Genomic DNA, 144,179 nt, shown 5'->3' with positions numbered 1-144,179 from the left:
GTAATAGGTGTATGTGGCCTCAGAAAGCTGCGCCCTACAGAGATACGGACATGCACACACACACACACACACATGGCAGAACACAAGGGGTATCCCTTGCCTATCAACCCATTTTTACAATACTGTTGTGCTGGTACTACAAAGCTCATGTAGCCAGTATGTGGAGAAACTTAGCAGAGTACAAGTAATGTCTCATACAGCAGCAGCCACAACTGATTATGGCAATGGGTGTTGCGTTGGTTGTGAAAGCCCTCATGGAATTTCCAAGTATAGGTGTGCTAACACACAGCCACTGCTATACTCAGTCATGCACATGTACACATGTGTCAGTACAGGGGTGCATTGTTGCAGGTGGTCATAGCTATGTACCTAGCTATTGTTCAAGGAGAGTTGGGTTGTTTAGGGGTTGTGTGTACAGTGGTAACCTGCCACCTGCTAAGTGGCAGCAGGCACTCTATCAACAGACACTACTGTGGTGACCCTCAGGGTGAGAATGACATGCATCAGCCAATCCTCCAGGTGCCTCCTGCACATGGCCACTGAGGTAATCAAGTTGACATGTATAAGCACCCGTACGTTTCCCCATAGCTTAACACCGCTTAGCTTCACGCAAACCTGCTTAAAGCTGCTCAAAACTGCCTTAACCTCTCTGTATCCAACAGCCCTTGTTCTGCCCAGCAGCAAAGTGAACAGCCCTTGAAGGTCTTGAACCCAGGACTCTGTACATTGAAGTCACAACACTTAACCACTATGCCATGACCACTGTGAAGATAGCTGCTGTTTTACCAATATAGCTGTCAATACACATATTGAGTAGTATTGAACAATTGCCTTTAGTTACTAAATTGTGTAGCCCTTGTTATTAATATGACTGTTGCATCACATATGTTGCTTTACCATAATGTGCATATAGCAGATACATACAGTGAGATACAGCTGGGAGGGTATACACAACCATGAGGTTTACTCATGACAGGAATATGGTTGCATACATGTAATAGGTCTATATATGTCTAAATGTACATACACATGTATACTCATACATATGTCTGTATACACATCTGTATAGTGCTACATATCTATGGCGATGTGTACATCTCTTCGTATGTACATATAATATATATATATATATATACACATATATATGTATATATAGATATACGTATATGTATATATAGATACATATGTCTACATAGCTATATATGTATGCACATCCTATGTGTACAGATATGCCTAGTTATGTTAGTATATATGTAGATATCTATAACTATATGTGCATACATATCTATTCTGATATACCTACTACTGTCAATAAATATGCAGATATCCATACGCATATGTGCATATGTAACCCTATCTGTATATGTGTAGACATATATTGCTTTGTATATGTATATAGCTGGGTACTGATATATATATATATATATATATATATATATATATATATATATATATATATATATATGTACATATACATATCCATCTATATATGTCGATATGTATATGTGTATATATCTATATAGATATCTGGATAATTATATATACATATATTAGCACCACATGTCCTGAACATGGAGAGTAGCCCTACTTCAGACCCTATAGTCCCAACTTCATAGTGCAAGGGTATGTCAGGTGTGTATAGCAGATATATGTTTAGACTATTGCTACTGTAATAGGGATTGTCTTCACAGATTTAGTTTGTGTGGGAGGTCACATCTGCTTTTAACATGTGTGCCATTGTCTACTGACAGACATGCTAAGGACATCATAGTACAGTACTGCTGCTAGCACGTAATGCTGCTGTGGACTACAGCAGAGATATTGACTAATATATGTGTACATACTGACACACTCTGGACAGTCCAGAGGTATACACAGAACCCCTTAGTGCAAGACATGTGGACCAAGCCTGACAATGTGGATGTTAACAACCATGTAGATGGGTATAACACATAACGAGTGGTATACATTTGCCCCCATAGGTTATGCATTCACACACCACTGTCTGTCCTGACACATAATAACTGCTGTTACAGGGCTGCCATGGCCACATACTACCACTAGATATTGACAAACAGCTGTACAACATCTCATTGCTCTGTATGACATACATGACTGTTAAGGGAGGACCGGCAGCAGTACATCTGGCAAGTATCTGGACATGACATCCCATTGGGTATGTACACTAAGCTGCTAGGCATGTAACAAAGCACTGGGCAGACAACAGGCAGACTGGCTCAACACTGGCCTACATTTCCTATGGGGGAATGCACATGTGCCTGCATATATAGCAGGCTCTACAGTCATGTCACAGCACAGAGTATGATACATCAGTGTGAAAGTGTATAACCACAGCTAATAAGAACACAGCCACAGCCACGTATGGTAAGCTAGTGTAATATTATAGTATATGGACTATCTGTTCAACACCATCCTCATATGTACCAGGAGCAGTACAACTTTCGCCAATAAGACCAATACGCCACAGGATACTAGACTTTAATTCACGTAAAGCACTTTTCGTCTGCTCGATGATGAAGTGATGAAGTCTGCTTTTCGAGCAGACAAAAAGCGCTTTACGTGAATTAAAGTCTAGTATCCTGTGGCGTATTGGTCTTATTGGCGGAAGTTGTACTGCTCCTGGTTCCTTTTTGGTTTTCTCAGTTTGTGTTTAAAGGATTAGTGAACCATCCTCATATGTGCCACTCACACACTAACCCTACATATACTGGGCTGCTACACAGTGTGGTCTGATGCCTGTCTGTGGTATGGGACATGTGTTTAACATGCAGTGGAGCACCATGTAACATCAGATAGAACAGGACCAGGAACAATTACATCTACCACAGTCTTTACACAGGCCACAGTACATATTGACAATATACACACTTTCAACATTCACCTTATGTACACAGACCTCAGTACTGTACACACAACCACAGAATGTCCAGGTTATGTCATCAAATATAACCCCTATTATACATAACATGTAGGGTTGCCACCTTTTCAAATGGTCAAAGTGGGACATTTTCGGTACAAACATCAGATTTTACAGGCCGACACATACCCACGGTCAGTACAAAGGATAGAACTTAAATTTTTTGCCTAAATAAAAGCTTATTCTTGTAGCATTTTAGTTGCTTATTCTGTTTCTTATAACATTTAGGTATTTTAGATACAGAATAACTGTTTTATGCAACTATTACATAAAATATAGGAAATAATTTTGTCCTAAAATCTCAGGACATTTGCCATTTTTTAATTTTTTGTCAGGACACAACTGCCCAAAGAAGGACTGTCCCTTGCAAAGTGGGACAGGTGGTAACTCTAATAACATAAGTAGCAGTCTGATATCTCACTGGCTTGTTATTAGATATGATGTCACTAATTATGGTTTACAGCAGATATGCACCTCTTACTGCATGAAATATGTTCAAAGGTTGACAGAGTTTTGGCTGGAGGCACATACACAGGGCCAATTTTGACATGTTGCTGTGATAGCCTCATACATTTACTGTTGTAACAAGGTTTGTTGCAACATATGTATTATGAGGGATATGAAGTCAGTAACTCTCACGGCTGTCACCATCTACTACCCTTAAGGCTGAATAACACACCTGATACTCTTGTTATAGGTGACTCTATTGTCAGACACACTGACATCCCGCTCACCAGGCTGAATAAAGAGAAGGTCATGGTGAGCTGCCTGTCGGGTGCTAGGATCTGACACATAACGCAAGCACTCAGGTCACTCCAAAGCAAATACAAATATGACTCAGTCATTGCACATGCTGGTGTGAATGTCATGAGACATACCTCCCTGGACTACATGGAAAGAGACATAGAGGAGCTCTCTGATCATGTAGCCCAGGCTGGTATGACCCTGACCTTGAGCAGCATCTTACCATCACCTAGAATGATGCCACAGTACAAAGACAAAATGATCGATTTTAACAATTGGCTAAAATTTTGGTGTCATTCAAAGGGGATCCAGTGTCTGTCAGCCTGGGATGACATGCTCGACAAGCCACGTTGCTTCACTAGGGATGGCTTGCACCTGTCACCACTGGGATTTTGGATATTGGAAAAGGCTCTTGCTACCCCCCTAGTGCCTTTTTTAGTCAAGGCTCAAAAGTCAAACCCACCCCCATAGACAGCACAAGGAACAAGAAACTAAGGGTAATGCTGCTAAATGCCAGAAGTCTTAACCTCAAGATGCACGCACTCGAAGCTCTCCTCAGTATGGAGAACATTGATATCTGTGCAATGACAGAAACCTGGTTCAAGGCTCCAGAGAGCACCACAGCACTACCAGGCTATACCTCATATCATGCTTTTCGGCCCCAAAACCCGGACCGAACCACAAAAGGAGGGGGAGTTTCCATATTTATCGAGGATATCCACACCTCCAGGTTAGTGGCATTGCACGAAGTATCAGAGACCATCCATGTGCAACTAACAGTGGGCAAGACTGCTTTTCAGTTTATAGCATCCTACAGACCACCCTCTCAAATTCAGGCATCCCACTCAGCTTCCCTGAAAACATTGGAGAACATGAAGATCTCTCCGAACACCATTATATTGGGTGACTTCAACTACCCAAACATTGACTGGGAGCACTACTCAAGCCCCAGCACCTTAGCCCAAAGATTCCTGGAAATTATAAACTCAAATGCTGTGGAACAACTAGTCACTGCTCCCACAAGAGGGGACAACATACTAGACCTGATCATTACCAACATGGGGACTTTATGCTCCACACCAGAAGTATATCCCTCATTGGTAAGATCAGACCATAAATTAATTTCACTGGATGTCCACATCCCGACCCCACCCCCAGCCCAGAAAACCACAGTGAAAAACTTCTCAAAAGTGAACTTCTCACTTCTCAAAACCGAAGTGGAATCCTTCAAGGCCCCAGGGCCAGTGGAAACTACGGCCCAAACTGCAGAATCCTATATAAATGCATTCTACGGACATCTCCAGGAATGCATGGATCATGCTATCCCAAACAAAACCAAGACCCAATCATCCAAAGGCAGGTGTCCGGTCTGGTGGACCCCTGCCATAAATAAACTGTACAACAGAAGGAGGAAGCTACTACATGATAGAGCAAAATCCCCAATAGGGAAGGCATCTCTGATCAGTACTAACAAAAAATTATGATCCCTCATTAAATCCTCCAAGGCCAGCTTTGAGAGAAAAACTGCACAGGACACCAAAGACAATCATAAGGCTTTTTTCAGTTATGTTAGAAACCTGGGATGCAACTCCCAGACTTGTTCTGAGTTGATTCTAAATGACAAAAAATACACTGAACCCACAGACATCGCCAATATCCTGGCAGACAAGTTCAGTGCAAACTTCTCCACCCCCTACCCCCCAAAAGAGCAAGTATCTATCCCGGCAGAGGGCTGCCTCCCAAACATCTCAGATGCCCAGGTGAAGGATGCCCTCTCCAAAGCAAAAAACACTGCTTCCATGGGACCACCAGGTTGTGTCCTACATGAACTCCAAGAGGAACTAATCCCTCAAATAAAACAGCTATACAATCTCAGCCTCACTACAGGATATGCGCCCACAGAATGGCGTACAGAAACAGTGGTCCCACTCCACAAAGGTGGAGCCTCTACGGACCCTGGAAACTATCGCCCCATAAGCCTGACTAGCTTAGTCTGCAAGGCTATGGAGAGGATCATCATGGAGCTCATAAACAAAGACATTGGGGACCTACAGACACTAGATCCTACCCAGTTCGACTGTGCCAAGGGCAGATCCTGCCTTTTGAACCTGGTTGACTTCTTTGAAACAGTCACCAAAGCCATAGATGAAGGGAAAGTAGTCCACACAGCCTATCTGGACCTTGCAAAGGCATTTGACACAATACCCCACTCGGGCATCATAGATAAGCTATTCAGCTTAAATATAAACCCCTATGTTACAAGATGGGTCGCAAACTGGCTCAAAGACAGAACCCACAGAGTGAGAGTTGCTGGAGCCATGTCAGACTCGAAACCGGTCACAAGTGGCATCCCACAGGGTTCTGTCCTGGGACCACTCTTGTTCGGTATATACTTTTCCGAGGTACAGTCAAACATGGGAGGACTATGCCTCATCAAGTTCGCAGACAGCTGCAAACTGGGCACCATAATCAACTCTCCAGCTGACACAAACATCCTTCAAAAAGGTCTCACAGAGACAGATAACTGGTGCCAGTGCCATGGTTTAAAGCTAAATGCCAAAAAACGTATAGTAATACCCTTTGGCAAAAACAATGTGCCCACAAATTACCACATAGGTGGAAACCCATTAAGTACAGAGAAAGTTATTAGGGACCTGGGGACCCAAGTTGATAGCAATCTCTCCTTTGAAAACCACATTGCCAAAGTGGTTAGAAAACCCTTCTACATAGCCCACCTCATCACGAAGGGTTTCACATCTAGATCAAGAGAGGTAATTGTGCCCCTTTATTCATTCATCAGGCCCATCATAGAATACAATGCCCCTTTTGGGATGTACCTTACCCGACACCTGCAGCAATTAGAAAGACCCCAAAAGTATCTCACCAAGAGGATCAAGGGTCTCAAACAGATGCCATATGCTGCTCGGTTAAAAAACTCCAGCTCTACTCAGTTGCATACCGCCTACTTCGAGGTGATCTATGCCTGACATACAAAGCTATGTCAAATCCAGAATTAATGGACATGCTCCACCTCAGTAAATCTAAATACCTTAGAGCCACACGCTCGAGGGACTTGAACCTCAGCACAGAAATAAATAGAACTTGCTGGAAAAAAAAATCTCTTGTTTTCCCGCCTTACTGAACTAGAGTAGTCCAGTTTCAGAGTTGCTGATCCCTGGGCTTTGTTTTTAGTTCCTGTTACTGATCCATTGCCTTATTAGGAGGGAGGGAAGTTTCTTTGCTTACCAGTGGGAGTGGGAAGCACTGAGCGGCCTTTTTGTCCGATTTGGTGAAGTTTCAGCCAGAAACTAGTAGTCCATTGGTCGTTTTGGGTCAATTCCTAGCTCCTTTCAGCCCCCTGCTATAAAACACACTTAACGCGCGTTTTCCAGCTTGTACCAACTCAGCACAGATCCTCGTGGTGGCCTGCAGAGTGATCCAAGCAGCAGAGAGCTAAAAGAGTGACTTTCTACCAGATATAAGTATTTTTGTGGCTTTCCCACTGTTATTAAGCTAGCGACTGCATTTCGCCTGTTTTGCTGCTACTTTAAGTGATTTCTGCATTTTACACTGTTTATTGCACTTTAAGTTACTAATTGTTGCAAATTGTTTCTGTAGGCTACACACTAAAGTGCGCTAGCCGATTTACAGCATTTATAGCATTTACTGTCTGTTTTTTTCCTTGTCTCTGTAAAAAAAAAAAAAAAAATCTCTTGTTTTCCCGCCTTACTGAATTAGAGTAGTCCAGTTTCAGAGTTGCTGATCCCTGGGCTTTGTTTTTAGTTCCTGTTACTGATCCATTGCCTTATTAGGAGGGAGGGAAGTTTCTTTGCTTACCAGTGGGAGTGGGAAGCACTGAGCAGCCTTTCTGTCCGATTTGGTGAAGTTTCAGCCAGAAACTAGTAGTCCATTGATCGTTTTGGGCCAATTCCTAGCTCCTTTCAGCCCCCTGCTATAAAACACGCGTTTTCCAGCTTGTACCAACTCAGCACAGATCCTCGTGGTGGCCTGCAGAGTGATCCAAGCAGCAGAGAGCTAAAAGAGTGACTTTCTACCAGATATAAGTATTTTTTGTGGCTTTCCCACTGTTATTAAGCTAGCGACTGCATTTCGCCTGTTTTACTGCTACTTTAAGTGATTTCTGCATTTTACACTGTTTATTGCACTTTAAGTTACTAATTGTTGCAAATTGTTTCTGTAGGCTACACACTAAAGTGTGCTAGCCGATTTACAGCATTTATAGCATTTACTGTCTGTTTTTTTCCTTGTCTCTGTAATAAAACAAAAAATCTCTTGTTTTCCCACCTTACTGAACTAGAGTAGTCCAGTTTCAGAGTTGCTGATCCCTGGGCTTTGTTTTTAGTTCCTGTTACTGATCCATTGCCTTATTAGGGAGGAGGGAAGTTTCTTTGCTTACCAGTGGGAGTGGGAAGCACTGAGCAGCCTTTCTGTCCGATTTGGTGAAGTTTCAGCCAGAAACTAGTAGTCCATTGGTCGTTTTGGGCCAATTCCTAGCTCCTTTCAGCCCCCTGCTATAAAACACGCTAAACACGTGTTTTCCAGCTTGTACCAACTCAGCACAGATCCTCGTGGTGGCCTGCAGAGTGATCCAAGCAGCAGAGAGCTAAAAGAGTGACTTTCTACCAGATATAAGTATTTTTTGTGGCTTTCCCACTGTTATTAAGCTAGCGACTGCATTTCACCTGTTTTACTGCTACTTTAAGTGATTTCTGCATTTTACACTGTTTATTGCACTTTAAGTTACTAATTGTTGCAAATTGTTTCTGTAGGCTACACACTAAAGTGCGCTAGCCAATTTACAGCATTTATAGCATTTACTGTCTGTTTTTTCCTTGTCTCTGTAATAAAACAAAAAAATCTCTTGTTTTCCCACCTTACTGAACTAGAGTAGTCCAGTTTCAGAGTTGCTGATCCCTGGGCTTTGTTTTTAGTTCCTGTTACTGATCCATTGCCTTATTAGGAAGGAGGATAGTTTCTTTGCTTACCAGTGGGAGTGGGAAGCACTGAGCGGCCTTTTGTCCGATTTGGTGAAGTTTCAGCCAGAAACTAGTAGTCCATTGGTCGTTTGGGCCAATTCCTAGCTCCCTTCAGCCCCTGCTATAAAACACGCTAAACACACGTAAAGCGATTTGAAGCTGAGTTACCACTGTTGCACACAAGAGCAGCAGCGGTTAAACAAGGTTAAACTATTTGGGCCATCTAAATTCCACTCTTCCAATTTTCCCTTAGAACTACCTTCCTCGAGCTGTACTGCTGATCTAACCAGCATATCCTATAACTGAAAAGTTCATCTCTACTTGATTCCCAAGTAGACTATTCTCTATCTGTAAAGCCTAGCACTTACTCCTACAGTACTTGCACCTTGATAAAGCACTCTTATTATAGATAGTACCCCACCAGCCTAAAACCCACTTCCCGGAGTCCTTTGAAAGTCTCTTTATCTATTACTTCTAGTATGTCGAGGGATCAGTTGCTAGTGTCCTCTCCAGCTCAACTGGTGAACCTGGGAATATTGAGGCAATGTTACAATTGCCTCATGTACACTGAACAATCCTCTCCTTCTCCCACAAAACACAAATACATGCGAGAGATGCAACTATACGGCCAAACTGGAGGCTGAGCTCTCTCAACATAGGACTGGCAAGACCAGACAGAAGGAGAAGGTAACCACACACAATACATACCCAGTCACACATGGTACCATCACAACTTCAAATCATACACATACTCACACAAAGACATACTCAGAGGCTCTGATCAAAAATTTACCAAAACAGCAGAGGCCACCAAAGCAGACACCCAAACAACTACCACATCACGACCCAACACATGCAACACATAGACCACACAGTCAGAGTGTCAAACAGTCACAGCCCTTAAGGCCAAACAAAATGCCAGACACACTTGTCATTGGTGATTCCATAGTCAGACACACTGACGTCCCGCTCACCAGACTGAGTAAAGAGAAGGTCACAGTAAGCTGCCTGTTGGGCGCTAGAATCCGCCACATAACGCAAGCACTCAGGTCTCTCAACAGCAGGTACAAGTATGACTCAGTCATTGTCCACGCTGGTGTCAACGACCTGAGACGTACCTCCTTGGACTACATGAAAAGGGACATCGAGGAGCTCTCTGATTATGTAGCCCAGGCAGGTATGACCCTGACCTTGAGCAGTATCCTACCTTCACCTAGAATGATGCCACAATACAGTGATAAGATGATCAGCTTTAATAATTGGCTTAAATTCTGGTGTCATTCAAAGGGATCAATGTCTGTCTGCCTGGGATGACATGCTGGACAAGCCACGCTGCTTCGAAGGGACGGCTTGCACCTGTCACCCTGGGCTTCCGGATATTGGCAAAGGCTCTTGCCACCCCATAGTGCCTTTTTAGGCAAGGCTCAAATTCTAAACCTACCACCCTAGAACACCAAAAGGAAAAAACTAAGGGTAATGCTGCTCAATGCCAGAAGTCTCAATCTCAAGATGCACGATTTCGAGGCCCTTCTCAATATGGAGAACATCGATGTCTGTGCTGTGACAGAAACCTGGTTCAAGGCTCCTGAGAGCACCCCAGCACTAACAGGTTTCACCTCATATCATGCGTGCCCCAAAATCCGGACAACACCAAGAAAGGAGGGTGTCCATATTCATAAAGGACACCCACACCTCAAGGTTGGTGGCAACGCGATGCATCGGAGACCATCCAGGTGCAATTAACAATAGGCAAGACTGCTCTGCAATTTGTAGCATGTTACAGGTCACCCTCTCAAACTCAGGAACCTCACATGGTCTTCCTGAAAACATTGGAGGGGATAAATGTATCTCCAAACACCATCATACTAGGTGACTTCAACTACCCTAATATAGACTGGGAACACTACTCAAGCCCGAACACTCTAACCCAAAGATTCCTGGAGTTCATAAACTCAAATGCCATGGAACAACTAGTCACCATCCCCACAAGAGGAGAAAACATACTTGATCTCATCATCACGAACATGGGATCAAAATATTCAACACCGGAAGTATACCCCTCACTGGTGAGATCAGATCATAAACTAATCTCGCTGGAGGTCCTCATCCCGCCCACCTGAAACAAAAAGACCACAGTGAAAAACTTCTCAAAAGCCGATTTCACACTTCTAAAAACTAGTGTGGTCTCCTTTAAGGCCCCTGAGCCAGTGGTAAACATTACTCAAGCTGCTGAATCACTTACAAATGCCTTCTACCAGCACCGACAGGACTGCATGGATCAGGCAATCCCAAACAAAACTAAGACTCTCTGTACCAAAGGCAAGCGTCCAGTCTGGTGGACCCCAGCCATAAACAATCTCTACAACAAAAGGAGGAAGCTACTACAAGATAGAGCAAAATCCTTGAAAGGTAAGACACCTTTGATCATTATAAGTAAAAAACTAAGAGCTCTCATAAAATCATCCAAGGCAAATTTTGAGAGAAAAATCGCCAAGGACTCTAAAGAGAATCATAAGGCCTTCTTTAGCTATGTTAGAAACCTAGGAGGAAACTCCCAGATATGCTCAGAATTAGTTCAAAATGATGTGAAAATTACTGAACCTACACACATTGCCAACATACTGGCTGACAGGTTCAGTGCAAACTCCCAAAGGAGAGATATCTATTCCAGAGGATTGTAGCCCCCAAACATCTCCAACGCCCAGGTGAGAACTGCCCTCACTAAGGCAAAACACAGCATCCATGGGACGGATGGTGTCCCGGCTGTGTGCTTCACAACTCAACGAGGAATTAAACCCACAGTTAGGACAGCTGTTTAATCTTAGCCTCACCTCAGGATCATACCCAAGGAGTGGTGCACGGCAACTGTGGTCCCACTTCATAAGGGCGGTGCCTCCACAGACCCTGGAAATTACCACCCCATTAGCTTGACAAGCCTTATCTGCAAAGCCATGGAGAGGATCATAATGGAACTCATAAATAAAGACATAGGGAACTTGCAGACTTTGGATCCAACCCAGTTTGGCTTTGTCAAAGGCAGATCCTGCCTCTTAAACTTGGTTGACTTTTTGAGACAGTCACCAAGGCCATTGATGAGGGAAAGGCAGTCCATACAGCCTACCTCGACCTGGCAAAGGCCTTGACACAATACCCCACTCAGGTATCATCGAAAAACTCATCAGCTTGAATGTAAACCCATACATCACAAGATGGGTTGCAAACTGGCTAAGTGACAGAACCCACAGGGTCAGAGTTGCTGGAGCCATGTCAGACTCAAAGCCTGTCACAAGTGGTGTCCCATAGGGCTCAGTCCTGGGTCCACTCTTGTTCGGCATCTACTTTTCTGAAGTACAAGCAAACACAGGAGGGTTATGGCTGACAAAGTTTGCAGATGACTGCAAACTGGGCCATAGTCGAAAACACATCTGACACAGATATCCTCCAGAAGGGCCTCACAGAAACGGATAACTGGTGCCAGAGCCATGGCCTGAAGTTAAACGCCAAAAATGCATAGTCATACCCTTCGGGAAAAACAAGGTTACCCCTAGCTACCATATAGGTGGCAATCCACTGAGCACAGAAAAAGTCATCAGGGATCTGGGGACCCAGGTTGACAGTAGCCTTCGTTTGACACTCATGTTGCTAAAGTAGTTAGGAAAACCTTCTATATCGCCCACCTGATCATGAAGGGATTCACATCTAGATCAAGGGAGGTCATCGTCCCCCTGTACTCATCACTCATTAGACCTATGATTGAGTACAATGCCCCGTTCGGAATGTATCTGACCAGACACCTGCTGCAGCTTGAAAGGCCCCAAAAGTTCCTCACCAAAAGGATAAAGGGTCTCAAAAATATGTCTTATGCTGCCCGACTGAAAGAACTCCAGCTCTATTCAGTCTCATACCGCTTGCTCAGAGGTGACCTGTGCCTGACATATAAGGCCATGTCAAACCCAGATTTGATGAATATGCTTCACCTCAAAAAATCTAGATCCCTCAGAACCACAAGGGTGGGAGACTTAAACCTTGACCTGGTTATAAATAGAACGTGCTGGAGGGACAGATTCATCACCCAGAGACTCCCTATGCTGTGGAACAAAATCCTGGTACATGTGAGGCAGAGCACCTCTCTGGCCTTGTTCAAGAGGAATCTTGACCAATGGATGGGAGATTGCAGATATACCCCAGGGATTACTTCAGTGTCACTGCTTGACAGAGGCACAGCAAAATGATAGGCATAGTTTTTATTCAAACTAAAGGGGTGGCGAAAGCCACATAACTATGGGCTAGGCTTATAAATGCCCTTGGGCAGATAGCCTAGTATGAACCTATGAACCTATGAACCTATGAGGGACAGATTCATAACCCAGAGGCTCCCTTTGCTCTGGAATAGAATTCCAGTTTATGTGAGGCAGAGCACCTCACTGAATCTCTTCAAGAGGAATCTCGATAAGTGGATCGGGGGTCGTAGGTTTGCCCCAGGGATTGCTCCCGTGTCACTATTAGACAGAGGAACAGTAAACTAAACCTTAAAAAGGGCACAGTATACTCAAATCAAGGCGTGGCGTAAGCCATACAGAATCAGGCTAGGCTTATAATTGCCCCAGGGCAGATAGCCTAGTATGAACCTATGAACCTATGAACCTATGACTGCAATCCTCACACTACCTTCTGCAGTTCACAGATAGGTGCTCTGTGGGTAACACATGAAACAAAAGGTGCCACACACTGCCCAGTCTGCAGGTAACCCTACAGATGGGATTTCCTCATAAACACAGCACTGACATGGCAGTTATTAAAACATGTAGGATAGACTTATCCACACATACCCTGTTAAACCAACATTACTCCAAATGCAGTATAGCAGCCCTTACAGTCTGTAGTCAGGTCAGACACATCTCCCTCCTGTGTGTTGCCCTGTTTCCACAGTGTATGTTGTTAGAGGTAAATTCCCAATCCATCAGAGATGCTGTTTGCCAAACAACAGAATGAGTTCCTGCTCACAGTGAATGAAACGGTCCAACACCAACATGATGTTCCTAGATATTGGAGTGTGTTTCCATGCAATTGGCAATGGGAATGTTACCACAACAGTTCTACATGCAATCAGCTAGGGGAGGGGTGCAATTCATGCAGATGCCATCAGCTGATCATGAGCATCACTTAAAATACACATGCTGCTGCCTAAGCAAAGCAGGTGTAGGTCTCCACATCCACCAGAGAGGGAGTGAGAGAGGCAGACAGAGGCAAAGTAAAGCCCTGGAGGAGTGGGAGAGTAAAACTTAAAAAAAAAAAAAAAAAACTGTTTGTGTCACACATCTACCAGCACAGGGTATCAAACACCTGACATCTATGTAGTGTTATCACATTTCTATGTAGTTATTGGATGCACCACATAGGTTACATGTTGAGGAGCCCTCAAAACGTATATGTGATGGTGAGTGACATCTGCAACATGGATATGGTAGCTATATGGTAGGTGTAGTACACATGCCTGTCCACATGAACAGGTGCCAGTATCAGCACAGCCACACTATCACAGGGATGCACACACATTGATACACTTGGCAGGGACAGGAATACAACTCATCACTAGTGAGATTGCCACAGCACATTACTGTGCAGGTATCACATGCACCACAGGGGCCATACAAATATTATATGGTTAAAGGTTATGTGGAGGTGTCTGACATTGGACAGCATGCTTCAGTATGCCAATAGGGGTTGTAGTGAATGTGAATGTGATCATAAGCATCATAAAACACACACATACAGGGTGCCAGTACTGACATGCATGGGTGCATTGCTTCACGGGTGTGTAGTGGTCGACTGTGCCAGACAGCTATACAAGGCTAGGTGATGGGTATACCTTGGCATCAGCCCACATAACAATGGTCTGCATTGTGGCTCAGAGGTGTAGTTTCTGGATTTGCCCACACAGGTGTGTATTGTATTCACCATCCAGTCATCTGGGTGACTATTGCATGTGGCCAGTGCTGTGCATTGCTTGTCCATGTGTGTGTTCCTTAGTCCATGATATGGATGGGTGTCTGGGAATTGCACACCCCCCACATGCATGTACAGTGACATGTGGAACTGTACCTGAGGTGTCTGTCCCATGTTGTGTTCACAGATTGTTATCATCAGATGTGCCAGTCCTGACCTCATGTGGCAGGAACTGTTAATGGACAGCAGGTTTACCATGCACCTACAGTGATAGCATGATACCGGCATTCCATGGTGTCAGTGGCATCTGTCCATACAGGGCATGTTTTTCAGGCATGGTATGTCCTTTGTGGGTCACATGTGATGGCACCACAGATGTTACAGGTGTCCAGTGGGGAATACGGGGAAGGTGCACTGTCGGCATGTACATGCCTATTGGACATATGGATAGGGTGCCATGCCCTCTGTAGCCCACTGCAATCACACCATGGTTACTATTAGTGGAACATTTGCAAGATACTACCAACTTAGCGGCTGTTGCCTAAGCAAGTGTGTGTGTATGAGACATGGTTTGGGAGTGTTCTCTGGGTGATACTAGGGTTGCTAACTTTGTTTGCTTGGCCTTGTTGTCACATGTAGAGGTATGGATTTGCACCCCAGCCTCTTGGCTATTTCACATCTGTTATACCTGTACAGTGGCCATTGTGATATATACTAGGGCCACCATATAAGAAATATGCAAAACCCACTCCACATTGAGTCCATTTGTTACACACTCACAACCTCCCCCACACAGGAGACAAATTACAAACACACATGCACACACACACACACACACACACACACACACACACACACACACACACACACACACACACACACACACACACACCTGTCATGTTTGGGATTAGAACTCCTATGTAACTAGTTTATTACACTACAGCACTATGTAGTTATAGGAAATGCCACGGAGATTACGGGAGTATTCCTTCCCCAAAAGTGTATTTTCACAATGAATGACATCAGCAGGATTGCCAAAGTAGGGCATTTGAATTGTAGTGAGTGTAGCTAGGCTAAAATGCATTGTTCCCTACACAGACATACAAACACAAAGCATCAACAACTGCCATGTGTGGGAATAGAACCCCTACTGGAGTTGTATGTCACACTACAGCATGAAGCTGTCATAGGATGCACCATGGGGATTACTGGAGTACTCCTTCCCCAAAAAGTGCATTTCACAATGAATAACATCAGCAGGATTGCCAAAGTAGGGCATTTGAATTGTACTGAGTGTGGCTAGGCTAAAATGCATTGCTCCCTACACAGACATAGGAACACACACAAAACATCCACAACTGCTATGTGTGGGAACAGAATCCCCTACCAGAGTTCTATATCACACTACAGCATGAAGCTGTTATAAGATGCACCATTGGGATTAGTGGAGTACTCTTTCTCCAAAGGTGTATTTCACAATGAATGACTTGGGGGACAAGGGTGACTGCAGCTGTGTCTGGTATTGTGGGCAGATGCCTATGTATTCATGGTAAGTTATGCCATTCTGGAGGGGGAGCTGCAGACACTTGCTGCTGGGTTTGTGTATCCAGTTCAGCACTTTGGTACAGTGCTGGCAGAGGATCCCATACTTGTCCATCAATCAACATGACAGTATGGGCTTATCTTGCTGTGGCAATGCCTCACAGCTGTACAGATTCACACAGGTTAGCCAGAACCAGGGGACATGGGTCAGGATTTTACCCTATTGTGGTGTACAGGATAGGTGTGTAGCCACCCATTTATTTGTTTGCAGCCAGGGATAGTGTGTGCACACAGCTTGATGTCGGATCCTACACATTCCATGCTGCCCATGCTCCCCCCCCCTCTGTTATTCTAACCTCTTCCATACATTATGCATACATTCTCTGATACTTTCCCTAAGGGCATCACCCCATCACAGGTGTGTGTTAGTGCTGGTACACAGTTCATGCAGTGAGACATGGTGGACATGTTACTCTGGTTTGTCCATGTGGCCTTGAATATGGCTTATGTGGAGTGCGTTATGTTGTTATTTGGGTGTCCATGACATAACATACATTGGCAGCACGTGTGAGACATAGGCCTTTTGCAAAAGCCCGTGGGGCATTGGGTGTTGCTGCAGGCCAGATATGGCAGACCATTGCATTCTGTCAGCCCTACAGTCCCAAACCACCATACAGTATATTCCCCTGGTGTGACAGGGTAGGTGTGATAGGTGTTCATGCCAATACCTTCTATCAGTCTTGATCAGGTGGTGTGGATGCTGGCAGGGTGCTACCTACTGCTAGGGACACACCTGCATGGGACATCTGCACTGCATGCTGAAGTTTTCTGCTATTGTTATATACAGGTGGGGTCTTAATGTACCTATTCCCCACAGCAGGGATATGACCAGAGAGGTGCCTGTGGGTGGTGTTTGCATGAGCTGGGTGCATGTGTGCTATGGACACTACTTGCATCTGACACATAGATATCCATGGGGCATTCCAGTTATGCTGGCATGTGCTGGCACATCAGCTGATTCCCAATACATCAGTCCTACCTCCTTTGTGATCTGCAAGTGTTTGGGCAGACATCACCGGTATCCCCTACTACAGGTTCAGTTACTGTGATGCATACCTGTATGAACAAATCCTAGGGTGTCTCCATTTCATAGTGACACAATATATACTGTATGTCTGGAGTACTTTCCCCTGTGTACTGCTTGTATATCTAGCCCAACAGCCATGCCATGTCAGTCTTTCAGATGGTGACACATATTACTACCATACATTTACAATGGCTTACTGCTAGCATGTGTTATACTGGTGGTGATTGTCTTTGGCACTGCAGTTGTGAGGGCTTGTTCCTGTCATCAGCAGTAGTGGGCAATGGCCACCAGGTCTTACCTCAACATGCATACATACTGACCACTCTCACACATTATGAAACACACACCAACCTAACACACACAGACCTGCATATTGTGCAAATGCTACAACCTATCCTGCTACCTTGGCCACCTCTGGGCATCTGTGCTCCACTCATATTATAGCTACTCATACATGTTACTACATTTCTACACAGGATTGGGGGGGACACACTGGAGTGTCTCTACGTTTCTACACTGGATTGGGGGAAGGGGCAGACCTGTCTGTTTCAACATGTCTACTTAAGAGTGGGGGGGCACACCTGACTGTTACTACATTTCTACATAGGATTGTGGGGAGACACACCTGACTGTTTCTACATTTCTACACCAGATTGGGGGGGCACACCTGACTGTTTCTACATTTCTACACCAGATTGGGGGTAGGGGCACACCTGACTGTTTCTACATGTCTACATGAGAGTGGGTGGACACACCTGACTGTTACTACATTTCTACATAGGGTTGCGGGGGACACACCTGACTGTTTTTATATTTCTACTCAGGATTGGGGGGGCACCTGACTGTTACTACATTTCTACACAGGATTGGTGGGGGACACACCTGACTGTTCTACATTTCTACACATGATTGGGGTGCATACCTTACTGTTTCTATGTGTCTACGTAGAATGGGGGGCACACCTGGCTCTTGCACACATTTACTATGACTGTACTGGTATGTCAGGTACTCCATTTCATTCAGTATTTTAACATATCATACTGACTAGAGGCATATCAGTGTAATACAGGTCTTAGCTTTGGTTGCCCTACATATTAGTGTCTGACTTCCTACCCTTCAGAACTAACATCCTACTGCCTGACCTGCTGTAGTCTGTCTGTGTAGGCCTGGGGGGGAGGTTACCCATAGACATCATTCAGAGGCCATAGAACAGGCTTTGTTTGTGTTTGTCTACACCTGCCCAGCTGGCTGAAAATGTTGTTGGGTATGTGAACCTCCCTGACTGGCATGTATGAGTCATATGGTTATACATGCCACCCAGCACATTTCCTGCAGTGGGTTTTGTCACCCTGTGTAGTACTGGCTACTATGGTGACTCCAGTATGTGTTACAGATGTCATGCTACCAGTATGGGTGTCTACTAACTGCTGCCATACCATTCAGCCACCCAATTCCCTTGCATGCTCACATCCGTACGATAAATACAGGTAACAACACATTCTACTCCATTTGGCAATTGGTAGGTTGATTGACTTACCTTGTGGGTGTGCCAGGATTGAGGATGGTGCTGGAGGGCTACCAATGTCGGATGCACATAGTACAGTACCTATACATGGTTGAGCACAGGTAGTGTCATGTTTGGCATCCCTTTTACTGTATGTGCGAGTCAGAGAGAGGTGTCATTCCCTGGGTCTCTACTGTGTCAATGTATGTGCTATGTGTTGCCTCTTTGCCAAGGCCAGGGCATACTGGGCACACCTCCATCTGCCTACTGGGGCAGGCTCAGGTTGTTCCTCCTCCAAGTCACTCTGTGGCTGTGCAGGCCTTGGCACTTTTGGGGGCTGTGTGGACCTGCCCCATGGTGTTCCTGCTGCAGCTGTTTCTGCAGGATCATATTGTGTAGCATGGCACATACCATAACAATCTGAGTACATGTAGCTGGTGAGTACTGCAAGGCTCTACCGGATGTGTCCAGGCACCGGAACCATGACTTGAGCATCCCAAACACATGCTCTATTATAAGTCTGGTCTGTGCATGTGTCTCATTATGGTGTTCTTGTTCAGGTGTGTGTGCATTTCTGATGGCTGTCATCGGCCATGGCTCCAGTGTGTAACCAGCATCCCCCACTAGGTGACAGTAGAGGATGTCCACATTGGCAAATCTCTGGTACAGCTGCATCAGATGCCAGATGTGGGAATCGTGATAGCTTCCAGGGCAGCCAGCACACACATTCATTATAATGCCCTGGGCATCGCACTCAACCTGGCAGTTGATGGAGGGGAGGCCCTTGTGTTTGATGCAGGCCCTACCCTGATCACTGGGTGGTGCTTTGATGCATATGTGTGTGCAGTCTATAGTACCCACTACCTCAGGGTATTCTGCTATTTGGTGGAAGAGAAGCATATTGCTGGTCAACACCTCACAGGTGTTGAGGAAATATTTGTGCTCACTGGCATGTGCTGACAAGGCATCCAGAACTGGTGGAATACTCTGGTTGCTGATTCCTGTGAGATCCCCATGATATCCCCAGTTGAACTTTGGGAGGTACCTGTGGCTAGTATTCCTAGGCCTACACATACCTTGGCATCCACTGGGATGGGTTCCCCTTGGTCAGTTTGGTGTGTCAGGTGTGGCCGGCACAACTCAACAATTTGCTGTAGGAGGTCCCTGTCCACCCTATAGTGCTCCACTATCTCCAATTCAGGTAGCCCCTGGTAGGTTACTCTGGGTATGTACACTCATTTCCGTCTCCTCACTGTGGATTGATCAGCAGCATTCACATCCTCACCACCCTCAGCCTCTTGCATATGTTGTTGTATGATGCTTGCTGCTGCCCCTATCATTTTGTAGTTTTGTTTGTTAAAAGTTCCCTGCTTGTATACACTGGTGGTGTAGAGTATGGGAAAACCCAGAGGGGAAGGTGCTTGCATAGTTTATAATAGTGTTCTGGGCTGGTCTGCTGCCTGTATAATTGGCTGATTCTGATACATTTCACCTGCCAGCTATGCTAGTTCTTCTTGATTAACTTCTTACTACTGTTTTCCCTTCCCATTGCCTTCCTGTTAAAGCCCAAAGGTGTGCCACACAAACACAGTGCTCAAATGTGCACAGAGCTGCTATTTCCTGGTTTACCTTTTTATTTTTCTTTAAAACTCGGTGCGCAATGTGCACACCTGCTTAGGCAATGTAAAGAGTGCTAGGCAGACTCAGACACACCCCCTTGCCTAGCTGTGCTAAGCTAGGAGCAAACCTGAGCCACAGGGCTCCAATCCACTTACAGTATGCCTGACACACACCCCTATGATGTCAGCTAACACCTAGGCTTGCACCAAACTATTCCTACTCTTACACTGTTGGGAGCTGACTAGCATGCTGGGGAAATCTGCGATTCACTATCATTCCCCTCAATTGCTTAGGATTGCCTGCTATTGCATAGTTACATGTCTCACATTGAGCCTCCTCCCTTAGCAACCACTACTCACTGGCCATATTGTGTTCTTCGTGCCTTTGACTTTAATGGCAGAATAGTGATTTCAGTTAGAACGCTTATTTTAGGTTTATTTTCTTATTTTCCCCCTGATCCCATTTGCACACCATTGCCCTACCCTTAAACAGCCGAGATCGACTAAAAATTTAATTTTTTTAACTGTTTTTAATGCCAATGGCCTTATACTTGGCCATTGGCATGCTTCCTGAATGATATGCACCCTTTATTTGGAGCTGTCACGGCTCCGTTTTGGAATTTTCAGAAATGTATTTGGTTACTAACCGAGTACATTTCTGCAGATTACACTAGTCCTGCATGGCTGGTTTCCAGCTTCCTGGATCACAAATTCACCTCATTTGCATGGATTTCTTCTGCAAATGGGGTAATTTGCAGACAGGGGCTGAGTCCGTGCAGGACTAGTGCAGGAGCACTATTCCTGGATGGCACAGCAGACATATTGCCTGCTACAGCTCCTGCACTAATCCTGCATGCCGTACAGGGCTTGCAGAATCCGGAGGAATGTCTATATCACTTACCTGTATGGCCTAAAAAACACATACAAAATGACAAAATAAACACTATAAAAAGAGTATAAATTCCTACACTATATAAATAATAACTATATAAATAAAAACTACAACATTGCATAGTAATACCACAAGATTAACAGATTAAACTATAACATTTACATGTTTAATGATACACTATTACATATTATACATTTTAGATGTTATGAAATTCAATGTTATTGGTTTTAGATGTTTTGGGTTTTAGATGTTCTGGTCTCGATGTTATGGATTTAGATGTTATGATATATATATATATATATATATATATATATATATATATATATATGTGTGTGTGTGTGTGTTGTGTGTGTGGTGTGTGTGTATATTGCATTCAATAGCTTTAATTAACTAACTGTTAACTTATGGTATCCTAAAAAGCCATGAATTGCTTATAGAAATCATAAAGATTATGGGAGTATGGTGGTATTAGCGTCCCAGATGTAGAATCCTATTCTATTGCTACAAGTTTTAACTCTATTATCCTGTGAATAGATTCACAATCTACACTAGTCAATGGAAAACCATCCAGAAGCAGATTATACTAAATTCTTATAAGTTTATTAAAGATGATAAATTAGAATTATGTAATAACTCTTTCATCTGGTTAACAAAATTTACCTTAGAAGGAAGTTCATTTCAATCTTAGGACTTTGCATGTATCAAATCAATTCTTAAAACAGTTAAGAAATATGTTTTCAAAGGGGTCTATATTAGAACATCGAAGTTTCAAAACTTCAAATGTTTTAATATCGACCCCTATTCAGCGAACACTGAAAATAACAAAGCTACAGAAAAAACAAATTTTTTCCTAGGGAAAGAATTTGTTTGTCTGTTTCTGTCACTTCGCTATTTTCAGCGCTGTGGTGGAAAGTTACGGGTCGGGTTCAGGTAAGTGTGTGATTGGGTGCGGGTTAGGTGAGTTAGGGTTAGGGTGCGGGTTAGGTATGTGTGCGATTGTGTGGACGTGAGGGTTAGGGCGGTTTAGGTGAGTTAGGGTTAGGGCGCGGGTCAGGTAAGTGTGCGATTGTGTGGACATGAGGGTTAGGGTGGGTTAGGTGAGTTAGGGTTAGAGCACGGGTCAGGTAAGTGTGCGATTGTGTGGACGCGAGAGATAGGGCGGGTTAGGTGAGTTAGGGTAAGGGAGCGGGTGAGGTGAGTATGCAATAGTGACAGACCTTAGGGTTAGGGTTTGGGTTAAGGTAAGTGGATAGTTAGTGGTGTTTGCACAGTTTAGTGTAGGGTTAGATGTAAGATTTTAGGTGTATGTGCGTGGATTGCTGTTTGTTTGGTGTGCTTGTGTTGTGTATATGTGTTTTGGAACAGCAATTTTTTTTCCCTAGGAAAAACTTCACTGTTCTGCTTGTTCAATGTTGTCAGCGTTCGCAGAATAGGGGTCTATATCAGAACATTCAAAGTTTTGAAACTTCGTTGTTCTAATATAGACCCTTTTAAAGCTCCATTAATATCAAAATGGAAATTATTGTGTTTTCCTGTTGCACATACCACTGGATTTAAGGAAACACAGAACAATGTTAAATGAATTTACTAAAAAGGAATGGATTAGTATTATGGTCTGATTGCTTTGAAAAAGGAAAACCTAAGTTCCCACAATATTTAATGAAAGAATATAAGTTGGATGAATCTGCTAACTAGTTACCATTATCCATCAATAAGAAATTAAATTAATTTTTGGATAATACAAGTGAAGAGGAATAGAACATTATTCCCCCATTATATGAATATATATGAATGCTGTTATTAAAGGTCAGTTGACATACAAATGAAGCTTGTCCAGGCTACATAAGTTAATTATAAATAATAATAATAATTTTGAAGCAAAATTCTGGAACCTTTTAGGTAGTGGTGAATTGAATGACTCAACAGATGGTAAGAATAAAGCGTTGATGTTTAAATCAGTTAGTCAAACTTCTTCAAGTTTATACTGGAAAATGTTTATTTGGAAATATATATACAGAATTTTTGTTACACTATATAAAATCTTTAAGTTTAGTAAAATGACTTCTTCAGTTTGTAGGAGATGTAGTAATGGTGTAAAAGCTGATTGGACAGACATGTTTATGGATTGTGAAAAATGAAATGTTTATTGGGAAGAGATTAAAACTTTTTAAGGTGTTATGGGTCTGATAATTGTTCTTTAACTAGACCAGTAATACTAATGAATACTCCACGTCCTGTACCTGCAAAAGCCAAAGAGCAGAGATTCTTTTGGGGTCTCTTTTAAGTTGCCAGAAAAGATATTATAAAAAAATGGAAATTGAACATAGTGCATACGTTCAAAGAATTTTTAAATTTAACAAAAATACTATGTAAACCTGAAAATTAAGTGATCATAATAAAATCTATAAATTATAGTAAGACCTTTAGTTTTTGGAATAACCTTGAAATATTGCTACTGAAATGCCAAAATTCTTAATGTGTTAATTGTATAAGATTACCTTGATTCAATGTATTCCTATCATTGCATAACAATACGTGAAGTTGAATTTCTTCCTTTCAAAGTATATATTGTAAATATGTTAAATTATGTTACATTATAAAATTTTCTTAAAATAATGTAGTCTTTACTGTTCAAGGAAAGCAGTTTTATGCATTATACCACAGTGATTAGTGCATTTTTGTGAGGAGATAAGTGAAATGTAAAAGTCATCATTCTCACAGTGTAGAAAAACAAATGTTTCTTAGTGGGTACTGTAATAAGCAGTTACATATTTCAGATTTGAATCTCATTGTAGAGACACTTTGGAACTCAGTATGTAAACCTCCGAGCTGTGTCATATAGTTAAGGTAAGAGCAGACAGTATAAAATGAAAAGTTACAAATGAAAATTCTGCATTGTTAGTTTTCAAACAAATTTGAAATATTTATTTTAAAGAGATAATCAATGCTTTTAAAAATGGGTTTACTTTACAGATGGAATGCCTCCTGCGGTAAGTTTTCTTTAATATGCAGTCAGTCATCTGTGATAATTCTGTGTAACATTTTCGCACATTAACGTCTTATATTATAGGATAAGAGACACGTGTGTATTATGCATCAAGTACCCTCACCAGCTGCTTCAACTGTAGCCTTGTGATTCCATCTTGCTAGACTAGAAGTCAGAACTAGATTGCAGGTTTTTATACTAGCAGATACAGCTTCAGCACAGACATTGTTCTACTCTTCTTCACATTCCAGTTCTGAGATACTTCCAGACAGAACACTGTACAGTGGGATTAAGTCCAGACTGTAACCTAGTGATGCCAAGATTGACCAGTAAACCCACTGCAGGGTGAGCCATGAAATGGGTGTGGGAGAGTCAGCAACTGATGCTAGCTATGGTAGCTTGCCCATCCCGGGGGAAGAAATTACATCTGAACCTCTGTATTGCCAACATTTGGGAGAGATTGAGGTCTGCATCATATGACAAGTGTTCAGTGCATGAACAGATATAGACATTGGCACTAATGCATGTAGAACAATACATACATATATTATATGACACATAGGTAATGCCTTCTAGGAGTAAGGGAGCATGAAACAAAAGGAAATAAATAGCCAATAACAAAAACAGTTAAAATAATTCAAAACAAAAAAGAATCAGTTAAACAATTAGCCAATAAGGCTTTTCTAAAAAAAATCTGTATTTAACCCAAAGTGCTTTAAAATATTAAAATTGAAAATAGAATGTTTTAATGTGAAAGAAGAGAGTCATTATCTATTTCATTTGACAAAATGGCCTGACATATGGTAGCTTTATGCAAACACTGATTTCTTGGGGCACTCATTAAAATTAATTGCAGAAATGCTATCCTTTCTGCTATTTCTGATGTGTCTAATGTATTTTGTTTATTTATTTTTGTTGTTGCTATAATCTAAGCTTTAATGTTCAAATGTTCTAGGAGTCTGCATATACAAGATCACTTGGGCATTAAATAGATAAATAACATTTTCAGTGTTGTAAACATAATGACAATTAAACAACAAACTATTTTTTTGGTTAATACTACTAAGCTATCTTTCAGCATAAGAGCAAATAAAACAATAACTACAGGGAAATGTCCCCCTGGTGATACTGTTTGCAAAAAGCATACCAAAAGTATAGAACATACTGACTATGTATTAAAGAACTATCCAAATATGTACCTTTCTTATAAGAAATGAAAACATGGAGCTAGGTTATTTTTCAGCGTAGAATCATTTTGCAAATATTTTCAGCTGTTTTGACCACAGGGGTAATGGTATGTGATAGAACATTGTACTCTGCAACAAAATAAAATAAAATATTATTGAAATGATTTGCAGGTAGGCACAGTTGAATGGGAACTGTTATAAGCAAAATAAGTATGAATATGTAAATTAAAATATCCTCTCTAGCTCCTTTACAAACCTTATGCTAAGCTTGCCTGGCAATCTGCATACTATAGTCTACCTTCAAAACAAAATTCAAAATGCAAGTACCTGTTGCATCCTTCTGGACGGGGGGGGCAAGTGGACTGCTGTAATTCCAACATGCTGAGGAGATTCTGATCTTCTTTTAATTATGTAGCAGCCAGTCCTTCAAGGAATGTCCTCACAGCATGAGTGCAGAATCTTGTTCATGGAAAGAGAGTACAGCAAGCCTTACTGAGAATGCTGCAGAATGTGTAAGTGTGCCAGTGACCAGAAGGGAGGGAAAACTCTGAACTGGTATGGAGTTGATAACATGCAGCACTTAATTCTCACCCCTTAAGCTGATATAAGGGGAAAGAATTTGTTGATACAGTGACAAAGAGGATGCCTGTTACTCTGTCAGTTACAAGAAAAAAAAGCATATAAAGAAAGTTTAGAAACATATTCTGCCTTATCTCTATCTGACTTCAGTACAAGAGGTGTTATCTTTATAATCCTAAATAGACTGATGAGTTTCAGGTTTGTCTCATTTTACTGTATTTCCATTAGCAATGGATACTCTACTTATACTGCTCACAACTAATACTCCAAATATCTGAAGAAATGGATTTATTTGCTACTGCTTAAAGAAAAGTGATAACATAGATCCTGATAATGGTTGCAAAAAGTTTAATATAAACCCACAGCTAGATGGGAAAATGCAAAATGTAAAAATTAAAAGTTTATATCCCCCATTTTTCTTCAAGCAGTATTGCAAAGAGTGAGAAAATAAGTGAAAGTGAAATTTAACTTTATCCTTCGTTGCCAGGGAAGTCGATTATGGTTACATAAGGCAGCATTATATGTTAATATACATTAAAGAATTCAAAAAATGAAGGAAAAACAAAGCTGAAAAATGTTCACCCCTTTGCTCTATTCACAGATAAAACCTTAAGGGGAATTATGTCACTATTTTCTCATAAACAAAATATTAAAAATAGCCATAATCAAACTTAAGTACTTTAGTTACATAAACATCATCCGATCACAAAATTATAAGTTTATAGTTTCATAGCTTGTTGGTAGGCAAAGCACCAGTTAAACCGTATGAAGCCTAGTGACAGCAGTCCCACTGGTACAGCTATTGACTTGCTCCCTATATACAAAAGGGATGGGGGAGGGGGCTAAGCCTGGGGTAAATTTGCATTTTTTCATTCATTCATTCATTCATTCATTCATTCATTCATTCATTCATTCATTCATTCATCTAAATTAGATGACAAGGAGGAAAATGCTTTGTTTTGTAAGAAGTACAAGTTTATTCCAGATGTAGGGGATTCTTTGGGAGAGATGTATCATGCTAACATTGTATAAAATAGCAGTGAACATACTGAGCTACATAATCAAATTCTCGTGTATCTGATATGCATGGTCCTGAACAGTAAAGCTGTAGAATGATAGAAATGTCTTTAGGAGTAAACAGAGTCCAAGGTTGTACAAGGCAAGAAAATGCAAGTGGCAGTATAAACTCTACATGTGTCAGTCAGACTGAGGGATTTACAAGAATATGTTTTCACAAGGATTGGAAAACACATGAAAAAATTGCAAAGAGAAAATCTGTATACAGAATTCTGAAAAAGTTGCAAAATTGTCGGAGATGTGGCTTAACTGAAATAAGTTTTCTAAAAGAGGGAATGGCAAGCCATGCCATTACGTGGGAAATAATCACACAGATAGAAAGCAATGAAAAGGTTTATGCTCCTTGAACAGCAGCTTGTACAAAGGACTAAACAAAAATAAGCTATGCAACATCATACTGATTCAACCTTAGAAACTAATACTAATGATCCTACCCTATACATTAAACTACAATGTGATGAACAACTTCTAAAAGCAAGGTCCATGGAATAATAGGACAGTAATATCTTTAAGATACATTTCTGTATGATATATGGAATTATGGCTATGTGATAGAGCAACTAATATATTAGGGTAACATGTGAAAGAGGCAGAAATGGAGGAGTTGTTTATTTTGGATGGAGACTCTGCTGGTCATCTTAGTGAACAGAGCAAGACAAGCTTTTAAAAAGTGGGCAGAAACAGTGGGGAGTATACCTTTTTATTTGGTGATATAGGGACAAGTCATCTGGCTGCTGGTGGATCTGAATAAGTGCAACTGAGTACAAAGGACTTGAATGACAAAGCAGTAGCATTTGAAGAGGTATTACCAATGCCACTAGTAAGCATTGGCAGGAAAGAGCATTATATAATTTAATGCAAGGCTAAAGAGCTAGTGGGCAAACAAAGTTCTACAGCACTAACTGAATGGCTGAATGAATAAGACAATCAGACCATGGATGGAAAGGACTGTCCCAAAGTTGGATTAAAAATGCATTACAATGCCAGTTTAGGTAAAAATGTGAAGAAGGACAGTAGTGCTATCATAACTGACAGTGAGAAAGAGAAAGAGAGAGAGAGAGGATTAGACAGAAGAAGGGGGAAAACATATAGGGTTAAAGCAGCAATGAATGGAACAGATGAGGAAGTGGTAAATGGATGGTAAATTTTTGCAGTGGTACCAGCATAGTGACATAGGTGAAATAAAAACAAATATCAGTTATCTGCAATCTGGCAATACAAAGGGGGAAAAGCTATTGTGGATATAACAGAAACGTAGGCACTAATCAGTAATGATGGGGATATTGTAATGTCTGGGCTCAGGACATACAGCATAGAATAGGATAATCTAATGAGACGTATATTCTGCAGAAGGCATAAACATTCTTGGTGAAGTGATTAACAATAAGGAGAAAAAGGGTAAGACAATGTCTGATATGCTAGAATTTATGATGGAGGAGGAGGCAGGGGACATTTTCTTGCAGGATAATTTAAATATAAAGTACCAGATGCAGAAGTGCAGGGTGATGATAAGCTCAAACATAAGTGGACAGGCAAAAAAGGCAGTAAGGAAAAGAACCATATTCAATGAGGAATTGTCATTCTCTTGTAAGCTGTGAAATACTCACATTTTGGATAGAGAGGGAATGAGAGACACCACAAGGTTTGGTGGAAGCTAGGCAGATGGTAATGTCCTCATTTACCAATGAAAAATAACCATAGTCTTATCTTAACCAATGCAGTTGGGTAAAAGTAACTGAGCTGAGATGTAACACAACACAAATAATTTGAGGTTACAGAAGACTATACAGGAATATATCTAACATTACTAATAGCTTATTTCTTGTTTTCAAAATAATATTTTCAAATTGCACTGTAGAGCACGCTAGTGGATGATCACAGTGTTTAAGCCTTCAGCACTTCACCTCTGACCAGATATGCTCTGCGCTGTTGACTTAAAAGAGCAATGCTGCAATTTTCAGTTCCAGTTTTTGAGCAGTTTAAGACCTTATATATTACTGGGGGATCAGAAGATGGCACAATCTGGCCTGTTTGGGGTCTGGGGCCGCTGCTTCTGATGCTGCTTTCCCTACTGAAAGTAATGGTAACCAGCGTCCTCTTACACGACTGGAAAACGCAGAACGGACCGAAGCACTTATCGGTGGAGCCACCATATCCGAATGGATTGCCAATACAGGTGACTTTTCATTTTTTGCTAAACCTTTTAATGATGCACCGCCGGTGCAGGACCGCTCTGCTTCTGCCACTGCTGCTGTTTCTCTGGCAGACAAACTGAAACTTTTGGATTCAAAAACACTTAAACTCAGGAAAATGCAGCTGGAAACTGCTTACTTTAAACAATGCCTAAGTGAAGGCATTGTTCAAGGACTTAGGTGTAATTTTGCACCATCTGGCTTGATTAATAGCGATGCTTTTCTAATTGACCTAAAGACACTTTTCCAGTCGCAGGGTTTACACCTTCTTGAGTTGTTAGTTAAACATTATTCTATTTGTATATCTGATTTGACTAAAGAGGTTTGCTTGCTTGATGAGGAAATTAGGTTGAATAATGCTTTTTCACAATTAAAATATGATCATTCACGGATTTTTTCCAGCATTGACACCTACATGGTTAAATTGAAAACAAATAAAGCCAAAAAACTACACAGGGATAGGTCATCCTATTCTAAAGATATGGCCTTCCCTAATTTACATGTACAAATTGAGGGCAGTTTTGGGGTTAATCCATCTGAGTTACCTGAGACTGTTAGAGTAACTGGTCCTGGGTTTGTGGATAGTCAGGATGTACCAACACAAAATGACCAACCTTTACGTAGGAGTAACCGTAATAAAAATAGACAGGACACCAGTAGGGGGTCGAATGAAACGATACCTGCTGCTGGGTATGAAGGACCCCAAAATACCAGCAATAATTTTTTAGGGAACAGGAACAACAGGGGTCGCCGCAGGGGGAATGTGAATTGGAACAACTAATCACAAACCCCCTCTATACTCTGAATACTCCTGCTAAGGTTGTCAAGAATATGAAAGGTGATTTTACAATTTATAATTTTTCAAATCTTACCCTTGAACCAGAACTTGTCGAGCTGTTAGCCTTGGGTAATACTTTTGTACCTTCTATCAAATGCGACTTGGCCAGGGTGTTACTGGATCTAAAATGTTATGTACGTAAATTAAATTTGAAACTTCTGTTTAACTTTTCCACAGACTCCCTGGTCTCGAAGCTGAAACTGCCTAGTACTTTCAACCCGCCCCTCCATGTGGCCCTAAAAATGTTTGAGAGTGCTTGCGAGTTGGACATCAGGTTTTTATTGAAGCGGCCTTGTGTTGGTACTAGCCACTTCAATATTTCCAAGGAACAACTTGAAGCATTACGTGACCTCCGCAATGTCGGGGTCAGGATCATCAAGCCTGATAAAGGTGGCGGTTTGGCCATCTTTGAGCAGGCCGACTATGTAGAAAGAATGCACAGGGTCCTTGATTCTGACTCATATGAAATCTCATCTGTCAACGAGATGAATATCAGTGCCAGTAGGATTAGGGGTTACTTGAGGGATTTTTTCATCAATGGCAGAATAGATGAGGAGACATATAAATATATAGACATTTCCTACGCCAAGACCCCTGTCATGTTTGGAATCCCCAAGATTCATAAAAACCTTGGGGATCCACCTATGAGGGCACTGATAGATGGTAGGCTCTCCCTCACCTACCCTTGTTCAAAATTCGTGGATACTTTATTGAACCAGTATGTTGACAGTGTGCCTACTATTTGTAAAGACTCATGGTCTTTCCTTTCTGACCTAAATGGGCTGGAGTTGGATATGGATGTTAACTTTTTGACCATAGATGTGGTCGATCTTTATACATCCATACCACACCAGGAGGCCATTGAGTGGATTGACTTGCTTTTGTGTGAGCTTCAGGCTCCTACTAATGTCATCAATAATGTCACTGAGTTGCTTAACATTATTTTGTCATCAAATTATTTCCTGTTTGAAAAAGACATTTACATTCAAAAAAGAGGGGTTGCCATGGGCTCCCCATGTGGGGCAGCCGTAGCCAACCTTTTTATGTCCTATTGGGAAAGAAATTTTGTTTTTAACAACTCAGAGTGGAATGGTAAACTTTTCTACTACACCCGTTACCTTGATGACATTTTTATTCTTTTTAGGGGTGATCATATAACAGCACAGAGTTTTGTCGATTACATCAATGGTACAACACCGTTTCTTAAGTTCACTTTCCAGTTTGATGGTGTTAGTATGAATTACCTTGATGTAAAACTTACTAGGGACGGTATTACAGGAAGGTTAAATTCCACAATTTACAGGAAGGATACATACGTTAATTCCTTCCTTCATTTTACCAGTTCCCACCCCTTTAAACTTAGAAAAGCAATAGTCAAAGGGCAGCTTGTGAGGGCCGTGAGAATTTGTAGTCAATTGTCAGATTTTAACGTTGAATGTCAATTTTTGACAAATCTTTTTGTCAACCGTGGCTATCCAGCTACTCTTGTGTCTGAATTAATAGAAGAGGTCTTGAATAAAAGAAACAGTGGGTTTTACAGACCTCTCTTGCTTCAAGAAGAGTTGCCTTGCACTGTGGAGGTTTGTAGATCTAGGGCCTCTGACAACTCTCCCGGTGCCACGTCTCGTATTGAACCTGCCCCTCATAGGGCCTCTACTTGCAGTTTCATTTCCACATTTGGGGTGAATTCGTATGCAATACAGAATATTTTGTTTAAAAACTGTTTTTTTATTACCAGTAATGCACCTATAGGTGAGAAGTTAGGTGATAGACCTGTTGTAGTGTTCAGAAGAGGTAGAAACATCAAAGAATTGTTACAGACCCCTTATGGCACCTGTAGTGCTAGAATTAATGGTTCTTTTGCCTGCGGCTTTTGCAACTTCTGCTCACATATTAAAACAGGTAGTAGTTTTTGTATTGAAGGAAGGAAATATTTTATACATCACCGTATTTCCTGTGATACGAAAACAGTAGTTTATATTGCTTTTTGCACATGCTGTCCAGCCTTCTACGTCGGAAAGACGGATAGAAGGCTCAAAGACAGATTGTACCAGCATTTATATGCCATTAGGAATAAGAGACTTGATAATGCCCTTGCCAAACATATCTGTTCTTTTCCTGGGCATGCTTTCTCTTTTATGGGGATTGACCACCTCCCTGTTCATCCTCGTGGTGGACCTAGTGCCCTTATACTTGAGACAAATGAATTGCTTTGGCAACTAAAGCTTAACGCTTTCTACCCTCCGGGGTTGAATGAAAGCTGTAATATTGCACCTTATCTCAAATTAAAATAGTATATGAGATAGTTGTTCCCTTCCTATTTTAAGAATCATACTTGCCTTGACACTTTTGACTTAGTCCTTTTTGCATTAGCCCACTACTTGTGGGTACAGTGTTAAGCCACTTGGTGGCACTGTTTCCTACCTTTTTGTTGGTATTTGACCTAGCAAGGTTTAGCTTAGGTTGTTACATTTACACTTAGTATTTTGACTTAATTTTAAGGTCACATTTTAGATGTGGGCAGTCTACATCTTTGGAATTTATATTAATTTTTAGTAAAAAGTTATTCATTTGTTTTATTATGTCGTTCCCTTTTTAAAATAATGTATACTTGGGAATGACTATTTAGCATTTTGCTTTTTAAATGTACATATGATTTTGTGAACTTTTTTCTTGTGTATTTTTATTTCTTAGGAAATACACTGAATTTTACTTGAGTTTGACTGTGTCAAAAAATAGGTTTTTTGTACTGTCACAGTCTTTTAACTACATTAATAGTTTAGTATGTATTTAAACTTTGCCTGATGCTTTTTGCATTTTACTTTTCCAGTTTAATGCAGGCATCTTGTTGCATAATTTGTGGTTAATTGATAGCAGTTGACTTCAATTAACTTTCAGTATTTAACTGCTTGTGTTTGGTTGCCTTTGTATCCTCTGAAGAAGCCACCATATGTGTGTGGCGAAAACGCTGTGATTTTCTGTTTTAATAAATTGCGTTTAGGACTGTGAGGGCTTTTGCCTTGTTCTTTGGTTTCCTTGCTTTCAGACGTTTGTGGATTTTTTTCAAGTGTTTACCATAATTGAGAGTGAGAAAGAGAAAGAGAAAGAGAGAGAGAGAGGATTAGACAGAAGAAGGGGGAAAATGAATAGGGTTAAAGCAGCAATGAATGGAAAAGATGAGGAAGTGGTAAATGGATGGTAAATTTTTGCAGTGGTACCAGCATAGTGACATAGGTAAAATAAAAACAAATATCAGTTATCTGCAATCTGGCAATACAAAGGGGGAAAAGCTATTGTGGATATAACAGAAACGTAGGCACTAATCAGTAATGATGGGGATATTGTAATGTCTGGGCTCAGTACATACAGCATAGAATAGGATAATCTAATGAGACGTATATTCTGCAGAAGGCATAAACATTCTTGGTGAAGTGATTAACAATAAGGAGAAAAAGGGTAAGACAATGTCTGATATGCTAGAATTTATGATGGAGGAGGAGGCAGGGGACATTTTCTTGCAGGATAATTTAAATATAAAGTACCAGATGCAGAAGTGCAGGGTGATGATAAGCTCAAACATAAGTGGACAGGCAAAAGGCAGTAAGGAAAAGAACCATATTCAATGAGGAATTGTCATTCTCTTGTAAGCTGTGAAATACTCACATTTTGGATAGAGAGGGAATGAGAGACACCACAAGGTTTGGTGGAAGCTAGGCAGATGGTAATGTCCTCATTTACCAATGAAAAATAACCATAGTCTTATCTTAACCAATGCAGTTGGGTAAAAGTAACTGAGCTGAGATGTAACACAACACAAATAATTTGAGGTTACAGAAGACTATACAGGAATATATCTAACATTACTAATAGCTTATTTCTTGTTTTCAAAATAATATTTTCAAATTGCACTGTAGAGCACGCTAGTGGATGATCACAGTGTTTAAGCCTTCAGCACTTCACCTCTGACCAGATATGCTCTGCGCTGTTGACTTAAAAGAGCAATGCTGCAATTTTCAGTTCCAGTTTTTGAGCAGTTTAAGACCTTATATATTACTGGGTGATCAGAAGATGGCACAATCTGGCCTGTTTGATCAATCAGGAGAGTCTTACTCCTACTCAACTCCTGTGTCTTTCATAATGGAACTTCATTAAAAAGGAGACACCCCCTGCAGTTTGTTTTAAAGAGAATTATAACACAAAAATGGAAAAATAATCTTAGCTCAATGAAAACATTAGCAATACTCAGATATCTAACTATATAAAATGAAAACATGGTTATTTGTTTGTTTACAGTATATTATGTTACTATCTGAATGTTAGTAAAAGTTTATTCAGCAACGACTCTGGTAAGTTTACCTGTTTCATCCTCCTGGCATTATTGGGTATATATTTAGATTTTGTATTGACAAACTGTACTTGGATCAAGTCTGAAGCCCTTAACTTTGAGGAGTTTGCACCACACTTCCCATGGAATAAATCATGTACTAGCCACAAAACTAAGCACATCTTTCATTGATGTACTAGGCCTGTTCATATTCAGAATCATCAAAATTTCTGTAATGACTGGTATGCTTCTACTTATTTAAAGAGGCATTCATTATGCCAGTCCTCAACAACTCTACTTTGGATCTGGTCATTTTGGATAGTATGAGTCCATCAGTCATTTGAGCACCCTTTTAGTGAGTACTGGTGCCACAGAGTAAACTTGTTTAAAACCAGTTTTAGCACCTATGGAGTTTGTCCTATATGACTGCACATACCTTAGATGCCTGATTATGTTAAAAATAATCAAAGTGTTTCATGCTGGATTCACACAAATTCACAATTTCTGCAAAGTCCAAATATAAAATATTAAATCTCATTGAATGACAGCAGGGTCAGTCATGGCCATCCACAAATATTCCTGGAATTCATCAAGTGTAGCCACTGCATGTACTTCAGATGACTAATTGTGTTAAAAGTAATGGCCACAAAAATGTGTTTCACATTTGTTTCATACAAATAATAGCCAATGTAAGCTATTATAACTTGCTTCATACAAATACACTTTAGTTCTGCAAAACTTAGCCTGAGTAAATGACAGGATCAGTCACTCATACAGGCATCTTACTCAGCAATTAAAGCCATGTGTGTTGAACTATGAACACCTTAATTGTCTGTGACAGAATGAGCCACATTAATGCATTTCAGCTTTGCTTTGCAAAGTCTCAAGAGTAAAGTGTTCCAACTTACTTCATACAAATACATTTTAGTTTTTAAAGTCAGAAAATGACTATTTAACTTCGGGAAATGACAACAGGGCCAGCACTCAAAAGTCAGCAACAGATCTTTATTTCATATCATACCATATCAATCTAGGAACAATAGTAATATGCTGGTTTTGGCTACAAAGCCTTTTTCTGTGCAATAATCACACTTACCTCCATCCCTTTCTTTAAAAAACATCCGAATACATACTGTTGGCTAATCAAAGATGTTCATTAAGGCCTAGAAAAGAAGTGCTCCCAATTGAATGATCCATTTTTTCTCTTTCTTATATAAAATACTATGCTAACCTGATTTGGCTTTATTGTTGAACATTATTCTATCTATAAGTATGAATCTGAACTTAGCTGTTGGATGTTTAATAGTGTGTTTGTATAGGGCATTAGATTGATGAGTACATCCAACATCACTAAGGTGTTCAGAAATGAGTAACTTAAATGGACAAGAAGTTTGCCCTACATAAAAAGCCCAAGTACATGAGACTATATAACTCACCCAGTCTGATTCACAGTCCTCATATACTTGAATATTAAACACACATGAAGTATAATGAGAAGTAAATTGCCGTATTTTACATATAAATTTACAAACACTACAATGATTACATGGCTGACACCCCACCAAAGTCTCCCATACAAGGCAGTCTGTTGAGCCCCAATGGTGTTGTCATACAATTTCTTATGATGATTAAGCCAACTGCCCAAAGTCTTACCCCTCATGTAAGACAAAAGGCATTTTAAAGGTATGAAATCCCTCACAGAGTCATCAGACAAGAGAATCCCCTAATGTGTATATATTAAATCAATCAAAACAGATGTATTGCTACCATAACTAGTAACTAATCTAATCAGACTATCTGAATCTGCCTTTCTATTTTTATACTGTAATAATTTCATTCTATCCAAACCCCTAGCATAATTGCTTGATTTTATAATGTCCTGATATTTGTACCCTCTATTACACAATCAAGTAACCAACTGCTGGTCATGCAAGGCAAACAGTTCCTCTGAAGAGCAATTCCTATGAAGCCTTACAAATTGGGCCTTATGAATGTTCTTGACAATATGTTGGGAATGACAACTGTTGGCCTGTAACAAAGTATTAACCCGAGGATGTTTTCTATGAACTTAAGTACCTAAAGTCCCATCCTGCTGTAGATGAATTTCAACATCCAAAAATGTTATTTGTGAGGTAATGAAGTTAAGCATGAAATGTATACTCCACTTGTTTTTGTTTAAATAGATGACACATTATTGTAAATAATCCTCCTCTGAACACCATACCAACCAGTAATTGTCAAGGTAATGGTGCCAGATGTCCATGGATTCTAAATAAACATTATGCATAGGATCATAAATAAGCTGTTCCTCAATGTAGCCCATAAATAAATTTGCATAAATGGGGGCAAAATATGCCCCCACAGCAGTGCCCTTAAGTTGTAAATAACATTTTTTGTTAATACATGATCAGTAAGGCACAATAAAATGTCTTAAATCCTGGGCTATATAGAGGAATATGGTTCAACCACTATTCCACAGCCAACAGACCTGCCCAGTGAGAAATATTGCTATATAAAGCTGACACATCCAAGGTGCACATACCACCCTTTTTCGAGCTGCATCTCCTTAATGACATTCACCAGTTCCATAGTATCCTGTATCTGAGCTCTCACATGGTCTAACAAAGGTTTCAGATATTGAGTGAGAAAAGCAGATAGGGGTTCCATAAGGGAACCCCCTCCCAGATACTATCGGTCTCCCAGGAGGTTGGTGTAAATCGTTATGGGTTTTGAGTAACATGTAAAAGTACTGTTTCAGAGGTTCTTTAACCATCAAGTGAAACTTAATTTCCTTAGTAATAATGCACTTTGGATGTGTAGATATTTGACCTGTACCTGGAGTTTACCATCATTGCCTTATCTGGGGGTTCTTCTCCAAAAATACCATTGGCTAAGCCTGCAAAGGTTGAAATATTTCTGGTTTAGTATAAACTTATGAATGAGTAAAGACATACATTTGAGCAAGTTAAACTGATAAAGTATTTCATGGCAAACTACATTAATTTTATTGCAGAAATGCTAACAGATTACAGAACTTGTAAGAAGAGATTTTGTACATATGATAGCAAATGTTAGTAAACTTGGGAGTCACATAAGAGCATCCATTGAATCCACTCTTATTTTCTATAACATTACCCAGAATTACTAGAATAATTATAACCAAAGATACATGAAAGGAGAAGTTGGAGAATAAGAAAATAAAACTGACCAGTTATGAATGCACCCCGTTTTTCATCAACATGAGTAGAGGATTAGAAAACTGAGAAGATTAATGACATTCACAAGTTGAGTTTTAACAGTAATAAAAGAAAGTGAACTTAAGTGACTAGGAAGTTTATGAGAAGAGGAAGGAAATTAGGGGACATTCAAAAAAATATGTAAGTTTATTTGTAAGAATTGATTAATGCACTATGATACTTTAGTCAAGTTACCCATTACCAGCCACATGGGGACTAAACTATTTAGTCTGCTTAAGTATTTTCAGGTGACCTCGTTAAATGCCGTGAAGTTTGTTATGTTTAATGTTCAGTACTTCAAGCTTTGGTAAAGTGTACTTCATAATCAGTGAAAATGAATGTAAAAAAGTGATGTCTGATAAGGTTTTTTTTTTAAATTTAAGACAAGGTAATGTATTTCCTGTTTCACCTTTAGACATAGCTTGGCATGTGGATGTAGTAGCAGATACTATCTGATAAAATGGATAAGGTAATGTAGAATGTAAAATCTGATTAAAATAAATACAGACAGAATACTGTATGGAAGTGTCTATAGTGGCATGAAAGACTGTTAAGAATATTTAAACAGAATTTTTAGAGTACCCCGAGATTTAGAAAGTATTACCGTGAGTGGATAGCCATAGAACCAATAGTCTTCCTCCTCCTCCTGGTAAACCATTCTAATACATAGACTACACTATTGCTGAAGCTTCCTGCTAGCAAGATCATCAATATGGAGGATGGTTCTGCTGACCTAGCTGCATGGCAATGAGGTAATGTGGGTGGAGGGGCTAATGCTTAATAGCCTTGTGCTTTTCCCTAGAAATGCCAGTGGTTTTTGTTTTATGCTGCTCAGCAATTCAGAAAATCAATTGGCTGTGTAAATTTCCATGACTAGAGGAAAGGTTATCACCGACAAAAGATGCTGGTCATCCATTCACTCACGCAGATGCAGTTTCTGTGCAGTTAAGAAGTGGTGTAATTTGTAGAAGCAATGTATTATGTTTCTGTATATCTATATCTACTACCTATCTATACATATATATTTTATCAACCAAACATATGTAATGGTGGCCATAAAGAATGATAATTTTAGATTGAATCTAAAATGATCAAAAACAAAAATGAAAATTATTTTTTGGGGGGTAAAGCCTCCCAGCCCCTGCTAATTATATATACCAACTCCAAGCTCTTACAATAGTTGGATAAGGGCAAATTTACTTACCCTTCAAAATGTTGGTGACAAAAATATCTGTTGACAACAACATTCACTTGTATGAGCGTTCAATGTTTCAGACAGTAACTATATATATATATATATATATATATATATATATATATATATATATATATATATATATTTCTTTTTTGTCATATGTGTTGTACTTTGAGTGACTTTAGTATGCAACCATAGTTCCTTGCCAAGTGGGACTTATCACACACAAGTGTGTGGTGATGTGGAGAAAGTGTCTACTGGAATCAGTCCTCATAGCTTATCAGATGCTGTTTTTATTTTTCAGATATACTAGTAGTTTTTTCCTAAACATCAGGAGTTTATTTAGTTTTGAAATTATTGGAACAAGTTATTCCAAGATGAATGCACAAATGCAAGGAATGTTTTTCTTCCACAGCTATTTAGGGAAAATGGTGATCTGGAGAGGATGATATAATTTTATTTTATTTATTTACCAGGAAAGTCCAACTTGGAATGAGTCAATTTTCAGCAGAGGCCTTGGGAGAAATCCTCCAGATGCATGTCTTTGTAATGTGAGAGGAAACCAGAGCTCCCAGAGGAAACCCACACAAATGCAGGGATGATATGCAGACTCCACACAGAAGGCACCCCAGCCAAGAATTGAACTGTAGAACCTCTTGATGTGAGGCGACAATGTTAACTGTTGCACCACTGCATGTGGTGCAGAAGTTAATTTTTTTTTTGTTTCTTTATGTATGTATATCTATATATATATATATATATATATATATATATATATATATATATATATATATATATATTGCTTTACTAATGAGTTAGATTTATTAGTGAGTGGATAAAAGCTAGTGTTGAGAAGTTTGAAAGCTAGAATATGAAATAGTAACATACATTTTGGAGTTCAAAGCAGACTGTTGTCCTTTTCTCTGGTTAGGTATTGATCTTCTCTGCTGATTAAAATATGCATTAACCATTATATTTTATTTTCTATGCACTAAGGGATTGTATTGTTTTGAGGAGAGAACAGTATTGTGATAGTTAAGGTACATTCAAGCCTTGGAAAGAAGATATTAATTGTTATGACATGGCTTGTTTCTGTTGAAAGCAGTCACACAATTTTTTGAAATATATTTGTCAGCTTTAAGACGATTTTAAGCTGATTGCACACTAACAGAGACATTAGTAGGTGACAATAGACCAAATTTTGTTTTCATCACTAAGTTCTAACTGATGATTGGACAGAACTTTCCCATCTGCTTTGGCAATCAAATTGTCCATTCCTGGTATGTTTCTGGTTGGTTTAGCATGGCCTTAGTCAATTAGGGTCAGGAATATAACAGTTTTAGACTGTCATATGTGTTTTTCTCTTTTTTTACATCTGGTTGAATGAGACATTAGTGAACCTAGTTCAAGCTGTCACTCTACTATAAGCTGCATATTTTTTAAAATAAGTCTAAAATGATCAGAAAAATGCACAAGTATAACCACTTTGGCAAGAATCATAGCTTGATGTAACAAATGCAGAAATGTGATGCTGTCCATACATAGGTAGATAGCTTTGATATATTTGTCTGTGAATTCACTAATGTGCAATGTGGAATTATCCAGAACACCATCACCTTGGGTGGTCAAATCATTATTGGTAAGGTGCTGCATCACCTAACAGGCACATGAGTGAACCATATAAGGCACAGCTCAGCAGTCATCTAAGCATGGTTATTGCCTCTCTATACTCCTAGCTAATTAGATATGTTTCAACTTTCAAAGCACAAGACTTTGGTCTGGCCACTGATGCAAGGTTTCAGCCTATGAGTTTTTATCACATTATCACATAAGAGCAAGTCACTATCTCCTTCTAAACTTTCTAGTCAATTGTCAAACCCTCTTCCTTCATAAAAAAAATAAGTATGTGTTTTTTTCCTTATGTTTCAGTGTTTTAATGCAGACACCTGGCTAAGACCTCCTAACAAATCATAAGTAGCCATTCTGCAACTACACACTGTGCATAATACCATATCCCAATACAACATAGGCATCCTTTTTTTAAAAATACCTAAACATTCCACAGTTATAATTTCTGAAGGAATATTGCTCTAGCGTCTTCCCACAATGTTTTTTAAAAGACTGTACCTTTCTTATTAGACATGTCAGTGTATACTGGCATATTATTATTTTGCATTGTCCTATCACAATTATTAAAATTAATGCCTGAAGTAAGTTCTTTCAGCTTGTCATGCAAACTTTTATGAACCCATATCAGATTACCTGTGTAAAGTCAACAATGAAGGGAGACAATGTCTTACTTCCTTAGTCTCTCTTCATACCCTAGTTATTTTACTGAAGAAATATCACAAAGTATTGTTTTAAATTTTTCATACTTACTAATGTCATTCATATTAGAAAAGCAAAAACTTTGTCCATATGACAATATGGGCCTAACTGTACTCTTATGAAATCGTGTAAGTAGTGATGAATATCTGTGTGAGATTGAGTGAAAAATCCTTATAACACCAAAAAATCTTCCTAATCTACTTACAAATATGAACAGTGATCTTCATGTCCTCCATAATCAAAGCTTCCTAATCTTCACACACTTCATATTTAGTCACTAGCTCATTGCTGACTGCATATGGGTACTCATTATTTTCTCTGCTTGCATGTAATACCTTACAATTAAAAGAAACCTTGTTTATTCTGCACCAGTCATGTAAGTCAACAAAGTATTTGTGTTAGTAGGGTTGATTTCTGGGACAGTTTGACTTCCCCTTTAATGCCGTGAAGAATTTTATAAGCCAGCAGTGGTCATTACTAGGCAATGTGGGCATAAATAAATAAAAATAAATAGGGACCCAGAATTGAACTTTGTGGTACTGCACTTAAGGCTGTTAACATCTATAACTTTAACCAGAGACTTTCTTAAATCTAATTATGCACTAAATTAACAAAAAATAACAATGAATAAAAACATCCATTAAACTTTAACCTTTTTAGTACTGCTATTTTAGATGACAGCAGAACTGGATTAAAAATCGCCAGCCATATCCACATAGACCATATCAACCTAAATTCCATTATCCATAACTGTGATAACATTTGAATAGAAAAAGACAAGATTAGCTGCACACAGTCTATTTCATGTGAAACCATGCTGGGGATATCATGATATGGGTCATGATCATATTTTCCCACATACTGGAGTAATACCTTTTCACATGCTTCCCCAAAATATTCATCCAGCTAGAGGGCCCGTAGTTCTCTAACATGTTCATCCTATCACCCTGGAACAACATGAGCTCTTTTTTACTGCTCCAGAACATATCCTAAATTAATATATTGTTGGAACAGATAAGAAGGGCTATCTAGATCAGTTAATGTTCCATAAATAAAATACATTCATTCCATCTGGTCCAGGAGTCCTTAATTTTATTTAAGGCTTCTGTGACTCATGTCTCTCTTCTGTCTAGGCAATATTTTTCAGTTCTTGTTTTTATATACCCATCGTTATACAGTTTTTCTACTATCACTGGCAAAACTGTCATTAATCTCCTCTTTTCTTAATAAATCGTCTACCATCATCAAACTGGACCTCAGTCCCTCCTGATATTCTGCATTCCCTCCTGATATCCTGCATTCCCTCCTGATATTCTGCAGTCCCTCCTGATATCCTGCATTCCCTCCTGATATTCTGCAGTCCCTCCTGATATCCTGCATTCCCTCCTGATATCCTGCATTCCCTCCTGATATCCTGTGTTCCCTCCTGATATTCTGCAGTCCCTCCTGATATCCTGCATTCCCTCCTGATATTCTGCAGTCCCTCCTGATATTCTGCATTCCCTCCTGATATCCTGCATTCCCTCCTGATATTCTGCAGTCCCTCCTGATATCCTGCATTCCCTCCTGATATTCTGCATTCCTTCCTGATATTCTGCAGTCCCTCCTGATATTCTGCAGTCCCTCCTGATATCTTGCATTCCCTCTTGATATTCTGCAGTCCCTCCTGATATTCTGCAGTCCCTCCTGATATCCTGCATTCCCTCCTGATATCCTGCATTCCCTCCTGATATTCTGCATTCCCTCATGATATCCTGCATTCCCTCCTGATATCCTGCATTCCCTCCTGATATTCTGCAGTCCCTCCTGATATTCTGCATTATGCGTAAATAATGAGTTTTCATTATCCTCTTTAATTTCTCCAATTTATAATTAGAATTTTTTTTTACATCTAACAGCTTTTTTCTAAGTTGACCAGCACTCTTTTTATAGATCTTGACATTATATTTTATTTTCAGCTACTACCTTTTCTTCTACCTTGACAGTCTTAATACAATTCTCTTCTACCACAGCGTATTCTGTCTTTTCCTATTTATATCATCTTTCCAGTTCCATTGTAACATATTGAAATTAATTGGACTTAATTTACATGCATAATACCTTCTGTAAGTTCTGACTGGTATAAAAATATCGTTGACTCCCAAAGTATCCTACCAGCAAAAACGTCAGGAAACAATATTGGCAAACAACTGTAAGGATACACCACGAGAACAATTCCTTAAAACCTTCTTTATTCTAATGCAAATAACAGGATAAGCGCTTTCGCATGCTATGCGCATGCTTCATCAGATCAATTAATGCAAGTACCAACATTCTTTATATATAAAACAACTTCCAATCAGATCTTATTGTTAGGACCATTAATTCATCCATTGGTAATAAGCTCTCACAGCTGACTTTAACCAAACAAATCTCAACGGCAGCATGTGTTGTCCAACTTTAAAGCAAAACTCTAATTTAAACAGACAATGCATTGCAACACGCTAAAAAATATATTGGAAAAGTTAAGATATTAAACGCTAGAATAATCTAACATACTATCCTATCATATATTATCATGTAGTATCATTCATTGTCATAAAAAATATATAAAAAAGATATATTAACATTCTAAGCAGCTGTCATATTCGATCTTTCTAATATCTAACTACATAAAACAAAATTATATCAAAACTCCAATTTATACAATGCTGCATCAAATATGTTAAAAATCAATATATATGTATAAATATAATAATTGTGATAAAAAACTTTTCATGTCCTAACCTATTATTCTCAATCTTGACATTCTAAAAATTCATTATTCCTACATAAATATCCTCTGTATCTCAGCCTGAATCAGACAGCACAATAAATATATATTTCTGGACCTGCATATAGAGAACAACTATTAAAGCTTTAGTTCAGTTAATTTATGGACAAATATGCTTATCTTCCTTTCATAAACTAAAATATTTCTAACATAATTCTCTCATAATAAATTGAACATATGAAGCTGAATCTGTATGGAAAATACATTTCATCTAAATGTATATGAGTAAATATATATAAATGTGTGTAAATATATATAAATAAATATATGTGTTGAAAAATAAATTTGGCTGCGCAGATAAATATATATAGTGATAAACTCAAGAGAATCAAGGAAAGAAAATTAGCTAGGGATGTTCAAGATTTTGCAACCAGTAATATTTTTGTTTGGCCAAGAACAATTGCCACCAATCCTGCAAATAATGATTTCCGTTCACAACCTGTTGAACGGGAAACAGGAAGGACTCAGATTTTGAATTTGGCGCCTGTGCCAGGTGCCGCGTCCTGCAGTATGGAACCGAATGACGTCAGGAGACACCAACGTGCAGATGAAGTGAATTGTAACACCCCACCACCGAACCAACAGGCTTTGAAACCAGTAGATGAAGCAGAAAGGATAGGTACGATTCCACGTACCATAGCCATCTTTAATCCACCTACAGATGGCCCTTTTCCGATAAAACAAGGTCGGTTCAACAGAGGGAGATCATCCAGTCGCGGACCAAGAAAACGGAAATACTCGCAGGAGAGGTATGGACAACAACAAAAAAGAATGCTGAATTGACTGGATTGGTTTTTAATCATTCTGACTATGTTTTATCTAGTTCAGACTTGTCATTGCTGAATAAAGGGTTGAAATTTATACCGGCACAACCTAGCAAATTAGGTGAGACTTTTACTGATCTGAGACTCTTTGCCAGAAATGTTGCGTTGAAATTGTTATTCAAAGATAAGATAAGAGTTACAGAAGCACCCAATAATATGTACTGTTTTAAAAAGAAAAGTAATTTTTCTCCTCCACTACCAGCGATGGTAGAATGCTTTGTGAAAGCATGTGAGAATGATTTTTATCATTTGTATTCATTAGGACACCTTAACAATAAGTATTGTAATTTAGATAAGGATGAACAAAAGTCACTTTTAGATTTGAAGTCTAACGCTGACATTTTGATTACTCCTGCTGATAAGGGGGGGGGGGTTGTAGTACTGAATAGAGTAGAATATATTGAAAACATTGAGTCTTCTCTCAGGTCGACTAATAGCTACAGAGAACTTACTATAGAGGAAGTCAACAAAATAATCAATGATGTGAGAGACAACCTGTATGATTTACTGATGTGCCGTCAGATTAGTAGTGAAATGCATGATTTTTTACACATTCAGGAACCAGTGATACCTATGTTAAAAGGCTCCCCTAAAATACATAAGGAAGTGGAACCTATACCAATGAGACCTATAGTCTCTGGAAGGAATTGGGCTACTTATAATTATAATTTTTTATGACAATGAATGATACTACATGATAATATATGATAGGATAGTATGTTAGATTATTCTAGCGTTTAATATCTTAACTTTTCCAATATATTTTTTAGCGTGTTGCAATGCATTGTCTGTTTAAATTAGAGTTTTGCTTTAAAGTTGGACAACACATGCTGCCGTTGAGATTTGTTTGGTTAAAGTCAGCTGTGAGAGCTTATTACCAATGGATGAATTAATGGTCCTAACAATAAGATCTGATTGGAAGTTGTTTTATATATAAAGAATGTTGGTACTTGCATTAATTGATCTGATGAAGCATGCGCATAGCATGCGAAAGCACTTATCCTGTTATTTGCATTAGAATAAAGAAGGTTTTAAGGAATTGTTCTCGTGGTGTATCCTTACAGTTGTTTGCCAATAACCTTCTGTAAGTTATTGCTTTCTCCTTGGCATACAGTGGTTTTAGAATAACCTTAATTATTATGTTGTTATAATGTGAGTTTGCCAGTGGTGATGCTGCTATGACATCCTCTATCCTTGTTTCTTCTGGGTATAACACCATGTCCAATATATTATTTGATTTGGATCTTGAACATTAGCCTGTTAGTGACATTTATGTTATTTTAATAATTACTGCAGTCTTTTTTAACTCTACCTCCTTTTTCACCACAGTCTTTCACTCTATTTCATTGCTTGCATATCGCAGTTCATCTTCAACATTTTTGTAATGCCATTACCTAGCAACAAGAAATTTACAGCTAACTAGACATTGCCACAGTAACAGGGCTGGGACATTTTTCTCCTACCAGGCAGCACAACCTTCAGTGCAACTTGGTGGCCCCATCTTTAGTTAGGTCTACCTGCCTCTATTGATACCCTCCCCAAACTTACTACATGAGAGTTGGGGCCAATGAGGATCCTTAGGTCTCCCTGGTCCCATGCCTCATCCCCTGTCTTGGATTTTTTTTTTTGTATTATGACCTGCACTGATTTCCCCCTCGTCTATGATACTTAGTACATCCAAAGAGTCTATTCCTTCTTTTAGACTACATTCCCCCACAGTGCCCCCAGCCTCTTCCAGGGATCATACTCAGTAAATGTCCAGATGATTGCCCTTCATACCTCTCAACTGTACAGATTTTTGCAGAATGCCCAGATTTTTGCCTCATATTTTAGTCCATTCCTCATAAAGTTTGTGGTCTTCTGGCAAATCACTAAAGATTGATGTCACCAAATAACAATAAATAATGTCAGACAGTTGAATTTCAGACTTTATATCCTTCAGAACACACTTACTTATGCAATATCTGTTATTCTAGCAACTTTCTAAGTTTATAGGAGCAATACTTAATTTCTGTCCCTATTTTTAGGTCTTTGTCCCTCGCATTCCTCCTGGCGTTGTCCAGATTTCTTGGACAGAGAGGTTGAGAGGTGCCTTTCTCCCTCCCCCCCAGGCTAGACTAGACTCACCTATCATCCATGTCACTCTATCAGACAAATGACCCATTACTCGAACTATGGTGCCTGAGTCCTAGTCAGCACTTTATTCCTCTACATCACTGGAGTGATATCCTACAGCACTGGAATGTTATGATAAAACAAAAACATACTACTGTGTTGTGGAAGACTTTCAATGTTAAAAGAAAGACAGCTGCCAATCCACTATGACCCACATTAACAGGACCTAATAATTTATTTACCAATCTTATATCCTCTAACTTTTCTCATCCACATCCAGCTCTAATGCCAGTGCCCTAAACTGCATATAACATTCCCTAACCAAAAAATTCATGCTTGCTCAGATAAGTAGGACTGAACCCTCACTAACAAGTAATTTCTTTGGTTCATACTGGTATATAAATCCCATGGAACTGCAACCATGTTTTACTGTTTCTTTAGTGATGTGATTTGTATCCTTATTCTATAGCAGTAGGCTTTACTGTGGCACACTTACATTGTTACATGATTTAACATTATACCTGAATACATCTCTCTCCCTGCTGGTTAAGTGTCCTAGCTGGAACAGTGAAAATTTGAGTGCTTTTAAAGTGCAGAATTGCAGATTTGTTACTGAAGGGACACTTTATTTAAGTGACTCTGTACGAATTAGCCATGAGGGACATAAATTCAGTGCCTGCATATTCACATCTGTTTTTTTGTTGTTTTGTTTTTTTTTAACCAGGTGTACTATATCAGCTCAAAATATTTGAGATGCAAACAAAATAACTTGCACATTTTTGCACAAAACCCATTACCATGCAGGTACCCACCTCAGTGAATTAATGACCATTCATACAAAATGAAAAGAAAAACTGCCCTGATATTCATTAACAGGCATGTACACTTTACACTAAGCCTACACAATTACTTTGTGTTAGCACAATGAGCAACAGTATTCATTGAATATACATGCTGCTATGGAAGCCTATACAATTATCAGCATCTTTTCGTAGCCAGTAGAAATGTTAGCAACCATGAAAAGGTGTCCATAACCTTAAGCACATGATGTAAACAAAAGGGTTTACTCATAGGTGACCCTAGTAAGCGAGTATGTGCAGACAGGTAATACAAACCAAGACAGGTAATACAAAGCCAGGGCAAGTTTATTGATATAATGAAGATACAGGGGAAGTTAAATGAGGAAACTGTATACATAATATGGTGGGATTAGTGGAGAAATAAAAAACAGTGGAGGGTAAATGTGGAAAACATGCTTACATAATTTAGAAATATGTGCTTATTTCACTAAGAGCAGTTTTAATATACATATTTTCATATTGATTTAATAATAATTAATCAACTGTGAGCACATAAAAATGGAAATACTAACAAAATATGTGAGAAGGACACAAAGCACCGGTGTAACATAAGAGAGTAAATGTGATATAAATGTTAATAAAATGCTGAGTTGAGAAAAGTTAGCAAGGACACTAGATATTCTGGAATATTTGAATATACTGCAATTATGGCATATGTGACTTTATATTCTCTACTTCATTTTGCATAAAGAAGAAGAAAAAATGAACCCTACACACATTGTGTCATGCACTTCAGATGTAGACATGTCTTTGCTATATGTTGTCATTTGCAACCACAGAAAGGGGGTATTATTACCTTTAAATATGTGTTAGACAAGCTTGTGATTTATATTCATGAAAATGGTAAATAGTAATGTAATAGCAGTCAAAATACATAAGTGGCTAGTAACACATATCCGATGATACTCATTAGGTTAATGATACTGTTGAAAAATGGTATGCATCTACTACACTATTATACATGGCTTGTTCACAAGGAATTAGAGAGACCACCACCATAACAGCAAGTAAACAACACAAATACACCAGAAAGTCTCATAACACAGGCCGAATCACACTTTCTGATAAGTTTGCTGCGTGTCATACATTAAGAAATGTTATGTCCAATAAAGCTCTACAGTGTGAAGAAAAGAACTACAGTAATACATAAATGTTTGGATGAAGATATCCAATACAGAGTATTACTATTTGTAAAATAAGTAATGCCTGTGAGCAATCAATGACATATCCAACACTTACATCTTGCCAGACTCAAACACATGCCAGGACAGATATCAGAGAGCTGTGTATCAACCATTCATACTACAGAAATAGGTATCTTGGCTGTGTCATGAAAAAAAAAAACACTTCAAGGATTTACATCAGTTTTCTTTTGTGATGGCTATAGATCCCCTAACTTAGAGAATGGCACCTTAAAAATGTGGCCCTCTGACTGTACCACAACTACTTTGTCTAAGTCCATCCTGTCTGACACATTTATCTGACAGACAGATGTCACCAGATTCAAACCCCTGCCTATTATACAACACTTTAAGAGATGGGTATTGACTGCGTTTGCCACAGGAGATAGCAACAAAGCTAGCCACAAACAACTGAAATTGCATGAAGTAAGAAAGAAGTTTTGATAAATCTCCACAGTTCCAGTTGTAAATGTAATACATCCAATACGCAGTTCGAATGACAATAAAACACTCAATATTTATTAAAACAAAAAACAACTGTTAAGCGCTTTCATTCACAAAGAACTTCTTCAGACCTGGTTGTCACACATACAAAAGTCACATTTATAGTTTGCTCAAGTCACATGACCCAAAACATTAGCAGTGTTTTAACCCTTTCTTACATAACACTGCATTAAAGTTTTCCATATCATTCATACCTGGATCTGCACCTGTGTTTAGCCTCACTTGCCAAGCATATTCTTTCCAGTTTAAATCCACTTCTGCATCCCATCTCTTATCTGCATTTAAAACTTGGTCAATAACAGTAAAACTAAAATCCACTTTAACTCTGTTATGATAGTTAACAACATGTCTTGCTAGGGCATTAGTTACATCCAGTTTCTCAACTGCCCTCAGGTGCTCATAAATTCTGCGATGGAAGCTACGAATAGTTCTTCCTATGTAAAATCCATTGCAAGAATTACATAATGCTAGATACACAATGAATTTAGACTTGCAATTGTAATTCCCCTTGATATTAATAGTAAAGTCCCACACCTTTACTACTATTTTGTTCCCCAGTACCAAAAACTTACAATAATTGCAGTCTTCACATCTTGACATCCAGTTATAAGTAATAGGAGTATTCAATTTTTTGGTTTCTAAAAAAATCCTTAATCTTTTCCCTCTTTTGTGACAAAAGTAGGACTCTCACATAAAAAAGCACCCAACTCTTGGAAATTCTTCAAAAATTTCCAATTATTTGTGATGATCTGCTTAATACTGAAATTGCATTTCAAAGTAACACAATTAAATAATATATCTAGCAAGGAACACAGTATTTATAGCATTAACATGGCACATTCATTTTTCATATCTGGATGCTACATCACAAGTAGCATTTGTGTTACACATCATCAGGATTTCATGTAATGGTGATTAGAGACACCCCCCCCCCCGCCGGATTTACTATTCCTCCGTTCAGGCCTAGCTTAGTCCTGCACGGAGGCTGCCATTTAAGAGCAGCATGGCAGTGCGCCATGAATAGTAATGAGGTGTGCTGCCTGAGCTCCTAATCTTAGATGGAGCATGTAAGAGTGCAGGGGACTTATCTGAGAGCAGAGCTCTCATAATATACATGCCCCCACAATGAAGAACAGCAGAAAGGAGTACGAAATGAGCGAGACCACTCATAGGTGTCCGCATATCCCCACCAACATTCCCCCTCATGTACAACAGCAAGTAATCACCAGTAAAATGAACAAACCCTTTATTTTTTATTTTAAAATCCAATTAAAGCTAACCATAGGTGCGTGGGTGTGCCCATTGCTTAGCTATGGTTAATGCAGCTTAAATGGCTGAAGAGGATAACAAGGAAGATATATGCAAATGAAGCAGCATAGCAATAGTGTAGTGAGTAGAGCAGTCGCCTTATGAGCAGGCATTCCATTTTCCATGGCAAAACATGTTATGACTAATATTTATGTTGCATAACCCACTAAATAAAATATATTTATGAACTGGAGTACTGCAGTAAATGCACATGTGAGGTGTCAGTGTCATAATAAATAAGCACCAATAGCAGTAGTAAGCATATTTAAGCACTAGTAAGTGAGTTTAAGCCTGTTTGCGCGGGGGTAAGCAATGCACACACAGGTTAAGCAATTTTCAAGCTAACTCTGTGTAAGCATATGCAACTGGGGGTTATCAGTGCTTACCCTTGTGCAAACCCGCGCAAACCCACTTACAACTGCTCAAAAGTGCCTTAATCACTCTGTATCCAACAGCCCTTGTTCTGCCCAGCAACAGACTAAAAAGCCATGGAGGTCTCAAACCCAGGACCCTCTACATCACAGTCACAGTCTTTAACCATCAAGCCAACACAAAAGTACAGAAAAATGAGGTAACAGCAAGCAAGTCTTCACCATAGTAAAACCAAACTGAACCTGTGAAAGGAATCAGTATACAAACATATGTGCCTTAACCAACTACATAACATAAATACATGAACCGGAGTACAGCTGTAAGGCCAGAAGTCAGGTGTAATTGCAATAGAGCGTTAAAGTCCCTAGTAAAACACAAGGACCCCATACAGTGTACGTACACATGAATCATGGATACCAGGCATACATATAAGGTGTAATGAATAATAACTCAATGCCAAAAAGGAATTATAATGCAAAGTCTAATGTAAGCAATGCTAAGCAATGTGTAGACCAGCTAACTCAATGTGCCCAGTGTTATGCCCCTTTAAACAATGCCAACCCTAGGTAAGCAGGTTTGGCCATAGCCTAGCCTTTTCAAAACTGGCCAGTCATGGAAGTGTGCAGGAAATCAGCCCTACTTAAACTCAAGAGGTGGGAATACATCTCATAACTGGTTGTAGCTTCCCCTTGCAGGCACAATGGCAGTAAGGGGAGAAGGTGTGCTCTTTCGGAGGCAGTGTTGGTGCATCCAGGAGTCCAAAGTCATGGCAGGACTTCTTGTCAAAGACCATGATCAGAGACTGCTGCAGGGCCAGTACCAGGGCTCCCAATATAAGGTGGAGGCCTGGGACCATCTTGCCCATGACCTCACCAGTGCCAATGGCATACCCCGAACTGGTGAGCAGGTCAGGCATCACTATGCTGACCTGAAGCAGTGTAAGGGATATCTCTTGGAGGAGTGGATCCAAGAGGCTAGAGTGGCAGGGGATGTTCCAGTTATGTATAAGTATCACTCCACTATGTGTGTAATAATTGCCAGCTCAGGTATATCATGGATAGGTATGGCTAAATATTCTTCATATGTCCTCCACAGCTGCAATGGAGTGGGCCACGAAACAGGAGGCCCACGTCAGTTGCTTGGTTAGGTTGCGACGTGAGGCAGGTCAGTAATACTCATACATTTACTGCATAGGAAATAAAACTAAAAGCAGTAGTAAATTAATTGCCTGTATAAAACCTGTATTGTTCAGCGCAAGTACTGCATACACTAGAGAATATGGCAGGAAGAATTTCATATTGGTTGTATGTCAATAATGTAATAGCCTGACAATAAAGGTCAACTGCTGGACTGCATGAGTATATTATGGTATCATATGGTAATTTAGATTCACAGTCATATAATAGTACTGTAGTATTAAGCACTGTTACCCACACCGTGCACCATAAATTGAATGTGTAGGAATGCCTGTATATGACAAGTGTAATCCCCAGAGGCCATTTAGTACAACTGAGAGACACATAGACAGTAAACAGGGAAAATGCAGACAACAAAACCCAAATAGCACATGCAACTGAGATGTGAACTTTTGTTTTTTAGCAGACACAGCCATGGCTTGAATCCTGCCAGTGGTAGTACTCAGCATACAGAATCATACCCCACAACTGCACAGATATGTCCAGAATGTCCAGTAAAGTGGCTCATATATGTTGCCTATCAACCTGTCCCCCTGGGCAATCAGTGGGATGATCCCAGATGTATAGGCAGCAACAGGAAATACAACTGATTGACACACATCTATGAGAACAAAGCTGGTACACTAGCAACTCCCCAATACCTTATGAGAATAAGAAGCCATATATGTCCCATCTACACCCCAACTTGTCAAGCTGTAGTCAGAGTGTGTACAGTAACAGAGTGAGATGTATGTGCATAATAGTAATGTGGAATCTGGTACTGTGTGTGGGAACATTCAGGTAGTGCTAATAAACATATTTCCCACAGTTCTGTCAGATATCAACACTGTCCTCAGAAATACAAAAATGACACCCAGTACTAGTACTGTTTACATTGGCATTGTATGGCAGTGTGACTGATGCAGTTGCTCTGAATAATGAGGTATTACACATTACTGTCACCCACACTGTCCCACAACATATAACTGTCTGGGCAATCTGTATAAGAGTGTTGCAATACAGGGTCAGAATGCAAAAGCACAAAGGATTAATAAGGCAGAAAGTAGATAGGAGATATACAGCAATATGATGGACAGTGTGATTATGTTGTAGCAGACACAGCCATGGTCTGAATCCTGGGAGTGGAAGTAGACTACATACAGAATCATACCCCACAACTGTACAGATGAGGCCAGAATGTCCAGTATATGGGCCCATATCTGCTGCCTGTCCCCCTAGTAAGTCTGTGGGATGATCCCAGATGTTTAGCCAGTAAACAGGGAATACAAGTGATTGTCAAAGATCTATGAGAACAAACCTGTCACTGTAGCAACCCCTGAAATTGTTAGGAGAGCAATAAGCCAAGTTTGTCCTATCTACACCCCCATGTTGTCAAGCTGTGACTAGAGTGTGTACAGTAACAGAGTGAGATGTATGTGCATAATACTAATGTTTAATGTGGCAACAGTCAGGTAGTGTTAACAAACATTGCTCCTACAGGTACATCAGATACGAACACTGTGCTGAGAAATAAAGACCATAATAACCTGTACTTGTATTGTTCACTCTGGTATTGTAGGGAATTGTGAGTGTTGCAGTTTCTCTGAATAATAATGTATCACTGATCACTGTCACCCACACTGTGCTACATAATATAACTGTGTAGGAAAGCATGCATATGTGTGTGTGTCAGGTCACTAAAGGCTGAAGAGGGCAATATTTTACATATGTCCCAGCACACCTGCATGTGGTCAACACATGCCCAGAGTCTGTGCAGAAAGAGTTGGATAGCTATGTGCAGAACATCAACCTGAAATCTGGGAGTATGTGAAGAAACAGTTAGTCAGTGTTAACAAATATTCCCTCCACAGATATACCAGGCAAGAGGTGTATACTGTAGGTAAAACCAGTTCATGTATAACAATGATGACAGCCATGTCACTGTCCAAACTAAAGATATAGGGTAGTGTAGTAAGACCTGTAAGGTACAGATAACAGCACTGACTAGGAGAGTAATGTGGACTACAGGAATATACTAGCTGTTACTTGACATCTTTCTCTCCCCCCTACCATATCTCCAACAATAATCAACATTCCCACCCCAACTGGTATGTAATGAAACCTATGTTCTGATAATGTCCAATTGTTTGATAAATATATTAATTGCTCCCATGCATGTGCTATAATGAAATATTCCAAGATTGGTGGCATGGTGCCATCAATGTACTTTCATGCTGTTCTTATTACCACTGTGGTCCCATATATGCATGTGTTCTGTTTGTTATGCAACTGTTCTGTACCTGATGGCTGGGTTAATGTAAATATCAATGTATGCTGTTATACCTAACCCTGAAATGTGTTGACTATTAACTAACCCACATATGATGATGAAATCTAAACACTATAGCACGTTTGGGAAGGCCGGTCCCAGTGAACCCATCTGTTCCACCTCAGCTGGCCATGACACTGGGCACCAGCATATCTGGGGCCCAACCCGGGAACTCCTTGTCAATTGTTCCTGCACCACCTTTGGGTGGAACTGCCTCAGGGGATAGGGCTTAACCCCCTGAGAGTGGGTATGGACAGGAACCTGTCACCCGTCACCAGGTCGGGGTCATGGTGCGTAGAGAGCCCAACCAGCAGCTTGGTGATCTTCTATGCGAGCTCAAGGGCCATGTGTCACAACTAGAGCATCAGTCTGGCTCTGCAACTCAGCCCTCAGCTCAGCCACCATCAGGGCTGTGAAGGTGCCGTGGTGACTGCCCATGGGTAGAGACCTCAGTCCCACTGTTTCCACTAGGAGGCTCATGGGCTTTCAATTTTCCAACACCCCTCTCCATCAAGGTGTTTACCCCCCACAGGTGTCATATACCGCCCCTGTATGCATCTTGTTTGTCTTGCCTGTTAACCTACCCAACCAACCTCCCCAAATATACCTACTACTCCACCCCAACATCCCACTTTCATATGGAAACAAAAAAGGGCAATCTATTCCCAAAAAAAAAAAAAATCTGGCACCATACATAGCTGTCCATTTCACACACGTGTCTACTGGACACATGTAATCTGGCCTAATTGGCATCACAATTTATTATTGTTGTTCTCATCCCTCTCTCAGGGGTTTGCATGTCCAACTGTACCTCCAAATTCAGTGTATATGCACAGCAGTTGCTGTAGTAGAAATGGGCAGCTATGGACCTTCCCCAGACCCTTCCTGTATATCTCTAGCTATTTCCCCTACTGTCTTACCCTCTTTGTGCCCCTTTTTCACCACTTTCCTATCACCAATTTTTTTCTTTTCTTTTAAAGAAATTAGCACGGGGGTAAGCAGGAGTAAGCACTTTTAAGCAGTAGTAAGTAGGTTTAAGCCTGTTTACATGGGGATAAGCAATGCCTACACTGGTTAAGCAATTTAGAAGCTAAATGAGTATAATAAACTGAAACAGGAATTTAGCAGTGCTCACCTCTGTGCAAACCTGCGCAAACCCTCTCACAACTGCTCAAAAGTGCCTTAATCACTCTGTACCCATGGCCCTTGTTCTGCCCAGCAACAAAATACACAACTTTTGCAAGTCTCGAACCAAGGACCCTGCACACCACAGCCAAAGTGATTTACAACGAAGGCATGTCCCATATACATAACCCTCATGTTTTCACAAACATATCATCCAGCTGAGTCATTCAACAGTACAGGAAATGTATTTCAACATGTAGATGTATGTGTGTGTGTGTATATATATATATATATATATATATATATATATATATATATATATATATATATATATATATATATATATATATATATATATATACATATATATTAATATCTAAATAGAGAAACATATCCTATATATGTAGATATATATATATATATATATATATATATATATATATAATATCTATATATATATCTATACATTTAAACATACAAATGCCTACATCTATAGATATATATGTCTACATCTATATGTCTAAATATATACAGCAAGTTATATATATGTAAGCAGATATATATATATATATATATATATATATATATATATATATATATATATATATATGTAGGTATATACAGACATAGTTATATTTATGTAAGCAGATATATATATATATATATATATATATATATATATATATATATATATATATATATGTATATATGGACATACATCTGTAGATAACAATGGGAAAATAACAAAAACATATATGTCCACATGCACCGTTAATGGGGTTGAGAGGCCCCAAACAATATACGTCTTGTACTAATAGGTATACCCCTCCAGCCAAACACGTCCACCCTGCAATACACTACCAAGTGTTGTAGATCCCATAACCAGGACCTGACATGACATGGGCATCCCTAGGATACATATACATGGACACATATATGCAGATACAGATATACAGCCACTTTTCCTACAGTTACCACCTTACCAACTGGAGACTGTATGAGCCACCCATACAAATGACAATCATTGCCTGCAACATATGCCCACAGAGAAATAAAAGGATATAACACCACACACAGGTTTGCATAAATGGGAAAGCTTTATTTGTGTACTATTACAGTTGTATATGCCATGTGGTATAGCTGTTTAGACACAAACATCCATATAAACCAAGTAATGCAACTGTGAAACAATAATACTAATACAGTAGTCTGGAAAAGTTAACAAATGTTGCTGTCCAGGCCAAGGCCATCAAGTAGTACAATAGTAAAGACAGAGTGGGCCACAGGATACCAAACAATCAACAGTAAGTAATGCAGATGTATAGATCAGCAGCCTCTATCTACACCCTGTAGACAATCCCAGGGGTAAAGACCTCAGTTGACACAATGTGATGTAACTGTTACATAACAAGGCACAACTGACACCATCACAAGCACACTGACGAACAGAACAGTCTGTATGGCAGGTGGCATTAAGCCTGCATTTAACCAAGGTGGATTGTATGGTAAAATACATCCATATACCTTAAGGCAGCTCACCCCTGATGGTCTCCAGGACTTTGGGCTTTCAGGATTCTGTAGCACTCCCATATACATATGTGTATATGTATACATAGATATACGTATATGTATATATCGATTTATGTATATATGGCTATATATGCATGCACATCCTATGTGTACAGATATGCCTAGTTATGTTGGTATATATGTATATATCAATAACTATATGTGCATACATATCTATTCTGATATACCTACTACTGTCAATATATATGTAGATATCCATACGTATATGTGCATATGTATTTCTATCTGTATATGTGCAGACATATATTGCTCAGTATATGTATATATCTAGGTGTTTATTTGTATAGCTATGCACATATACATATCCATCTGTGTATGTTGATATGTATATGTGTATGTCTATATAGCTATCTGGATAATTATATGTACATATATCCTCTCCATATGTCCTGAACATGGAGTGTAGCCCTACCTCAGATCCTATAGTCCCAACTTTGTAGTGCAAGGGGGTGCCAGGTATGTATAGCAGGTATATTTGTAGACTAGTGTTACTGTAATAGGGAGTGTCTTCACAGAAATGGTGTGTGTGGGAGGTCACATCTGCTTTTAACATGTGTGTCATTGGCTACTGATAGACATCTGAAGGACATCACAGTACAGTACTACTGCTAGCATGTAATGCTCCTGTGGAATACAACAGGGATAATGGCCAATATATGTGGTCAGTCTGACACATTCTGGACAGTCCAGAGGTATACACAGAACCCTTTAGTGCAAGACATGTAGACCAAGCCTGACAATGTGGATGTTAACAGCCATGTAGATGGGTATAATACCTAACTACTGGTATACATGTGCCCCCATAGGTTATGCATTCACACATCCCTGCCTGTCCTGCCACATACTAACTGGTGGTACAGAGGTGCCATGGCCACATACTACCCACTAGATATTGACATGCATCTGTACAGCATCCCACTGCTCTGTCTGACATACATGACTGTTATGATGGTCCAGCGGCAGTACATCTGGCAAGTATCTGGACATTACATCTCACTGGGTAAGTACACTAAGCTGCTAGGCATGTAGCAAAGCACTGTGCAGGCTACAGGCAGACCAGATCAACACTGGCCTACATTTCCTATGGGGGAATGCACATGTACCTGCATATATAGCAGGATCTATAGGCATGCCACAGCACATTGTAACATACACCTGTGTGAAAGTGCATAACCACAACCAATGTGAACACAGCCACAGCCACACATGGTATGCTAGCGTATTATTACAGTATATGGACTATCTGTTCAACACCAACCACATATGTGCCACTCACACACTAACCCTCTATATATATATATATATATATATATATATATATATATATATATTGGGCCACTATACAGTGTGCTCCGAAGCCTGACTGTGGTATGGGACATGTGGGTGTATGGCTCTACAAACATGTCAGCCGATAGGGTAGCATACAGTGGAGCAGCATGTAACATCAGATAGAACAGGATAAAGACCAATGACATCTACCACAGTCTGTACACAGGCCAAGGTACATATTAACAATACATACACTGCTGACAATCACCATAAGTACACAGACCTCAGTACTGTACGCACAACCACAGAATGTCCAGGTTATGTAATCAAATATAACTCCTAGTATACATAACATATGTAGCAGTCTGCTATCTCACTGGCTTGTTATCAGATATGATGTCACTAATTACGGTGTACAGCATATATGCACCCCTTACTGCATGACATATGTACAAAGGTTGACAGGGTTGTCGCTGGAGGCAAATACACAGGGCCAATATTGACATGTTGCTGTGATAACCTCATACATTTACTGTTATAACTGGGTTTGTTGCAACATATGTCCTATGAGGGATATGAAGTCAGTAAATCTCACAGCTGTCACCATCTACAGACTGCAATCCTCACACTACCTTCTGCAGTTCACAGATAGGTGCTCTGTGGGTAACACCTGAAACAAAAGGCACCACACACTGGCCAGTCTGCAGATGACACTACAGATGGATGTTCCCTCATAAACATAGCACTGACATGGCAGGTATGAAAACATGTAGGAAAACCATATCCACACACATCCTGTTAAACCAACATTACTCCAAATGTAGTATAGCAGCACTTACAGTCTGTATTCAGGTCAGGCACATCCCCCCTCCTGTGTGTTGGCCTGTTTCCACAGTGTATGTTGTTAGAGGTAAATCCCCAATCCATCTGATATGTTGTTTGCCAAAAAAACAGATTGAGTTCATTTCCATGCAATTGGCTATGGGAATGTTACCACAGCTGTTCCACATGCAATCAGCTAGAGGATGGCTGCAATTTGTGCAGAGGCCATCAGCTGATCCTGAGCATCACTTAAAATACACATGCTGCTGCCTAAGCAATGCAGGTGTAAATCTTCACATTCACAAGAGAGGGAGTGAGAGAGGCTGACAGAGGCAAAGAAAAGCCAGGGAGGGGTGGGAGAGTAAAACTTAAGCTTCTTTGTTTCACACACCTACCATTATAGGGTATCAAACCCCTGATGACTATGTAGTGCTATCACATGTCCATGCAGTTAGTGGATGTGCCACATAGGTTACATGTTGGGGAGCCCTCAGAATGTATATGTGATGGTGAGTGACATCTGCAACAGGGATATGGTAGCTATGTGGTAGGTGTAGTACACGTGCCTGTCCACACGGACAGGTGTCAGCTTCAACACAGCCATACACTCACAGGGATGCACACACACTGACACACTTGGCAGGGCCAGAATTACAACTCATCACTAGTGTGATTGCCACAACACAATACTGTGCAGGTATCACATCCACCACAGAGGTCATACGGAGGTTATATGTGCAAAGGGTATGTGGAGGTGTCTGACATCAGACAGCATGCTTCAGTATGCCAATGGCAGTTGTAGTGATTGCGAATGTGGTCATATGCATCATACACCACATACACAGACATGGGTGCCAGTACTGACATGCATGGGTGCACTGCTTCACGGGTGTTTTGTGGTTGATGGTGCCAGATGGCTATACAAGGCTATGTGATGGGTATATCTTGGCATCAGGTCACATGACAATGGTCTGCAACGTGGCTCATGGGTGTAGTGTCTGGGGTTGCCCAAACAGGTGGGTATTGCATTCACCATCCAGTCACCTGGGTGACTATTGCATGTGGCCAGTGCTGTGCATTGCTTGCTATCTATGTGTTCCTTAGTCCATGATATGGACAGTGTCTGGGATGTGCACACCTCCCACATGCATGTACAGTGACATGTAGAACTGTACCTGGGGTGTCTGGCCCATGTGTACACAGAGTGTTATCATCAGATGTGCCAGTCCTGGCCTCATGTGGTGGGAACTGTTAATGGACAGCAGGTTCAGCCTGCACCTACATTGATAGCATGATACCGGTATTCCCTGGTGTCAGTGGCATCTGTCCATACAGGGCTTGTGTTTCAGGCACAGTATGCCCTTTGTGGGTCACATTTGATGGCACCACAGGTGTTGCAGGTGTCCAGTGGGGAACATGGGGGAGGTGCACTCTTGGCATGTACATGTTTATTGGACTGATGGACATGGTGCCATGTTCTCTGTAGCCCACTGCAATCACAGCATGGTTACTATCAGTAGGTAATATGCAGGGTACTACCAACATAGCGGCTGTTGCCTAGGCAAGTGTGTGTGTGTGTGTGTGTGTGTGTGTGTGTGTGTGTGTGTGTGTGTGTGTGTTTGTGTGTTTATGAGACAAGAGTTGAGAGTGTTCCCTATGTAATACAAGGGTTGCTAATGTTGTTCAGCTGGCATTGATGTCACATTTAGGGGTATGGATTTGCACCACAGCCTCTTGGCTATTTCATATCTGTTATTCCTGTTCAGTGGACAATGTGATATATACTTGTCCCACCATATAAGAAGTTTGCAAAACCCGCTCCCCATTGAGTCCATTTGTTACACACTCACAACCACCTCCACACAGGATATGAATGACAAGCACGCACACACACACACACACACACACACACACACACACACACACACACACACACACACACACACACACACACACACACGCGTCATGTCTGGGATTAGAACTCCTATCTAACTAGTATATTACACTACAGCACTATGCCATTATAGGATATTCCATGGAGATTACTGGAGTACTTCTTCCCCAAAAGTGTATTTCACAGTGAATGACATCAGCAGGATTCTCAAAGAAGGGCATCTGCATTGTACCGAGTGTGACTAGCCTAAATGCATTGCTCCCTTCACAGACATAGAAACACACACAAAACATCCACAACTGTCATGTGTGGGAATAGAACCCCTACCAGAGTTCTATATCACAATACAGCATGATGCTGTTATAGAATGCACCACCGGGATTGCTGGAGTGCCCCCTCCCCAAAGGTGTATTTCACAGTGAATGGCAACAGCAGGATTGCCAAAGTATGGCATTTGAATTGTACTGAGTGTGACTAGCCTAAAATGTATTGCTCCCTACACAGACATAGAAACACACAAAATGTCCATAACTGCCATGTGTGTGAATAGAACCCCTTCCAGAGTTCTATATCACACTACAGCTGTACACAATTATGGAATGCACTATAGAGATTACTGGGCTACAACCTTCACATAGGTGTATTTCTAAGTGGATGACATTAACAGCCTTACCAAAGTTGAGCATTTGAATTTTAGGGAGTGTGAATACTCTAAAAAGCATTGTTTTCTACACAGATAGACAGGCAGACACTCTCTCACACACACACACACACACACACACACACACACACACACACACACACACACACACACACACACACACACGCACACACACACACACACACACACACACACACACACACACACACACACACATACGCACACACAAACACACTTACCAAGTCTGGAATTAGAACTCCTACCTTACTATTTTATCACATTACAGTGGTACGCAGTTATGGGATGTGCTACTGAGATAACTGGGCTACAAACTTCCAAGAGATGTATTTCTAGGTGGATGACATCAGCAACCTTACCAAAGTAGAGCATATGAATTGTAGGGAATGTGGATATCCTAAAAAAGCATTGCTTTCTACACAGACAGTGACAGACAGACACACACACTTGCCAAGTCTGGGATTAGAACTCCTACCTAACTATTTTATCACACTACAGTGGTATGCAGTTATGAGATGTGCTACTGAGATTACTGGGCTGCAGCCTTCCCAGAGATGTATTTCTAGGTGGATGACATCAGCAGCCTTACCAAAGTAGAGCATTTGAATTGTAGGAAGTGTGACTAACCTAAAAAGTATTGCTCTCTACACAGACATACAGGCACACACACACTTGCCAAGTATGGGATTAGAATTCCTACTTAACTATTTTATCACACTACAGCAGTATGCAGTTATGGGATGCGCTACTGTGATTACTGGGCTGCAACCTTCCCAGAGATGTATTTCTAGGTGGGTGACCTCAGCAGCCTTACCAAAGTAGAGCATTTGAATTGTAGGGATTGTGACTACCCTAAAAAGCATTGCTCTAAACACAGACAGTGACAGACAGACACACACACACAAACTCAGTTGCCATGTCTGGGATCGGAACTCCTACCGATCTAGTTTATCACACTAAAGCAGTACCCAGTTATAGGACACACCACAGAGATTACTGGGCTACAACTCTTCCAAAGGTGTATTTCACAGTGGATGACCTCAGTAGGCTTGTCATAGTAGGGCTATGGGGAGAGCAGTGTGTGCATGGGCCATAACCAATTCATCTAGAGGTTGGCACACCACATAGGGGCACACACAGGGGCAGATTTCACAGGTACTTGTATACAGCTCCTAGATGACTACTTCCTTGCACAGTCATGTTGCACAGCTAACACTTGCACCACATAGTCTGTAATGCTGACAGATACCAGTGGCTAGTATCTATAGTGAGTGAGATCTGAACCTCATGTGCTTGTGGCCCTTTGGCTGTGTGCTGGGTGGGACAGTCCTGGATGGCTCATTGTCACAGTCACCCTCTTCCACACATCTATGTACGTCTACCTTAGGCTTATTATAGTGTGTTGTCCTTAGATATATGTCAGTATTCTTATCCAATGTGTGTGCAAAGCATGAGTGGTGCATACTGAGGAGTGTCTGCACTAACATCTGCGACTGCTAGATATGTCTGGTCCACTGGTGTTTGCAGAGATGGCCTTCATTCGTTTAAGTGTGTGAACATGCCCAGTATGACCTTTCAGTATGTTGCTGACTGACACTGCCTTCATTTCTCTAAGTGTGTGAGCATGCCCATCCTTATTGAATGTGTGGATCGAGTCCAAGTAGTTTGTACTGCAGAGCAGACGTTTGTGTTGTATACCTACAGGTAGCATACTGTTTCTGCAGGGTATCCATCAATTATTTGGCATTGTCTGTTACTACATTTCTACATAGGATGGGGGGCACACCTGACTATTTCTACATTTCTACACAGGATTGGGGAGGCACACCTGACTGTTAATACATTTCTACATAGGATGGGGGGCTCACCTGACTATTTCTACATTTCTACACAGGATTGGGGGGGACCTGACTGTTACTACATTTCTACACGGGATTGGGGGGCATACCTGACTGTTACTACATTTCTAAGTAGGATGGGGGGCACACCTGACTATTTCTCCATATCTACACAGGATTGGGGGGCACACCTGACTATTACATTACTACGTAGGATGGGGGGCACACCTGACACTTGTACACATTTGCTATGACTGTATGTCAGGTACTCCATTTCATTCTGTATTCTAACCTATCATGTTGACTAGAGGCATACCAGTGTACTACAGATCTTAGTGTTGATTTACCTACATATTAGTTTCTAACTTCCTACCCTTCAGAACTAACATCCCACTGCCTGATCTGTTGTGGTTTGTCTGTGTAGGCCTGGGGGGGAGGTTACCCATAGGCATCACTCAGAGCCCATAGCACAGCCTTTGATTGTGTTTGTCTACACCTGCCCAGCTGGCTGTGACTGTTGTTGGGTATGTGAACCCCCCTGACTGGCATCTATGAGTCACTTACTTTGTGGGTGTCCCAGTATTGAGGGTGGTTTTGCAGGGCTGCCTATGTTGGATGCACATAGTACACTCCCTACACATGTTTGAGCACAGATAGTGTCATGTTTTGCATCCCTTTTACTGTATGTGAGAGTTAAAGAGAGGTGTTATTCCCTGGGTCCCTCCTGTGTCAGTGTATGTGCTATGCGGTGCCTCTTTGCCAAGGCCAGGGCATACTGGGCATGCCTCCTTCTGCCTACTGGGGCAGGCTCAGGTTGTTCCTCCTCCAAGTCTCTCTGTGCCTGTGCAGGCCTTGGCAATGGTGGGGGGCTGTGTGGCCCTACCCCATGTTGTTCCTGCTGCAGATGTTTCCACAGGATCATATTGTGTAGCATGGCACATATGATGACAATTTGGGTACATGTAGCTGGTGAGGACTGCAAGGCTCCACCGGATGTGTCCAGGCACCGGAACCATGACTTCAGCATTCCAAACACACACTCTACTATAATTCTCATCTGTGTGTGTGTGCCTCATTATGGAGTTCTTGTTTGGGTGTGTGTGCATTTCTGATGGGTATCATCAGCCACGGCTTCAGTGTGTATCCAGCATCCCCCACTAGGTAACCATGTGGGATGTCCCCACTGGCAAATCTCTGATACAGCTGCACCAGATACTAGATGTGGGAATTGTGATAGCTTCCAGGGCAGCCAGCACACACATTCATTATTATGCCCTGGGCATCGCACATGACCTGGCAGTTGATGGAGGAGAAGCCCTTGTGCTTCATGTAGACCCTACCCTGCTCACCGGGTGGTGCTTTGATGCATATGTGCATGCAGTCTATAGCACCCACTACCTCTGGGTATTCTGCTATTTGGTGGAACAGTTGCATATTGCTGGCCAGTGCCTCATGGGTGTTGGGGAAATATACGTGCTCACCGACATGTGCTGATATGGCATCCAGAAACTGGTGGAGTACCCTGGATGCTGATGCCTGCGAGATCCCCATCATATCCACAGTTGTCCTTTGGTAGGAACCTGTAGCTAGTATTCTTAGGCATACACATACCTTGGAATCCACTGGCATGGGTTCCCCTCTGCTAGTTCTGTGTGTCAGGCATGGCTGGCACAGCTTAACAATTTGCTGTAGGAGGTCCCTGTCCACCCTATAGTGCTCCACTATCTCCAGCACATGTAGCCCCTGGTAGGTTACCCTGGGTCTGTACACTCTTCTCCTTCTCCTCACTGTGGGCTGGTTGATAGCATTCACATCCTCACCACCCTCAGCCTCTTCCACAAGTTGTTGTATGATAGCTATTGCAGCCCCTATCATTTTATTGTTTTGATTGTTAAAAGTTCCCCGCTTGTTTCCACCGGTGGTGTACAGTATGGGAAAAAACAGAGGGGAAGGTGTTTGCATAGTTTATAGTAGTGTTCTGGGCTGGGCTGGTCTGCTGCCTATGAAATTTGCTGATTCTGATACATTTCACCTGCTAGCTATGCTGGTTCTCTTAGATTACCTTCCTACTGCTGTTTCCCTTCCTATTGCCTTCCTGTTTAAGCCCAGGGGCGCGCCACACAAACACAGTGCTCAAATGTGCACAGAGCTGCTATTTCCTGGTTTAACTTTTTTTAAACCTTTAAAACCCAGTGCGCGGCACCCACACCTGGTTAGGCAATGTAAAGAGTGCTAGGCAGAGTTAGACACACACCCTTGCCTAGCTGTGCTTAGCTAGGAGCAAACCTAAGCCACAGGGCTCCAATATGCTTACACTATGCCTGACACCCCCCATGATGTCAGCTAACTCCTAGGCTTGCACCAAGCTATTCTTACTCTTACACTGTTGGGACCTGAATAGCATGCTGGGGAAAACTGGGATTTACTATCATTCCCCTCATTTGCATAGGATTGCCTACTAATGCATAGTTACATTTCTCACACTGAGCCTCCCCCCTTAGCAGCCACTACTCACTGGCCATGTTGTCTTCTGCCTGCCATTGACTTTCATGCCAGAATAGTGATTTTAGTTAGAATGCTTATTTTAGGTTTATTTTATTATTTCCCCAATCCCATTTGCACGCCGCTGCCCTACGCTTAAACAGCCAAGATCGACTAAAAAAATAAAAGTTGAATTTTTAATCGTTTCCACTGCTTGCAATGCCAATGGCCTTATACATGGCCATTGGCATGATTCCTGACTGATATGCAGCCTTTATTTGCAGCTGTCACAGCTCCATTTTGGATTTTGCAGAAATGAACTCGGTTACTAACCGAGTACTTCTCTGCAGATTGCACTAGTCCTGCATGGCTGGTTTCAAGCTTCCTGGATCACAAATTCACCTCATTTGCATTGATTTCTCCTGCAAATGGGGTGATTTGCATACAGGGGCTTAGTCCGTGCAGGACTAGTGCAGGAGCGCTCATGCATGCCCCTACAGGCTGTTCCTGGATCACACGGCAGACATATTGCCTGGTAGAGCTCCTGCACTAATCCTGCATGCCATGCAAGGCATGCATAATCCAGGGGAGAGAGTTTTACCAGAGATCATTCTTGACAGTATATATAATTACTGACAAAAGTATCATTGTCATAATGAATAATTGTGAGTTATGGATAAGTTCTCCAGCATGTATGACACATATGTCCACATTACTAGTGTTACTGCTTTTATATTATCATACTTTACAACATGTGTATGTTACATCAGCCACAGCACATTTTGTTATTAATAACGAGAGAAGAAATGAGTTTCTAACAACACATTTGTAACATCAATTCATATTGATTAGAGGTAAGATTTTTAGCAGTTATAACACAGATTTAACCTCTTCATTTCATATACAACATTGCTTTGTCAATATTTATTCTAAACCCAGTCAGAAAAAAAAATATTTGTAAACTGGTTTTGAACCCTGGATTCTGCGGTCTGTTCCTGTAAGATCATTTCACAAACATGTCATGCCATGAAGATAGTTAGCGAGATGGAATTTCTTCACTTATTACTGTCCACAGTGTTGACAAAAGTGCACCGAAACCAGTATCAATTATGCTAGTGATTGCATTCCAAATTAAATTTGTCAGTTTTTACCTTTGAAAGTGAACTGTCAGTAACTAGTTGTGACTGTTGTCAGCCACGAGTGTGCAATACTGTATGGTGTGCAAAGGTTGAAGAAGTAAAAAAAAAAAAAAAACAAAACAAAAAAGAGGAAACTTTAAGAAACAAATAGTTAAAGTGTACATTTCGGATATTTCCTCACCTTTGTTGCATCCACACAAATAGCACACAGCCTGGATCTTTACCATCAAACCAGGGCATTGACAACACATACTTGAGATTATAATCACTATTTGCCACAGACATATACCAGAAAGAAGAAAAAGTAGATGAAATATACTCAAGCAGTGACATTGTATCAGTTCATATTAAACATGCATCAGAATCAAGTTCTGAAAGTTGTCTTTTGTAATTTGCCAGTAGGTGTGTGGATAAATGGGATAATGGCAACTGCTAAGCTAATATTTTCTTTCACAATATAAAAACATATTTGAAGCACTGCAGCTTTTTTCTCTTAATTTTATGATCATCATTCCTTAGCCTTTTCTAATAAGAAAGCAATCTCATTTGTATTCCCCTTGATACCTGTTTCATAGAATAATGTACTTCCTTAGAATCACAGACAAATTTTTACTCAAAGGCAGAAAGTGTAGTCATAACCATTTCATACAAATGTCATGAATGTTTCACTCCTAAGTCAATAAATGTAATCCCAGACATTTTGGCAAGTATCTTCTCTCTGACATACTCTTGGTAGGTGTACATAAAAAAGGACAGACCATGAAACACTGATTATTCCTGCAGTCAGAAAAATCATTCACACATAAGAGCCTTTAGCAAGTAATACTTCTCAATACTTCTACTTGCAGTGCTAGGGCATGTGCATGTGATCATGCAGGTGCTTAAACCATGTTTACCTGCCCTGCACTTAGTGCAAATTGTGGAATCCATAAATGATAATGATTTGACATTTGATTTGAATATTCAGTGTTCAGAGATCTGAAATTGCAATATATATTTATATCTCTCTCTCTCTCTCTCTACACACACACACACACATATATATATATATATATATATATATATATATATATATATATATATATATATATATATATATATATATATATATATATATATCAAATCATGTAAATAAGTGTTTGGATCCAGAGAACTTGATACCACTATTAGACTTTTAAAAAAGTTTTTCTAGTTTAACAAGTGACTTGCAGCAAAAGTATGTTGCTGTTTTTATAAACAGATTTATTTTAAAATTACTGCTGGATTACATTTTGCAATATTACAATTTGTTACTGTCTGCATTGTTTGTCCATAGGTGTTGGCATAGGCATGGATATCACATATTTATTTATATTAAATGTCTTGAATGAATGTTACCTGCCATTATTGGAAATTTTCTCTGGGAATATGAGTAGTTATTGCAGAAGAGCATTATATCACTTATTTGCAATGTCAGGTGTTTTACATTGGAAGCCTACTAAATGTGTTTAGCCTGTGATATTATAGATATGTGTTTATGTATCTGCCCTCTAAACAATTACATATCTGATGAAATGTGCATCCATTTTTACTTGAAAAGTATAAATTATTTTTAGTGCTGCAGTGTAATACAGAGTTGCACAACTGTTGTTATCCTTAATTATATTTAATTTATTTTCATTTCCTTTCTTTGGGGGGAAGGGGAGTTCTGTATTAACCTCTGTATACTCTTTGTTAACATTTTTTGTTATATTAAGTTTCATCTCATACAGGGCTATAGCTCCTAAGATAGCTGGACCATGCAAACTGCCATACACTGACTTGGAGAAAGAAATTATCATCCATGCACTATGTTGACAAAACACATTCATTTTAGACAGAGGAAGAAGAAACAAGCCATCATGTGACCATATCTGGGAGAAGGTGGTCACTAGTGTCAATGCTGTTGGAAGAAATGGCTGTACTTATCAGAAAGTTAGGGCCAGTGACATGATAATGCATGGAAAATGTAGGGCAGCTGCAATTGCCTGGAAATGTATGGCTCTGAAGGTCATCCTACTACCAAATTGCTGTGACAGATGTGTTCCTGTCTACTGTCAAAGATACAGGCAGCTTAGCAGGGGGCTCACAAAGAATTCTTGATGTTGGTGCTGATGTGGAGGACAACCCAAGTTTATCTACTGCAGAAGTTGCATGTATGTAATATAATTAAATAATTCTGTCATATCTATATCTATATATAGCTCTCTCTCTCTCTCTCTCTCTCTATATATATATATATATATATATATATATATATATATATATATATATCAGAAGGGTGGGGGAAATAGACAGAAAGAATGATGGGAGAAATTAAACTGAACAGGGGCCTTTTGTCTGAGATGTTTTGATGTTCCTTATTCTGCACATGTAAAGGGGATTGTTTTCTATTTTTTCTGTCATTTGCATTGTGATACTTCTCAGCCTTGTTTCATCACCCTTTCCTATATGTAGGTACATCTGGTTCATATTTTGCATGACCACTTGCCAGTAGTAAGTACTCATTTTTTTAACTGTTCATAAGGTACCTTTATCTTTACATGAAAGTCATTTTTGCATTGCATTAGCATCTATTAATGTTTAAAATAAGTTTTACATAACATAATGTTGATCAGTTTGTATTCTGTTCCTCTCTTTGTTATGTTGATTACATGTTATCATAGGTGATCTTTCCAGTGACACTGTGGAACTCCTACTGCCTGATGTCAGTCTATCAGTATCCTCTAATGATGATGGTGGTGATGCAATGCAGAGGCTCAGTCTTAAGGTGAAGAGGATCAGTATGACAATGAGGTGGTAACTTGTATATTCCTTGCCCATATTTTGGGCATAATCAAAATGGTTAGGTGTACCCATGACATGCAGCCCTTAGAGATAGGATAAGTTTAGGGCAACACTGTTGATCACAGTAGTGTGGTTACTCCAGCTGCAGAGCTGGTTGATTCTCCCCATTGCCATAATCATGGTGAAGTGGCACAAAGGGGTTGGCAGAGAGGTTCAGAGGAGTCCTGTTGTCCACCCTCCTTCTGATGTTTTTGTGTCAGTAGGTGCAACACAATGTTTGTGTGGAGCTTTCATGGAGACACAGGCACATACCATCAGGGCTTCAGAAGAGATAGTGTGAGTAATAAATAATGTACATTCCAATGTGCTGGACTGTCTGAGAGAATGAGTGACTCCTTGGAGCATATGAATGACACACTGGCTAGGTCACCATCTGTAATGGAATATCTGTGGGAGGGTCAGTATCCATGTGGCCAGAGAGCCACTACTCTGTCAGGTTTTAGCTGATGTGGTCATGCTAGATCCCACATTTGTAGTGGCATAACTTCCACTGGTCAATCAGTGATTTAGGTATCCCCACACAGACATGGTAGGACAAATGGTCTTGGTTCAGGATGTAGCCATGATGACAGCTCTTCCAGCAGACATCTGTCACATTCAGGTTGCACTCTGACTTCTATCCAGGGCAATTGAACTAGCAGTGCTGCTGCAGGCAGAGGTAGTTATCATGGCCAGGGCAATGACACTAAACTGACTATTCCACAATGCATGGCTCACACCTGTCTGAGATTCCAGGACTTAGTGGAAGCACAGTGCTTGATTGTGTTCATGCAGTAACACACATTGAAATAAATTGCCCACACCAACACACACGCACACATTATATATACACTACTGTCGGCTGATATAAATCTCTTGCTACTCACCCTGACATCTGTATATGTACTGAATCAATTGTTTGAAACTCACACACCTTCACTTCTTGGTGTCAGACTTGACCCCCTGTATTCCACCCCCCCGACCCTGTACAAGTGATGATGACTGTGCCCTGCCCTTTGCACACTTCTTTGTCACGTAGGGTTGCACATATGTCTGATGCACAGAGTGGATAGCAGTTGCTAGCCTACTCAGAAGCTTATTTTAATGTAAATATATTGTAGAAGAAATGTTTTTATTCAACGTTCCTACTCACTCATGAATGATTGGTTCTGTACTTGTTAACCCTCATTATATTTGTGCTAGCAATCATTTAGTAATGCAAAGTATATTTTAATTATTAATTATTGTTGTATTTGTTCAAATGATGCTACCATTTACTTGCTCACTGATGGTTTATGTACAGTGGTTAACTGAAATGCTTGATACACAATAATGGGCAACATGCATAGGTGCATATTGAAACATCAGTCATAAGCTATTACTGACATTACTGTACACTGAGCCATGTTTCATCTCTGGGACATATAAGTATCTGCTATGAGAGTAACCAGTTATATACATTTTTTATACAGGTTCTACACTTAACCTTGTTATTACTGCAGCTACAAGCTGTGTCCTTTGGGGTTGTCACTGTCACAGTGATTACATGGTTAAGTACAGGTTGTGGACCTTTGCAAGGATCAGTTTAACTTATTTTTTGTATATGTTTAGGATCTTCACTTAGGTAGTGGACCTCCCCTTCCTCTTCACCAGAGCCATAGCATATTGTATCAGCCTATGTCTGCCAGCACTATGTGCAGTTGGCGGTTCTCCCTCAGACTCCTCATCTGTATATGCTGGATTTGCTGGCCCTGCCTGTGGTCTTTAAAACTGTAGCCCTGCTCCTTGTCATCCTTGTTAAAACTTTTTACTGAGAATTATATTGTGCAACATGGCACAGACTGTGAGTATTTGGCCTGAGGTGCCTAGTTCATATTAAAGGACACCTCTTGATATGTCTAGACACCAAACCTTGATATGAGTATGCCAAATACACATTTTCTGATATTCCTAGTTTGACCATGAGCATCATTGTATCCTTGCTCAGTGGGGTTGTGTGGTTTTCTCATGCTTGTCATGAGTCAGGATCTAGTGCATAACCTGCATCACCTACTAGATGCCCTTAAGGAAAGTCACACTTATCAAACTCTGCATAGAGCTCAAAGGTGTGCCATATGTGTGAGTTGTTAAAATTGCCTGGGTTACCTGCACATACACTAGATGATCCCTTGATCATTACAGACAGCCTGATAGGTTATAGAATAGTATCCTTTCCTGTTAATTTACTTTCCTTGTTCACCTGGTGGGACTTTTATTTTTATGTGAGTGCAATCTACAACCCCCAAAACATCAGAGAAGTATGCTATTGTATACAATTCTTGCATGGTTGTTGTTCTGTCTTTTGGTGTTCATGGGAAACATATATGCTTTCTTGTACAATGTATCATCTTATTTAGAAATTGATTTAATATTCTAGAAGCAGATGCCGGTGAAGCCCCTAATACATTCCTTGTAGGTCTCTGGAAAGTACCTGTAGCTATTGTATGTAATGTTGAAGAGAACTTTGTTAACACTGGGATGAGTTCTCCATGATTTCCTCCAGGCCTCATGTGATCGCAGCAGAGATTGCATATATCCTCTAGTGCTTCCATGTCCAGCTTGTATTGCTCTACAATTTCTGTGCCATGCAGTCCATCATTGGGCAAACGGGGTCTAAACACACTTCTTAGCAAAGGTCTGGCAGCAGCACTGGCACCTTGAATTGATAGCATTTTTTGTAAGTGTAATTGTACCTGTATTCCAAAGAAATTTGGATTTCAAAGTAAAAGGGAGTGCTGAGTGTACATGATTACTTCATACGTTTATGATTAGCACTGCCATATTGGATTGATTAATTAGCATACAGTGCAAATACATATGCTTTCTTTAACACAATGTGCCACTTAACCTTGTTTTGTGGCTCTGCACTAATTGCAGAGCTGTTTACTGAATAAGAAACAGTGCTCTATCGTGTGCACTACATATTCATTAATCTAGTCCTGCATCTTTCTTTCTGTTCGTTGACCTCAGATATGCTGAGCCTTTAAATGTTACTGGAATGAGTATCAAAGATAATAAAAGTAATTACAGCTTAAGGAAATACCATGGTCAATTAAAGCTCAAGAAGTCAAGGAAACCTTTTTGTCCACAATTATAAGAATACTCTCAGGAAGTCTAGTACACTGAGCTGGCACCAACCTTCATGGGTTGTTCCATCTGCCTCCTACCTTTTTTTCAGAACTGTACCAAGTTAGGCAATTATATTTTATAACAAAAAAAATTAAATTAAAATTGTCAAACATTCAAATTTTAAAAGGAAGAATTATTTTGTAGGTTTGTGTAAATATTACAGAAACCTGTAATATTACAGGTGCTATTCATAAGCACAGTACACTATCACAGTGGGCTGATATACAGTCCAGATCACATACCAGAACCCAACATGATTCATTAAGTGGGTGACATGCACTGGTGTTATGTCATACATAATTGTATACCTGAAATAATCTAGATACACAGTTGGTATGTAAACGAAAATTCACATGTCCCATGCTTCACAGCCGCAGGAATTATGGAATAAAAAGTGGAATAGCAGCAGAACTTTATGGTTGTACAAGTGTAGATAAGCTGCACAGAAAGCAGGCATGTTACACTTCATGTCTCCCACAGGGGGATGCTGCACTCAGAAGACAGTGAATGAGCAACAATGTCATGCAAAATACCAACACTTATCGGCAAATACTAAGAAAAAATACACTTACCTTGGAGCCTCGGAATATAGGCATAACAGGCATAGCAAATTATGCTGATAGCTGTACTTAGTATCCCCTTACAATGACATCATTGACTACCCCCCAGAGGTAACGATGACATGACAGAAGTCATTTGTTAACACATTACTGTGACATAAAACCAACAAAGTGACCAAAACCTTACAGGAAAATATGGGAGAAGTTTATTGCAGATGAAGATAAGGACTTTCATTTTAAATAGTAGCAGAACTTCATTAAACAAAAGCTAACTATCTGTGCAACTCATTTAATTATACCTTACAATGTTAGTCACATGATACTGAAAAGAATAGCAATTGAAAAACAATTAACAGCAGACTGTGAAAAAATGGAGAAGAAAAATACTTGTTATGAAGTGCATATTCAACATGAATAGCTGGATTTAAAAAGGCTCTAAGGTCATTAGCCTAGTAAACTCCTATGTTCCTATGAACAGGACATGTAAAAAAGAAAAAAAAATGTACACACACACACACACACACACACACACATATATATATATATATATATATATATATATATATATATATATATACACATATATAATAACCTCATCAAACCTTAAACACTCAAATGTTCGAATACAAAAAAACCTAAAGACTGAATAACAAAACACCCTCCATGTTGTGTGTGTGTTTGTGTGTGTGTGTGTGTGTGTGTGTGGGGGGGGGGGGGTCCATGACCAATCATCTCCTGCTAATTATAAATACCAAATCTCAAATCACATAATGGTGGAGAAAATACAAATTCACAATCCCCACTGTACTGCAGTCCTGCACACTCAGAAGATGGCATTACAAGAGCTATCTCTCTCTCTCTCTTTTCTTAGGCCACAGAAGGAACGTTCAATAGTTTGAACTTTCACTCAGATTTTATGCAACCATGTGTGTGTGTGTGTGTGTGTGTGTGTGTGAGTGTATGCGTAAGAGCATGCGTATGTGTAGGAACAATGTCAGGCACGTAATCGCAGGGACCATAACAGACCTTGCAATATACACCTTTAGGTAGGCAAACGTAAACACTTACAACTTCTTGCCACTCTTTATGAGTACTTAATAATGAGCACCTTTCAGATCAAGCAAGCCCATACATGATAACCCTGGTGTAAGTTTATCCACCCATCTATTCATTAAGATTAGACTTAAAGGCCTTAAAGGCAGATAAAGTAGAGCTTTGCATTACCTGTGGTGATAACTTATTTCATAAGCTGAGAATACATTGAGTTATGAACCTATCCTCTTCTGCATATCTTGTTTATTTGTTTGTGTAAACTTAGGTACTTAGTACACGTGTTTATCAACTCACTGGCCTTGTGGTAAAATTGGATATAATATAAAACTGGTTCTTCCATGGCTTGAAAAGCAAGTCTTGGGTCACCTTGGAGCAGCCAGTAGGCCAGGGAGTGTAATCTGTCAGGATAGTTGAAGAGTTTCTGGCATTTCTATGTTTTCTCAAAAAGATCATTGGGGCCTTTGCAATTGAGCAATATGCTTGGATTTGTACATACCAAAGGGAGTATTGTATTCACTGATGATTCTGTTATGGGAAGAATGCAGTGCTAAGGTTATTTCTTTGTATCTTGAAGATACTCTCTCTGAGATTATCAGGGTGAAAGAGAAAAAAGTTCTTGACGATGATGTTAAAATAATGATCAAATGTGAGAAAAGTTGTCCACATAACAACCCTGGTCTCTTATGACCACATCTGCTTGAATGGGAGCACCACATAAATCATATGAGGAGGGAACACAAAAATACGCACATACACATGCACAAAATAAAAAGATGATAAAACTCTAATAAGACATTCACTTTTTAAAACAGATTTAAAAATTCAGGGCTTGATTGGTACTTGGATGCTTGAATGGAGTCAACTTGATTTGTCATTACTATTCTTTATTTTCTAACAACAGATTGAGATCTCCTCCACTAAGATTAAAAATAAAATAATCTATAAAATAAACGACAGATTTATTGAAATTATTGCAGAAGATGGAGTAATTTAATGGCTGTTCGATGAGTTATCGGTCTTATTTACATACTAATGCTTACATATTTCCTTTAGTGTTCCCCTGATCTTTCTACAGGTCTGCCCTACATAGAACAAACAGGTAATGCATTCAGCTATATATATGGCATTCTATGTATTGCAAGTGAAATGTCCTTTATCAGCAACAATTATATTCTAGCATTATAATAGAAGGAACTGCTGCTAATACTTGCAAAACCTGCAAATTGTAGGTAACAAATTTCTTGCTAGTAACAAGATTATGTTCCCTAATGAAAGGTGTATTTCCTAAGAGGTCTTTTACTTTAGAGATTCTCATATCACAAAAATATGAAATTAATCCATTTTCTGCTTTACCTCCACAGCACTAGGCAAAATCCACTAGTTACTCACAATAATGTTCTTAGTTGCCTGTAAGCTCAGGTAATTGGTAAGCGTTATAGATATGCTTCTGGTAAGACAGATCTGTGGGTTGAAACAACACTAGAGGGCAAGGTTTCATATACAGTACCTCACTCATTTATAGTGCTGTGTCTGTAGAAATTTTATTTAGCCAGCCTTGTCAAATGAGATTCACTTTTTTATTGAAGAATGAGTTGTAGTACAAGGTTTAATTCTCACCTTTGAAAGAAAAATTGGCTAGGCTTAAAATGGCCTGCTAAGGTGGCTAGCCTGCTACTTATCTATAAACCTAGGGTTCGCAATGCAAGGCAGATGTTCATCGACTAACAACTCTCAATCCAAAGGTCAAGGCTCTTCCATTTGATCACCTATAATAATAAAATGAAAGGACTACATAAGGACATTTCAGAAGGAGCAGTTCCTAAGTTTTATTTATTTATTTTTTTACAACCATATGTGTCTGACATATTATCTATGACTAGTGCTTGTGGCCACTTCATATATACACATCTCTAAGTCATACCTTTTCATCACTATCGCTGTCAGACTTGTGACAGTGGTAGTGTTTAACACAGCAGACATGTATTGCATTGGTAAAGGCATAGCCATACCCACACACACACACACACACACACACACACACACACACACACACACACACACACACACACACATCAAACAAGCCCCCTTTCAATTGAATGAACTAATGAATACATTCACCCATTCATGCACACTCATACACTGACACTGGTAAAACAGAATTTTTGTACAAATTTTATTTGAAGAGAGGATTGGTAGGCGGGGTGTTAACTTTTAAGCAAAGCAGTTTGTTTGACACTAAAGGTCTAAGCTGATGAGAGCATAACGCTGGATTTGATTGATACTGTACATATGTAAAAAATTCTATTTAAGGATAAAATGACCTACATGAGACATTGTCTCTCTGGAATTGTCTAGAGTAATGTAGCATTCTTGATATTTGTTCATGCTTTGCCAGGAAGAGAATGGGTTCTTGCAGTTTATAGTCTTAAACTCCATCCAGGCTGACTTGAGCACTGAACTCAAAGGTGTGTGCCAGTGTCTTTGAATCTGCTATTTTATGAGTGAAATTTCACCTTTTTTGTCATCTAAGTTGTAGAGGTATACTAACAAGGCTCTCTTCCAATGCAGTGAAACATCTCTAGCTTCTGACATTTCTATGAAGTAAATAGTGCTTTTCTAAGAAATGCAAACTAAATTTGGGAAATACAAAACTAATTTCTATCCCAGCTCAAGCTGGATATCCAGGCATTATATGAAGAAAAAGCTCTAAGGAATAAAAAAGTTTAATTCACGGAGCAGATAACTACATTTGGGAGATATGTGAGAGATTTTTTTGAGAGATGTTTATGTTCTTCCAAGAAAATACTTGATGTGTGATACTGTGTAGTCTGGTCTAATAATCTAGCTTCCTTTATCTTGTTTTGAGGTTCATCTCATGAGGACTCTAATGGAATTTCAACTTAGCAAATTGTTAAAAATCTAAAGAAGTATATCTCTGTAGTAGACTAGATAAACAAACAGACAGCTAGTACCTCAAATGATTTCTTGTGATGCATGCTGTTGTATGAAAGGTACAGCTAAGGAATGGTTAACCTGCTAAGTGACCCAACCCCCACACAATCCCTGGAAGTGGATATGAACAGGAAAACAATCTGCACATTTGTGGTGAACTACTTAAGGAATGTAATAAGCATGCATTGACACAAATGTACATATGCCTTTATGTCACTTGTACTACAAATATAAGACCATCCTCACCTGTGAAGACTTTGAAAGTGTGATAGGGTTTAAAATATCCAGCAGTTTGATACTGCATGTTTTCTTTTGAGTCCCCTTGGAGCACAAGTCCAGTGCATCCAGCAGGGAGTTTGAAATACTAGTTGTAAAATCCATTTAAGATGAAAAGGTTAACTGGCAAAATGCTGGTTTGAAAAATTGTGAATCGGTAGCACACATAGCAAATATTACTTTATAGTGTGTCAAAGTAACCTAGACATCTGTAGGGTATTACATCATGGAAACGTAGCAAAGCAAATGCTGACATGTTTATTCAGATCAAATCTTTGCATTTTTTTGACAAGGTAGGTTAGAAACATTTCTATAACAGACCATGATAGGTAAAATAGACACACTGTGGTATGGGCAGAGCTTGAATCAGTATCATATTTTTTTCTTACAATAAGTGACACTCAAGTTTACACTCTTTTAAAATAATACAGTCCATTTTAAAAGCTACATATACCACAGGGCAACACAATTTTGTTCATCAGAGGGAAAGTCAAACTGTTAAAATACAATATTGTGCTTATTCAGAATGATTTACCATTCCTATTTATAACACCTTGTGATCAGTTAGCAACAGCGTGTAAAATGAATTTACCCCTTTATTAATTATTTTGAATAATAATCACATGTTGTTTAATGTTTAGCATATGTTTTAAAGCACCTAGTAAGCTTTCTCATAATGGACTCTCGAGCCAATCACTGTACTTTAAAAAGGTATTACTTAAAGACTAAACAACAAGCCAGACATTATATGTAATCAAGCAGTAAGATTGCACTAACTGAATGATTTTCTAGAAGAGCAAGCCCATCTTAATTAGTTATTCTCAGTTTGTAGTGGTGAATTTATTATTCAATGACAATATGGCAGGAAGTGTTTTATTTGGAATCCTACATTTTTTCATTTAAAATTTCTATCTACTTTAAAGAGAAATGTATTAACAAACTGATGTGATTAGAAATATCCACTCAGAGACTAAATTTTCTGACATACCTTCTACCATGATTATGTTTTCATTTGCGGTACATGCCATTATTTATAACACATAATAGTAAGCAAATGCACACATATTTTAGTATACCACATTGAAAAAAACACTCTCAGATGTCTTATGTCATGTGATATATATTAAAATCAAAATAATTCAGAAAACACTGTAATAAAGATGAAGCTCCATGCAGCAAAAACCAGGGAACAAACGAAGACCAATCACCATGGCAAACAGACTAGATGTAATAAATTTATTCTCTGAGCGCTTTCATGGCAAACACACTTCTTCAGACCATAAGAACATCAAAATACAACAGCATTTAAATATATCAATTAATTAAATAATCAACCAATCAAAACCTACTATCAGTGATATAAATTATGCATTTTAAGTACTGGCTTTAAAGGGATATTTTCATTAAATCCAAAGTCTCTAGTAGACTGTAATGTAATAATCCATTCAGACCCCCCTCATATTCCATTTTATTAAAAATGTCACCTCCTCTAATATTCATAGAAACAAGTTGCAACACCATAAAGACAAAACAATGCCCGAAATTATTATTGAATGCTTAGCTAGAGCAGTCATTATGACATTTCTATGTATGTCACCAATATGCTCGAGAATTCTGTCTTTGAAACAGCGATTACTTTTTCCTACATAAAAGCAGGAACATGATTTACATATTGCTAGACATATTAAATCTTTGCTCATTTCCCTGAATACATTGGTAGAAATAATCTAAGTCTGTTTTATTTTGATTCTGGTGCATGTTCTTTTTTTAAGACATAGTGTCCTGGCAGATAAGAGGTGAGTGTCTCATGACCGAGTAGTACACTAACTTATCTCTCAGTGTAGCCCTTACATGAATTCAACATTCCTTTTTCATAGATTGTTGGAATGAGATTTTTGGAATGCTTGGGGGGTTAACTCCACATTGTCCTCACACAGTTTCACTTTGCTTTCTGCCATACCCATATTTCCACCCACTGCATATAATTTCCTATATACTTACATAGTCACTTCCACTTACTGTGAAGTCACTTCAAAATTTAGACCCTTGCACATGAGGTAAATTGAGAAATTCAGCAATTTAAATTCATCTTTCTCAAGGATGACCATGGAAAACAAAGCCAAACCCCTTACGTTAACCACTAATTACATACATCACCTCTCCCAAGTTTAAACCTGTCATCATAATTCTTCCTCTATAGTTCCATCCCCAAAAGACTGCAAAGATTATAGTCTAATCTAAAATATTGGCATGGACAATACTATTTGTAAAACAAGTATACGACTATTTAATCATATTAACTGTCCTTGTTTCCTCTGTGACCAACAACATGGACTTAATAATGAATTAAATACAACAACTGCAATACATATACAGCTACTAAGAACATTTATTACAACATGGATGAAGGCCTGATTACTGCACATTTATTAATAGGTATAACTAGAACCTTCAAAACTGTTAGCCACTCTATAACTCTTAATACACTTCTTAAAATTAACCTTGGCCAATACAATGTTTAGCATTTCAAAACTGAATTCCAGATATAAACTTTCAAATCTCTTTCTCGCATCTACAGGCATGTCAGATACAGAAGTTCCCCAAAAATCAGCATAGTAAAGTGCTTCTTTCACTAAGAGCCCTGCTATAAAGCTAGTCATTCCTTCTATCTCTGGTTGTTCTGCTAACATTCCCCATGGCAGTTCCTTGCTCCATTATCAGCACCATACATTCCACAGACCTTTACCCATATTTCTGATACTGTAATAGCTGTTGTTTTCCCTTTATTCAGTGCCTGCTAAATCTCTCTCATACTCTATCTCTTATCTTTCCTCTGCCCAAATTCACACCATCTGCAGATTGTTTACATCATATGAACTTCCTTTTTCCTGTATTGCTGCTGCTGCTGGTTGCCTGTATCTTTTAGACCAGCCTTTTATTGAGATAGTTTGAAAATGTTTTAGCATGTTACTGTCATCTGGCTTTATTCCTTTTTTCTTTTCTATTATTATGAACACATGAATAAGACCATCTCCATTTGTCCTCCGCCATCCTTTTAAGAGGTTGTCTAATCTTATACCACTTGTATACTTTTGGCTGTTATCACACACAGACTAATTTTACTACTATTTGTAAAGGGGGGATGCCAGCCCCTTTCCTTTCACCTTCACATAGCTCTACATTTTCAATGTAACATCTTATCTGCTCTTCACTTACCATAGCTCTCAACTAACCAGATTTTCACAGAATGCCCAGATTTTTGCCTCATATTTTTGGTCTGCTGCTCATAAAGTTTGGGGTTTTCTAACAAATCATTGATACTGAAATCATTAAATAATGACCTACAATTTGCTTTCAGACTTCCTATCCTTCAGAAAATGAATGCTAATGCAATGATGGTTATTCAAGTAACATTCTCTGTTTATAAGAACACTTTTTAAGATCTGTCCCAAATTTGGGGCCTTTGTCCCCCATTATATTGCCTAGGTCCATATTCCTTGCTGTATGAGGTTGAGAGGTATGATGATTATTCTCTTTCTGCAAGAGGGTCATCTCATGCCACCTTCTCCATCCATGTATGAAACATCTGTGAAAATTGTACCAGCTCACTTACTTCTTTCACATTATGTATGTTATTCCTTTTAGGCTGGACTCCTTTACATTCCCTTCCCTACTTGCTTACTTGACACCTCACTGTTCACTTCCTTGTCCATCTTCATCCATAACTGAATGTTTGAATTGACTATCTCTTTGTTTCTGTATTGTTTTTTTTTCTACTACTTTTTTGAGATCTTTTCTCTTTTTCTTTTACACACCCGTTACTTTATTCAATCATTATCTTGGGCTAACACTGGAACAAGAAAAGATTTTTTTAGCCTGTGATAATTTTTTCTCACCAGTCCCATGCTTGTAATATATTTGATGACTATCAACTGCACCTTAGTTTAAATCAATCCTCCGCTGCACTCATGCTGATAACCACATTCCTCAAGTAATATCATACAGATAATGCTTTTTATATTATTTTATCTGACCTATTTCTTTGTCTTTCTGCCTTCTGCTCTCTAAGACAATACTATCTTGTTTCATTTCAAAGCACTCAGTTCACTCCTTCCCTGCAATCAATACACTCATCAGAAAACAACCATATACATTTGCTAGGTATGCTCTACCACATCGATCTCCTGAAGTCATATACCCAAATACCTTTTGTTACAACCTTAGATCTCCTTCTATTACAAATGTTAGATGATATTGACACAAGTTATGTCCTAGTTCTTTCTGTAGTAAAACATTTCTAATCTGTTCATTGGAGCCTCTCTGGACCTTTACTTTTGGGATAAAAGTTCATCAATTAAATGTTATAAGTACGTTCAATATTCTCAGTCAGCTCTGTTGCTTAGCAGACCTCTGTCCCTCCCATATACTGGCCATCAGTGATTCCCAGCTCTAGCCTTATATCTTTGATTTTGAAGTTACTCTACTTGGTAATAATACTTTTTAGCCAGAGGTGATTACATAGGGCAAAAAGAATTGCAGTTTAACTTAATGAAGTCTTTCCTGCTGCCACAGACACACTTAATCTTCCCCACTTGATAGATAACATTTCATCAACACTGGTTTCTGTTTAAGAAATGCAAAAACTATCAAGGCTGCTGTAGGCTTAATTCTTACTCAGCAATCTAAATCACTGAGTGAACTTACCCTCAGTTGGATGTCCTCTAATGCTGAATCAATGACCATAGTCCTTGGGGACTCTAAACTGGGACCCTTATAATGTCCTTGTATTCATAATTCAGTCATCTTACAGTATATTACATAGGTTGTAACCCTTCCCACCAGAGTCAATGACCTTTCAAAACACTGATATCCTGGACTGGGCACTCTGTTCTTAGAACTAAAATGCATGATCAGAAATTATTCTATATGATTCCATAGCATGACAGATTAATACTAGCTTTATGGCTAGAAAGCCAAAAAGAAGCTTAGCCACATTAACACTGTAATCAAGAGAGTAGATTAGTTCACTCTAAACAAAAAGTCCTTCAGACTAATACCAGGCATATATTTATGGTTACTCATCAAATCATCAAGGCTGGCTTTGAAGATGGAGAGATAATTTGCTTGATGTGAAGGGAAAATGAATTCCAAAGGAAGATAAATGTACCGCACTAGCAGATTTGTTTATCTTAAAATGGAGGTTTAGGTCTTTGGATCTGGTGTTTGTTAGACTGTTTGATCTTGGAATGCAAGGAAATAAGGCCATATAGCACAAGGTCTTTCATAGCATGAGATGAAGGAGATGAAGATATATTTTAACAATCTGAGGTATTCCCAGCTACTTGTCCAAATAATTTGACTGAACAAGAACAATGGTATGATATTAGCACAGTTACGTCCACACATGCTAACAGAGTTTCTGCAACTTCAGTTCCCCCACCCCCGCTACAGAATCCACACACTACTGATGTATTAATGAACAATGTCACCTTCCAAGAAACTGAGGATTTTCGTCAACTTCCAATTCATCTGAATTTACCAGAAGTGATAGAGGTGTATCCACATGATCTGACAAGGGGCAATAGTATAGAAAAAGAAAAAGGTCAAGGAAGATGGGGAAGCAAGGGACCACAGACATGGAGCCTATCCAAATGCAAGATGACTTAACTAAGATTGTGGTAAACTTGTCCAGTTTAAACTTAACTAAAGATGATATTTCATTGTTACTAAAAGGGCTAAAATTTATTCCACCGATGAGTGACACAATTGTTGAAACATTGACAGACTTGAAGATTTATAAGAAATTTAAGCCTGAAGTATACGTTCAAGGATAGTGTACATCATTCTGCTCAGGTATGTAGAAAACCAAGCACTTTTTTATACCAGTAAACTGTCTAAATAGTTTCTGCATTTAACAGTGTTTGTGAACAAGAAATTCATGAATTTTATGCTAAGATAGAAGCTAAAAGTGGTATAAAACAGCATGTGCTATACGAATCTCTCCTGAAACTGCAGAACGATAACAGTATTGTTATAAAGGAAGCAGACAAAGGAGGAGTAATAGTAATATCTGATAGGAAAGACTATGAGGCACTGATGGCTGAATTTCTAAATGATGAATCTGCTTTTACCAAAATAACCAGTACTGAGATTACTAAGTATATTAGCAAAGTGAATATGCTTATTTATTAATTACAGCTTAACAATCATATAAGTATTGAGTTGTTTAACTTTTTAATACTCCATCTCCAGTTATATCAGTGCTATATAGCACCTAAGTTATACAAAAATAGGCACAAACCACCTATGAGACCTATAGTATCTGGAGGTGGATGGGTCACTGAACCCTGGAAGTTTTATTCCACTAAACAAAGTCCCTGACTATACGATATGATTATGGTCCTGAGATCTAAGGGCTAATGAAAATTCTCAATATTTGGGAGAATGGTTTGTAGAGTGACCATTCGGAACTTGGACTTCCTGACGGAATGGTTTAGGATGCTTAGGTCCAAAATGGGCCTCAAGTCCCCGGTCTTTTTTGGCACCAAAAAGAATCTTGAGTAAGTCCCTAATCCGATCTGGTCTGCGGGGACCAGTTGGATGACTCCTTTTTGCAGCAGCTTTGAAATTTCTGAGGCTGCGGTATCCCGTTGACTGGGTGGCGGGTCCGGGATTTTTTTGGACTGGGGGGGGGGGCGAGAGAATGGGATGGAGTAACCTCTGGCGATAATCCGAAGCACCCATCGCTCCTGAGTGATCCCTTTCCAGGCCTTCAGGTGCTTCGAAAAATGACCCCCGACTGGCTCTGGAGCAGCACAGCCGGGCAATCCCTCAGGGACTATGAAAAGCTGAAGAGCCATGAAAGGACTCGCCTGTCTCCAGTGTTGCGAGGGCCTCTGCCGCCTCTGGGATGGCATCTTCTGGATGAATTTCCCCCTCCTCTGCCTCTGGAGGGGGAACCTTCCTGCTGAGAGGGGTAAGACTTCTGAGATCTACGGAACCACATTTTCCCTCCTCTTTTAGCCTTGGGATAAGGCCTAAAGGGAGTGGAAAATCGTGCCCCTACGGCAGTCAGAGTCTTACCTTCCTGTTCACAGCGGGTAAGTGTGTCTTTTACCTTGGGTCCAAACAGGGAGGACCCATCAAAGGGGGCGTCAGCAAATGAAGACTTAAAGGCCTCCGCGAAATGACACAGGCGGAGCCAGGCTTGTCTCCGTAGAGCAATGCCTGTACTGCTGCTCTACTCGCCCCTTCGGCCGCATACGAAATGAGCCTCATGGACGAGTTCGAAATGGACGACATTGTAGCCAGCTGAGATCCAACCATCTGGGCCAGCTCCTCAGGCAGGTTACCCAAGAGGGTATTGGATAGCTCCTTAATCAGATCCCTCTGAAATCTCGTAAAGTGCGTCATGTAGTTCAAAGACCTCAGTGTAAAGGCCGCTGAACTAAGGGTGCGCTTACCGTACTGACCCATGCTCCTAGACTCCTTATTAGGAGGATGGACGGATGTAGAAGCCTCTGCTACATCTTGCTGGGTAGCAGATGCCACCACCATAGCATCTACAGCCACACCTTTCATAAGGAACTCTCTATCCGGGGGCGCCGAGAGAAATTTGTTCGGACGAGCGGGCACCGGTTCCACAGAGTCTGGGTGTTCCCACGCCCTTCGACAGATCAAATCCAAGAGCTCGTCGAAGGCGGAGACACCAGGAGGCGGAGGGCTGAGCCCCGAAGGCCTTCAGGAACACCGACTCATCAGCAGAGGGAGGTTTGGACTGCCAGCCGCCTCGTTGTTTTAGGGCTTCCAGGATGTCTGCAAAGGAGACATCATCCGAGGACGACTTGGGGGACCCCTCTGCATCATCGAGATCAGTGTCAGATGTCAAAGACTCATCAGGGGAGTCAACGTGCTTCCTCTTGCACGTTCTCTTCCTGGGAGGTTCTTCCGAAGAGGCTTCAGAAGGACCTCCATGAGTGGGAGAAACCCCAGCGGGGGTAACCTGAGGCCCAGGGGCTCCACTGTCTATGGACAGGGGGACTACCAACGACCCAGTCTCCAAATGTAGGGAAGGAGCTGGGGAAACTGTAGAGGTAGCCAAGGAAGATTTGGCTAAAGCACTCCTCATAGCCCTGAAGGCGGGACCACCAGAATCCTGGGAGGGTCCCCCCTCTGTGGCCACGACAGTGGACGGTACTCCCGCCGCCAACACACCAAGAGGGAGACTTGGGACCGAAAGCATCAATCCCGAAGCCTCCCCCCCAGGGCCGAAGGAAGAAGTCCGTGCACTGAACTCCGACCCAAGTGCCGGAGTCGGAGCAAGGGTCGGGCCCGACCCTAACACCTCCACTGGTTCCACCAGCACCTGCTCCAATGGTGCCGAAGCTGTTGGAGGAGGAAATACAGTAGGGGAGTGGACCATTGGCTCCGAAGCCAAATAGGCTGGAGCCGAAACCATCTTTTGGAACACCGGAGACTGGAAGAGTCGAAGGAGCACCCTGTCGATGTCCGAATCAGACATCTTGGATGATCTCGAGGATACCGATCGGGCCCGAACTGATTTCTCCATCGGCTCCGAAGGGCTCGGGGACCGTCTCCGAAATGACTCAACAATTATCGGCTCCGAGGAAACTTTCAGGAAATTTCCCTCGGTGCCGATAAGGACTTCGGCTCCGAGGGGGAAGAGTCTGAGCCGATGACCCTTATCGGCTCCAATATCAGTGGAGCCGATGAGGGTGACCCGCCTCTCGATGCCCCAGACCTCGGCTCCGAAACCAGAGGGGTCGAGGCTGGAGGCATCGAGGCAGACCGTTCCGACCTCGGCTCCGAAGTCCGTGGAGCCGATGGAGAAGTCTGCTTAGTTTTCTTAGCGGTCGGTTCCGACTGACTGGTCGGAGCCGGCGCTTCCTCTTTTTAGAAGGAGACGGAGAGGAAGATAAAGCCTCCTCGAAGGAAGGCTTGATTAATCCTTTGAGGATTAATTTGTTTTTCCTCTCCTGGAGGACTCTGGAGGAAACGCATGGCATACACTGCGATTCTTGCAGATGTTTAGCACCTAGACAATAGACGCACGAGGAGTGGTCGTCCGTTATGGACATTTTGAAGCCACACCTCATGCACTTTTTAAACCCGGAGGGTTTATGCTCTTTAGACATAATCAGGCTAAAAAAGCAGATAACCACAATTAAACAACAAAGGGTTTGACACAAGGACAAAAAATATATATGCCACTAGATTAGTTGAATATTTAAACTAAAGAACTTTTTTTTTTTTTTTTTTTTACACACAAGATTGTTCAAGAGAGAGAGAAAGGGAGAAAAAGAGGGTCAAGACCCTCTAACTTAAACGGGTACTTGACCCACACACAACCACTAAGGTAGTAGTAACCACAGGGGAAGGCCCCTCTAACTTAAACGGGAACCTTCTCTGACAGGAAAAAACACGAAAATTTTAACCAAATTCCACAAAAACACTCGTACACAAAGAATAGCCGTTAAAACAGCTTTTGGGTTTAAATGAAGCAAATACTGACAGGAAAAAAGCCTAATAAATAGTACTTAGCCCAGCCAATGTTGAGACCACGTCCAAGCTCTGTAAGCGGCAAACGAGATCTGGGGGATTAGTGGTGGTGCATCCTGGGATAAAGATAGCTCAGCCAATTAGAGGCCTCGCTCTATAGCATAAGCGTGCCGAGTCGGAGCCGAGGGATCGGCTCCGAACCCATCAGTCAGAATGTAGGCGAGATAGGATCACATAACATCCACTAATTACATACATCACCTCTCCCAGATTTAAACCTGTCATCATAATTCTTCCTCTATAGTTCCATCCCCAAAAGACTGCAAAGATTATAGTCTAATCTAAAATATTGGCATGGACAATACTATTTGAAAAACAAGTATACGACTATTTAATCATATTAACTGTCCTTGTTTCCTCTGTGACCAACAACATGGACTTAATAATGAATTAAATACAACAACTGCAATACATATACAGCTACTAAGAACATTTATTGCAACATGGATGAAGGCCTGATTACTGCACATTTATTAATAGGTATAACTAGAACCTTCAAAACTGCTAGCCACTCTAAAACTCTTAATACACTTCTTAAAATTAACCTTGGCCAATACAATGTTTAGTATTTCAAAACTGAATTCCAGATATAAACTTTCAAATCTCTTTCTCACATCTACAGGCATGTCAGATACAGAAGTTCCCCAAAAATCAGCATAGTAAAGTGCTTCTTTCACTAACAGCCCTGCTATAAAGCTAGTCATTCCTTCTATCTCTGGTTGTTCTGCTAACATTCCCCATGGCAGTTCCTTGCTCCATTATCAGCACCATACATTCCACAGACCTTTACCCATATTTCTGATACTGTAATAGCTGTTGTTTTCCCTTTATTCAGTGCCTGCTCAATCTCTCTCAAACTCTATCTCTTATCTTTCCTCTGCCTAAATATCTGTATTTTTCTACTCTTTTCACACCATCTGCAGATTGTTTACATCATATGAACTTCCTTTTTCCTGTATTGCTGCTGCTGCTGGTTGCCTGTATCTTCTAGACCAGCCTTTTATTGAGATAGTTTGAAAATGTTTTAGCATGTTACTGTCATCTGGCTTTATTCCTTTTTTCTTTTCTATTATTATGAACACATGAATAAGACCATCTCCATTTGTCCTCCACCATCCTTTGAAGAGGTTGTCTAATCTTATACCACTTGTATACTTTTGGCTGTTATCACACACAGACTAATTTTACTACTATTTGTAAAGGGGGGGTGCCAGCCCCTTTCCTTTCACCTTCACGTAGCTCTACATTTTCAATGTAACATCTTATCTGCTTTTCACTTACCATAGCTCTCAACTAACCTGATTTTCACCTCATATTTTTGGTCTGCTGCTCATAAAGTTTGGGGTTTTCTAACAAATCATTGATACTGAAATCATTAAATAATGACCTACAATTTGCTTTCAGACTTCCTATCCTTCAGAAAATGAATGCTAATGCAATGATGGTTATTCAAGTAACTTTCTCTGTTTATAAGAACACTTTTTAAGATCTGTCCCAAATTTGGGGCCTTTGTCCCCCATTATATTGCCTAGGTCCATATTCCTTGCTGTATGAGGTTGAGAGGTATGATGATTATTCTCTTTCTGCAAGATGGTCATCTCATGCCACCTTCTCCATCCATGTATGAAACATCTGTGAAAATTGTACCAGCTCACTTACTTCTTTCACATTATGTATGTTATTCCTTTTAGGCTGGACTCCTTTACATTCCCTTCCCTACTTGCTTACTTGACACCTCACTGTTCACTTCCTTGTCCATCTTCATCCATAACTGAATGTTTGAATTGACTATCTCTTTGTTTCTGTATTGTTTTTTTTCTACTACTTTTTTGAGATCTTTTCTCTTTTTCTTTTACACACGAGTTACTTTATTCAATCATTATCTTGGGCTAACACTGGAACAAGAAAAGAATTTTTTAGCCTGTGATAATTTTTTCTCACCAGTCCCATGCTTGTAATATATTTGATGACTATCAACTGCACCTTAGTTTAAATCAATCCTCCCCTGCACTCATGCTGATAACCACATTCCTCAAGTAATATCATACAGATAATGCTTTTTATATTATTTTATCTGACCTATTTCTTTGTCTTTCTGCCTTCTGCTCTCTAAGACAATACTATATTGTTTCATTTCAAAGCACTCAGTTCACTCCTTCCCTGCAATCAATACACTCATCAGAAAACAACCATATACATTTGCTAGGTATGCTCTACCACATCGATCTCCTGAAGTCATTTACCCAAATACCTTTTGTTACAACCTTAGATCTCCTTCTATTACAAATGTTAGATGATATTCACACAAGTTATGCCCTAGTTCTTTCTGTAGTAAAACATTTCTAATCTGTTCATTGGAGCCTCTCTGGACCTTTACTTTTGGGATAAAAGTTCATCAATTAAATGTTATAAGCATGTTCAATATTCTCAGTCAGCTCTGTTGCTTAGCAGATCTCTGTCCCTCCCATATACTGGCCATCAGTGATTCCCAGCTCTAGCCTTATATCTTTGATTTTGAAGTTACTCTACTTGGTAATAATACTTTTTAGCCAGAGGTGATTACATAGGGCAAAAAGAATTGCAGTTTAACTTAATGAAGTCTTTCCTGCTGCCACAGACACACTTAATCTTCCCCACTTGATAGATAACATTTCATCAACACTGGTTTCTGTTTAAGAAATGCAAAAACTATCAAGGCTGCTGTAGGCTTAATTCTTGCTCAGCAATCTAAATCACTGAGTGAAGCTACCCTCAGCTGGATGTCCTCTAATGCTGAGTCAATGACCATAGTCCTTGGGGACTCTAAATTGGGACCCTTATAATGTCCTTGTATTCATAATTCAGTCATCTTACAGTATATCACATAAGTCGTAAACCCTTCCCACCAGAATCAATGACCTTTCAAAACACTGATATCCTGGACTGGGCACTCAGTTCTTAGAACTAAAATGCATGATCAGAAGTTATTCTATATGATTCCATAGGATGACAGATTAATACTAGCTTTATGGCTAGAAAGCCAAAAAGAAGCTTAGCCACATTAACACTGTAATCAAGAGAGTAGATTAGTTCACTCTAAACAAAAAGTCCTTCAGACTAATACCAGGCATATATTTATGGTTACTCATCCAATCATCAAGGCTGGCTTTGAAGATGGAGAAATAATTTGCTTGATGTGAAGGGAAAATGAATTCCAAAGGAAGATAAATGTACCACACTAGCAGGTTTGTTGATCTTAAAATGGAGGTTTAGGTCTTTGGATCTGGTGTTTGTTAGACTGTTTGATCTTGGAATGCAAGGAAATAAGGCCATATAGCACAAGGTCTTTCATAGCATGAAATGAAGGAGATGAAGATACATTTTAACAATCTGAGGTATTGCCAGCTACTCATCCAAATAATATGACTGAACAAGAACAATGGTATGATATTAGTGCAGTTACGTCCATGCATGCTAACAGAGTTTCTGCAACTTCAGTTCCCCCACCCCCGCTACAGAATCCACACACTACTGATGTATTAATGAACAATGTCACCTTCCAAGGAACTGAGGATTTTCGGCAAATTCCAATTCATCTGAATTTACCAGAAGTGATAGAGGTGTATCCACATGATCTGACAAGGGGCAATAGTATAGAAAAAGAAAAAGGTCAAGGAAGATGGGGAAGCAAGAGACCACAGACATGGAGCCTATCCAAATGCAAGAGGACTTAACTAAGACTGTGGTAAACTTGTCCAGTTTAAACTTAACTAAAGATGATATTTCATTGTTACTAAAATGTCTAAAATTTATTCCACCGATGAGTGACACAATTGTTGAAACATTGACAGACTTGAAGATTTATAAGAAATTTAAGCCTGAAGTATACGTTCAAGGATAGTGTACATCATTCTACTCAGGTATGTAGAAAACCAAGCACTTTTTTATACCAGTAAACTGTCTAATAGTTTCTGCATTTAACAGTGTTTGTGAACAAGAAATTCATGAATTTTATGCTAAGATAGAAGCTAAAAGTGGTATAAAATAGCATGTGCTATACGAATCTCTCCTGAAACCGCAGAACGATAACAGTATTGTTATAAAGGAAGCAGACAAAGGAGGAGTAATAGTAATATCTGATAGGAAAGACTATAAGGCACTGATGGCTGAATTTCTAAATGATGAATCTGTTTTTACCAAAATAACCAGTGCTGAGATTACTAAGTATATTAGCAAAGTGAATATGCTTATTTATTAATTACAGCTTAACAATCATATAAGTATTGAGTTGTTTAACTTTTTAATACTCCATCTCCAGTTATATCAGTGCTATATGGCTTACCTAAGTTATACAAAAAATAGGCACAAACCACCTATGAGACCTATAGTATCTGGAGGTGGATGGGTCACTGAACCCGTATCTGCATACTTGCAATCTGTAATTGGTAAGTTATTAGTGAATACTGGAAGTTATATTAGAAATGCAGGTGACTTCTGTATGTGCTTATATGAATGGTATGAGTCTAATGAAACAGCAGAATTTATGTTTGTCACTTTAGATATTAAGGTCCACTTTACTGTTATACTGAATGGCTATGGACTAGAGGCAATGCATATGCTTTTATGTCAACATAGCAATATGCCAATGAGAAAAATAGACACTAGATGTGAGGTGACAGATCTTGTTCTGAATAAAAATGTGTTTATTTTGGGTGAAAATGTTTACCATCAAAAGGCAGGTGTGCCCATGGGTACCCCAATGGCAAATACCTATGCTAATATTGTAGTCAAATTTTGGAAGGAACAATTTATGTCCAAAGATCCCCTGAGACTTGTCCATAACTCTGTATTTTACAAACGTTTTATGGACAACGTCTTCTTGGTTTGGAAGGGGAACTCTGATGAATTAACAGCATTTGAAGAACTAATGAATACATCCAGTGATTTCTTGAAGTTCACACTGGATTATTCACTGACCACAATACATTCATTATTTGTTAAGCTAGAGAAAACTAGTAATGGTATTGAAACTTCTATTTTTCAAAAGGATGTACATGCAAATAGGTATACCCATAGAACAAGTATGCATGATAGGTACACCCACAGAACAAGTATGCATGATAGGTACACCCATATAACAAGTATGCATGATAGGTACACCCATATAACAAGTATGCATGATAGGTACACCCACAGAACAAGTATGCATGATAGGTACACCCATATAACAAGTATGCATGCACCATATATATTTAGAGCACTACTAGGAGTCAGCTACTTAGGGCAATTCACTTGAATACAGATAATATAAAATGTATAACTCAGATATATACCTCTCAACTGTCCAGATTTTTACAGAATGTCCAGATTTTTGGCTCATATTTTTGGTTTGTTCCTCATATATTTTGTAGTTTTCTGGCAAATCATTGGGATGATCTGAGGATTGAAATGACTAAATAATGACATACATTTGAGTTTCAGACTTCAAATTCTTCAGAAAATGTAAATTAAAACAAGCCCTTTTACTGCTGCAACTTTCTAAGTTTATAAGAGCAGTGTTTAAAATATGTCCCTATTTTTGGATCTTTGTCCTCCCATTTTGCTGGGCTTTGTCCAGATTTCTTGCACTAAGAGGTTGAGAGGTATGCCCAGATGGACCAAATGGTAAATGAATTTAAAGACAGAGGCTATGAAGCAGCTACACTTGAGAGTCTAAAAACTGATGTGGTTAATAAAAGGCAGAGTAATGAAAGACCATATTTTATAAATAGGCCAGCCCCAGGGATTATGTAAGGGAACAAGGTCCCTTACACTACATAACTAGGTTTAATAGAAGGGCTAATGATGTAAAAAATATTATATCTAAGCACTGGATATTATTAGGCTCTGTGCCAGAGCTGAAACAACTGGTGGGGGAGAGACCCTACTTTGCCTACAGAAACTGTACAAACTTAAAAAAAAACACCTTTGTTATAAGGACACAAAACAACAACATGTTAAACTAACACATAAAGTAGGCAATTTTACTTGCTATAACTGTTCCTGTTGTAAAGACATCATGAATAGTGTTGAGTTCATACATCCATTAACAAATGTAAAATATACATTTAAATGTTATGCTACCTGCTCTACTTGTAATGTGGCGTGCCACACTACATGCACAAAGTGTCTTTCCTTTTATGTAGATAAGTGCACACGAAGACTTAAGGATCATATAACAGAACATAAATCTGAAATACGCAGAAATGTTAAAACCAATGCACTTGCAAAACACATGGATGAAAAGGGAAGAGACCATGACTTTAAATTTAGAGTTATAACCATTGTGCATAGGAGTATAAGAAAAGGTGACTTGAATAACAGACTAGAGACAATAGAGAATGAATGTTTAATGAGACTGCAAGCAGACTCTCTAACTGGTAATAATGCAGCAGTGAGCTACAAATGCTACTTTAAATGACTAATATATGCACTTTAATATACAGATATATGTATATTTTTATATATGTTTATATTGTTTATAATTTTAGAGTGCAAGACACTTTAGACAGGAAATATTTCATGTTTTAAAATGTGTTAATGCTTTTAAATATGAATATGCAGTTAATTGTTGTCTTTCTCTGATTATTCTAAATAAACAAGTTTGCTACTTATTATTACCTGCCTACCATTTCTCATCACTGGATGTTACCTTGCTTTTTGTGAATATGTTGTGTCTGGAGTAACAGTTAACCTTAAAGCTGGTCTTAGCTATTTTTCTTGTCTTAGGTATTGCCAGCTATGCCAGGAGAAGTAAGGTAGTGGATATTTAACTTATGCCATCACAGCTAGCTGGAATTTTGTAAAGAATTATATGTCATTTGTATATCAAACTGATTTGTACAGATGCTTGTGGTAAAAAGTGTATTTGTAAAGCTGCTTGTTTTAAAAATGTGCCTACAGTGGGTCCTGACTGTATTGTAACTGATTAAATGTATATGTTTTAACAGAGGATACTGGAAGAGAAGAGGTTAATCTCAGTCCAGCTTAGGTGATTAAGATTGTATCTTACAGTTCTGATTGCAGCCAGAAATGAAATGCCTGTGCCAGAAAATTGTTTATTAGCTCCTGTAGGAAGAATAGAAGTGTTTTATTGTTTTATGACTTCCATAAGATGCAACAGATCTTAGCAAAGCTCTAGGTGTGTGTATTATTGATACATATGTGGAAGATTCTGGGACTGTTGCTAAGAAAGGGGGTAGTATGGGAACCAGAATGCAGATGAACAGATGTATGTATTGTCATTCTGCAATCCATCACTGAAATGATGCTTTTTAATACTAGATGAGACTGAAGTCTCAGAGCACTAATTTTTTGGAACCTGACAAAGAAGAACCCCTCACCTACTTCATCTTGACTTGCTCTAGTAAGTGAATAGGGAATAGTAAGGTTTTAGGTCAGTCAGGAAAATATAGTGAGATTAGTTAAGTACTGTTTTTCTGTATATGTGTGAATCTATTCATCTGTGTTATTTTAATATTTCCTGTGATTGAAACTCTAGTGTGTATTGTAAATAGCTATTCCATATTTTCATGCTCGTATACTATTTATTATATATATATATATATATATATATATATATATATATATATATATATATATATACACTTTTCATTGTGGCTGGTCCTTGAGAGAATATTCTAACCTTTGAGAGTAGTTATATCTATTTGGTGACTCTGTAGCCACTCTAAAAACCTTACTGCATTGGTCAAAACACTACCATTTGTACTAATATTAATATCACTCAGTATAATTGGGTACCCTTGTAAGATCCTTAGAGTAGCTGGCTTTGGAGTGCCTGGTGGCAATAACTACCCTATAGTCTGGGTGGAAGGGGGTATAGCTAGTAAATCTGTGCCAGCCTTTACAATTGTATATGTGTGTACAAAGCAAATCTCATAAAGTGTGTGTATGTGTGTGTGTGTGTGTGTGTGTGTGTGTGTGTGTGTGTGTGTGTGTCAGCTGCTTGGAGCAGGGACATGAAGCAATACTTTCATGGAGAGGTTAGTGGAGGACTTGGTTTGGGCACTCGGCTGAGGACTCAACTCTATAGCTGTGCCCATGAGGAGTCTTACTTGGGACCTGGAGAGAGACAAAGAGAGAAAGAGAGAGACAAACCCAGACTCTGGACTGAGTGTGTTCCCCATGTGCTCTTAAGAGAAATTGTTCTTGATGCACAAAGCTGCATCTAGAAAATATTGTGTGTATCTATTTTTGTTCCAACTTAACATCCCTCACTAATATCAGTTGTGAGAATTTAGGCTCCTTGACTATTGGCCCAGATAGGGGATGTCACTCTTTAAACAAGAGTTTTTTTTGAATACTTTGTGCCTTTCAAGTTGTACAATGTGCTTAGACACGTGCCTTCTAAACAGTCACTGATCTATCTTTGTAATTTGGAACAACTTTAGAAACTTTACAAAACACTTTTTATTAAAGTCTAAAAACTATGCCTTGATAAAACTCTTCATTTCATTAACAACATAGATTGGTCTATTCCAGAAAAAGTCACTGTACTTGATGTCCTTTATTTCCATAAGACCATAACTAACAAGTGTCTATACTATCACCACAGTATTTATTTTATTTACTTTGTTAATTGTAAGTGGGTTAGTACAATAACTATTTCTAAGCTACAACCTAATCTTCAATGGCAGGAACAGCTTGTTTAAAACATTGAATATATATATAATCTAAAGAAATACAGAGTAACCATATGTGTGCAGACTTTATTCTCAGAAATTTGCATTGCATAATATTTGTGAAGTAGCACATTCAAACAAAGCAATGTAGCAATACTCAATAATACTGTGAGAAGATCAGAAATACAGCTGTTATCCTAAATTGAGGAGAGCTGGATCAAGATCGACAATGTACATAATAATTGAGATATAAGTTGTGCAAAATAACTTGAACTTACTGCCTTAGACTAGAATGCTAACCATTTTCAAAATAATGGCATTTTCAGTCCCTTGTAAAGGATCAGATTTTTTTTTTGAAAACAGTTTTATTGATTTTAAATAAAACAGGTTTATAAACAATCATAAAGGATTTAATAAAAATTGAATTTCAGAAATGTTAACATAAAAACTCAGGTAACCATGTATAACAACTAACAGAATAACATTACTAAAACTATTTACAAAGACATCCATTAGTATTTACAGTAGTGATAGAGTTTTGACCATTTCACATATGTATCACATCAAGAAAATAAAATTTAAGTTGTACACTATCATTATTCTGTAAATTCACCCACAGATGATAGGCATAGGTCCTTCTAGTTGTTCAAGATGTTATAGTTGTAAGTTGTAAGTGACAAACCTCAATTAATGTATTCTTGAATTCATTGAAAGAAGGAGGGGACTCAGAAACCCAATTTCTTGTTATATTCTTTCTGGCCACAGTGAGTATTGCCCAGAGTAAAGGGTATTTAGCATTTTTAACACAGTATGAAATGGGTGTATTGAAAAGCACTAGAGACTTGGTAAGTGTAAAATTGTCTGTGAATAGTGCTTGTGATAGATCACTAATACTTCTCCAAAATATATTTATAGCACAGCAGTCGTAGAACATATGAGCCCAATCAATATTTATGTCTGATTTACATTTATTACATAAGTTCTGCTTTCCATTAATTTTGTTCATTAGTTGAGGAGTATAAAAGGATCTAAACATAAATATCCAAGTGTACAATTTCCATTTAAGTGATAAAGTTGTTTTCCCTGCTGATTCTAATATATTCATTTTATCTTGATTGTATAGAAGTGTATTATTGGTGGTGTAGAAGTAATTCCAAAAACTGTCTGTACAACAATATGTTTCTTCTCTCATGAATTTGTATATAAAGGATATGTTTATGTTGGAAAATTGACTGAAAAAATCTACTAGTGTGCTAGTATCATGCTCGATTGCTGGTGTAATAAGGTCTATTTTATTGTGTATAAATAATCTGAAGGAGTGTACATTAAGCCATAAAGATTTGTCTAACTGAAATTCATTTGTTATCTGATCTACATCTTTAACTTTTCATCTGAGATTAGTTGAAACCAAAACTTCAGACCTTTTTGTTTAAATAAAGTGATTTTGTTTAAATCTGAGGATAGCAAAAATTCTTGGGTAAAAACAATGGGGAATACTACAAAAAAAAACATTCTTTATATCTCGAGTGTTTATATATAACATTTCTGAAATTTGTTAGTATATTATGTGTATAGCTATATGAGTGGATGGTATATGTGTAGTAAAGTAATCTTTTAGCATCCATTGCATTGGATTGTTTATTAATTCTAACTTATAAGTCTGAGGTCTCAATATTAGTTGCATAGCTGTAGTTTCCCAATATATTTTCCATTTGGCCTGATATGAAGTATCTAAACATTGTACAATTGATCTAATAATGAGGAGTTGGAATAGAGGTTCAAATTTAGAAAAGCTATACCCCCTTTGTTCCAGATACTAAGATGCTGTCTAAGAGCTATTCTTGGTTTTCTGGGAAACCAAAAGAATTTTAATAACAGGGAATGCAACTTATTAGTGAATGTTTTAGTGGGAAGTATTAAAATAGATTGAATAATGTAAAGGATTTTAGGTAGGATTATCATTTTAATAATAGATAATCTTTCCTCTGTTGTGAATAGGATCATATTCCACTTTGTTAATAAAGTTTGAATGTTTTCATAACATTTATTGTAGTTTAATTGTATTATTGATTTGATATTGTTGTAGTAGCTGCGGTGGTACGGCAGTAGCATTGTTACTTCACAGCAAGAGGTTCTCCCATTCAATTCTCGGCGTGGCTTGGGAATGCCTTCTGTGTGGAGTCTGCATGTCGTCCCCGTGGTTGGGTAGTGTTCGAAAGACATGCGTGCATAAATGAGAGTGCCTTCGTTGAAGGTTGGGCATCGAGCTGGCACCTCGGCATTTCGTAAAAATCTACTGCCAATCATTAGCGGACCAGAGTTCTGCTGTGGTGACCCCTTACTGGGAAAAAGCCGAAAAGACAAACAAACATTGATTTGATGTCGTTAGCTAGAATAATTCCTAAATATGGAATTTGATCTGTAATGAATTTATGTTTATCATTATTTATAGTTCTTTAATTTTTGTTTGAATAAATTGGTAGGATTTTTGTTTTGTTGTCATTAAATGTCAATCCAGACATCTTTTGAAATGTATTGATAATCAAATAATGATGTTATAGATAAATCATTCCCTTAGTAGTAATAAGTACATAGTCCGCAAATAGTTGGATTTTAGAGGTTATCTCTACATTAAGCTCTAGACCACCTGTGTTTTTATTTTCCCATATATCATTGGCCCATGGCTCCATTATAAGAGTAAATAATAGAGGGGAGATTGGGCAACCTTGTTTAGTTCCTTTAGTGATAGGTGTCTAGGTTGGAGTGTAAGATCCTATTTTAATATAAGCTAGAGCTCCTTCATATAAATGCATTAGTAAATTAATGAAGTTATTTGAGAAATTTAGACATTCTAATAATATGAATAGATAATCCCAGTGTATTGAATCAAATGCTGAATTTATGTCTAGGGTAATCAGTGACAATTTTTTTCCTTCTGTGAGAATAATCAATTAAGGCAAGAGATTGTTTAATATTATCAAAGGTACTTCTATTAGTAACAAAGCTTGTCTGGTCATCGTCTATTAAATATGGTAAGATTTTTTTTTAATCTTTCTGCATAAATATTTATGAACATTTTGTAATAAACATTCAAAAGTGAAATGGGTCTATATGAAGAACATAGTTTATGGTCTTTGCTAGATTTTAGAATGGGTGACATAAATTTGTATTTCCATGAAGGAGGCATTAAAATGTCATTTTGAGCTATGATGAAAACTTTGTGAAGTAAAGAGATAGCAGTTTTAGGCATAATTTTATAAAGTTTGAGTATAATACCATAATTTCCTGGTGCTTTGTTTTGTTAAAGTTTATTAATTTGAGTTTGTACATCAGCTAGAGTAATTTGTTGTCAATAATTTCTAACTGTTGCTTTTTAAGTTTGTTATATATGTTTTGATTAATATATTCTTTTATCTTATCTTTAGATTCTGTGTTATGTAAGGTTTGATTAATTGTGTGGAAGTGACATCTAAATTCATCTATTATATCTTGTATGCTATAAACCTTCTTTTTCCTCAAAGAGTATATCTCTTTGATATGATTATATTTATTATTTATTTTGTTTTTGTTTTTAAGGTTAGTTAAGGGTTTGAGGTTTGATGAGTAAGCAAGAAATTTAAATGTTTCTAAGGCGATAATAGTCTTATGATGTAATATAGCTCTATACTCCTCCTTTGTTTTGTTTATTTCCTCTCTAATGTTTACAGAAGTTGGTCTCTCTTTGGTTTTAAGATGCAACATTTCTAATTCGGCCTGTAATTTTTCAAAATTTTCATCCCAGGGCTTTCTTTTGTTATAATACCATTTGTTTATTTGTCCATATAAATATGCTTTTAAAGCATCCCATGTGTGTATATCAAAGGTGTTGGAATTTGAATTTATATTAATAAAATTTTGTGTTTCTTCTTTTAAGAACGTTTGAAATTCTTTTAATTGTGTAAGATAAGCAGGGATTATTTTATATGTACAGTAGGCATATTATTAATATTAAGCTCAAACGTAACAGAATTATGGTCAGAAATTAGGCATGATATGATTTTACTGTTCATTAAATCATTTATAATTTGTGTAGAAAGAATTATCCTGTCTATTCTGGAATATATTTTGTATCTGTTGGAATAAAATGTGTATTGCAACGAGTTCAAGTCTGTGTAATCATGAATGTCTTTTAGTTGATAAGAGTCCATGAATTTTATTAATTGTTTAGCCTGAAGTGTTATTTTCCTTTTCCCTGAGGCACTAGACTCTTTTTCATTTAAAATACAGTTAAAATCCCCAGCCATGATAATATTACCTTCAGAATGAACTATGTGATTCAGGTGTTGTTTAATAGTATTGGTTCCAATGCCAGATAACCAATAATTGTTTACTAGGGTGAAATTTTTTTTATTTATTTCGATTATAACTAAACAAAGCCTCCCCTTGTCATCGTGATATGACTTAATTATCCTTGGTAAAGGGAGAGAGCTGTTCCAAAGAATTGCTATCCCTCTTTTCTTTTTTATGTGTTCTGAACTAGTAATAACTGCATATTTGTGTTCAAAAGTTTAATATTATCTTTCAGTAAGTGAGTTTCTTGTAAAAAATTATGTTGGGCTTGTGTGTGGCTAAATATTTGAATAGACTTCCTCTTTTGATTGGATTATTCAGACCATTTATATTGACTGATAAACCCTTTAAAGTGGCCATTCCAAATTTATAATAGTATTAAAATACTTTGTATCTTATCTATGTCATATGTATGCTTTATGAGTCCCTCTCCAGAGTGTGAGTTATTTAAATTATAAACTATGATCCTTATTTCATAGTGGGTCATATGTGTGTTTTGATTATTACAACTTGCATTTTTAAATAAATCAAATATAATGGACGTCAGGTGAAACCTATTAATATGATTAGATGTATAATGCAACATATATAAAAACTATATAGCTCCCCGCCTGGAGTTGCAAACTCCTTGTCCCAGTAACATCAGTCACTTGGATCAAACCCTTAGACAGTAGCAACAGAACACAGTTACCACTATTTGTATATATTAAGTAAATAAAACCGAAACTAAACAAAATAAATATTGTTTTTTTCATGTAAGATAGTATGTTAACTATAGTGTAACTCATCTAATATAGTTATTAGGTTCACACATATTGAATGTGTCATATACATTTAATGAATCTAAAAAAATACAGTATTGTAAATAACTCAGGTCAACAAGATGTTTCCATATAAAAGGAATCTTTTATCTATAGTTTCATCTATAGTTATCATGTTTTCTATAACCACTCTAAATTGATTAGCATAGCATTTATAACTATTGTGTTTAAACATAGTACTATAATCTTATGATTACCCTTTGCAAGTATAGTTCAATGTGATGTATAGAATATATTAATTTTCTTCTTTACATCTAATACTAAAGACATTCTATAAAAATATAATACAGATCACAATAAAACAGTTACCCTAATGTAAAGAGAAAAAAAAGCCATGATAACTATAGTTACTGTTATTTCATATTCTTATCATTGATGTATATATATATATATATATATATATATATATATATATATATATATATATATATATATATATATATCACAATTATTCATTAGAACATCTAAAAAGCATTGAACAATGTTGTTAACAAAGTTTGTGGTGGAGGATGTTGGGATTTCTCATAAAAATCAAAATAGTTTACAAACATCAGATCCAGTTTCTTATAAGAAGGCATATTCAATCTATTTAGTTAAGTAGCATGACCAAAACACTGTGAATAGGGCATTGGGTAGGGGTTGATAACATTAGTTCGAGCAATCTATCTTAGGTAATGAAATATTCATTTTATAAGATTGCATATAAATGTTTCTTGTATAAACAATGAGCTGCTGCTAGCTATTGTCACATCCTGTAATAATGTTACTTTACTGTAAAAAAATTTTAAGCCATTTAACCATTCTAGTAATTAGAACCCTTTTCACTGATATGAAATTAAGGAAATTATTGACTGTGAAGCATTTCTTCTTTGCACATTGTTAGCACATTAATGTTAGCTATGACAGTTAAAAGGACTGATAATGTAATCAGAAGACTTACTATTTTATATAGTGTCAAAAGATCTGAATTCATCTTCTTCTAGTGCTTAAAGGTATTTTTCAGCAGTCATTTACTATTTTGAGGCTTGTTGAGTGGTTTGTACAAATATTTAAGTTAATTTAATGCTGGACATAGAGTTCCGACAATAATCTGGTTGTATTCTTCCTGGTTTGAGTAGTCTTGTTCCTGATGACATCATCTAGATGCGACACACTGCAATAACAGGAAATGAAGCATCTGGTGTAGAGGTCAAGCTGAATTAAAGTAATTTGAAGTGACTGAGGCTCATGGAACATTCACACGGGGAGATTAACATCCCCAGAGTTATTTTCCAAAGCAAAACAGCAGGAAAACCGGGTGAAGAATGAAAAAAAAAAAGAAGAGGGAAAAAGGTGCCAACTGCTTTTTTAATGTTAAGAGATAAATGTTGATGAGGAAAAGATTTGGAAGGCTTTCACAGCCATCTTGAGCCTGCTACCCACTGTGGACATATATATATTAAAAAATACAAAACTGCTTTTACAAAAATGATATTCTGGAAATAAACATAAACAAATCAGCAGTGCATTATCCCATCAGTTCTCCTCCCTCATTTGCCTTATCCCCACAAAAGATTAAAGAGAGAAAAAAAAACACATATACACATTTGATGACAATAACATCCCCTCTACTCCTTAAACATATGCAGTAACAATCTATACAGTTTTCTAAGAACATATATTATCTGGGAATTAATTGAAGGGATGCAATGAAATATCAGAAGGTTAATGAGATAAATAGTTAGAAAGCTTTGTAGTATATACTATAAGTTAACTAAGAAATAAAGAAGGTACATATGTATATGTTAAGAGAGTGATGAAACAGTACATTTGTGATTTAGATTACCTATAGTGGGAATTATTGTGTTTGCATCTATATTTAAAACAATAACAATATACTGATTGTGAACTAATCATTGAAGGCTATAATTAGGAAGTAAATTATGTTAATGCTACTTCAGGATTGTTTTGCATTGTAATTCATATTACTAAAAATAAAAGGTTTTAGTTGTTGGTTACCATTATTGTTACATGTAAAAGGTATTATAAGACTAAATTATAGTGGTTAAACTCAAATCATGAGAAATAATGAGCTATATAAATAAACCATTTCTAGATAGTAAGGAAAAGCTTACCTTGCAGAAAAAGCACAGTATTAAAAGTTTACCTAATAGAAAAATGTCCACAATTATAACAAAATGTAAAGGGGTATTAGGTTATTATTCAATAGTTTTTTAGTCTTTTCTTTTTTTTTTCCAAGTAGAATTAGATGCCAACATTTTAAGAGAGGGATTTTCCCAGTCTATCTTTTCTATATTTTCTAGGATATTATGACTTTTAACTTCCATCAGCACAGAGTCTAAGTCCTCAAACAACTTGGGTCCCTCAGAAGTGAAGATCTTCAGCTTTGCAGGAAACAGGAGGTGAGTCTTGATTTGTAATTTCTTCAGTTCTTTTATCAGGGGTAAGGAAATGTTCCTCTTTGCTATTACACTGGAAGAATAGTCATTGCCAAAGCATATTATTGTTTCATTGAATTTTATGGGAGTCTTGGACCACACAGTCTTTAGAACTAATTCTTTGTCAGAAGTGGAAAGAAATTTAACAATAACTGACTGTGGTTGTTTTTTGTTGGTAGTATTTATTGCAGTTAGTGACTGGTGAGCCCTTTTTATGCCAAATGACATAGCCTCTGTAAGGTCAAGAGTCTTAGGTAGGCAGGAGGTAAGGAAACTTGTCATATTATTTCTCACTATTCCTTCAGGTAAACCAAAAATCCTTAAGTTGTTTCAATGAGATCTGTTTTCAAGATCTTTAAGTTTATTTTGTAATAAGGTGTTTTGCTTAAGTAAAAACTCTACGTTGTTTTCATTTTCTACTATTCTGCCATCCATATCATTTAATGCTTCTTCGATGCCTGATATTTGAGTTTTTTGTTGTTGTAAGTCCTGGTGAAGAATATCCATTTGTTTAGTTGTTTTTTCTTTAAAGTTGTCTATTTTGACATCAATTTTATCCATTTTTGTATTAAGATATTGGATGCTAGTTATTAGAGTTTGAAGTTCTCTTTTGAGACTAGAGTCTTGTGTGCTGGTCTTAGTGAAGCTCATGATGAATTCCTTCTGCAGATGAGAAGTAGATTTCCAAGTGTAAGTTTGACTGAAAAATCTGTCTTCTGTTGTTTTCTTTTTTTTTTAGATATTATAATAGTACTATGTAAATACTATATATTTGGCCAAAAAAAAAAGGTTTCAGAACTTTAGTTAGAAGGCAGATTTCCAGTGTAGATTTAATTTCTATAGTGAAGCTGAAGAATTCTGTTGCTACTCAGTGCCCATCTTGGCCATGCCCCCCACGATCAGATTATTTTTGAATGTGCCACATTTATTTATGTTTTGTGGTGGAGATGTCCAGGCTGCCCATGCAAGTTTAGACAATTATTTTACTAAACATTAAATTCAAGAAAGCTAATATTCAATGGTTGACCATGCCTTACAATTAGCCATTGCTGTGCAGAAGAAATCCATGGCAAAAATCTTAAAGAAAGAAGTTTCCATCTATACATAGCTCCTGTAGAAGACACCAGAATATGTTTTGTTGTTTGATTACAGCTTTAGGAAGAACGATTTTCATATAAAATAGAAGAATCACTCTAGATTTAAAGATTTTCAGAAAAAAAATAACCAAATTATTAGTACATACTAGATGGCTTACCCATCACATTCCCTGATTACACTAACATAAAAATGGCAGTTTAATTTTGTTTATTCTTCTAGCATGTCATCTCATGCACTAACTCCTGAGGTTCTGTTGCTGATTATTCTACTGACTGTTGGCCATTACAGGTTGCTGAGTTCAAGAAAATAGATGGCACATACTTCCAAAACCATGCAGCTAATGTATTAGAGGTACTGCTTTATAAATATATAAGGATTTTTTGCATACCAGTCATTAAACAGCAGATTACAGCACATTTTTGCAAGGAGTAACATAGTTCTCTTGTCAGTTTCCAAACTTTTGAATAGCAGTCTTAATTTTTTGAAACTTCATATCAAACAGTGATAACAATAACTATAAAAAAGCAATGACATTATATCTTATCATCTACATATTTAACTGTCTATACTATACAGAAAAAGAGGCTCAAACAGAAAAGAAAATAAGCAATAAGAAATACAAATTAACTGCACAGTGACTTTATTCATGCTTAATATAGAAAAAAACATCATATATTCTTTTCAAAACAATAAACCATATTCTAGAAACAAGTGAATTATTCCACATGTATATTATCTTTAAACATCTCCATATTTTATGCTTATATATGTGTGCTCGCATTAAAATCTATTCAGAACCATATTTCCAAAATTTAAAAATGATAGCTATTATTAAAACATCCACTGGTAACTCATTTTTTTTTTATTTTGAGGGGAAAGAAGGATCAACCACCCCAAATATCCAGAAGGCAAGATGTCTCATGGGCATCACATCACCAGCAAGTAGAAGAAGGGCTTATACTTCACCTTTATAGGGCACGTGGTTTAGCTTGCCCTAAGGCTATCATTTTATATATGGTAAAGTCTAGCACTGGAATGTTGGAGAACTGCTTTATGGGAGTGCTTCATACCTCACAGCCTATGTTAATTGTACATTTAATAGTGCAATTCATTTATTTCTAATGACTCATAATGTTTCTTAATAAAGCTCATTAAACCCTCTGACACTTTTCCTATCTGATGTGAAATTCCTAGTATTATGGATCATAAAGTCAGCATCTTTTCTAAAATGTTTTGTTTCCTTAACATCTTAGTTACAAGTAATGGCAAAATTGTATAGGGAGCTTGGGTCTGTGCTCTACATATTTCTAAAAGGAAGGAAAAGTACCATGAGAGAAGGAGAAATATCATGCCAGAACATATGCTCTTTATTAATACATGATGACCAGATGACCAATGTTTCTTATCAATGATATACAACTTTGAAGCCCAGCTCCTTTCACATATACACATTCTACTACAGCTAAAAGCTAAAAATTCAGAGTATTTGCACACGTCCATCTGGATCTGAGACTTTGTTATTGTCCACAATATGTGTACAGCCTACAAGTTAGTGTCTTACTTTTAGCTCCAACATTAACCAAATGGGATGTGGAATTGCTAAAGCCTGAATCAAGTAGTAGTATTCTTCATAAGAAACTAGAGAGGTAACAGCTTTATTAGAAACCATTTGTCAAGCACATCCCATCAAGGGCAGGATGAACATAGATGAACTTAGATAAGCACTTGCATCTTTAACATGGAATAACTGAGTCCTAGGCAAAACACATTTTCTGGCAGACCTTCAAATTCATTGACTGACAGGGAGGGACATATTCCTTCTCTGAAATAGAATACTAACAGAGTAAGTTTGTTTCTAGCAGTATTCTGAATTTGTCATGCATCCTGTTGATTCAAAGTGTCTTTTGGAGCAAATAAATTCTTTGCTAATCTGTTACTCCATAGATTCAGTTGTTCTTTTTCAGGAACAACCTATGAGCAGTATCTTGTTAAGTGAATTGTGTGATGTCTGGACAATATCCCACCAAACTTCCACCAAATAATGTGATGTCCCTTACTATCCTGGGTCAGTGACTAAGATGCTTCAATCCTCACTATTGACTCCAATGTGAGACTGTCACTTAAACAGGAGTAATATTTCACAATTTTCTCCTAAGAGCGCAACATGAACACACTCTATAACTTGGCACTGGACTGTATACTTCTGTCCACCCTTAATGTAACTCCTTATTACACACTTCAGAACAACTTTTCCCAGTTTAAGACCTCTGATACACTGACAAATAAATTAAATCTCACACATCCAAACACTTCTAGGAAAGTCTGACAAAGATTTCCAGCTGTGTCCCTTCCCCAAAATAATAGGGTAATGCTGCCACCAATCAGAGTGTCTTCATGCCCTTTTAAAGGGTTATTCAATTATGCAAATTAGATATTAAAAACAAATAGTAGCACATGGCCTAAGCAGCTATGCTTTTGTAGTTGCCCAGGAAGTTAAAAAGGCAAATATAAGCACTCTCAAATCACTGAAAAAAAAACACTGATTGACCAGTAAGTTAATAAAAATATTTAATATTGAACAGAATGATTAAAAATATAAAACACTAATTTCCAATAAACAAACATAGATCAGTCACCAGGAAAATAAAATCAATACTGAAGGACAGAAATCCAACATTTAGAAAAACTCTAACTGGTCTAACTGATTAGTTATAATTTTCCTATCTGACTAAAGAACACTGTCCCTGATCTAAACTAAATTACTACAACAGAGCAAAGACAGGCTTACAGTTCTTGATGAGTCCTTTTTGGATATCCACTGCACAGTACATATGGCAACTGGCAACTGTAACTGACAACTGACTTCAACTGTCTTCAGCAGGTTCTTTTATAGACTAGCCTGTCAACTGTTCCAATTCTAATTTTCATTTCATACTGTGAAAATCAACCAGCAGCTGTTTTCTAAAAGTTCCTGCCTGTCTTTCAACTTCTGACAGTAACACATTGCAACTGTCAACATTCCAATGACATCAACTGCAGATCAGCTGAATTTGAGACAGTTTGCCTTTAGAATCGTTTTGCACAAACACACACAGTTAGAAATATAAAAGGTTGCTGTTCAAGTCTTTAAAACATTCTGTACAAACAGATCAATAATCAATATGTAAGAACTTATTTACAATATCATTGCTAGTCATGCTGGCATACTATACACAGGTCAGTCTGAAATTATATACAAAACTTCAGCCATACATGCTAGCACAAATGACAGTGCCCAATTTCTTCACAACTTGCTCAGAGTCACAGAGTATATGAAGACTGGTTGATAAAATCAAATGCAGGATTATAGAGTGAAGCTTATTTGGCATTGCATAGTCTTAATACGTTACATCAAAGTACCAGATGAGATGCAGGCAGTTATGTTATCAACCCAGGGCATTCTCTCACCTACAAATGAATGGTTCCCTGGGACTCCACTGAAAATGTAATTTGCCAAGTAGACTATCTCAGGCAGCAAATCTAAATAAAACCTTTGTATACCTGACAGAGTCTTCTGTACCAGCAAAAGAAAAAAATAAACCTTTGCTTGTCTCTCTCTCTCTCTCTCAGCTTGGATAACAGCTGGGAAATCAAGAGAAGAAGTGGAAATGCATACAGGAATGTCTTGATTCATTCCAGAATGAAGCAGTCACTGCCCACTTTAGTAATTTGCTGTAAAGAACATAATCTGGGCAAGACTTTTTTCTACTGAGGCAAACAAGGTCACTTCCAGGGTGTCAAGTCTTAAAAAACATTGTACTACAAAATGTCCTGAGATGCAGCTTTAGAGAGATGTAGCCTAGAGAGTCCATAATATTAGCTACCTCACCCTGGGTGTGACCTTTCCAGGACAGTGCTTTTGTCACTGGTCTGCTTTCAAACCTGAATTGTGTCTCTGCAAATTAGGTATGGCTGTGCTCACATTTTCTTGTTTATGAATACATCACAGTCTGTTTGGCTGATCTTACCTAGACAAGTTCTGGTTTCATTTCCATCTTTAGACCATGGACTGCAAACGGAGATATTCCCAGCCCTAGAAAATGCATGGTAATTACCAACCTGAGGGCTAGACCACCAGTGAAACATCCACTGTAACAGGTTATAGTGGGCTTGACAATAAAGTGTGGACCTCATTCATACCTCTCAATTTTTAGTGCAAGAAATTTGTACAAAGTCTAAAATAATGGGGGGACAAAGGACCAAAAATAGGGAAAGATTTTAAATATTACTATTATGAACTTAGCAAGTTGCCAGAATGACAGGATTTGTATTATTGTGTTTTTGTCTGAAGTCTGACAGTCTTCACTGTATTTCATTATTTATTGACTTCAGCCCTCAGTGATTTGCCAGAAAACCACAAATTTTATGAGGAACAGTCCAAAATAAGAGGTAAAATCTAGACATTCTGAGAAAATCTGGAGAGTTGAGAGGTATTACCTTTCTTCAAGATTGATGACAACTGTTCAGCACTCACTAGCACTGCAGATGTCATCTAACACAATCAGATCAAGGAGGGAGAGAGTGAAGGCTTTGCAGACATGTGCTCTTCACTGTCCACTGGGACAAAAACATGCAAAGCTGAGTCAGCAGCACTTTAAGGACTGAAACTGTCATAAGCATCAGAAATTGTGGAAGAGCATAAGTTCTTGTCACATGTCCCTCTTCATCTAGTACAATTCACTGCACTTATCCAAAATATTATGATCATGACTTTCTGGGACCTCTCACTGAGAACTAAAAATGCACCATAAAATAGTACTGAACTCCATTCTGATACAGGTAATCCTTTGCTGTAGCAACAGATTAAGATTCTCCCATATATGACCCTCCAAAGACTGCAGTCATGACAAAGCTTATGATAGGGTCTCTGCCATGGTATCTCTCAAAGTAAGCTCCAGTAATCAGTTCAGTATGCATGGGAACATCAGGAAACAGTTCTACTACAATGCCTGCTCCATGGCTGTCAATAGTTTGGCAAAGGCTGAGTGAGGAAAAGAGGAAAGAACAACAGCTAGCATCTTATACTAGTAGTGGAATGATGTGCAAAGTAGACGAATGTCCTGTAATATTCCCAAATGCTGATGTGCCATTAGGTATCTATCATAATCAGTGACACGATCCAGATATCTTATAGAAGTAGGGACATTACAGACTGTAGAGTTCCACCCAGAAATCAGTATACTGGATGTTCCTATGAAAGATGTCACAACTATGGATGGATTAACTCTATTACTTATATGATATGGTAAAAAGGAAGCAGCAAAAGTCATTCTTTTTCTGAGGCTGGAATTGACTCATACCTCTCAACTGTCCAGATTTTTGCCACAAATTTTGGACCTGTTCCTCATAAAATTTGTGATTTTCTGGAATTGTGTGGTGAATCAGTAAGGATCAAAAATAATGACATGCATTTGAGTTTCAGACTTCATATTCTTCAAAAACGCATGGTAGCACACTACTTTTTATTCTAGCATCTAGCTAAATTTCTAAGAGCAATATTTAAAATGTGTTACTATTGTTGGTACTTTGAACCCCCCCCCCCCACCATTATTTTTGTTTTTGTCCAGATTTTTTGTGCTAACAGGTTGAGAGCTATGGGAATAGTTCTCACTGACCTCTGAGAAGCAATGACTGGAATTGCTCCAGAAACTTGCTGAAGACTCACTGGTCTTCAGATCAGTTTTTATTTAGGAAATCAAGTAGGTATAAAAATGTGGTCTCCTTTGTTTAAATATAACATGCAGTTATCCTTTGTAACTGCTACCCAGTTCAAACCAAGCTCAGAGAACTACTACCTGTGCACAATTCTGGATTCAATTTGGAGTATTGTGTGTCTTCCAACAAAGTCATCCTCTTGGGAGACTTATCAAAGTGGTCTGCACAGAGATACAATAGCTCAGTGTTTGGGTTCCCTACCCTATCTATGTGGGGACTCATGATCTTGGTGGATTTGGTTCACCTAGCTAAAGAAGAGAGAGTTGCAGGATAAGCTGTACACATACCACATAATAGAGAGAGATTCACAAAGAGGATGTCTCAGTGGACACAATTTCCTCAAATGAAAGACAACACTTCAGTCACACTATCTGATGCAAACCCATGCAAACTGCTATTGAATAAAACACACAGCATCAGCACAGTCAGAGAAAGAGAAGACAAGATGGACCCCCTATGGGGATGCCATACTAATATTCTCTTTTAGAAATTCTCTGATTATCATTATCATTGATTGCTGTCAGTTCCAGCAGTTTATGGTCCACCAAAGAGGATTGAAATGTTAAGGAAAGTAGTTTAAACCTTAAGGCCTGAAGTAGCCTAAAGTAGCCCTGTGACCAGAAATAACCCTACTGCTAATTTATTCACTTGGAATATGGCAAGGATTTGAAGCCTTTGCACCTCATGCTATGCTGAAGAATTTACTAACCGTCTGACTTGGTGTACTTGCTAAACAAGGTATGCCATTTACACTTACAAGAACAGTATCTTTGTACTTCTTAGGTGTGAAAATAATTCATTCAGGATAGGCTCTTAAGGATGACAGGAACTAGAGCTCTTGTGTCTTGAGGATTGAGAGCCAGTCATGGAGGACACCATGAGCTAGAGGGTTTCACCAAGAGAGAGAACACATGAATTGGCAGTAGAATCAGAGGAACATTCTTTATATACATCTGTTCAGATACAGTGACCATGGTTGTCTAGGAACTCTATCAGAATTTTTTGCATAGCATAATTTAGGGGATTGAATTTCCTGGTACTAGTCTACAAAAGATCATCTACCACTCTCATGTGACAGTGAAGGACTGTATAGTTGGTATGCATAATGATGTCCATGGTAGTCGACTGATAAAAATGGCACACCCCTGATGAAGATGGCATAAGTAAGCAAAAGGAAACTACATGGCCCTGATTTGGCATCAACTAAAATTATTTCGCCATGCACTTTTCCAGGCAGTTTTAATCATATACTGAACGTGGAATACAAATTTAAAGTAGCAGGCAAGATAGATGTATTAATGTGCATAAGAAGGTCTGGTAGAACCTGCTCAGCCCTCACAACTAAGTCATTAGCTCAGGGAAAGTGAAAGCAAAAGGAAATGGTAAAGTAAGCAGAGCTGTTAGGCCCTGAAAATAACTTCAGAACCATGGTCTGAGGCTTTGGTGTTTATTCTCTACATGAAAAGCTCATCTGATCTTGTGTTTAAAGATAGGAATGATGTCATTTAAAGCCTTGACAGCTACTCTAAAAAACTAATGCAGGGGGGGGGGGCATATTTTCTGCTGTTGTCATATTTGTCTTTCCTGATATGCCCTGGCTGCTCTCCATTGCAGCCATCCTGCTGATGTTAACCAAAGCCTGAATTAATGTGGCCAGTTTGCAAACTTATGGTTTGCTACAAAACTGAAAACTGAGGTCTTTTGTCAAGCTGTATGCATCTCTTATGTAGGATATGGCCCATGATCTGTTAGCTTCAGTGATAAGCTTTACACTTTTTGTCATTTAGCAGAGGTACTTTCTTCCTTTAAGGCACAAGAGGACAAAGATCCAGACTGTACACTCAAAATGAAAGAACTGAAGACCATATGCTTTGAAACACTCCTGACCTGAAGTAATGATATTATATTGCGCAAATGGATGGAACAGATACTCCTTGAGTCCATGAGCTACACATCTTTAATAAGCTCTGTTAATAAAAGGCTTTCGGCAAAGCAGTCAAAAGTGTTATCCCCATCACTATGTCTCTTGAAGTAAGATCTTTTTATCCTTAGGGATAAATTATATTATCAGAACTAAAGGCTAAATTTAAGGCTCTGACAAAATCTTAACAAATGCAGGTTAAAATCTGATAATGTTTCTGATATATATATATATATATATATATATATATATATATATATATACACACACACACACACACATATATATATATATATATGTATATATATATATATATATATATATATATATATATATATATATATATATATATATATATACCCCATATATATATATATATATATATATATATATATATATATATATATATATATATATGGGGTTAGAGATCATAATACTGTCTTTCGGGAAATAAACATTTGAGCAGATTAGTAGTATTAAGGGGAGAGAGTTGAAGGAATGGATGTAAACTATTCTGTGTGCAGAAAATGTATTTATTTGGCAGGAGTAGTTGCATGAGTTAGGAACATAAAACATTAAAAGGGAATCATGCTACTTTTCCTCCCACCCCCCGCATAACTGACTATAAGCTCCTATCCTCATTCACTGTATATACTAAACCCACCTTAGCATTCCCTGGGCTCAACCCACCGATGTTAGGGGTCAGTGAGGAGACTGAGGACTCTGGTGCAGAAGCATAGTGCTGCTGGGGACAATCTCTAACTTCCACCATCCCCATGGTAGCTTTGTGAGCTTCACAATTCCTACCAATAGGAGGTACAAGAGCAGATGCCCAACCTTCAAACCCAGTGGTACACCACACTGCAGCATGAAACTCAACAGGCTCTTAATGTAACTATTGTAGCAGGCCTAGGCCATCTCCCTTCCACTGTCCAGTCCCTGCATTTCTCAAACTGCTCACTGAAAAAGAGGTTATTCTGGGGTACAAAAAAGGCTTTATTCCACTGTCACAGGCCCAGGTCTGGATTCAGGTTACTTTCAGATAAGGAAGGAAGAAGTTATGAGTGAATAAAGGAAGGACAAACAATTACTAGATTACAAAATTAAACATAGAGGACAATATTGATCAGTGTTGAGCTTCAGGTAAAGGGAACAGTGACAATTAAATCAGTATTTTAACTAGGGATATAATGTAGGTATAACAGAAATAAGTCAAGACTGCACTGAGACAAATGCTGAAGTAAACTGTACTCTTAAGAAATTATCTAAACCAAGTACTGAATGCCATGAGAGGCATCTATCATTAAGATGACTTAATTAAAATATAGGAAAGTAGATAGGTTGACTCAGTGGACTGCAAAGAGAGGAAGTAGTAAAAAATCATTAACTTATCAGAAGTATTCTCAATATTACATTTTTATTAGGTTAAATGAAATGAAAGTTAAGGAATTTAAAAAGTAGCTGATTTACTTGTAAATAAGGGATACTGTATCATTGGTGAGTTTCTTAAAGCATAAGGTGATCATGGATTTTCTCATTGGGTAAAACTGAAGGAAAGGAAGCGAAGGCTAGGTTGTAAAAGGATTTTATTAAGAATTTTTATTCAAACTATTTAGAAAAAGGCTAAGGAAAAAAGAACATAATTACAGAAAGATTAGAAATGGAGATAGAAGCTAAATATATTTTCTATAGCTATACTCTCCTGAAATGTGTAGGTAGGATAGAGCAGTTATTCTACAAACATCATTCCCCACCTCCTCCACTGCACGATAAACCATTTCAAAGTGTCTTCTTTTGCATTCCTCTCCAACTGAACGTGTTGTTTACATCCTTTCCAAAGATTTTTATTTTTAACATATAAGAGAGATATCATACACATTTTTATACAATAAATAAAAAATAGGTATTATTATTTAAACTAAAATACCATGCTATTGAAATTAAAATTTTTTAACAAATTTTGTAAATTGTTTATATATGGCACTATATATTCATAACATTTTAAATTCATTGAACGAAGGAGGTGTATCTGAAATCCAATTTCTAGTTATTATTTAAAGATTTTTAGAATGCATGCAACATTCTTGCTCTGCCTGTAGGGGCAAGTTTTAGAGAAGATATATTATGTTTATTTTATTTTTTTAGTTATTATTTATTTTTCTTTGATTTCTAATGTGGTTCTGAGCTCAGAGAGAAAAACAATTCTGAACAGTACTAAAAATTACTATATTGAGATAAATGAGACAGGCATTTTGCAAAGATTATTGCAATTAATAGCACATAATTTCCAAGTATTAGGTTGCAAAATGTCAAGGCAACCTACAGAATGCACATCTATCCCACAACAGAGTAACCAGCAAACTTCTTCAGCACAGATTGATACACTGTAGTCATTTTAGGGAACTGTTACAACTCACTCTGTTCTTGCTTTGTAAAGAGACTAAAGGTTCTGCCTAATAAAGTTCAGCAACAATTTCCTTCTCTGATGATAATTCCAAATTACTGCCGGCTGACCAACCACATTTTAACCTTCATCCCTCTGCATCCCAAATAAACTGCTCCACCTCTCCCCCTGGTGCTAGCTGAACTATCCTGATCCTCTTTGTTCTGCTTGCAGCCCTCTTCAAGTTTCTTTCTTCTTCGACTTTCTTTTATTTCTGTCTTTTGCCATCATTATTTTAGTTTAATAAAGATTCTTACTCCATGCAACTTTAGCATTTATGCTCTTACAGCTACTTATTCTGAGGTCTATTTTCCAGCTTTATAATATATTACTGTCCTAATCTTTTAACCCTTTCAGAAAGCAATGTATACCAAAAATAGTGGCAGTTCCATTTTGTGACCTTTTCACCAGTACCCTCAGGCAGAATCAATAACAATGTATAATAGCATTTCCTGGATTTTTGATTCTGTCATTCCTTCCTTTTTGATGATCTGTGCTGCCACTGAAGATGGCTTATTTGTGTTATTTTATTTATACATTGTTGGCTGGGTAAGTCACACTAGGCCAATGGCCTCTTTTCAAGGGAGATGCTGTGGTACTCATCTTGATTATTGCTTCAAGAAAATTCATATATTTGTTTTATCCATATCCTGAAGTATCTTCACCCTCCTATATTCTTTTTCTGTTATCTTTTCATGCATGTATTTATGTACACATGTGTACCCGCGGTGGTGGTGCTGCGGTAGCGTTGTCGCCTCACAGCAAGACGCTGTACGGTTTGATTCTCAGCTAGAGCGTCTTCTGCGTGGAGACATGCGTGAATGGGTGTACCTTCGTTGAAGGTTGTGTGTCAGGGCTGGTAACTCAGCATGTAAAAATCAACTACTAATCATTAACGAACTGGAGTTCCGCTGTGGTGACCCCTAACCGGGAAAAGCCGAAAGACAAAACAACATTTATGTAAACACATGTGAAAGTCATGTTCATACAGACTTTTACACACTTCATAGTTCTAAGTGTGCTAAGCTCTCATAGCAATGGATGGATATTATATTTTGAACATTTTGTTCTACCTCCATCACATACTGAACACTTTTTTTTCTTTAGTTTAAAAGGACATATCTGCTGTCACAGGAAAATTGTTCTTAGAATAAAATAAAAAACAGCTCCTGGATAGAGATTCTGCCAATGCTACAGGAATGAATACACACAAAAAAATAAATAAATACACCGACCAGAATCACCACAGCTTAAGTACAAAAATACTTTAATGTAAAAATGAGTAAGCGCTTTCACGACCTAACAGTCACTTTTTCCGACTCTAACAGTAACAGTACCTGCTCCCTATTTAAAACACAGCTACATCCACTTAAACAAATCAATAACTCATGTAACTCCCTTAAAGACATATACATATCATCTCATAAACATTATATAAAAGATATAACTATTACATATCAATCTAAAAAACTTCAATGGGGGTGTGCATGTGCACATAACAAGGATTTAAGAGACACCATATCATTAATTCTGTTATGGGGGAAAGCTGAAGACACCCACTCATTTACAAAAAGGACTAAAATGATATTATATTATAACAAAATAAAAACACTGCAACATAATCTTGCTCTATATCATGTGTATGTATGCCTCTGTATGATGGATTTCTTAAGACTCTCCTAACCTTGATTATGATGACCAAATATATTAATTATGGAGGACTTCCATGTAAACCTTCTGGGGTTCACAGCATGATGTTTAAATTCCACACTGATAACAGTAATATACAGATAAGCACAGAGCCCATTAGGATAGATTGCCACACTACTAAGCATTTTCTATGGTCTGGGGCCCAGTGCTGATTGTCAGCTACTGTCTGTGTGGATTTTTGAGTATGTAGCCTGCTCCTGTGTTGGTGTTGGCTTTCTATGGGTAATCCAGTTTCCTCCTGCCCCCCAAAACATACTGTTTAACAGGCAACTCTAAAGTACTGATATGTATTTTATTTATTTTTGTCCTTGTGGTCTAGGTTGTTGCTGAAAAGAGTCCATGTTGACCATTTTACTTACCTTTTTAAAATGAGGAGATTAACTTAATTATCTTATAGATCTCATAGTCACACATAGTCCATAACAAAATACCTTTCTAAATAAAAATGTCCCTACATTACTGATCACCCTGCCACAATCATAAGTTGCTAATTAAGAAATAAACCTCAACACTTCAATTTTCATGCAGATGACATGGAATAATTTTGAAACTAACATGCTAACAGACTTAACCACCATTGACTGGTCATTTTTTTAATACTTCTCTTCACCTTTTTTGTCAAGTATATGCCAATTGTTCTCTTCATATTTTGCCTGCATGTGCTGTCCACTTGTTGAATAAATGCTTAATGTTTATTAGGCAGAGGTATTGTGATAGATCCCAAAAGTGACTAATGCCAGAAAGGAACAAAAATCATTGTATTCCTAGTGTCACAGATATTCAAAGGCCACTGAATCTCATGACCATTCTCCCCTTATCAGTACTTTCTCTCACGCAGCACCTACTTTCACCAGTAAGGTCATACTAGTCAATCCTGGAGCAAATGTATGGATATCCATCCATTCATCTAGTTTATATGTGAACAAAGATTTGGAGTCACACCTGTTAACATGGAGGTGATGTTTATTCCAGATGTCCGGGAGGTACTAGGTTATAAACCTGTCCCTCCATCATATTTAATTTATCTTTTGCTGAAGATTCAAGTGCCTTGTTCTACAGCTGGTGGAAATATTGGACTTGTGGGGAAATATTAATTTCAGGACAATTGATTCTGTAATGGTACAATAAGAGAAACCAAGATCTCCATTCAAAAGTCCATAAGATAAAGAATGAAGAGAGAGAGAGATTCCAGCCTCTCCAGGCAGCTCAGAGACCTAAGAGTTTTTGTAACTGTTTTATAAGTTTAGTGAGATGCATCCCAAAGGAGTTATTGTACCGAATAATTGGTCTGATCAATGCTGAGTATAAGGGAGTGATTACTTGTTTAAACATTGATGATATTCCTATGGCAATTGTCTGGGCTAAATAAAAGGCTTTACTGATAAACATTTTTATATGATTGTCAAATGAGAGAGATATTACTCTAAGTACTTAAGTCGCTAACCATATTTTCAATTTCTAGAGATCTAGACAGGATGCTGAGAAGAGTAGGGTGTCCACAAGAAGTGACAATACTACAGGATGAGTTCATTCTGAAGGTATTGGGTGTCTAAAGGGTGACTTAGTAACACCCACCCCCTCCTCCCCCTTGCAGTCATCTGCAAACTGTGTAGCCAGAGGTGTTGTCTCTCCACTTGGAGATTTGAGAAGTAAATACCAAAAAGGACAGGTCCTAACACTGAGCTCTGAGGGACACCCTGGTCACTTGCTTACATTCTGATATGGCACTTGCAACTTGCTGTCTTTCAGTCAGTTTACAATCCATCTTACTACATATTAGTCAATTTGTTAAAGCATTTAGCTTTTGTATGATGCCAGCATGGGAATGATATTAAAGGCCTTAACCAGATTATGCTGTGTGCAATGCTTGACCACCTTCTGAAAGCCTCTATTCCCCTTTCAATGAAATTTACCAGATCAAATAGACAGGATCTATAAAACGAGACTGTTATGGTTCAAGTCTAAAATGATTCTTGATATAACACTTTTTGAGGTTAGCTATAATACATTCCATGGCTTTGTGGACAAAGCTTTTAAGGTTGATAGGTCTAAAATTACCCATGTCAATTGTAAGGATACCCTTATGGATGGGCATCTCTATTGTTATGCACCACTCATCAAGGCCAAAACTAGTAAATAAACTTAAGCTAAAGAATTTGGAGAGTTTTTCTGCAAGGGCAAGTTGACCACTATTAATTAAGCCACCATAAGCAACCAGGTATATTGTCAGGCCCATGGAGGAAGTATATTATGAGTTTGGGACCAGGACTAGATTTCATGGAAACATTCCACCTCTATTTCAGGTAAGAATTTAGTTCAATGTATTCAATAACTTTTCTTGAGAGATGTATGGTGGCACAAATTTAAACTCCTTAGGCAGAAATGAGCATGACATGTCCTCTATGAGAATATAAAAAGGAAGCAATCAGCCTGAAAGGAAGAAATGCTAAAACACTTGCCAATCACATTGAACTGTATAGCAGACTTTACTGGGCCCAGGCCTAGATGCTTTCTTATCTGAACTGCGATTCAATTTCCAGCTGGTTCCTCCACTCTGCATCTCATCCAGCAATGTACTCTTTGTAGTAAATTTCTGTCCTAATATAATCACTGTTATTCAATTTATGGACTTGATAATTAAACACCAGACAACAGCTCCTTTTATTTATTTATTTTTTTAGGTGTTTACCTGGACTCACAACTCTTAAAATGCATTAAGATGTGTAAAGTACATATATTATATCAGTTACTATCTAGCAGCAACTGCTTAGTTCTATGGAAATAGCTACTCTGCCCCATTCCTAGTATGACCAACCCCAGCCTTCTTCAACACCTTAAGCCCATTTCTATGTTGTCATGTCTAGCCATGCTGTTCAAGAAAATCAAGAAAATCGTAACTCCTCATGTGAAGGACTGTTAACACAATCCCTTGCCCCTGACTTTGTGCCAGCACTACTTTAGAAAAGGAAACAACTCTAATGCAGCTCTTTGAATGTTAGCATATGAAATTCACATCAAAGTGAACCATGGCTTTACTTAGTGGTGGTATCTTCATAAGCCTACTCAGTTCCTGTAAAAATGCTAATCCTGGCCTGCTAATTAATTTGCTTATGCATACTATCTTATTGGTCAGATCACATACCTCTCAACTGTACAGATTATCACATAATATCCAGATTTTTGCCTCATATTTTTGATCCAATTTTCATAAAATTCTGTTTTTCTTGCAAATCACTGGTAAGTTATTAAAGATTGAAGTCAGAAAATAATGAGAGACATTTGAGTTTCGGAATTCATCCCCTTCAGAAAAGTCATGCTAACAGAAAACATGTTATTCTATCAACTTTCTAAGTTTGTAAGAGCAATATTTAAATATTGTCCTTACTTTTGGGGCTTTGTCCCCCAATTATGTATGGTTTTGCCCAGATTTCTTGCTCTAAGAGGTTGAGAGGTATGGTCCAGATGATTCAGTGCTTAATTGATTAGCTCTGTAACAGACACTGCAAAGTAAATGTTGACAGACATCCAGGACACTGTGGGTCCAGCAGGATACTTCAGGCTTATAAACTAGGCCATTCAATTCACAGAATTTATTAACACCATCCCTCTATTAAAGCCAGTTTTTATTGAACAAAACCATAATTCATGTGAGTAAATTTCTTAAAAAGCTTATGGTTCCTCTGTCTGGGGCATCAAAGCTGTCTTACTTTTGTAAGGTTAAAAAACAAAATGAAAAAGAAAACTCTAGCAAAGCTAGACTTTCCACTGTGTGATTCCTTAAACCTCTTGTATTAGAGACAACATGGGATATATGCAAATTACCCTTTAAGGACATCAAGTGTTTCAGCTAAATGGCAATTCGGAATGACCATGACTTTTTCTTTTAAGTCTATTTATGGAAAATTCTGGCCAATAAATCCAGATTCCACTAGCTGTGGACATACATGTTTCTGGCTTATTATGGCATCATCAGCACAGCATAAGTGGAATGTTTGGCTAATATTTGGAAACATAGGGTTGTTGTACCCAACTGATATCCATAAACCTTAGGGTGATTGCCAAATATCCCAACTAACAAACTAAAACAATGACTAAAAAGGTCACACAGAAAAACCAATCGGTTAAAAAACAAAATGAAAGAGAAAAATCTAGCAAAGCTAGACTTTCCACTGTGTGATTCCTTGAACCTTTTGTATTAGAGACAACATGGAATATATGCAAATTATCCTTTAAGGACATCAGGTGTTTCAGATAAATGACAATTCTGAATGTCCATGAATTTTTCTTTTAAGTCTATTTATGGACAAATTCAGGACAATAAAGCAAAACCACTCTACTAGCTGTAGACAAACATGTTTCTGACTTATTATGGCATCATCAGCACAGCATAAGTGGAATTTTTGGCTAACATTTGGAAACCCAGGTTTGTTGTACCCAATTGATATCCATAAACATTAGGGTGATTGCCAAATATCCTAACTAACAAACTAAAACAATGAGTAAAAAGGTTACATAGAAAAAACAGTCGGTTAAAAAACAAAATGACAAAGAAAAATATAGCAAAGCTAGACTTTCCACTGTGTGATTCCTTAAGCCTTTTGTATTAGAGACAACATGGAATGTATGCAAATTATTCTTTAAAGACATCATGTGTTTCAGCTATATGCCAATTCTGAATGTCCATGACTTTTTCTATTAAGTCTATTTATGGATAAATTCAGGCCAATAAAGTCAAACTCTACTAGCTACAGACATACATGTGTCTGGCTTATTATGGTATCATCAGCACAACATAAGTGGAGTGTTTGGCTAATATTTGGAAACATAGGGTTGTCATACCCAACTGATATCCATAAACCTTAGGGTGATTGCCAAATATCCCAACTAACAAACTAAAACAATGAGTAAAAAGATCACACAGAAAAACCAATCGGTTAAAAACACAAAATAAAAGAGATAAATCTAGCAAAGCTAGACTTTCCAATGTGTGATTACTTACACATTTTGTATTAGAGACAACATGGGATATATGCAAATTATCCTTTAAGAATATTATGTGTTTCAGCTAAATGTGAATTCTGAATGTCCATGACTTTTTCTATTAAGTCTATTTATGGACAAATTCAGGCCAATACAGTCAAACTCCACTACCTGTGGACATACACGTTTCTGGCTTATTATGGCATCATCAGCACAGCATAAGTGGAATGTTTGGCTAACATTTGGAAACACAGGGTTGTTGTACCCAACTGATATCCATAAACCTTAGGGTGATTGCCAAATATCCCAACAAACAAACTAAAACAATGAGTAAAAAGGTTACATAGAAAAACCAGTCGGTTAAAAAACAAAATGAAAAAGAAAAATCTAGCAAAGTTCGACTTTCCACTGTGTGATTCCTTAAACCTCTTCTTTAATCCAGGCTGATTTGATATCTGCTACTCGTCTTCTAGAACAGAAAGAATTGAAACAGGAGAACACAATTGTACACAAACATGTCCCAGATAAAACTGTAGCTGCACAGTACAGTAGCCCTCAAAGCATATTCACCCCACTGATGAGAGTGGTACTGTTACCCCCTACAGCATCCCTCCATGTTAGCAGTGCACTCTCAACTGCTGTTAAAGAAGGAAGAACTCAGTACACAAGTGGACCTGTTAACAGAATAGGAAGTATCCAAAAAAAATAATAATGTTTATCATAAAACTCTGCCTCTCCCAAACCTCTTCATTGCAATATTCAAGCTGGTCAGGCTGGTGTCACTGGAGAGTGCTATAATTGCTGTATGGATGCCTGCACTGCTCAATAGAATGGGAGCTCCAAGTGGCATCACTCATTATCTTGACAATGCTAGGCATTCCCCTTGTAAAATGGGCCATCATAATGGCCCAGCAGGTGTTCTTCAATGTCACTGATGAGGTAAAGCAAGACAATTTTGTTCTTTACACAACAAGCAGAAACTGCTTTTTTCAGCACTTGAGAAAGGCATATTCTCCCATAGAGGTTCACACATGCAAAATGATTGTCCTGCGTGCATGGATGCAGGTTTAGAATCACATCATTGATCATACAGCACCACCACCACCAAATCCCTCAGTAGCGCAGAGCCATAGTGCTATGAGCAGCAAAGGCCATGGGAATGAGAATCATGTGCATATGTTCCTAGCCCCAAGACTAGCATCATGCTACAGATCAGTGTGGGTAGAGCTGTTGTATTATGGCAACGATTCAGGGATAAATTTCCTCATCAGCATAACCACAACACTATAAGACTATTGCTAACATGATATTAAGCATTGGGATCATTCTGCATGAGAATGTTTTAAGATAAGCAACTGTGGAATTAGAAATTTAGAGAATATGACTTTGGATTGTAAGATAAACATATTGAAGGAAGACAAGATACCTGTTAATATACTCCTGCAGTGTACACAACATCCATGGTAAATGGCAGCAACAGGGGCATAGAATATAGGGGAAAGAGGCAAACAGCATTAGTCAGGTCACCTGTGGCTAAAATTGCATCCATTGCTGTATTCATGACAACATTGTAACTGTCCCTCTGGGAGGGTCCTGAATGGTGATGGCCTTTGACATGCAGAGAACACTGAGATGTGACAGGTAAATCATAATTACTGATGACTAGAACCACAGAAGCCAAATTTCCTGGGCATGACCGGTTTCGTGTTCATGGCCTCATACACTGTTCAGGTGCCATACGTGGGACTCTCTCCCCAGCTGCTTGCTCACACTCCCTTAGCAGGTATGCCTTCTAGATGGACTGAACATCACACCTATTTGTGGTAATTATCTGAAAGATGAACTTCATACATATGTTGGCTCTAACCATGGGACACTATATCAGAGTGCGCACGTGTACTTTCATAGTTCTACATTGTTTCTGCCATGGACCACATTGACCTTGAGATCTCAGAACACAGAGCATACTGTCAACATTTACAACATGAAAGCTCCACTCTACGTCTGGATGTGATCCCTGACTCCCCACAAACTGCTAACAAGGTGAATGGATACCTCCTACTACATCCTATGATCCTGTTCCTAATGTTTACCTCCGGTTGAGCAATTGATGGAGATTCTGTCCTGCCCACCCCCCTAACTTGTTGAGATAAGGAAATGTCTTTCAAATATTTTTTTTATTTTCCAAATAATATAATGTTTAACAATACAATCATCAATAAACAAGTATTATAAACTGTTATATACACTATGTACAATTGCCGTGAACAAAGGAGAGGAAAAAAAATAATAAAATATTTGAAATTAGTAACAAAAAATTATAATATTCAATTAATAAAGTATAAAGTTACACATTAATTATTTAGGGTTCATTTTTAATGTCTAATGCACAGCATGGCCAGGTGTTGCTCTACCATACAGAGTTTGGGTGTGAACACACATGCATCATTTTATTCCGAGTTGTCTGTAACAGGCCAATGGATATGGACTAGATGCTGCCTCTTAGCCACTGTTGTAATGTTTTGTGCCTACTTATGCCACACTTGTGGTACTACAGTTGTCTTTTAATCTGCTTTCTGTATGCCCTGCTCTGCAGCTTCAGCTGTTATAGTTATGGTGGGTCCTGTTGGGAACATTTCCCCTTCTGCTGTAGCTAATTCATCAGTTTGACATTAAGTAACATGTTACAAAAGTTAATATTTGTCTGTAGGTCTCTGATGAATATTGCAGTACTCCACCAAATGCATACCATCAGTTGGCTAACATGTACTGCACCACATTCCAAGTTTCTGTATGCTCAGTGTTAAAAGTACTTTCTATCATGTTCCAGCGTTTGTGGATGGATGGGGTCATCAGTCATGGGTATAATGTATATCCAGAATTAAATGCAGTATACAAAAGTGGCCATACAACCATTATATGTGACCTGCTATCTGCTTGCATGGTAGCTGTACATAGTGGGTTCTGTACCCACCTATGTGTGAACTCACTGACTAAATTACTCTTTGGGAAGTGTTTCCTTGCAAACTGCTGGCAAAGGTCAGATGCATGATGTCTAAATTATTACAAGTTCCTCTGTGGCTCACAGATATAGCTTAACATTATAGATGGTGCTCTGGTTATTGCATGCAATTTAGCTGTTTAGGAAATGAAAGCTTCCCCTGTTGATGCATCTGACACCCTGTGGATCAGGTGTGGCCTTGTTAATAATGTGTACGGATTCAGTGACTCCCAGAGTCTGAAGGAAATGGGTTGTGCTATAAAATACCTACATAGTAGTGGATATCGGCTCTGCAGCCCCTGGGAACCATATCTATACTAGTAGTATTCCACATGGTATAGAGTAATATTGAAGACATTTTTTGCATATGTGAGGCTGACACCTGCAATATTTCTAGCATGTCCTTTACAAGTTGCCAAAGTGTCCTTGCAGATTATTATAGATAGATACATTTAGCTTTAACCATTCTTAGTGTCCACTGAGACAGTCAGTCCATTCATCCCTATTGATTCTGCTTGTTGACAACACAGTTTTACAAGCTCTTTTATGGTCTGCCTATCCAGACGTAAGCTGCCCTGGAAGTACTGGTCAGTCAGTTAGCTAGCTGTCAGTATCATATGCAATAGGACAGAGGTCATCAGTGTGGCACATAGTGGGTACTATCTCTAAGAAGGGCACTAACCATCCTGATAGGCTACAGATGCTGCTATTCCCAACACAAAGTTTTCTTAGAGGATCATAGAAGATTGTCTATCTATTAGTAATCGACCTGGAGGTCATTTCAAGCCTAGCCATTTCAGCCCAATGTAATACTGTAGAAGTACTAGTCAATACCAAAGATTGCATTTAATGATGACTGCCCATATCCAGGAGGGTTGTGGGCACTATCCCTGGAAAGAATTTATGGTGCCCCATCCACTTTTCCAGGTTCCTCTTGAACAGTGTCATCAAACAGTTAAGTACTAGGCTAGCTGCTCTTGTGGGTCATTTTAAGCCTAGCCAATTTTCTTTCCAAAGGTGAGAATCATATACTGTACTTTGTGTTTGTGAGGTAAACACTTTAACCATCATACCAACTCCACCCCTGTATAAGTGAGGACTAGGCTAACTGCCTTGAAAGACCATTTTATGTCTAGCCAATAATCCAAGGTCAGAAGCAAACTATGTACCTTGTGTCTATGAAGTGTACACTATCAATCGTTGATGTTCAAAATAGGTCTACACAGTGCTGCTGCATGCTTGTTTCATATATCTCTGAGACACTCAGCCATGTTTGACAGCATTTGCATAATCATTGTACCTCATTTAAATCAAGATACTCATTTCCATGTTGTTATGCTGCCATCTGCATATACTGCATACCATTTCATTGTTTTTTCTCATGCAGCTGCATTACTTGTGTCTGAATCATGTTTTCCCTGCATATTTCAGCCACCCATGCTATTTTGCACAGTGCCATGATATGTCTATGATTCCAAGTCATCTATCTATCTATATAGTAAGTATCTATGTCTGTAAACATATACACATCCCCCATACATACATGCAGAAAACTCATATTCATATTTGCATACATTATGAGTGACTGCATCATTTATTACTTGAATAAACTTGTTAAAATGCAATCTACATTTACTATGGTAAGCATTACATTTACAAATGAAGAAAACAATGATATTATGAATAAATGTTAAACAGTTTACAGTTGCAGCTAAATTTATATCCTTTACAGTTATGCATGAGCTGGTAAATAAAGTGTTCTGAAACTTCTCCCAGGTGTGAGCTAATAATGACAATGGGCATAATTATAGTACAGTTACTGCATGAATACAGACTTTTACTCTTAATTATATAGTTGAATGGACTAGAAGAAAAAGAATGCATTTCTAAATAGCGTAAAGAGAGTATACTAATTACAGCAGCGCTTTATCTACATGCAATCTGCTCACAAGTGGTTACATATGTAAGCTTTAAAACATCAAATGCACTTTTTAGTAGCAGTAGCCAGGGACTTCGGCTTTAATGCATAGCAGTCATGAAACAAGGAATTATCTGTAATTAAACATTATTATGCAAATAAACTGTCTTCTTGTGCAAAAGAAAAGTCTCTAAAGCAGAAGACTTCTGTTCTGAATTCCAGGAGACTATTAGCTTGCCTTATAATGCAGTTTTAGAAGACATGAGAATGTGGAACTTAAATACAATTTCCAGTTCATTCTCTTCACAGCATTCTGCATTGCAGAGAGGTATGATAACAGGAGAATTCATCAAGCTGTTAAAATTGATAACGGATACAAAGTGATTGCTAACTTGAAATGAAAGGTTCACCAAGACTTTATTCCAGTTCCTACTGAATCAGATATTTTCAAGTCACCCAGATATGTACATATGAGATTTGCTTTCTCTGCATATTTTGGTTCAAAAACTAGTTTTCTTTGATTTGTAGTGCAAATTACTTGACATAACATAATGAAAATAGCACGTGTGATAATAAACAGATTTACACCTTCAGAATTTGCACAGTAATTTATACTTTTTTTTTGAGAAAAGAGGTAAGGATTAACAATTGCGCCACTTTCAAAAATAATGAAACACATTTTAAATAAATATCCATGCTGTCTGAGAGAAAAAAATTCTGTGGCACTGAATAACTCTTATTTTTCATCTGCATTTTAATAATACTTTATTACAGTACCTGATTACTACACTACAGATAATATTGTCACACTCTGAACTAAATGTAAAATGATTCTCCTGGGCTAATTGCTTCATAATCCATATCAGCATACACAATGAACTAAGCACTTATTATCAATGTGTACTGGATAGTTACTAATCTGTTTATCAATTTTCTCTGTCTCTGCCTGGCCCTGCAACATTAAAGCATTAGTCTCCCTGTTTTTTCGACTAATAATGTGTTAATCTGTAATATGTGTGATATATTCTAAAGCTGGCAGGAACTCTGATAATAAATCACTTCCTAGGATGCTTCAGACAGTGAGAATGAGATTAACATCTCTAATAAGAAGACATTTGTTTCACTGGTCATTTCACAAGCCAGTTCCAGTAACTATAATTATAAGGTTATTGAGTGCTAGGTTTGCAACAATATGTAAGTACAAAGTAAAAATAGTTTATATATACTATAATTTCATCACACTGTATAGATTCTGATTGTAAGATATCGAGGTATACAGCACAGACACTCAATACAGATTAATTTCTAAATAATTATTGTCTACTTGCAAGCATCAAATTCCATATACTCCATTGTAGACCCATCTGTTCCTCCACTTCTTCATGTTCTAGGAATGTGAGTGATGAAAGCATGGTGTGAGCCTCACTGATTTTGTCTAAATAGTGTTATGACATTTGCATTGATGTTTTCAGCACCTGTTCCCCACTTTGAGCCCAAGGTGGGTATACTTTCCTTCATGTGTAATTCCACGTAGGGTATACACACATGGTGGGTTTGCATTTTGCTGAGCTCCAGTTTCCAAGTGTTGCATTCCTGGCAATTTCCTGAGGTACAGACCATACAGGAGGCTGCAGTAATATCTTCCATATAGGGTGAGTGACCTGGTATGAAGCCCTCTCTCTCTTCCCCCCCAATATTAGGCTCTCACTAGCCCAGAGAAAATATTTGGCTTCCTCAGCATCTTGCAGTATGTCACCAAGTTAGTACTGATAACTTGTAATTCTCTTTAACAGAGATTTTGCACATAAGATAAAAGTCCTTGTGCTTTAAACAGAGAATCATAAATTTTATTCTGACAGGAAAAAAGTTATCAGTCTGAGAAAATGATTAACTTCAGAATATCCTTTTATAGAACTGAAAGGTTAAAATTATCTTACTTGGTTATTGATATAGCACCTGCAAGTCCTTAGTTTTCAGTACAAAATTTGGGAAACACAGTACAATCTCAATGTTGTTCAGTGCTTGTGCAACCCTAGTGCTCAGCATGGTGTCTGACAGTCAGGAAATACCCTCCAAAGTACCTTCCAGGCAGGTAAACAAACCTTCAAACTCTCCTGGTACTCACAGAAGTAGAGAGCAGTTTCTGTTTTCCAAAGCAATCGCAAGTCATTTTCTTAAGCTAAAAGGAAAGTGTATACTTCTCCTTTCACACTCACAAACATTACAGTTTTGAGAGTAACCCCCTGACTTTCTGTGTGAAGCTATTGTCTTGTAACTAGCTTCCAGAACGCTATATGGCAATACTTTCCTATAAGCTGTTACATTGCAAATAGCTATCAGTCTCTTGAAGGGACAACCCCATTTTTATGATAATAAGGGCCAAAAGCACTACAGAAATTCAGGGCTATACAGCAGTGATCTTAGAGCATTGACTGTACTTTGCTTATTACCGCAAGTATGTGACTATGAATGCCTACATATAATAACACAAACACATGAATGCATATTTGAGATTGTGTATATACACATATACACACACACACACACACACACACACACACACACACACACACACACACACACACACACACACACACACACACACACACACACACACACACCCATGCATATATATATATATATATATATATATATACATATATACAGTATATATATATATATATATATATATATATATATATATATATATATATATATATATGGGTCTACTTTGTTTGTATGAAGTTTCAGTGCTTTGAAACCCAGTTGGTCGAGACCAGTTGTTTGAAGTACCGAAACTTCAAAAACAAAGTACAGAGATCACAATACAGCGTGGAATGGGAATATTTCCTTTTCCTGGCTGTATTGCAATTTCATAGAACAGCCCCCCACATGGGGGAGGGGTGCAGGGGAGCTTGCCCCCTGCAAAACATGTCTTCTGTGTTTTTTTTTTTTCAGTCAGCAGATCCGGCGAAAAGGCTTCAGTGAAAGTGCACTTTCATTGAAATGCACTTTTGCTGAAGTGGGCATCTACTTTGTTTATTTTTGAACAAAGTAGATCCGTATATGTATGGGTCTATATGACTTGGTCGACAGTTCATATGATCGACTGTTTATTTGGTCGACAGTTCATTTGATCGACAAGCATTTTAGGTGGGGGGCTTCGCCTCACACCCAATGTGGGGCTGTGCCCCACACCCCTAACTATATATATCAACTCCAGGGTCACACAACATTGGGGAAGGGGGCAAATGCTTGTCGATCAAATGAACTGTCGACCAAATAAACAGTCGATCATATGAACTGTCAACCAAGTCATATAGACCCATATGTATATATATATATATATATATATATATATATATATATATATATATGGGTCTAAGACAGTCTACTGAAAGTTAAATGGGCTCTCACAGTTTCGTGAAAGCACTTTTTATCGAAAAAAGTGCTTTTGCGAAACTTTCGTAAAAGTACAGGGAATTGGGGGGAAGTGGTAGTGGGCAAGATCGGACTACAGTTGGGGTAAGGGAATATTCCTTTTTCCCCACTGTAGTGTGATCTCGGAGTGAGAATATAAAAGTAAGGGGGTGTGGGGGGTGCAGGTGGGCAAAGCCCCCTTGTGTAAACATGGTGTGTGTGATTTTTGTTTGTTTTTGTGTGTGTGTGTGTGTGTGTGTGTGTGTGTGTGTGTGTGTGTGTGTGTGTGTTTTACCTTCCGTTTACCAAAACAGCTTTTTTGGTGAAAGCAGTTTTGGTAAACGGTGTTCAGTAGGGTTAGATTTGGACATTTGGTCTTTCGATCAACTGTCCTAGATCCATATATATATATATATATATATATATATATATATATATATATATATATATATATATATATATATATATATATATATATGTATATATATATATGTTTATATATATATATATATATATATATAGATATATTTATAGATAGATTCCCACACACATATAAACTCACAGTGCATGGAACTACACAATGTATGAAATGTACAAAGGCTTATTATGCATCACTTCGGGTGCTGACTCCGCTCCAGGACTCAATGAAAGCATCAGTATTAAGTGTGCTTTGCGATGGTTATGTTAATAATTTTTATAAGGATGTTGTCATTTTATAGCTATCTTGTATCTTTTACTTGTTTTTTAATACTTATGAATTTCATTTAAACATCAACAGCTCCGTTTAACTGCATCTATTCTAGAACAGAATTTGTAGGTGTAATTTCCTGCTGATAACTACTGATAACCAATGAATAGTCACTTCCATTTTTCTGAATGTTTATATGAGTGATTTAACAGTGCACCATTTATTTTACTACATTATCATTTCTGAAGAAGTCTTAATAATCAATAAAGGATGAAAGTGCTTAAACATCTGTTCAGCCTACAAGTGATTTTTGTTTCTCCGTTTAACAACTAAAAGTTCTTTAGTCATAGTTTTATTTCTTTGTCAAGCCTTTAGTCGGTTATTTATTGATAAATTTAAGTATGTCAGTATTTTGAATTTACATATTTTTTATTTAAAGATTTTGCAGTTGATATAATGTTGCTGTTGATCTTATGCTATTCAGATTAAGTACACCCATTTATCTATGTGTGTACATAAATATATATATATAAATATATATATATATATATATATATATATATATATATATATATATATCTCATACATTTTACTTTTATCGTGTACATAATACAAAGACACTGCAAAAACAAGTAGTATTTACAGATATTGCTCTGCAATTAAAAATAAAAACAAATATAGCAGTATCAAACATGCAATTTACCTTGGCAAAATTAAGCAATACTTCCTTGTTCTTTCAGGTGAATGTATCCTTGAACAAGACACCTCAAAATCTTGGAAAAGACCTGCAACAATTTATACAATTTCTCTGACTTCTGTCTAAGTGGGATGCATTCAGTAAAGGCAGGTCATTATTCCTCCAGGAAAAAAAAATAAGGCATCTCAGGCTTACTTTTCCTTCTACACAAAATCCTTAGGACTTTTTCCAGAATTCCCTCTAGGATGAGAGTCATACAAAACTAGTCGTGTCCATTAGTAAGAAGTAAGCTTAATATGCAGATAAACACCTGTCCTTCATTAGAGTCTCTGTATCTCTCTCTCTCTCACACACACACACACACACACACACACACACACACACACACACACACACACACACACACACACACACACACACACACACACTCATATAAAGTTAATCATGTTTCTATGAGCTTATCACACCATAACCACTCCCTCAGTCAGACATCAGCTGCTTTCACAACTGTAAGGCCCTGTTGCAGAATAGAACTCCCAACATTTGGATATTAGTCACATATTTAGAGACCAAGTTCTCTCAGTTTAATTACTCAAAGTATTTTGGGTTTTTAATACCATGATGGGAATAGGCCCCGTTCCCAAGTCAGGGTATGATTAAAATTCACAAAATTAGTATTGTTTCAGTCTTTGATGTCAGCAAAAAGTACTCTTCGCAGCATCCGCAATGTGCCTGGAATTGACTCCACCTGCAATTCATAAGGAGTTACATGTATTGGCAGCATATTTAAATATTCCACATTACCCTCATTGACGAATTCAAATCTTGGTATTTTATGACTGTCTTTCTCTGCATGTAAGATCTATAATCACTTAGTGCAGCAGTTTCAATACTCAGTGCTACTTTCTTCTTTTCATGGACTACTCTATCTGGTTTTCTTGCATCTATTTTTGAACTATTGGTAACGGGTAATCCCATGTGATATAAACTTCGTCACTTTCTATAATGCTTTGTGGTTCATGTTTCCAGTGCTTCTCAGCTATTTCAGTATTATAATCTTTGCACAATCCCCAAAGCAACAGTCTTGCCACATTATTGTGCCTTTCAGTATACAGGCCCTCTGCCATTGGAGTATCACACTCAACAAGATACTCAGCTGTTTCCAGTTCTGTTCTGTAGAACCTTCATTTCTCTGTTTCTCCATATGTTGAATTGACCAGCATGTAAGCAATCCGCCACCCTAAGCCTCCATTATTAACCTTTCATCTTTTGGTTTGAATTCACCTCTCCTTAACTATTCCTGTGTCAAATCATGATCAACATGCGGTTGTTCCAGGAGATCTCCGTACTTGCCTCACAATTTATGGCTTTTAACACTTCTTTTCTTCTCACTTTCATTTTACCTTACATTCTTTTGTTTTTGGCACATTCAGCTGCTGCCTGACTTTTATCTAACTTCTGGTTTTATTTCCATTTCTGCTTGACACTAATTTGCTTTTGCTAAACTAAACAGGGAAATCATCTTAGACTTCTTCTCCTAATATTTTTAAAACTTTCACTATGTCTCCATCTGGTGAGTTCAACAAATATGTATGCAGTCCCATGACTGCAGTTATATGCAAGCAATCAGTTTTGATGAAACCCATGACTCCTTCGCAACAAGGAATATATAATCTCGGAATGCACAAATCTTTACATGTTATTTGATGAGTGTGAAGCACTTTTCTTTATTTTCCTGTCCAACTGAGTCAGTACCTTTTGGGGCAAATAATTCACTCCAAAACTGTAAGTTAGAACAGGAACAGCAAATTGGTTTATAGTTTCGACTTTGTTCCTAAATGTCAAGGCTGTTTTTAATATTAGTTTTAATCTTGTAAAGTATTCCTTACTGAGTTGTGTTCACATTTGTTCATGTTTTATTGCCGATCTTTCTTCATTTACCAAATATTTACTCACTCCCTCCTGCTCAAGCTCCTTTATTCATATTCTCATCCCAGATTGATATTTTCTTGGTGCTGCAGCTTTCCTTCTTTGAACATCACTTTGCACATTTATCAAAACCAAATGACATTCGTATATCATCTGAGAAAGTTTTAACCAGTTGCAGTTGTGCTTTCAACTCCTCTTCTGAAGAACCACACAGTTTTAAGTTGTAAAAGTAGATGAAAAGTATTTACACTTGTTTGCTTTCTGGAAGCCAAATTGTAACCATGGCCTAATCTGTTAAGTTGACAACTTAATGGTTTAAAGATGAAACAAAAAAAAGCAGTGGTGACAGTCACCCTGAAATATCCCCCACTGAATTTTTATCCTTGGGATAATAATTTGCCCTTTGTCATGGCTTATCTGCAAAGTGGTTTGCCACTGTTTCATGGTCACTACAACATAAATTGATCAATATAGAGTGTATCTTATATATCTGTAAACACTCCTTTATCCATGAATGTGGGATGTTGTCAAATGCTTTTCTGTAATTTATCCATTCCATGTTTAGATTCTTCTCCTTTTTACAATTCATTATTATGGATTAATTTAAGAATAAATGATCCTTTGTTCTATATGACTTCCTTTTGTTACCCTTTTGTTCTGTTGCCATAATTGAGTTTTTTTTTCTAAATGATTATAAACTCTGTCTGCATCAATTCCAGTATATAGTTTGCACATTGTTGGAAGGCTTGTTACCGGTCTATAGATTTTCAGATGGATTGTAGGTTCACTCGTAAAGATACTCATTTTTCCTGCTGTTAACCAGATTGATGTTGCTTCAGGAAGTGCATATAAGTACTTTTCACTCAGGCTATCCCTGAGAGTCAATAAATTCCTTGCAAGAATAAAAATATTCTGGCATAGAATGGTTTGTGCCCATATTGCACAGCAGCGCACCTTGCATATTCATGAAGGCATGCTGCTGTACTACCTATACAGACATGAACCATGAACGAGTGCAGGGGGCATGTCCAAGTAGTGCACTGATGCTGAACACATCCCCTGCACTCAGAAAGTGCCATACAGCACTTTCTAAATTGATCTGGCATAATATTAGAGATTTAATCTAATATTATGACAATAATTCAGTGTCCGCAGACAATGAAATTAAATAATGATCATTTCAGTGTCCACGGACACTGAAATAAACATCAACAACAGGAAAGCAATGCAGAGGGTGCATGACAGGTTCTGTGACACACCCCCGGCATTGCCAAAGTACCGTACGATATCTCCACAACCTGCTAAAGCAAAAAAAACTGTGCAAATGCACAAATAATGGGGGATAAATCCCACAAAATGGACACAACGCAGATACTGGCCATGAAACCTAGAAAGCGGATAGAAAACAGGTCATGCATTAGTCTGAATTACTCAAGGGCAGAAGTCTGAAAACAAATGTTTGCCAATATTCCCTTACAGCACTGCATGTTGACAAAGGCACAAATAACGGGGGGAATAAATAATAAAATAGGGACACATCTGAAAAATTGCCCTCACACACTTAGAAAGTTGATAGAAAACAGGATATGTATTAGCAGGAGACCCTGAACGATAGAAGCCTGAAAGCCAAATGAATGTCATTATTTCATGATTGTAGTCCTCAATGAGTTGTCAGAACACCACAAGACTCACTTATATAGCATAATCATATAATAATAATATATACTTTTTTTAGGCTAAGGAATGTTTAAGTGTAACTAAGCGGGTGTATGCGTTATGGCCCTCCGCTTACTGTGGCTTAAACATCCCATATGAGATAAATGCCAATATACAATTGAAAATCTCAACCTGAGATAGTGTAGTGGTTAGAGTTCTGGCTTTACATGCAGGCATTCATGGTTCAAGAACCAAAACAGGCAACTTATTTTTTCATGGGAAAGTAGTGTTAAAATTATTTTTGTAAACATATGTAGCAACTGTTTTTTTGTCAACCAGGGTAGTGTAGCAGGTTCAAAAGTGAGATGTCAGTCTAGAAAAGATGTGAAACCTCCATATAAACACAAGTGCCCCATACAGTATAGTCACACAAGAAAATAATTTAATGAAAGCACATAGGGGGATGTCATGGAAGGTAAACATAAAATTATAAATATGTCAGTAATGATGAATCAATCCCACAATCCTGATACTCTATAAAATGAAATCTGAGCAATGCTAAGTACTGCTCAGCTATGCTAAGCTGGTGCAAGCATTGCTTAAATGTAATTGCTAAGCAACAAGTAGCCCAGCTAAGTGGATTTGCACATTAGTAAGCACTGCTCAACATCTATCCCTTTAAGCACTGCCAACCTTAGCTAAGTGGGTTCGCATCAATTAGCTTAGCTCAATATATTCAAAATGGTCTGAGGAAGGCAAAGGGTGGGAATTTGGCTCTATTTAAACCTTGCAGGTGGGAATATAGCCATAACCAGTTGTAGCTCATCTTTGCAGGCACTATGGCTGGTGTAGGAGAAGGGATTGTGCTCTTGGGCACAACACTGGGGTATTCAGGAGTCCAGGGTCATGGTTGGACTCCTAGTGAAAGACCATGAGGAGAGACTGCTGAAGGGACAGTATCAGGGCTCCCAATACAAAGCAGAGGCCTGGGACTGTCTTACACATGATCTCACCAGTGGTACTGGAATGCTTCAAACTGGTGAGCAATTCTGGCACCATTTCACTGACCTCAAGCATAGAAAGAGGGAGCTCTTGGATCAGTGGACCCCAGACACACAGGCACAGAATGTCTCAGAAGTGTGTAAGTATCAGTATCAATTAGTATTTGCCAGAGTCCAGCCTGTGTATGTGATTGCTAGGTATGCATAAATGTTTCATTATCTCCTGTACAGTTGCAGATGAGAGGGCTGTGAACATAGACGTCCATGCCAGTAGGTTGCTAAGGTTGCACTGGGAGGCTGGTGAGTACAAATCTAGCTTGCAGTATTCAGGGCAAATAAATAGAAACGAGTAGAATGTCAATTGCCTGTAGGTTAAAATGTGTAGTGTGTGTAATGAATAAATGAGACATTGACAGAGTAATACTGATGTGCAGGATATCTACCAATAAAAGTGCCAGTACCCTTCAATAAAACTAAAAGCCTCAGACTTTTGCATTTACTTTGGTATGTGGTGGTATGAATCTAAATGTGTACAGGTTCTGCTCAGCAACTATGGCTCTGACACCATGAATTAATTAAGGCTCATCTGACAAAGATTGTGGAGCTATAAAACAGGAGATCAACTATATGAAATGTTCCATACACCAAGATCTGATCCCTGAATAGTACTGTGTGAACTATTACACTGTATCTCCTACAGCAGTGCTTTGTGTTAACCATTGCTTTCCAGATTGTAATATGTCAAAGTATTAATACACAGTACAAGAACTATCTGTCATGCATGAATGTCAGAATTACAAGATCAGATTGTCCAACCAAGAGATTATTAGGTAGAAAGCAGTCAAGCAAAAAACAGCAGTTCCTCAACAGCTCATTGTGTTGAAATGCAACCTTTTTGCACAAACAGGCACAGTTCGAATCCCATAAGTGGTAGTAAGCCGCATGCATAATTTCACCCATGAATATGTAAATATGTGTAGAAACACTCAGGTAGTGTTAACAGAAATTTCCTCCACAGGTCTGCCAGGTAAGAAAATGTTTCTATTAGCTATAAGAAGGATGTACTAATACACTGTGTGCAACATTTCCGCTGTCCAGCCCAAGGCTGCAAATGACAGCAAGATAAGTACATACAGCAAGCATTTTCTTCTGATAAATCTCCCTTAAGGGTCATGCTGTCATGGCTAGTGGTCACTGCTGCCAATACCCATGCTGACAGATTGAAATCCAGGCAGAGTATGGCAGTAGCACACACACACACACACGCACACACACACACACACACACACACACACACACACACACACACACACACACACACACACACACACACACACACACACACACACACACACATACACACACACACACACCATGAGTGCAGGGCACCCCTGTTAACTTTGAATATGTGAATATGTGTAGAAACAATCAGGTAGGGTTAACAGACATTTCCTCCACATGTCTGCCAGGCAAGGAAATGTATGTATTAGCTTTAAGAAGGCTTTAGTAATACACTGTGTACAAACATTCCACTGCCCAACCCCAGGCCATAGGTAGATGTAAAGTGAGGTCATACATGGAGAATAATGAGTACAGTAATGATTAATGCAGTTGTGAACAATCAAAGCCTATACGGTTGTTAATTGATAGCTCTCTCTCCCACCCTAGCTGCATCAATAATTCATACACATAATCAACGCGTATGTTTTTTCTCCAAAACTACTGTTGGGACATGTCCTGTTGTTCTACAAATATTGAATAATTTGATTATTAATGTTCCCTGTTCAAATACTATCATTGGTGGCCTGTTGCTATCAATGTAACCTGCATGCCGTTATGATGACTACTGTTTATCCATTTATGCATGTGTTCTATTTGCTATGCAACTGTTTGAAATCTGTTGTTTTGGGTTAATTGGAACACCCATGCATGTTGTTAAAACTAATTTTGAAATGTTTTGTTCATGACTAACCAACATGTTTTGTAAAACCTCAACACCATAGCTTGTCTGGGAAGGCAGATCCCGGTGGATCTGCCTGTGACGTCTCATCTGGCTGTGTCACTGGGCCCCAGCACATCTGGGACCCAACCTGGGACCTCCTGGTCTGTTGGTCCTGCAATACCTTTGGGTCAAACCACCTCAGGGGATGGGGTACATCCCTCTGGGAGTGGGCTTGGACAGGAAACCATCACCCATAGCCAGTTTCTGGGTTTGTTGCATAGCACCATCCAAAAGGAGTTTGTTGGACAGCTGCGCCAGATTGAGGGCCATCTGGTGCATCTTGTCCAGCCCCCAGCATAGCCACCTTTAGGGCCATGAAGGTGCAGTGGTGACTGCCCATGGGTGGGGACCTCAGTCCCACTTGTATCCATTTGGGGGCTCATGGGTGTCTGATTCCCATCCACTCTCCCTGTCCAAAGTGTTTACCCCCATATGTGTCATATACTGCCCCTGTCTGCTGTCTTGTCTGTCTTCCTACACAACTTAACTCCCCAAATATGCCTATTATCCTTCCCCAACATCCCACTCTCACCTTAAAAAAAAAGGCATCTGCCCCCCCAAAAAATTATGCCCCATACATAGCTGTCAATTTCGCACATATGTCCACTGGATACTTGTAATCTGGTTCAATTGGCTTGACAACACATTACTGTTGTCCTCACCCCTCTCTCAGGGGGTTTGAGTGTCCAAATTCACCTCCAAATTCTGTAAAAATTCACAGGTGTTGCTGTAGAAGAAATGGACAGCTATGAACCTTTCCTACATCCATCTTGCACGTCCCTAGCTACCTTTCATACTGTACTTCCCTCTGCATGTCCCTTTTTTCACCACTTTCCTATAACCCCTTTTTCTTTTCTTTTAAAGAAATGAGTGCGCGATTAACTGGGAATAAGCGGGGCAAAGTGAAGCCAAAATGCACTAACAGTATGTTGGCATTGCTTAGCATCACGCAAACCTGCTTACAACTGTTTAAAGGTGCCTTACTCACTCTGTATCCATCAGACCTTGTTCTGCCCAGCAACAAAATAGTCAGCGCCAGCAGGTCTCAAACCCTGTAAGCTGTACTCTACAATCACAGCAATATACCACTACACCATTTGAACTGTGAGAATATCTAATACTTTAACAAACATATCATACATTCTGGTCATTTAAAGTAATAAAAAAAAAAAACATCAGTCCTACGTCTCAAGCCCATGACCCTTGTACACTACAGTCAAAGCAATGCATCACTACACCATGTGAGCTGTAGGAATTAATGTTGCTTTTTCAAACATATCATGCAATAGAGGCATACAACATTAAGGAGAAAGCTCTGTGGAATCATTCATGTGTTGTATATAGACATGCACACACACACACACACACACACACACACACACACACACACACACATATATGTGTGTGTGTGTGTGTGTGTGTGTGTGTGTGTGTGTGTTTGTTGAAAGATATATATGAAAAAGTAGATACATAATATAGACAAATTTATTTATTTATTTATTTCAGTTTGATTACCGGGGAGGTCCACTGGGCGTTGGAGCCCGTTTTCAGTGGAGGCCCGGGGAGAAAAGCTCCAACACAAGGAATAATTACAGTTCAAATATTTTGATTACAAGGTAATGTCAATGTACATGCAAAGTCATAGGCACTCAGAATTACAAATATTAAGGCAGTTACATAGGGAATATTAATGATCATGCAAAGTCATAGGCACTCTGAAATTACAAAAATAATTACAAAGAACATTCATAGTCATAGGCAGTCTGGATTACAAATATCAGGTAATTTCAATTTTGAATTGGGAGAAAGGTAGCCAATGATGAGTATGTTTTACTATGTAGGTCACTAAGTGTAATACATTTAGAAGGGAACAGGAAGAAGAACAGGAGGGGGTTAGTCAGGGGCAAATGGAGTAGAAAGTTTGAGATTTGTAGGCAGAGGAGTGCAGTTGCAGATTCTGTTATGATAGAGGTAGGAGTGAAGCTGAGTTTTGAAGTTATTTAGGTTGGAACATGTCCTAAGTGACAAGGGCAGAGCATTCCATTTTCTAGCAAGTGTAAAGGATAAGAGAAGCTGGCCAGCAGGGTGCTGGGGTTTTTGAACTGTGATCAGGTTGTGTTGAGAAGATCTAAGTGGTCTGAGGGGGGTATAAGGGTGCAGAATGTTAGAAAGGGCAGGGCATTTAGTGGGGTGTCGAAGTAGTTTGAAGGCTGTGGTGAGTTGGATGAGTTTAAGTTGGTTTGGAAGTTCAAGCCAGTTTAGGGAGAGAAGGGAGGAGCAGTGATGAGAAGAGGATTTGGCATTAGTGGCAAATCTAGCGACTTTGTTGTAGCATAGCTCTAGTTTGGTGGCAAGAGAGGATGAAACATTAGTGAGCAGGGGGGCCACCATATAGGAGGGTAGGAAGGAGGAAGGTAGAGGCAAGGGTTGCTCTGGTGTGAGGGGAGAGGAAGTGGTTGTTTCTATAAAGTAGACCTAGTTTTATGTGTGTTTTTTTGATGTTCAGTTGGATATGGGAATTAAATTTTAATTGATCGTCGATTGTGACACCAAGAAGCTTGGAGGAGGGTACGATTTCGATAGGGGAGTTATTGAGGCTGGAGATTTTTAATGACTTTTTGTCAAGAGAGGAGGATCTAGAGGGAGAGAAAAGGAGAATCTTAGTTTCACTGGCATTTAGGGAGAGGTGATTTTGTAGCATCCAGTTTTCAGTGGTTGAGAAGGCACTTTGGGTTAGGGCTTGGAGGTTTGTTAGGTTAGGGGCTGAGCAGATTAATGTTGAATCATCTGCATATTGTACAATAGTTGTGTTGGGGATGGCCTTATGGAAGTCATTTATAAAGATATTAAATAATAGAGGACCGAGTATAGAGCCTTGAGGTACTCCAGTAGGGGTGGGAAGAAAAGTAGAGGTTGCTTGGCCCCATTTTACCGCTTGGGATCTGTTAGAAAGGTAGCTGGAAAACCAGGAGAGGGATTCTGATAAAGGTATATAAATATATAAAGGACGGCAAATAAAAATATATATTAAATATATACATATATATATATATATATATATATAAAAAACATGCAGTGCAGTCATACTTCAGAACCATCCCTATCAGCCTCTTAGTGCAAGAAACATGTACAAAGGTAGTAAAACAGGGGGGGGGGCAATGGGCCACATATAGGGTTATACTTCAAATATCGTTGTTAGAAACAAAGACATTTGCTACAGCAACAGGATGTATTTCAGCAGACAATTACAGAAGGATAAGAGGATGGGAACTGAAATGTTATGTCATTATTTACTGACATAAATCCTTGGATCATCACAGTGATTTACCTGACAAATATAAATGAATTGTGGAACAGAACAAAATTATGGGCCAAACTTCTGAACATTCTGTGAAAATCCTGGCAGTAGAGAGGTATGCTCAGCACCACTTAGTGCATTGAATCTGGACCAAGCCTGAGAAAGTGGGGGACAAAGGCATGAAAATAGGGACATATCCAAAAAATGTGAGTAGATAAGTTGAGAAAGTTGATGCAGTAACAATGTATGTCCTAACATATATTGACTGAAATGTCACAAGTCTGGGGCTCAATTGCTTTTCACTATTTAGTGACCTCAATCCCCACATCATCCCACTGATGTGTCAGGAATACACAACAGTTATGGTGGCCAGACCATAGATATCGACCAGACAATTGGACATCCTATAAATGTGTGGACATACCACAACATTAGGTAAACTACACTCAGCTACCAAACAACATACAAACTACAATCAGACTGACATAACACTACCCAAATCCAACTCTAAGGCTGTACACATGCATTTGCAAATATAACAGGCACTATGGGGATGTAACACTAGTGGAAAACAGACACTGGTGTGAAAGTGCATACCCACAACCAATTGCACCATGGTCACAGTGACATACCAGTAACCAAACTGAACACTACCGTATAATGACTGTGTGAGCAACAATATCCCATTTGCCACTCACACATTATCCTTACATATACTGCCTCAAGTCCAAGTATAGTGGGAGTCTTGAGGTGTTATGGGACATGCCATGGTCTGCCCGTACAAACATATACAAGCAATAGGGAAGCAAAAACTGGAGCAGCATGCACAGTCAGATAGAAAGGGCCCATGACACTCACATGTACCCTCCTCCTTACACAGCCCAAATAACATGTACACACTACACTGCTACACAATCCTGACAGTCTGTTAATAATAGCCAGACATACATAGACTTCTCAAATGTACAGTTTCCCACATAATGTATAGGCACAGAAATCATATCTATGGCCACTTCCTTGTTACATGTCTAGGGGTCTATGATATCACTGGGATGGTAGCAGGAATGAAGGCAAGAAATAATGATACTACGTACCTCTGAACCTCTTAGTGCATGACATCTGGACAAAGCCTGACATAATTGTGGGATAGAGTCTCAAACTCAGGGGTATATTGGACATATTGCTGTTATAAACTTAGACAGCTGCTGATGTTACTGGGTTTGTTGTCACATATCTTTTATGAGGGATATGAAGTCAGTAATACCAATGGATGTTAGTATTTACTGACTGCATTCCCCAGAGTATCCTACTGATTAGCCCAGGAGAACAACTGTCTGGGGAATAGACCAAACATAAGAGCCATGCATCTGGACAGTGTCTCGGCCTCTGGACAGTGTAGATGTAGGACCGTAGTATGTCACAGAATGGAAATCCCCTGAAAACTACCAAACATGTCACACAGCACCTTATGAAGCACAGTAAGACCAACACGACACTCCCCCACATCAGCTCTGGGAAGTTACCCATGTATATTCAAATATAGCATGCACTACAAGGATGGAACTGTAGTGAAAAGCAGATAGTAGTGCACAAATGTCCACCCAAAATCATTTGCACCACAGTCACAGCAACACACCAGTACCCAAAATGAACTCCAGAGTAGAACAACTGTCTGAACAAACATACCCTGATTGCCAGTCACACACTACACTGACATATACTGGCCCATTTCACAGTGTACTGGGAATCCTGAGGTGTTACAGGACATTTCACAGTCTGCCCCTAAAAGCATACATACCAGCAGTAGTAGCAGCATGCACCATTAGATAAGTAAAGGATGTATGGCACTCACATCTGCTACACTCCCTACCCAGCCCAACAAACATCTAAAGACAACACTGCTACACAATCTTGGCAGTCTGTTCACAATGACCAGACATACATAACTGTTATCTGTACAGATTTCCACAGAATTTCCAGGGTGCGAAACCATAATCTTGGCCACTGCCACATACCACTGCCAGGAGTCTGCTAGGTCACTGGGATGATAACTGATATACTGTACCTCTGCACCTCATAGTGCAGGACATCTGGACAATGCATGATGTACTTGGGGGACGGGGGGCTCTCAGACCCATTCTGCAGTGTAGTCAACCACAGCCTGAGCACCGGTGTCATCCCATCTGCACAGAGGACAGACAGAAAGTTAATAGAATGCAGGTTATGCATTAGCATGAATGTTCTTAAGGATCCAAGTCTGAAACTGAAATGTATTTCATTATCGCATGACAGCAGTCCTCAATGACATGGCTGAAATCCTCAATAATCTTCATTTAATATAATAATATAATATTAATATGCAATAGGAGATAAATAACAATATACAGTTCCAATCCCCAAACCAAGACAGTGTAGTGGTCAGAGTCCCAGGCTTGCATGCAGGCATACATGGTTT

Source organism: Protopterus annectens, chromosome 6.part1 (genome assembly GCF_019279795.1).
Source record: "Protopterus annectens isolate FY-2018-M chromosome 6.part1, PAN1.0, whole genome shotgun sequence".
Taxonomy (NCBI): Eukaryota; Metazoa; Chordata; order Ceratodontiformes; family Protopteridae; genus Protopterus; species Protopterus annectens.
Note: the sequence above shows the minus strand (reverse complement) of the source record.